Source organism: Lathyrus oleraceus, chromosome 3 (genome assembly GCF_024323335.1).
Source record: "Lathyrus oleraceus cultivar Zhongwan6 chromosome 3, CAAS_Psat_ZW6_1.0, whole genome shotgun sequence".
In the NCBI taxonomy this organism is placed as follows: Eukaryota; Viridiplantae; Streptophyta; class Magnoliopsida; order Fabales; family Fabaceae; genus Lathyrus; species Lathyrus oleraceus.
Window position 1 is genome coordinate 505,084,208 of NC_066581.1, and position 144,179 is coordinate 505,228,386.

A 144,179-nucleotide genomic window follows, 5' to 3' on the forward strand; every position below is an offset into this window, starting at 1 on the left:
AATAGGCATTTAAAATAGTTTACAAATTTAATATGATGGTACATGTATAACTCACAACAACATCTATTTTAGCAGGTATACTAGGCGAGTCTACCTCAAATATAAACAGAAGAATGAACGTTGAATCACTCGATCAATTCAATGAGTTAGCACACATAACTGTCCATGCTTAAAATTCAAGAGTTACAAACATTTTTAACACAAAAATTAATATTAGTTATTTTATTAAAGGAGCCTTAGTCTTGTGAAGAGACTAAGGAGGTAAGGAAACAAAGATTGCATGGAAAACTTGCATCTAATTATGGATAACCATATTGAATCAGTTTCGTATTCACGGACGCTCCTAATATAAGATACATGTCCTATTCTCGAAGAATCATCAAAGCCTATTTTATTCTAAAGGTCTCTTCTTTATAATATAAAGAAGAAAATAATTGACAAAATATATATTAATACTAGTTTGGGACAACTTTGAACTTGTAACTCTATTTATTAAGTTTTTCTTGAGTAATATTTTATTCTATTTTCATAAGTTTTTTGTAAGTAATATTTTATTCTATGACAATCATTTGTTTTTGGTAGTGTAATACCCTAATTTTGACCCTAAGATGCCTCATGGTATCATATCACTGCTCAGTGCATTGCCTCAAGGATCATAGCATGTTTGGCTCCTTAACCCTATGGTTGGGACTTGTGTGAGTGGTTTGAGACCACCAAGCATGCTTGTGTTATATATATTTTCTTTTCATATTTTGATTACTAACCAAAAGCATAAAAATATGTCACTAACTCTTTTTGTTTTGAAGCTCAAGTGATCATGTGCTCCTATGAGGCTCCTAAGCTCAATGATATGGCTAGATGAAGATGAGAAAAAGCATGACAATGGTACAAAAAGTTCCTAGTCGTAATATGTGTCTCCCAAGTATCTCAATTTTCCAATTTTATCAAGATAGCCTAAAGGGCTTGAGGATTGTTTCCCAAGGAAACCCTAATTCAACTGTGCCTTGACTCTGCCTTGCTCATGAAGCAACCTCAACCTATGATCAAATTTAATCAAGGTAAGTTCTTTCATTAATCATTTTATGCATATATAAGCCTATTTGAGGCCCCTCAATCATTTATTCATCAAGATTGGAAGTTTGGCCTTGAAAAGTTGACCAGTTAAGTCATCTGACTAAGCTGTGGTCCACTGAGATATAACTTGTGATGTGTTTGTCAAATGAAGATGACACCTAGATAAAAAAATGTTATTAAGAACCATATGAACAACTTTCATGTTCATCAAAAATCCATTTGAAACTTGGAAGGTCATCATTCATTTCAAGACATTATAGGTCATTTTGACTAAAACCCTAATTTTGGGTCAACTTACCAAGGACACAACTTCATTAATTTATATGATTTTGAGGTGATACCAAATGCATTTTGAAGCTTGATATGTCTAATTAAAATGTTATGTTGGACAAAATTTCATAATCCTAAAAGAAATACATGTGATAATACAAAACATTATAGGTCATCTTGGACCTAATTCGTTGAATTTGAAAAAGTACCCAACTTCAAATGCCCATAACATTTTCATGGAAAATACAAATGATGCAAAATTTAAGTCTAAATTGATCATATTGAAAAGAAATACAACTTTGATGTTGGAGGTTTTTCCTTTTGAACCTTGCATCATGGAAACAGAGGGGCTTGAATAGGTTTGCTTTTTGTGAAAAATTTACAAAGGAGACTTAAACATGTTTTGTACCCAAACTTTCACAGCCAGTTTTCATTAATTTCCAAATGCCAAATGAAATTTTGCCCAACATGACTTTTCTTCCTTGCTTCAAGAGCTTTCCAACCATTACTCACATTACTTTTTTGAACTTTCCATTGGTGTGTTTCGAAGAGCTCTTTCTTTATGTTCATTTTTGCATTCATGTTGAAACTTAATGTGCAAGCCAATTCCACTTCATGTACACGTCCAATTCCATTTCAATTGAGTTCAACTTGGTTTTGCATCCATCATTGGGCCTCACATGCGCCTGTATAGGCCCATGCACCAAAGTTCAAATTTGCCATGCACACGAGGGAATCATGAACTCAGCCCTCTTCACCTATAAATAAGAGCTCAAACTCATTCATTTGGCAACCTTGTGGAGACCTGAAATGCTGCAACACTAAAATACCAACCAATACCAAAGGAATTTTCAGATTTTTCTCTCTTTTTCAAGCTTGAAATTCAACATCATTAGTTGATTTTCAAAGCTCAATTCCTTAGTCTATCATCTCCATTACATCTCCAGAGTAGAAAGGGATCAAGATCTTAAAGAATTCGTGGCCTTAAGAGCTCCAATTCAGAGGTAGAACTTCAAACTTTTTGGATCTAGATCTTGCAATTCAATGTAGTTTTCTTTGGTTTGTATGGTTTTCTGAAGTCCTCACACTTGAGGCAGGCCAGTGGTGGTCTCAATTCTTCATTTTATGCATTTGCAGTTGACACACCATGATCTTCCATCTTACATTTCTCTCAAAATAGGAAGAGTGAGGAAGATCCATGGATACAGTGGTAATGTACATCACCTGAGCTTTAATTTGATGTCCTTGTTTTTCATTTTAATTACAAAAATTTTCTCTGCAAGTGGTGGCCGGATTCTGGTATCTCACCGGAGAAGATGGTGGTTTCCACCACCATCACCACATGTTCACTTTCCTGATCATTGGATTGCTTGGCCACGTTATAATCTCATGCGTTCATTAGGTTTACTTGATTTAATGCATTATGTCGCGCGTTTGACTTATGTCCACCATGCGTCCTCACATCCGAGTCGTTTCTCCTTGCCACTTCAATTAATGAGCTTGATCTGGTGGCTGCGCTTTTTTCTATTATTTCTATTTTCTTTTAATTCCAGTTAATTCCTTTTATTTTCAAAAATTCATAAAAAAATTATTTGAAGTCACAAATATATGTGACCAATGCCAAAAAATTTCTTGAAAAATCTAGTTTCCTATTTGATTTTTAATTATTTTTGTGACTTCATTTAATATTTTTTGTGAATTATTTGATTTTTATTAGTTTTAATTCATTTAAAAATACTTTCTGATATTTGAAAAATCCCAAAATATTTTCCTAACACCTATGGATCATGATAAGTCAATGAAAAATAGTCTCATCAATTTCTTATTTGATTTGAGATTTATTTAAGATTTTAATTCATATTGTGTTATTTTTTATTGTTTTTAATGGTTTTTAAATACTTTCTGTTTTCCAAAATTGTTAGAAAATTTGTCAAAGTTTATTTGACCATGTTAGACCTATGAGAATTTAATTGGACTTGTTGAAGTTGATTTGAATTAAATTTGAGGTTTGACTATATTTTGTTATTTTTATTTACATTTTATTTTAATTAAAAAAAATACCAAAAAATTATGGTTGACTTGTTGACTTGTAATCTTCATTTCATTTCTGTTTGGCATTGATTGATGATGACTTGGTTCACATTTGATCAATTGGATTGGATACTTGAATTCTCTCCCCCTCTTTTTCATCTTCATCCCATTCTTTTCATCATTTGGCCAATGAGTTAATGTCTTAGGGTTGGTCTTGACAAATGAGAGGTTTAACCTTCTTTGATCCAAACCAAACTCAACTTGATCCAAGATCAAGTGAGTTGTTTTGTGTCCAAGATAGGTTGCTTCTTGGTCAAGCAAAAAACCTAAAGTGCATACAAGGCCCTTCCCCTTTTGTTTTGGCATGGCAAGTTTGTGGAGCTTGGCTTACTAGTCATGACCTCTAACTTGTGTCTATTTGCCTATAGTTTTATTGACCGACCTCAGATAGGTGTGATTACTACATTAGTCTACTTACGATTGCTTAACATAGAGCTACATTGTCTTATGACAAACTAACATAACCATACTAATTACTAACTTTAATTTGAGCATTTAATTTCTTGCCCTTTACTTTAATGCAATTTATTTCTTGCTCATTTATTCATATTACTTTTCATTTTGCTCACTTGAGCACATATTTTATGTTTATGTCATTTTTCTTTTGCTCATTTGAGCTCATTATTGTATATAAATATATTGTTGTCTTGTGATTGCTTTGCCTTTGTTTTATGTGAACCTAATGCAAAAAGGAGAAATGACTTAGAATTAGGACATACCTATGCTTAAAGGAGTTCAAGAGCAACTAGGCATCATACCTTTAAAATGCTAAAATTGTTGAAGAGCAACTAGGCCTCATGCCTTTAGAATGCTAAATTTCAAAGTTGACTTTAAAGGACTTCTCATCTAAACTTATTCTTTGTCCATTCCTCTTATTGTGTTGTGAACTTTTTGATGTTTGCTCTTGTGTGATAGGGATTCCATCTTGAGATAGTAAAGAGGACCATTGTCATGAGTAGCCAAATTAAGAGAGACAAGCCTAATGGAGATCCTAGGAGCTTGAATCTAAATCGTTTGATTTCTTAATTGTGTGCTAAGTCCGAAAGAAAGGAGCATCTTGAATCATCTCTATGATTTCAAGAAAAGGAACTCCAAGGGTTTATCTTTTCTCTCTTATCCTTGTATGCTTTAGGACTAGCCCTTCTCTTCTTCTCCCCACTCTAACCAAGCCAAAATATTTTCTTGCAAACTTTGACTTTGTTTCAAACTAGAAACCTAGGCCTTATGCCTTTGACTTTTCAAAATCTTTTCATAAAAACTCATTGTGAATAAACCTTAATCCAACTTTGACTTTATTTTGTAAATACATCTGACTTGTAAATATAACTCATTTCAAGTTGATTTTGTGGTTCCAATGGCCACCTTTGTTAAAACCTTTTCATAAATATTAGTCATAGATTTGAGTTATCATAGTGGTTGATGTAAATCTCACCTCATCCTTAGTGATCGGATTATAAGTCTTTCATACTTATTATAGGGTTAACCCCTCACTAGTATGTTGAAGCCTTCCTTACATGGTGGATTGTTGGTTTAGGTTGAGTTTTCTCCCTTTGATAACAAAAGACCTTAAGGCTTTTGGTCAAATCAATTCACCAATCTTTGATATTTTTACCCCGAACTACGAGGTTTTGATCCTCCTTTGTGATGGTACGTAGGCAATGGGTTCATCCATTCAAATAACAAAATTTGTAAATATAATCTATTCTCTTCTCATCCCTCCAATCTTTTGTACAAATATTTTCACGAATACCAACCTACAACACATGTTTGCAAAAAGGGTTCCCTTAGAGTACTAAGGATGTTTTGTGTGCGTAAAACCTTCCCATTTCATAACCAACCCCCTTACCTAGATCTCTAACATTTTTATTAGTTCTTGATTTGAAAAACTTCTTACCTTGGCTTTTGTTCGCTTTTTAGCCTTTCCTTTGGACAAATAAAAGTCCGGTGGCGACTCGAATTGTATGTCTAATTTTGGTTTAATCAATAAACCTAAAGGTAACGAAAACCCCGCTACAGAAAAGTGGCGACTCTGCTGGGGACTTCTCTCTCTAGTGGGTTTAGCCTACTTTTTGCTTGTATGTGTTGTATGTTTATGTTTATTTGTGGCATATTTTTGTGCAAATTTGGGATGACTGTATTGTTTGTAATGTATGAATTGCTTGATATATTAATTGGTTGTATGCTTGATGGTTTCTTGTGAGATGAGTTCTATACCCGAACTCGAGTGCACTTATGATAGGAGAATGGTATAGTCTTGTTGACTTGTGTGGAGTTATTCCTTAACAAGTTGATTTGCAAGTCCATTCACTTGGTGGAGGTCTTGTTAGGATCAATAATGTCACACGAGTAGTCGTGGTTAGGCATTACTCTTTCCAATATAAACCTTAGAAGCCAAGGACCTTAGATACCTAGCCCATCTTGGCCTATTTTAGGACGTAGTGCGAAGGTCGTTCAAGTGTAAGACTTGAGGCGATCGTTACGTGATACTACACTCATAAGAGTCCCTCTTGAGAATATTTTTGGAAAACGAGTAGTCGTTTTATCCGATAATATCCGAAAGATGAGATGATGACTATGGGAACCCCTTTTAGAACATGATTGTCAGGTTTAACCACAGTACACTCCCATTGGGTGGTTCTTAACCAAGAATCTGTGCTCGTGACTTACAACAAACCCTTGATTCGCGGTTGATCCGTTCTCGTATATCCTCAATATCAATGGAACTTGGGTGTTGATAAGGTGTCAACTATAATCCACCAAAATGGATGATTGATATTGACGATGACGTGAGCCATCCTATGACCTGTGTGTGGTTTGACTTGCTTGATCCTTGAGTGTGATTGTTGCATCCATGCATTCATTTGCATCCATATCATCAACAATAAAAAAAATTCAAGGAACTTAAGAGGTCTATTTGCAAATTTTCGGACATGGATAAGCAAAGAAGGAATACGAAGAAGTACAGTTTCAGACAATTCGACTTGAAAGAGTTAAGGAGTTTGACATCTTATGTATTAGAACCCTTGGAGTTCAAAGTTCGCCATGGGAAGCTCCTGCCTATTCTTTCTACCAAGGTGGATGAAGGTCTGATGAGTGTGTTGGTGCAGTTCTATGATCCTCTGTATTGGTGCTTCACTTTTCCGGATTTCCAGCTTTTGCCTACACTTGAGGAGTATGCCTATCATGTGGGTATACCTATTCTTGATCAGTTGTTGTTCAGTGGTTTAGAGAAGATTCTGACTTCTCAAGAGATTGCTGACATGCTTCACGTAGATGTACCTAACATTGTTGTTAATATCACTACCAAAGGTGAATTCAAGGTCTCCCATCTGATTTTCTCATTGCCAAAGCTACTTTGTTTGGGAAGGCCACGAGTGAGGAAGCTTTTGAAGCCATATTTGTACTCCTCATCTATGGGCTAGTGTTATTTCCCAACATCGACAACTTTGTGGATGTGAACGCTATTAGGATTTTCTCTTCTCTTAATCTCGTTCCAACTTTGTTGGGTGACACTTATTTCTCTTTGCATATGAGGAATGCAAAGGGCGATGGTTCCATTGTGTGTTGTCTGCCTCTGTTGTACAAGTGGTTTATTTCGCACTTGCCTCAGACGCTTGCCTTCAAAGAGAACAAGGGATGTCTACGGTGGTCCACGAGACTTATGTCTCTCACTAATGGTGATATCTCTTGGTACAACCGTGTCTATGATGGGGTTTAGATTATTAACTCTTGTAGTGAGTTCTCCAATGTGCCTCTTCTTGGTACATGTGGTGGAATTAACTACAACCCTGCTTTGGCTCGCCGTCAGCTTGAGTTCCCCTTAAAGGATAAACCTAACAACATTTTGTTGGAAGGCGTGTTCTTTCAAGAGAGTAAAAATCCCCAGAACTTGAAGGATAGGATGGTCCGCACCTGGCGTAAGGTTCATAGAAAAGGGAGGAATGAGCTTAGTCCGAAGAATTGTGTTGCTTTGGAACCTTACACCTCTTGGGTAAGGAAGAGAGCTCTCGAGTACCACATGCCGTACGAGTATCCGAGACCTACCCCTATGGTTACGGTTGGGCCTTCAACCCTCCCTAATCAAGGAGTAGAGGAGTTGAGAGACAAAGACCGTTCGCGTGCTTAGGTTCGTGAGCGTGAGGAACTTCTTCAGCAACTCAAAGATAAGGATGCATTGATAGAGTTTCTGGAGCATCAGGTTATTGATGAGCTTGATGATGTGGTTACTTCTCTTCTTCCTCACTCATCTAGGTTTTGGAAGAGGAAGTATGATCAGCTCGCCAAGGAGAAGGCCGATATGGAAGCAGCTTATGAGAGAGAGGTGAAGAGGCTCCGTACTACTTATCTTCCGATCTCGAAGGCTTTGGACGATTGTTTCTAGGGCTCAATAGGATGTTCGTTCTCCTTTTCTCTTGTATTGTATTTGGTTACCAAAACTGTATTACTTCCTTGGTGTAAAAAGTTTCCAAATATTATTTCTATGAGTATTCCATATATGTCTTAAAAGTTAAATATTTTTCAAACATTTGCAAATAGATCTCTAAAAAGTTCCCCTGATTAAAAACAAATCATGTGCCCAAACATTGCATGCATCATATGCATAAGCAGGTTTTGTTCCGAGCTCTTGATCAGTGGTCTAACTCTTTGCTCTTCATTTATTTTGAAGACAAGCTGATGCACCAGTATAATACCAGAGCAAATCATCCGAAGATAATGGAACATCTCGAGCAAGAGAACAGGGACTTGAAGGAAGAGATTGCTAGGCTGACTGCCATGATGGAATCAGTTCTGGCCATGCAAAGCCAAGCTTCACCACCTCCTGCAACTCCTCCCGCGAGGACGGTCATATCTGAGGTAGCTACTTCAATTGTGTCTGTTGCAGCAACCCACTTCGCTCCGCCTATGCCAGCTGGGTTCCCTTGGGGAATGCCTTCTAATTTCATGCCAGAGGGTTTTTCTCCTACTCTCGCTTCTATGTCGGTATCTAACCCGGTCCCGCCTATGCCACCTCCTGTTGTGCACACCCTTCCCCGCGTTGAAGACACCATTTATCATTCTGAGCCGTATGAGGGCCCGGACGTATATGAAAAAATGGATGAAATGAAAGATCAATTCCTTGAGCTGCGCAAGGAGTTGAAAACTTTGAGGGGTAAGGACCTCTTTGGGAAAAGTGCTGTTGAGTTGTGCCTGGTGCCCAATGTTAAAATCCCTGTTGAATTCAAGGTGCCTGACTTTGAGAAATATAAGGGAAATACATGCCCGCTCAGCCATCTTGTGATGTATGCTCGCAAGATGTCAACACAAACTGACAATGACCAACTGTTGATTCACTACTTTCAGGATAGCCTGACAGGTGCTGCGCTCCGGTGGTATATGGGGATGAAGAGTGCAAGCATTCACAGTTTCAACAATCTAGGCGAGGCCTTCGTGAAGCAGTATAAATATAATGTGGATATGGCTCCAGACAGGGACCAATTAAGGGCGATGCCCTAGAAGGATAAGGAGACCTTCAAGGAATACGCCCAGAGATGGCGAGAACTGGCAGCTCAGATAGTGCCACCCCTGGAGGAGAAGAAGATGACAAAGATCTTCTTGAAGACTTTGAGCTCTTTCTATTACGAGAGAATGATTGCTAGTGCTCCCTCGGACTTCACCGAAATGGTGAATATGGGGATGAGATTAGAAGAAGGGATCCGTGAAGGACGTTTATCTTGAGATGACGGTTCCTCAGCAAAGAAGTATGGGGGATTTGCTAGGAAGAAAGAGGGAGAGACTCATGTTGTGTCCTCTCATATTAAAAGAAGGCCCTCTGTAAGGAGGAAGGATGTGCGATCAACCGTCAACCAACACCAGGTGGCTCATATAGCACCTGCTTTAAGAGAGGTTCATCAACAACAACAACATCGTCAACAACAACAGGCCTACCAGCCTCGCAACAACAATAACATCAGCACCAACAACTACGAGAGGAAGAGGGTGACTTTTGACCCGATTCCAATGACTTATGCTGAGCTTTATCCTTTCTTGATCGATAGGAAGCTGATAACTCCACGAGATCCTCCCGCTGTACCGACCAATCCTCAGTGGTGGTACAAGCCCGAACTCCACTAAGTATATCATTCTGGTGCTCCTAGACATGATGTGGAGAATTGCTATCCATTAAAGACCAAGGTACAAGACCTTGTGAGAAGTGGGATATTGTTTTTTGAGGACGTAGGTCCAAATGTGAAGAAGAACTCATTGCCCGAGCATGGGAAGGCAGCTGTTAACATGGTTCAGGGATGCCCTGGAAAGTATAAAGTCCTTTATGTGAATGACATAAGGCAATCCTTAGTTGAGATGCATAAGCTGTTGTGTGAACACAACCATTATGAGCATGATCATGATAGGTGCCAGGTGTGCACTATCAATGAGAGGGGATGCCACAAGTGAGAAGGGACATCCAAGAAATGTTGGACCAAGGGATGATTGAAATACTTCAGAATCATAATGAGGACGAATTCGATGTTATCACTCCCGTGTTTAAAATTCCTGAGCCTGCTGTTATCAGATATGATGGCAGCAAGAAGAAATTATCGCCAGCTCTTGTAATTAAGCCAACGGGCCCTGTCTCGTATGTATCAGACAAAGTTGTTCCTTACCGATATAACGCAGTCATGTTGGAGGATGGAAATGAGGTGTTGTTGCCCTCAACTTCTGTGGTGAGTATTTCAGATGTCAATGGAGTGACCCGTAGTGGTCGTGTTTTCTCGGCTCAGTCGAAATCCCATGAAGATGTCGTGAAAAGGACTGTTGTTAATCCTGCCGGTCCCGTTGGGACTTCTTCTTCAAATAATTTTGTTCCTGTTGTGAAGGGTTTTAACCATGTTGCTGTTAAGAATAATAATACTCCTATCTTGGTTGGTCAGTCTGGCATTTTGAAAGAGGATGGTGATGAGATGCTGAGGCTCATCAAAAGGAGTGAATATAATGTTGTTGATCAGTTGCTACAAACTCCATCAAAGATACCTGTCTTATCTTTGTTGATGAATTCCGAGCCACACCGCGAAGCTTTGGAGAGGGTGTTGGACGTGGCATACGTGGATCACGATGTCACAATTGAGCAATTTGACAGCATTGTTGCAAATATAACCGCTTGCAACAATTTGAGCTTCTGTGACGCTGATCTTCCCGAGGAGGGAAAAGACCACAATTTGGCTCTACATATATCTATGAATTGTAAAGATGATGCCTTGTCCAATGTGTTGGTGGACACAGGGTCATCATTCAATGTATTGCCAAAGTCTACTCTTGCTAAACTTTCATATCAGGGACCTCCCATGAGGCAGAGTGGAGTGGTAGTGAAGGTGTTTGATGGATCACGTAAAACTGTGATCGGCGAATTAGAACTCACGATCAAGATTGGACCTAGTGATTTCCATATCACTTTCCAGGTCATGGATATTCATCCATCTTACAGTTGTTTGCTTGGCAGACCATGGATTCACGAGGCAGACACCGTGACGTCCACCCTACACCAAAAGTTGAAGTTCGTGAAGAACAAGAAATTGGTGGTGATAGGGGGAGAGAAGGCTCTATTGGTCATCCATTTATCTTCCTTCTCATATATTAATGCTGAGGATGAGGTTGGGACTCCGTTCCAAGCCTTGTCTATTGCTGAGCCTTCGAGGAAAGGACTTTGTTCATTTGTCTTCTATAATGATACGAAGTTGGCCATTGAGCATGGTGCAACTACTGGTTTGGGGAAAATGATCAAGTTGGAAGATAATAAGTCCCAAGTTGGCATAGGGTGTTCTTTTGGTGTTTCCAATGATCGTGGGCTATTCTAGAGTGGAGGTTTCATCCATACCGTTGAAGATCAGGAAGCTGCTACCATTGTTGAAGATGATGAAGAGGAAGACCTTGGCAACTTTGTCATACCCGGAGGAGTCTGCAATAATTGGGTCGCTGTTGATGTTCCAACAGTTATCCATAAGTCAACGTAATGTGTTCATTTTGTTCAAAAACCCTTCTCCCATGCCAAAAGGAGAAGTGAAGACATTGTTGGCGTAATTTGATTAATTCAACGATATTCATTCAATAATCGCATGTTAAATGTTTGTTTTTCTCCAAATATTTTTTCCTTTTTGCTTTTTGCATGAAATTGATGATCACCATAAAACCCTAAAAAAGAGAATAACATCAACTTTTCATCTGCATAATGATTTGCCTTGTTTGAATTCTAAAATCTCTTTTATACTCAAAATCATTATGCAAGTTAATCAAACCCATTGAACATAATGATCCAACACCATCTCCCAACTTTGAGTTCCCTGTATTTGAGGTAGAAGAAGATGATGTTGAACAGATTCCTGATGAGATTACCCGTCTGCTTGAGCACGAGGAGAAGATCATTCATCCATATCTTGAGAATCTGAAAACAGTCAACTTGGGGTCTGAAGACTGCATTCGTGAAGTGAAGATTGGGGCACTCCTTGAAGAGTCTGTCAAGAAGGGGTTGATTGAGTAGCTACGAGAATATGTCGACGTCCTTGCCTGGTCGTATGAAGACATGCCTGGTCTAGATACTGATATCGTGTAACATTTCTTGTCGTTGAAGCATGAGTGTGTACCTGTGAAGCAAAAGCTCAGAAGAACTCATCCTGATATGGCAGTGAAGATTAAAGAAGAAGTTCAGAACCAAATTGATGCGGGGTTTCTGGTGACTTCTACATATCCTCAATGGGTGGCCAATATTGTGCATGTGCCTAAGAAAGATGGAAAAGTCTGAATGTGTGTGGATTACCGTGACTTGAATAAAGCTAGTCTGAAAGATGATTTTTCTCTACAACACATTGATATGTTGGTAGACAATACGGCTAAATTCAATGCCTTTTCCTTTATGGGCGGATTTTCCGGTTATAATCAGATTAAAATGGCACCCGAGGATATGGAGAAGACAACATTCATCACACCTTAAGGAACATTCTGTTATCGAGTGATGCCCTTCGGTCTGAAGAACTCCGGAGTCACGTATCAACATGTTATGACTACCTTGTTTCATGACATGATGCACAAGGAAATTGAGGTGTATGTTGATGATATGATCGTAAAGTCGAAAACGGAAGTTGAACATGTAGAACACTTGTTGAAGCTTTTCCAGTGTGTGAGAAAGTACAAACTCCGCTTGAACCTGAACAAGTGTACATTTGGAGTCTGTTCTGGCAAGTTATTGGGTTTTATTGTCAGCGAGAGAGGTATTGAAGTTGATCCTGCCAAGGTCAAAGCAATACAAGAGATGCTTGCGCCCAAAACTGAGAAGCAAGTCCGAGGTTTTCTTGGCCACTTGAATTACATTTCGAGATTTATATCCCACATGACTGTCACATGTGCGCCTATATTCAAGCTCCTCCGAAAAGATCAACATCAAGATTGGACCGAGGATTGCAAAAAAGCCTTTGACAGTATCAAAGAGTATCTGTCTGACCCTTTGATTTTGTCTTCGCCTGTTGAAGGGAGACCATTGATTATGTACTTGACAGTGCTTGATGATTCCATGGGTTGTGTCCTTGGTCAGCAGGATGAATCAGGAAAGAAAGAATATGCAATATACTACTTGAGTAAAAAGTTTAATGACTGTGAGTCTCGGTATTCAATGCTTGAGAAAACATGATGTGCTTTGGCTTGGGCTGCTAAGTGTTTACGTCAATATATGCTGAATCATATGACTTGGTTGATATCCAAAATGGATCTGATCAAGTATATCTTTGAGAAGCCTGCTTTAACTGGGAGAATTGCCCGTTGGCAGATGCTGTTGTCTGAGTATGATATTAAGTATCGAGCTCAAAAAGCTATTAAAGGTAGTATCTTGGCTGACCATTTGTGAAATTCTAGTTATCAGACTTTGGATGTCACACTGGTTGTTATGACATCCAATTCTGCACAGACAGGGATTATGCAGAACTTAATTGTAAGTGCAGTAAATAACACAAGTAATTGTTCACCCAGTTCAGTCCAACATGACCTACATCTGGGGGCTACCAAGCCAGGGAGGAAATCCACTATTAGTAGTATCAATTCAAAGCTAAACTCACCCGTTTACAACTTATCACTTAATCCCTACCCAATGCAATTTCAATCTTAATCTAAGATCAGAGTTCCTACTCACTCCCCCTCAATCACCTCAGTGATATTAAAAATACTTTGAAGTCACACTTCAAAAACAACTCTTGGTTATGCTTCACAGCTTAAACCAAGATACACAACACTCACGCTTAAAAGCTTTGAGTGACACAACACTTACAACTCAATGAACACCCTATGCCAAAGCAATCATCTATTTGATAATGACTTGGCTTACAAGATACGTCTAATTCTAGACTCACAAAAATACAGCAGTGAAGTAAGATGGACACACTAAATCTTCACGCCTCAAAATCCCTGAAACTGAATGGAGGAATGCCTTCCTTTTTATATTGCAGCACCTGGGCTTTTGCACCTGTATTTTCCTGAATTTTAGGTCACATACGTTCCCTCAAATTCAATATTTAGGTTGCTAACAAATAGGCTATTTGTTAGGTTCATTGAATGTAGCTTGGTTGTTGATTTCCTGGATTTTCTCTAAGCTGTTGACTTCCTAAAGAATAGCCTGAGAAAGCTGTAACAGAAAACTGAACAACCTACAATCTAGCATATGCTGTCAGGCATGAATGTCACGACATTCAGCTTGACATCAAGGTCCATATGCTGAGTCTGTTTTCCCAGAAAACAGACTGTACAAAACTGCTGACCTGTACATGATCAATATGACCATACTACAGTACCAGCTTACATTAGTAAATGTCAAAGTGTCCAACTTAACATTTACATAGTTGGCCTTAAGTTAGTTCTGTAATTCTCTTGAAGAACAAACTAACTAAAATGCTGAAGTATAGCAGAACACCACTCTGCCCAATCTTCAGTAGCTGCTGTCAATGATGAATGTCACAACATCCAGTTTGACATTCAGTCAGTAGGCCTTATGCCAGGTCTGGTTCTTCCTTGATAACCAGACTGCAAATGAATACTAAGTTCTAACAGAGCTTCTGTTCCTTAGTATCTGTTGACAGGTATGAATGTCACAGCATTCAATAATCCTGTGTTAGCTAGTCCTGCAGTAACTACAATGTAGTTACATATACATGTCATGACATCAGTCAAGACATTTGTGTTTTACCATACAATGCAGCCAATTAAACACCTACAAACTCCCCCTTTGGCAAATTTTTGGCTAAAACACTTTGATCCCCATAACAGAGTTCATAGCAGCGGAATAATACTAGCTAATACACTCAGAGTGGCAGCACACTCACACACATGGAAGTTAAATAAAAACTTCACATAGCAGCACACATATATTCGAAGTTGCACCTAAACTTCAACATCAGCTGCAAGGGGGGATCTTCAGATCTGTCATGAGAGTCTGTTAGACCCACTCTGTTTGTCAGGGGTATTGGTGGTTATTACTCCCCCTTTTTGTCACAAATGTTGCCAAAGTCAACAACATAGGCAGAGCACAATGACAGAGTTCCAGACTTGGTTTTACTTCACAGTTTCAACCAAGTTCACATCCACTTGATCTTGCTTCACAGCTTCGATCAAGTGATCACCCACTTTTGCTTTACAGTAGGTACCACCATATCAGATGCCATGATGTTGTTTCTGACATCCAGAACTACTCCTGCATGAACAGCATCCTTGAACTCCTGCAGGTACAGAGGCCTTCTCTCTGTAGGGTGTCTCCTTACCCTCTTGTATTCACCCTTGATGCGCGCAGCATAGCTATGATATGTTGACCAATCATAGTCTTGTACAAATCGTTTAATAGGCAGAGATATTAAACAATTTATCCCAAACATCAGTGGTTGCTATAATGTCTCAGAGAGACATATTCCCAGTTTGCTCCTTAAATTTTCAAACTGAGTAGCATCCAGAGCCTTTGTAAATATGTCAGCCAGTTGAAGATCCGTGGCTACATGTTCCAAAGTGATCACCTTGTCTTCCACCAGATCTCTGATGAAGTGGTGCCTAATGTCAATATGTTTGGTCCTGCTGTGTTGGATGGGATTCTTGGAGATGTTGATGGCACTGAGATTATCACAGAACAATGTCATGACATTTTGATTGACATTGTACTCAGTGAGCATTTGTTTCATCCAAACCAGTTGGGAGCAACTGCTTCCAGCCGCTATGTATTCAGCCTCTGCAGTGGACAGAGAGACACAGTTCTGCTTCTTGCTGAACCACGATATGAGGTTTTCTCCTAAGAAGAAACATCCACCTGATGTGCTTTTTCTGTCATCAGCACTTCCAGCCCAATCAGCATCACAGTACCCAGATAGGACAGGCTCAGACCCATGTGAGTACAGCATCCCATAGTCACATGTCCCATTGATGTACTTGAGGATCCTTTTGACTTGATTCAAGTGACTCACCTTGGGCTCTGCTTGATATCTGGCACACACTCCAACTGCATAGGAAATGTCAGGTCTACTTGCAGTTAGATACAGCAGACTACCTATCATGCTTCTGTACAGGCATTGATCAACACTGGGTCCTCCATCATCTTTGGTTAATTTCAGATGAGTAGGAGCTGGAGTCCTCTTGTGCCTGGCATGATCCATACCAAACTTCTTAACTATGTTCTTGGCATACTTGCTTTGGGAGAGAAACATGGAGTCCTCCATTTGGTTTACTTGCATTCCAAGGAAATAGGTCAGTTCTCCCACTAGACTCATTTCAAACTCAGATTGCATCTGGTGAACAAATTTTTTAACCATTTGTTCTGACATTCCACCAAAGACTATATCATCCACATAGATTTGAGCTATCATGATTTTGCCTTCCTCATCCTTCACAAACAAGGTTTTATCTATGCCACCCTTTCTGTATCCATTTGTGGTCAGAAATTCGGTTAACCTTTCATACCAAGCTCTGGGTGCTTGCTTCAACCCATACAAGGCTTTCTTCAGCTTGTATACATGCTCAGGTTGGTTAGGATCACAAAACCCTTTGGGTTGTTCCACATAGACTTCTTCATTCAGGTAGCCATTCAAGAATGCACTCTTCACATCCATTTGAAATAGCTTAAACTTCAGGATGCATGCTACCCCCAACAGCAATCTGATGGACTCAAGTCTAGCCACAGGAGCAAATGTCTCATCAAGGTCTACTCCTTCAACTTGAGTGTATCCTTGAGCTACTAGTCTTGCTTTATTTCTAGTAATTACTCCTTTCTCATCAGATTTGTTTTTGTAGATCCACTTGGTACCAATGATGTTGGACCCTTCAGGTCTTGGAACCAGCTCCCATACTTCATGCCTTGTGAACTGCTCAAGTTCCTCTTGCATGGCAATGATCCAGTATTCATCAGTCAGGGCTTCTTTTACATTCTTTGGTTCAACCTTGGAAACAAAGCAGGAATTTGAGTTTATTCCTCTTGACCTGGTAGTTACACCACTGGTGGGATCCCCTATGATAAGATCCTTAGGGTGGTCTTTCTGAATTCTGATAGATGGCACTTTGGTAGGTGCTTCTACTTCACATTCAGGAGGAGGTTCCTGTATTTCTTCAGGCTTGACTGGACTGTCAGTTGGACTATCAAGGAATGTTTCAACATCCTCCATGACATCGGTTCCTTCCTCTTTATCATCCACAATGACATTTATGGATTCCATCAGGACATTGGTCCTGTAGTTGAACACTCTATAGGCTCTGCTGTTCGTGGAGTATCCCAGAAATACGCCTTCATCACTTTTGGGATCTAGCTTCCTTCTCTGTTCACGATCTGTGAGAATGTAGCATTTACTTCCAAAAATATGAAAGTACTTCACAGTGGGTTTTCTACCCTTCCATATTTCATACAGAGTGGAGGAGGTTCCTTTTCTCAAGGTGACTCTGTTGTGAACATAGCACGCCGTATTCATTGCTTCAGCCCAAAAGTGCATAGGGAGCTTCTTTGCATGAATCATTGCTCTGGCAGATTCTTGAATAGTTCTATTTTTTCTTTCAACTATTCCATTCTGCTGAGGAGTTATAGGGGAGGAGAACTCATGGCTTATTCCTTCAGATGAGCAGAACTCATCAAACTTGGAATTCTTGAATTCAGTGCCATGATCACTTCTAATCCGGACCACACAACTGTCCTTTTCTCTTTGAAGTCTTATGCACAGATCCTTGAAGACATCAAATGTATCTGACTTCTCTCTGATGAAGTTTATCCACGTGTATCTGGAATGGTCATCAACCACCACGTAGGCATACTTCTTCCCACCAAGACTTTCAACCTGCATAGGTCCCATTAGGTCCATGTGCAGCAGTTCCAGAACTCTGGAGGTTGTGGAATGTCCCAGCTTTGGGTGTGACATCTTGGTTTGCTTGCCCACTTGGCATTCTCCACAGACTTTTCCTTCATCAATCAGAAGCTTTGGCATTCCTCTGACTGCTTCCTTGGATATGATCTTCTTCATTCCACGTAAGTGGAGATGGCCAAGTCTTCTATGCCACAGCTTCACCTCCTGTTCTTCCTTGGCTGAGGAGCAAGTTGTGGAAAAGTTAGAGAGGTCAGGTTCCCACAGATAGCAGTTGTCTTTGGACCTGGTTCCTCTCATAACTTCCTGATTGTCACCATTTGTCACAATGCACTGCTCCTTAGTAAACTGAACATGAAAACCTTGATCACACAGCTGACTTATACTGATGAGGTTTGCAGTTAGTCCTCTTACTAACAGCACATTGTTCAGTTTTGGCACTCCAGAACAGTCCAGTTTGCCCACACCTCTGATTTTTCCTTTGGCACCATCACCAAAAATCACATAGCTGGTGGTGTGAGGTTGAATGTCTACCAGTAGATTTTCCATACCAGTCATATGTCTTGAGCATCCACTGTCAAAGTACCAGTCTTCTCTGGAAGAAGCCCTTAGGGCAGTGTGTGCTATCCTAGCATACCATTGTTGCTTCTTAATGGGAACACATCGCTTGCGTGTGTTATGCTTAGGTCTGACAGGTGAGGCTCTGTTAGGGAAGCCATGAATCCAGTAGCAGAAGGCTTTTATATGTCCAAGTCTGCCACAGTGGTGACACCTCCAATTCTGGAATATTCTCTTCTGATGATCATTCATCCTAGCTCCTCGATGTTGAGACATCGGTTTTGACATCTGCTTGAACTTCTGAACTTTAGCCTTTGGGCGTTTGTGTTCAGCTCTTTTTCCAAATCCTAGCCCAGATTTGGTTCCAGACTGCTGTCCCACCTTTAGGATTTCTTCCAAGGTGTCAGTTCCCTTATTCATCATTCTGATGGATTTGGTCATCTGGTTCAGCTTGGAGGTCAGCAGGGCTATCTCATCATTCAGCCCTTCTATGGCAGACAGTTGTTTCTGTCTCTCATCTTCCAGTTCCTTGATGAGTTTCTTCTGCTTTTCACCTTGTGCACGTACTTCTGCACTGGTGGTACACAGCTTCTTATATGCTGCAGCAAGTTCATCAAAGGTCAGCTCATCTGCACTTGTGTCATCTTCAGAGACACACACACTAGTTAGTGCAGTGACATGTTTGGCAGATTCTCCTTCAGATTCACTTTCAGAATCTCCTTCAGACCATGTGATAGCTAGCCCCTTATTTTGCAATTTGAGGTAAGTAGGACATTCAGCTCTGACGTGTCCATACCCTTCACAACCATGACACTGGATTCCTTTCCCATGGTTGAACTTTTCTTCAGAAGTTGATCTTTTCTTAATGTCAGACGGGATGTTCTTGACATTGGGTCTACCTCTTTGATCAATCTTCATCATGAACTTGTTGAATTGCCTTCCAAGCATGGCTAAGGCTTCTGATATACTTTCATCACCTCCAGTATATCCTTCTTCTGCCTCCTCTTCAGCATTAGATACAAAGGCTATGCTTTTCTTCTTCTCAGCATACTCACCTAAGCCCATTTCAAAGGTTTGGAGAGAACCAATGAGCTCATCTACCTTCATATTGCTGATGTCCTGAGCCTCCTCTATAGCAGTGACCTTCATAGCAAACCTCTTAGGCAAGGACCTGAGAATCTTTCTTACAAGTTTCTCTTCGGTCATTTTCTCACCTAGTCCACCAGAGGTGTTTGCAATTTCAAGAATATTCATGTGGAAGTCATGAATAGTCTCATCCTCTTTCATCCTCAGATTTTCAAACTTGGTTGTCAGCATCTGAAGTTTTGACATCTTCACCTTGGAAGTACCTTCATGAGTTACCTTGAGGGTATCCCAAACTTCCTTAGCTAGTTCACAATGGTGCACCAGCCTGAAGATGTTCTTAGTGATTCCATTGAACAGTGCATTCAAGGCTTTGGAATTTCCAAGAGCTAATGCCTCTTGTTCCTTGTCCCAGTCTTCTTCAGGAATCTGCACACTGACTCCATCTTCATCAGTCCTCGTTGGATGTTCCCATCCCTTGTTGACAACTCTCCAGACTTTGCTGTCTAGAGACCTTAAGAAGGCTATCATGCGAGGCTTCCAGTCATCATAATTAGATCCATCCAACATGGGTGGTCTGTTTGAGTGTCCTAAATCCTTGTCCATGGTACTAGAAAGTAACTTCCCTAGATCTCACCCAGAACTTCACAGGCAGGGTGCCTGCTCTGATGCCAATTGAAATTCTAGTTATCAGACTTTGGATGTCACACTGGTTGTTATGACATCCAATTCTGCACAGACAGGGATTATGCAGAACTTAATTGTAAGTGCAGTAAATAACACAAGTAATTGTTCACCCAGTTCAGTCCAACATGACCTACATCTGGGGGCTACCAAGCCAGGGAGGAAATCCACTATTAGTAGTATCAATTCAAAGCTAAACTCACCCGTTTACAACTTATCACTTAATCCCTACCCAATGCAATTTCAATCTTAATCTAAGATCAGAGTTCCTACTCACTCCCCCTCAATCACCTCAGTGATATTAAAACACTTTGAAGTCACACTTCAAAAACAACTCTTGGTTATGCTTCACAGCTTAAACCAAGATACACAGCACTCACGCTTAAAAGCTTTGAGTGACACAACACTTACAACTCAATGAACACCCTATGCCAAAGCAATCATCTATTTGATAATGACTTGGCTTACAAGATACGTCTAATTCTAGACTCACAAAAATACAGCAGTGAAGTAAGATGGACACACTAAATCTTCACGCCTCAAAATCCCTGAAACTGAATGGAGGAATGCCTTCCTTTTTATATTGCAGCACCTGGGCTTTTGCACCTGTATTTTCCTGAATTTTAGGTCACATACGTTCCCTCAAATTCAATATTTAGGTTGCTAACAAATAGGCTATTTGTTAGGTTCATTGAATGTAGCTTGGTTGTTGATTTCCTGGATTTTCTCTAAGCTGTTGACTTCCTAAAGAATAGCCTGAGAAAGCTGTAACAGAAAACTGAACAACCTACAATCTAGCATATGCTGTCAGGCATGAATGTCACGACATTCAGCTTGACATCAAGGTCCATATGCTGAGTCTGTTTTCCCAGAAAACAGACTGTACAAAACTGCTGACCTGTACATGATCAATATGACCATACTACAGTACCAGCTTACATTAGTAAATGTCAAAGTGTCCAACTTAACATTTACATAGTTGGCCTTAAGTTAGTTCTGTAATTCTCTTGAAGAACAAACTAACTAAAATGCTGAAGTATAGCAGAACACCACTCTGCCCAATCTTCAGTAGCTGCTGTCAATGATGAATGTCACAACATCCAGTTTGACATTCAGTCAGTAGGCCTTATGCCAGGTCTGGTTCTTCCTTGATAACCAGACTGCAAATGAATACTAAGTTCTAACAGAGCTTCTGTTCCTTAGTATCTGTTGACAGGTATGAATGTCACAGCATTCAATAATCCTGTGTTAGCTAGTCCTGCAGTAACTACAATGTAGTTACATATACATGTCATGACATCAGTCAAGACATTTGTGTTTTACCATACAATGCAGCCAATTAAACACCTACAATTTGGCGCATCAACCAATTGAAGATTATCAGTCTGTGCAGTACGACTTCCCTGATGAGGAGATTCTGTATTTGAAGATGAAAGATTGTGATGAGCCTACGCTCGATGAAGGGCCAGAGCCTGGTTCTCGTTGGGGTATGGTGTTCGATGGTGCTGTCAATCAGTATGGAAATGGTATTGGGGCAGTGATTATTACTCCTCAAGACACACATTTTCCTTTTATAGCAAGGCTAACTTTCAAATGCACGAATAATATGGTGGAGTATGAGGCTTGTATTATGGGTTTAGAAGAATGTATTGATCTTAGGATCAAACATCTTGATGTTTATGGTGATTCGGCCCTTGTTGTTAATCAGATTAAGGGTGAATGAGAGACGAATCAGCCTGGCCTCATCCCATATAGAGATTATGCGAGGAGGATTTCAACTTTCTTTACTAAGGTTGACTTCCATCATATTCCTCGAGATGAGAATCGAATGGCGGATGCTCTCGCTACGCTTGCTTCAATGATTGTAGTCAAGTATTGGAATGAAGTCCCAAATATTACTGTGATGCGCTTGGATAGACCAGCTCATGTGTTTGCAGTTGAAGAAGTAAAAGATGATAAGTCATGGTATTATGATATCAAGTGTTTTCTCCAAAGTCAGATTTTCCCGCCTGGGGCATCTGTTAAAGATAAGAAGACTTTGAGGAGGTTATCTGGCAGTTTCTACCTTAATGGTGATGTGCTTTACAAGAGGAATTTTGACATGGTTTTGCTCAGATGTGTGGATAGACACGAAGCAGACATGTTGATGACTGAAGTCCATGAAGGTTCATTTGGTACTCATTCCAACGGACATGCTATGGCAAAGAAGATGTTGAGAGCAGGCTACTATTGGCTAACAATGGAGTCTGACTGCTACAAGTATGTGAGGAGATGTCACAAGTGTCAAATTTATGCAGATAAGATTCATGTTCCCCCGATACTTCTGAACGTTATTTCCTTACCATGGCCTTTCTCCATGTGGGGAATTGACATCATTGACATGATTGAACCTAAAGCGTTGAACGATCACTGTTTTATTCTCGTAGCCATTGACTACTTCACCAAATGGGTTGAAGCGGCATCGTATGCAAATGTGACCAGGTAGGTGGTTGTAAATTTTATCAAGAACCAACTCATATGCCGATATGGTGTGCCAGACAAGATCATTACTGATAATGGATCTAACTTGAACAACAAGATGATGAAAGAGCTGTGTAGCGAGTTCAAGATTGTGCATCATAATTCTCCTCCCTATAGACCCAAGATGAATGAGGTTGTTGAAGCTGCTAACAAGAACATCAAGAAAATTATTCAGAAGATGGTTGTTACATACAAAGATTGGCATGAGATGCTGCCATTTGCTTTGCATGGCTATCGTACACCAGTTTTCACTTCAACATGGGCAACCCCTTTCTCTCTTGTATATGGCATGGAGGTTGTGCTCCCCGTAGAGGTTGAGATCCCATCAATGAGAGTCTTGATGGAAGACAAGTTGACTGAGGTTGAATGGGTTCAGAGTCGTTATGACCAGTTGAATTTGATTGAAGAGAAGAGATTAACTGCCATGTGCCATGGTCAGTTATATCAACAAAGAATGAAGAAAGCCTTTGATAAGAAGGTCAAGCCTCGTGTGTTCCGATAAGGTGACCTCGTGCTCAAAAAAGTCTTGTCTTTCGCGCCCGATTCCAGGGGCAAGTGGACTCCAAACTATGAAGGTTCATATGTTGTTAAGAGAGCCTTTTCAGGCGGTGCTTTGTTGCTTACAACTATGGATACAGTCAAGAAATACTTCGCCTAAAAATAAAAATAAAGAACAGCTCGCTAAGTTGAAAACCCGAAAGGGCGGCTTATGCAAAAATGAGCGTCTCTGTGGATTGAAAACCCGAAAGGGCGGTCTAGGCAAAAGTTAGAGACATAAATATATATATATATATATATATATATATATATATATATATATATATATATATATATATATATATATATATATATATATATATATATATATATATATATATATATATATATATATATATATATATATATATATATATATATATATATATATATATATATATATATACATCCTGCTAGATTGAGTACCTCACCGTGGGGCAATCTAGGCAAAAGTTAGGGATTTGGCAAGTAACTGCATCCTGACAAGACTTTGCTCTACAACTGTCATCTGTCAAAGATTCTCGCTCAATCATCGTCAACTGAAGTTTCAAATACAGTGGATTCAAAGTTGGTGGAGAAACGGTCATTATGTTCAATGTAGCCCTTTTTCCATGTATATCGCTAATTTCAAATTTGTAAAGATCCATGGAGTTTCGCCATTTGCGAACTGCCATTCTATTAAATAAATTTGAGCCTTTATCAAATTATTTGCACTCTTACTTTTTTATGTTCAACAAATGTTTGCATGTTTTAATTGATGAATATCACTGTTTTAATAATTTTTTCATAAATAAACCGATTTAAACAAAATGAACATTCACAATGACTAAAAGGATAAGTGGAACGTCCTCAGTGCTTTCCCGAGGATAGTACGATTTCCAAAGGGTAAGACATTTGTTCATGTTATGGCATTCTTATATCCCCTTCATCAGTTTTCAGTTGTCTCCTTAGCAGGAAGTTGTCTAGAGTAATTGGCGAAGGGTTTGTTCCCCTTTTCATCCCCAGCAGGCTTGTCCGATCCGAGCTTGATAATTTGTATCCCTTCTGAGTCTGAAGATTTCTTCCAGTATTGAGATATGATGTGGAAGATGTGTTATTTCCTTCCCTACTGGAGCAAATTGTTCTTTCTCCCCTTAGCAGAGTTTTCTCTCCAGCAGTTAGAAGGGAGTGTTTTGATTGATGCGTATCTATTGGGTGGTTGTTCCCCACAGAGTTTCACATCATTCCTTGATAAGTTCCCCAGTAGATTTTCTTCTACAACGAATCTTATTGATATTCAGCCGCCTGTTCCCGAGGACTGATGGAAAGTCCCCGGCAGTTGGCAGCTGTGACTTTGCATGTCCCTAGCTGTGATTGATGTCTTCCAGTGTTTGATCGTCCCCACCAGAGCCGAGTTCTCTTGTAGGCTTTTCCCTTCTTGTTGAGATGTTATGTCGGATTTCCGTTCGTGATTCTTGGACCTGTTTGTGTTAGATATGTCTGGCTGTCAGCATTAATCATACACAAATAATGCATATACATACATAATCATAGCATCCAGATATTCATGATTGCATTCTTTGCCATATATCTTTGACTGTTATCTTCTGCTATTGGTGAAATATTCTTCCCCAAGCAAATGTTTGTGTCTGATCTCTCCATATAGAGTCAGCCCCATAAGCAGAAAGTGTTTATCTTTCCTTCTTTATTCCCCACTAAGCTATGTCCTCGTGGATAATTATTGTTTCAGTTTCCTCCCCCAAGTGTATATCGGGATGGAATTACTCCCCTGAGTTATATCCTCTTTAGGATGAGTCTTGTTTGATTGTGTCTTTCTAGTTTGTTCCTAGATTGACTCCTTTCTTGTTATCCCCTACAGTTCCCTGTGGTTTAGTTGTTCAATTGCTCAGTAACTAGTAATTGTTCATCTTCTTCCCCAACGGATTTTGTGGCCTTCTACCCAGTAACCGGTAGTTGTAAGCCCTATTTCCTTGGTTTTCTACCTAGTAACCGGTAGATGTAATCCCCTTTTTGTTGGTTATCTTTACCCAGTAACCGGTATTGATATTCCTTCATTTTGAGTATACCACCCAGTAACCGGTGATATACCTCTTGGGTAATTGCTTTTGTTAGGCAATTTATCCCTTGCAAGTCATCTTTCATTTACCCTTGTTTGGTAATGATTGTTTCTCCTTCTGATTGGTCATCATTTTATACTCAGTAACTGGTATCCCGATGTCCTTTCTTTTCAGACGATTTATCCTTCATTAACCCAGTAACCGGTTGTGGATAATCTTCCATGCGAGTATGTTATATACGTTATGACGGTAATAGATAATATATCTCATGCGCTCTTCAATCGAAGTCTTTTCTTCCCCAGTCGAGTAAGATTCGTATTTCCTTGCAGAATTGAATGCCCATCCGGTAAGTCGAGATTGCTTTTTCAGCCCTCCTTTTGGATGATGAGTGTCTTGGATATGTTCCCAAGTCATGCCTGGTTGATCACCTATTATATGCCCAATAACCGGTATCCCTGATGTTCCTTCCTTCTGCTCCCTATTATGACTTTTTGTCCCCTATGGAGTAAGATTTTCCTGAGTTGATATATGCCTTTTGGGTCCTCCTCAGATGTTTCGGATGATTGATATCTCTCACCCTTATACCGGTCTTAGATATTCTTTCTCCTTGAGCGTGTTGTTCTCTCACCCAGTAACCGGTGCTTTGACAACATGTCTCCCTTTGAGTTTATTACCCAGTAACCGATAATATCTCGTTGTCTCTTCCTCAGCTGAATCTCTTATGGGCATCCCCGTCTGAGTTTGGATTTTTATTCGATGTGTCCTTTATGGATAGTTTTGCTGTATTGGCATATTCCCCAATACATGCATCTTTGCGTCGGCTTGAGTCTTTCCTTCGATTTATTTTCATGGAATCCCTTCGTGTCTCCCAGCAAGTTTTCCAGTCGTGACCTGCTCACGCATTTTTACCTTATTTCCCCCAGAGTGTCTGTCTCCCTAGCGAGTGTGTTACTCCTATGGATTTTTCAGTTTCTTCTTATTTCTTTTCCTTCGTGGCAATTATTCACCACGAAGATTTTATTTTTGCATGCATACATTTGCATCATGACGTCTCTTAGGGACCAAAATTCATCTCTCTATTATTATTTAAGCCCATTCTACCTCGTCGAGACAAAGATTTTAACCTTCATATCTCCGGATAGAATGACCTTAAATAGGGGCATCTATAAGACCCTAATCTTGACCCTAAGATCCCTCATGGCATCATATCATTGCTTAGTGCATTGCCTCAAGGATCATAGCATGTCTGGCTCCTTAACCCTAGGGTTGGGACTTGTGTGAGTGGTTTGAGACCACCAAGCATGCTTGTGTTATATATATATATATATATATTTGCTTTTCTTATTTTAATTACTAACCAAAAGCACAAAAATATGTCACTAACTCTTTTTGTTTTGAAGCTCAAGTGATTATGTGCTCCTAGGAGGCTCCTAAGCTCAATGATATGGCTAGATGAAGATGCGAAAAAGCATGAAAATGGTCCAAAAAGTTCCTAATCATCATATATGTCTTCCAAGTATCTCAATTTGCCAATTTGATTAAGATATCCCAAAGGGCTCTTGAGGACTGTTTCCCAAGGAAACCCTAATTCAACGGTGCCTTGCTCATGAAGCAACCTTAACCTATGATCAAATTTAATAAAGGTAAGTTCTTTAATTCATAATTTTATGCATATATGAACCTATTTGAGGCCCCTCAATCAATTATTCATCAAGATTGGAAGTTTGGCCTTGAAAAGTTGACCAGTCAAGTCATCTGACTAAGCTGAGGTCCACTGAGATATAACTTGTGATGTGTTTGTCAAATGAAGATGACCCAAAGAGAAAATATGTTCTTAAGAACCATATGAACAACTTGCATGTTCATCAAAAATCCATTTGAAACATGGAAGGTCATCATTCATTTCAAGATATTATAGGTCATTTTGACTGAAACCCTAATTTTAGGTCAACTTACCAAGGACACAACTTCCTTAATTTTTATGATTTTGATGTGAGACCAAATGCATTGGGAATATTGAGATGTCTAATTCAAATTTTATGTTGGACAAAATTTCATAATCCTAAAATAAATACATGTGATAATACAAAACATTATAGGTCATCTTGGACCTAATTCATTGAATTTGAAAAAGTACCCAACTTCAAATGCCCATAACATTTTCATGGAAAATCCAAATGATGCAAAATTTGAGTCTAAATTTATCATATTGAAAAGAGCTACAACTTTGAAGTTGGAGGTTTTCCCATTTGAAGCTTACATCATGGAAACAGAGGGGATTGAATAGGTTTGCTTTTTGTGAAAATTTTACAAAGGAGACTTAAACATGTTTTGTACCCAAACTTTCACAGTCAGTTTTCATTAATTTCTAAAAGCCAAATGAATTTTTGCCCAACATGACTTTTGTTCCTTATATCAAGGACTTTCCAACCATTACTCACATTACTTTTTTGGACTTTCCATCGGTGAGTTTCGAAGAGCTCTTTCATTATGTTCATTTTTGCATTTCATGTTGAAACTTAATATGCAAGCCAATTCCACTTCATGTACACGTCCAATTCCATTCCAATTGATTTCAGCTTGGTTTTGCATCCATCATTGGACCTCACATGCGCCTGTACATGCCCATGCACCAAAGTTCAGATTTGCCATGCACACAAGGGAATCATGAACTCAGCCCTCTTCATATATAAATAAGAACTCAATCCCATTCTTTTGGGAACCTTGTGGAGATCTGAAATGCTGCAGCACTGAAATACCAACCAATACCAAAGGAATTTTCAGATTTTTCTCTCTTTTTCAAGCTTGAAATTCAAATCATTAGTTGATTTTCAAAGCTTAATTCCTTAGCCTATCATCTCCATTACATCTCCAGAGTAGAAAGGGATCAAGATCTTGAAGAATTCATGGCCTTAAGAGCTCCAATTCAGAGGTAGAACTTCAAACTTTATGGATCTAGATCTTGCAATTCAATGTAGTTTTCTTTGGTTTGTATGGTTTTCTGAAGTCCTCACACTTGAGGCATGCCAGTGGTGGTCTCAATTCTTCATTTCGTACATTTGCAGTTGACACACCATGATCTTCCATCTCACATTTCTCTCAAAATAGGAAGAGTGAGGAAGATCCATGGATACAGTGGTGATGTACATCACCTGAGCTTTAATTTGATGTCCTTGTTTTTCATTTTCATTACAAAAAAATTCTCTGCAAGTGGTGGCCGGATTCTGGTATCTCACCGGAGAAGATGGTGGTTTCCACCACCATCACCATGTGTGCACTTTCGTGATCGTTGGATTGCTTGGCCACGTTATAATCTCATGCATTCGTTGGGTTTACATGATTTAATGCATTATGCCGCGCGTTTGACTTATGTCCACCATGCACCCTCACATCTGAGCCGTTTCTCCTTGCCACGTCAATTAATGAGCTTGATCTGGTGGCTGCGCTTTTTTCTATTATTTCTATTTTCTTTTAATTTCAGTTAATTCCTTTTATTTTCAAAAATTCATAACAATTTTATTTGAAGTCACAAAAATATGAGACCAATGCCAAAAAAAATCTTGAAAAATCTAGTTTCCTATTTTGATTTTTAATTATTTTTGTTACTTCATTTAATTATTTTTGTGAATTATTTGATTTTTATTAGTTTTAATTCATTTAAAAATACTTTCTGAAATTTGAAAAATCCAAAAATATTTTCCTAACACCTATGGATCATGATAAGCCAATGAAAAATAGTCTCATCAATTTCTTATTTGATTTGAGATTTATTTGAGAATTTAATTCATATTGTGTTATTTTTTTATTTTTTTTAATGGTTTTTAAATACTTTCTGATTTCCAAAATTGTTGAGAAAATTTTTCAACGTTTATTGGACCATGTTAGACCTATGAGAATTTAATTAGACTTGTTGAAGTTGATTTGAATTAAATTTGAGGTTTCACCATATTTTGTTTTTTTTATTTTAATTCAAAAAAATACCAAAAAATTATGGTTGACTTGTTGACTTCTAATCTTCACTTCATTTCTATTTGGCATTGATTGATGATGACTTGGTTCACATTTGATCAATTGGATTGGATACTTGAATTCTCTCCCCCTCGTTTTCATCTTCATCCCATTCTTTTCATCATTTGCCCAATGAGTTAAGTCTTATGGTTGGTCTTGACAAATGAGAGGTTTGACCTTCTTTGATTCAAACCAAACTCAACTTGATCCAAGATCAAGTGAGTTGTTTTGTGTCCAATATAGGTTGCTTCTTGGTCAAGCAAAAAACCTAAAGTCCATACAAGGCCCTCCCCCTTTTGTTTTGGCATGGCAAGTTTGTGGAGCTTGGCTTACTAGTCATGATCTCTAACTTGTGTTTATTTGCCTATAGTTTTATTGACCGGCCTCAGATAAGTGTGACTACTACATTAGTCCACTTACAATTGCTTAACATAACGCTACATTGTCTTACGACAAACTAACATAACCATACCAATTACTAACTTTAATTTGAGCATTTAATTTTTTGCCCTTTACTTTAATGCAATTTATTTCTTGCTGATTTATTCATATTGCTTTTCATTTTGCTTACTTGAGCACATATTTTATGTTTATGTCATTTTTATTTTGCTCATTTGAGCTCATTATTGTATATAAATATATTGTTGTCTTGTGATTGCTTTGTCTTTGTTTTGTGTGAACCTAATGGAGAAAGGACTTAGAATTAAGACATACCTATGCTTAAAGGAGTTCAAGAGCAACTAGGCCTCATGCCTTTAGAATGCTAAAATTGTTGAAGAGCAACTAGGCCTCATGCCTTTAGGATGCTAAATTTCAAAGTTGACTTTAAAGGACTTCTCATCTAAACTTATTCTTTGTCCATTCCTCTTATTGTGTTGTGAACTTTTTGATGTTTGCTCTTGTGTGATAAGGATTCCATCTTGAGATAGTAAAGAGGACCATTGTCATGAGTAGCCAAATTAAGAGAGACAAGCCTAATGGAGATCCTAGGAGCTTGAATCTAAATTGTTTGATTGCTTGATTGTGTGCTAAGTCCGAAAGAAATGAGCATCTTGAATCATCTCTATGATTTCAAGAAAAGGAACTCCAAGGGTTTATCCTTTCTCTCTTATCCTTGTATGCTTTAGGACTAGCTCTTCTCTTCTTCTCCCCACTCTAACCAAGCCAAAATCTTTTCTTGCAAACTTTGACTTTGTTTCAAACTAGAAACCTAGGCCTTATGCCTTTGAATTTTCAAAATCTTTTCATAAAAACTCATTGTGAATAAACCTTAATCCAACTTTGACTTTATTTTGTAAATACATCTGACTTGTAAATATAACTCATTTCAAGTTGATTTTGTGGTTCCAATGGCCACCTTTGTTAAAACCTTTTCATAAACATTAGTCATAGATTTGATTTATCATAGTGGTTGATGTAAATCTCACCTCATCCTTAGTGATCGGATTATAAGTCTTCCATACTTATTATAGGGTTAACCCTTCACTAGTATGTTGAAGCCTTCCTTACATGGTGGATTGTTGGTTTAGGTTGAGTTTTCTCTCTTTGATAACAAAAGACCTTAAGGCTTTTGGTCAAATCAATTCACCAATCTTTGAGATTTTTACCCCGAACTACGAGGTTTTTATCCTCCTTTGTGATGGTACGTAGGCAATGGGTTCATCCATTCAAACAACAAAATTTGTAAATATAATCTATTCTCTTCTCATCCCTTCAATCTTTTGTACAAATATTTTCACAAATACCAACCTACAACACATGTTTGCAAAAAGGGTTCCCTTAGAGTACTAAGGATTTTTTTGGTGCATAAAACCTTCCCATTTCATAACCAACCCCCTTACCTAGATCTCTGACATTTTTATTAGTTTTTGATTTGAAAAACTTCTTACCTTGACTTTTGTTCGCTTTTTAGCCTTTCCCTTGGACAAATAAAAGTGCGGTGGCGACTCGAATTGTATGTTTACTTTTGGTTTAATCAATAAACCTAAAGGTAACAAAAACTCCGCTACAGATAGATCATTTTCTTTGGTTTTGGTCTAGTCCCTCCTTGCATATAAAGATATATATATATATATATATATATATATATATATATATATATATATATATATATATATATATATATATATATATATATATATATATATATATATATGAGCTTTGGTTATAGGATAGAAGTCTATAAGTTTTCCAACTTAGTTGGGATGGTTAGTTGTTGTTTAATGGAAGGGTACTATTAATTTAGTTAAAAAACTATTAATTTTTCAGAAGAAAGAAACCATACCCGTTTTTAAACTGCTTGAATTTCTAACTAAAAATATCTCTATAATATTTATGTTTTTTTTATTTGTAAAATAAATTCTTTTAGGATCCTTATACGAATAGTTCTGTTATCGTCCGTGAAACTTCAATTTTTTTGAAGTATTTTGAGTGCGTCACACATTCTCCCACTAAATATATTTTTCAAAATAAACTATAATTTTAAAATTCTATACTTCATCTTAAAATTAAATATATTGGGACGGATGTGGTAGCTTAACTTTTATGTGCTACTTGAGATAAATGAGTATAAATTGTTGGCCCAAGGTTCAATATCGGTCTGCAATATTTATTGATATTTATCTATTAAAGTAAAATAGTTGTTAATATTTTGAAATAAACAATTTTTTAAAAATAAAATATATTAATACATTATATATAATTGATATACATTTCTTCAAGTTATTATTTTGACTCATTATTAAATATGTTTTTAGTTATGGTAAAGTACATCAAAAATAGTTTTTATGTAATGAAAAATGTGTGATAAAAACAAGATAAATAATATATATTAAACATATTAATGATATTATGTTTAAAACTTTCAAATATTTAAATAAAATTTCTCCTTTTTCTTTATAATATACTAATATATACCTATTTAAAAGTATTATGAATAAACAAATGTTTTATAGGAATAAATTACATTGAATGTATTATAATTTATTACAACTTTATATGATTAAAAAAATAATAAAAGAAATAAATAAAGAGTAAAATAATTAATAGTCCTTTTGTTCCTAATTATAAAAGAAATTTTATAATTCAGATTCATTTAACCATCAATGTATCTGGACTGTTATATAGAGAAAATAAATGGATTATTTAATGAATTTAAAAATTAAACTTTTTATTATTTATATGATCAGAGGGGTTTATTAATATCTTTTTACAAATACTATCAATATACAAAATATAAAATTTTCAACTAGCCTATTTAAAAGTTTATAAACATTAATAGCTTATTTAAAAGCTTATAAACATTTTTTTTTGGGTCCAAATACATTGTATATTTTGATAGGATTCTTGACATAAGATCCTATAAATAACATCTTTCGGGAACTCATAACATACCAATATCATTTCCCTCATTACTTTTGTTTCTTTATCTTGCATAGAGATATGGCCAAAATTTTAATCTTAGTACTAGTCTTACTTCAAGTGAGCTCTTTTATGGGCTTTACTAAAGGGATTTATACTCACAAAGAATACCAAAAACATCACCCAGTAGCCCCAACTCCATCCCTTATTCGATCACCATCTTCTCACTCTTTTGATTCTCTCGATCTTGATCATCATCGTAAGAAACTGAAGGAGAATTGCGATCCAAAACGCAGCGGAAAATAAAATTTTCTCCTTTAGAGATCCTTACGAATGGTCATGATTAGTGATATAATATTTACCTCTTGTGATGATTGAAACCTTTGGTCCAGATCTCTCGTGACGATCAAAACCTTTGATGCAGATCCACGGAGTGATCACGAACGTTGAACGATGACAACGTCTCTACTCAGTCCACACGAACGGATTCCTTCAATCTCAGTGCTAGCTGGTATGAATGAAGGCTTTGAGTGAGAGAGAGAGAGAGAGAGAGAGAAAACGAAAGTAATGCAACCTCAATTAATGCTTCTTCACAAGGGTTCTATTTATAGAACCACTTGTGTGGGCTTCAAGCTAAAAAGCCCACTTAAGTGTATTTTGGCCCATATCTTATAATATGCCCAAAATCACTTAAGACCATGGTACCTTACCATATTTCGTATTCTACTCAAGTACATCGTACCTTACGATGTTCTATAATTCACTTAAGGGCACCGTACCTTACGGTATTCCTTAGTTACTCTATCTCTCATCAATCCGTCCTTTGTGTGTGACCTTGTAGGTTTTCGTGACGTTGGCAATTATATTAAATCACGCATTTAACATAATAAACAGTGAGCGGTATCTAGCAACACATCACTGCTACCCAAGACACGAAAATGTCATGTGATCTGACAATTCCTTCTGTGATAATACTTATGTGTATAATTACCCTTTTGCCCTTATGTCTATATTGAACACAAGGCATAGACCGTGTCATCCTTGTCCAGTTCAATATTGGGCCTATAGACATTTATCCTATTATACAGGATGGGCAAATTCCATCTAGGTCACTCATGTCCCTCAGCATGCTTCGTGGAGTATCCATCAACTGTCTTTATGGTTATCCAGTTACGGACAACGTTTGATCAGTAATAAAGCACTCGACTCTACATCTAGGGTCCATAGTAGTTTCAGGTCGAAGAGTGGTATACACCATTATCACCATGAGAATGACTTATGACACTTTGCATAAATTTCTATATAGTATTCTCATAGCGGGTTAATCCGGTATAAATATTACTCCTAATATTCATACCTATGTTTAAGACTTGATAACTCTTTATCCATGATCCATGAGATGTGATCATCAGTCTACAAACATAATAGTCTTAATGCTTTAATGTTATCCCACTTCACACTAAAGCTCGACTATGGATACTTTAAGAATAGTGTCCTTATGTTTAATGTGATCTCATGATTAAGTCATACTTGATACATTAAACAGACTAGCTATTCTAGGGACTTTATTAAACAAACGAAATAAAGAAAAAGCCTTTTATTATTAATAAATAATTCGATACAAGTACCAAAAGTATTGGCCTCTAGGGCTTACACCAACAGAAACATCACCGACATCACCCATCATCTCCAGCTCCTTCCCCTCGTCAATCTACATCTACCTCATCTATTGATTCTATAGATTTAGATCGTCATCCCAAGACACATCCTCCCCATCACCCATCAGCCCCAACCCCTTCCCATGTTCAACCACCATCTTCTTTCATTAATGAGTCATTTGATATGGATCATCATCGCAAGAAACATCATCACCATCACCCATCAACCCCAACTCATTCCCCTGTTCAATCACCATCTTCCTCCTCTATAGATTCTCTTGATTTGGATTATCATCACAAGAAACATCATCATCATCATCATCATCCCCAATCTCCAATCCCTTCCCTAACCCAATCTCCATCTACTTAAGTAAGTAGAGATATTGAAGAGAATTCGAATAATGAAATTTTCCATTATATACATGATTTGTGTAAGAATAACATATAAATAAAATCATATTTATTGGATTTACTCACCTTTTACTCGACCACTCTTTATCCTTGTAGTTTTGTATCATACAAATCATTATTTTTTATTGTCCAATTTTATATGTTTAATAATCTATATCGTATTATTAGTTTATATATTTATTTTGCGAGTATATTAAATTATTCATACATATGTTTGAGGGCATCTCAAAAAAAAATTGGTTATTCTATATAAATTCCTCCTTAACCACGTTTAAAGAGATATCTTACATTGCATGTATTAAGACTAATAAAATTCGCTAACTATAATGTATATAGTGTTTTAGGTTATAGTCTTAATAATAGAAATATATAAAAAGATATCTGACATTGCCTTTTATTACGGTTTCATCTCTTTACATTATGATTTTCACGATTAGTTGGATTACGTTTCCATTCGTGTGCGTAAACTTTTGTTGCCTTGTGTTGCTTTCTGTTTTCATTATATTTTCGTGGCCTTGCGAGAGAACTCACATCCTTACGAGAGAATTCATGGACTTACGAAATAACTCGGGACTTCGTGAAAGAATTTTTGGCCTTACGAAAGAACCCGCGTCCTCGTGAGAGAACTCACAACCTTACGAAAGAATTTGTGTCCTTACGAAAGAAATTGTGTCATCGCAAGAGAATTCACAGTCTTACGAAATAACTTGTGGTCTTACGAAAGAACTCGTATCCTCGCGAGAGAACTTGCAGCCTTACGAAGGAATTTGTGGCCTTACGAAAGAACTCGCTTCCTTACGAGTGAACTCACGGTCTTACGAACGAATTTGGGGGCCTTACGAAAGAACTCGCATTCTCGTGAAAGAACTCGCAGCCTCATGAAAGAATTTATGGTCTTACGAAAGAATTTGTGACCTCACGTTACATTACGCAAAAGGTTTGTGACCAGGTCCGTCTCATGACCTCGTGTTATAATTTGTGCATACCATTTCATTTCGCATCTTCTCGATTATTTTGTATGAATTTTCTTCAAACTTACTTTCACAACTCGATTAAATATTTTTCTTAATAAAATTGGAAGAAAGGAACATTGGAGTCTCTCATTCCATGAAAACCTTGATTTCTCCTTCCGTTATTAAACATATTTTTTTATAAAATCGAAAGAAGAGGAACATTGGAGTCTCGTATTCCATGAAAACCTCAAATGATCAACCCCAAGGAACACGTCTTGGACTAAGTGCTTATTATTTCTTTCGTCCTAAAACAATTAATTTAAACTTGGATAAAAAAGGAACATTGGAGTCTAGCATTCCATGAAACCCCTGAATAATTGGTCCCAAGATACACGTCTTGTTCTTACCGAATATTCGTTGTCCATCAAACAAACTTCATAAACTCTTTGAATGAAAAAAGAAACATTGAAGTCTCGCATTCCATGAAAACCCCGAATAATCGGTCCTAAGGGACACGTCTTGTTCTTGTCGAGCATTCACCATTCTCCTAAAAAATACTTAACCAATCAAACCTATTTTTCTCGCCCCTATGCGATCAAAAACCTTTTCACAAACGAACACTATTTAGTTCATTCTACCACTACATAAACAGACGCTTAAGTCTCACATGTGCGAGCATACAACAATGTTTAACCGCTAGAATGCGGTCAAACATATTCCTTTCTACCACAATATAAACAAACGCTTAAGTCAATGTTTAACCGCTAGAATGTGACCTAAACATTCATTCACTAAAATCAATCAACCAACACTTATTTGTTACCAAGAACTACATAGCTTTGAGTTTCTCATCGCACTTGGGGATACGTAGGAACAAGATTCAACGTCTAGTCAAACACTAACAAAAAATCCAAAAATATATTTTTGTCTTGCCTAGAACTATGTCGCTTTGCATTCCTCATCGCACCTAAGGATACATAGGAGAAACACTCAAAATCTTGTCAAGCACCCTAATAAAAACCTTTTTATTACCCTTTTTCTTTTACATTTGTACATCTACCATTTGAAGAAAACAATTAATGATAGCTAACCTTCACTCACAAGTTTAACTAAAATGTTTTCGTTGAGTACAATGGACGCGAGGGGTGCTAATACATTTCCTTGGTGTAATCGACTCCTGAACCCGAATTTGGTTGCGACAACATATTTTTCTTTTAAGGGTTTTATGAATATTTTCTCTTTTCATTTGAATAAATAAAGTTCAATAATCATATTTTCCGCGAGCGCACGAATGCTTCGTAAATCATTGTATTTTTCGAGATAAGACACAGATATATTAAGTTATTCATACATATATTTGAGATTATATCAAATATATTTTATATTTATTATTCTATATAAGTTCCTACTTAACTACCTATAAAGAGAAGTCTTCCATTGCATACACTATAACTAAGCAAAATCACTAACTATAATGTATATAATATTTTAGCTCATAATTTTAATGATATAAATATATAAAAGATAATTAATAAATTAATTAATTTAAAATTTTGATTAATAACAAATTTAAACATAAAATATCTTTGAAATATTTCCATTTACCCATTCTTTTAATAAAAAAATTATATCTCAATATTTGTTGATATTAATTAAATTATTATTCATTCTTTTCACAACTTAATTGTAAGGACATTTTATATAAAATTTCAGATTCAAACATCATATTTTCTCTGCATGTGCACATATTTATTAGATATGGATTGACCACTTCGTTAATATTAAAATAAAATAAAAAAAAATTATTACAATTTTGATCCTTTATTTTCTCAAGTTCGCAAAACTGATTTTACCATTTTAAAATCTTCAAATTTTGATCTCAAACTATATATTTAAAATTATTTTTTCATTTGACATATAGAAAATAATTGAAAATACAATCTAATTATGTAAAATGATTAATATTTCATAATACTTCTAGAAATCTTAGAAAAATTAGTTTCAACATTATAATATATATATATATATATATATATATATATATATATATATATATATATATATATATATATATATATATATATATATATATATATATATATATATATATATATATATATATATATATATATATATATATATATATATATGACAGTGTAAAATATTTTTATACTTTCAACCAATCAGAGACGTGCCTCTCGTCAAATCACACGTTTAATTTTAAAATATTGGTATGACATGGGAGAACGTTATAATTCTATTGGATGATGTTGTAAAGAAAATTTACACTTACAGGGCAATATTTTTAATCTCATATATATATATATATATATATATATATATATATATATATATATATATATATATATATATATATATATATATATATATATATATATATATATATATATATATATATTGTAACTATTGTAACTATTTACACAAATGTACGAATATTATTTTAGTATAAATTATGCATTACAACCTTCTAATTAAGTAGGATCATCTTGGCGGCAATATAGCGATACCCAAAGGATTATATATATTTCTAAAATAACAGAGCTGCTATATTTATGTTTTTATAAAATACATAAAAATAAAAAATCCTTAAAGATGGTGATTTACAATAACAACGAAATTGATTATTCAATTCTTTATTGGAGCAACAAAGTTTGGCATTGATTTTCACTGTAAGTCACAAATTCCAACTTTAATTTTATTATGCTTAATTAAAAAAAATATCGTTAAATTTTTTTTCTATGCCGCATGAATTTGAAACAAATAATTTTCATAAATTTACTTTCACTAGATATATAACAATGTAACACATTTTCTATTATCGGGAAGTTAAAAGTCTATTTTATAAAATAAAAAAATTAATTAACAAAATATCTATTAATACTAGTTTGGCTAACCTTAAACTTGTAACTTTATTTATTACGTTTTTTAAGTAATATTTTTTCTATTTTATTATAAAATAACTATTGATGTTTTAAAATAAAGAAATTAATCGGGAAACTGTTTAATTAAACTCAAGACTTTGAGTAATTCCGAATCAATCTTAATGAATAAGATTCAATTGTACCGATTGAATTTTTTCTGACTCTTCACTCGAGCGAATCAACCAACCTTAGTTGCAAGATTGTATCGCTGCACAATGGTGATGGAAAACAAGAAAAGAAGATTGAATTGAGAAGAAAAGAATTGGGGTTTATCGAGAGAAGGAAGAAGATGAATTTTCAGCAGAGTTCCTCTTTACTCACAAATTGTGATTCTTTATTCTTTTGCAACTGCAAAATTCAAGTGTTTATAATAATAGGGGTTACTCCCTATTTATAGATTTTGCTTGCTTGCTCCCTAAGAAAAATCCAAAAACAAAAACCCATAATACCTAATTATGCCAACACTACAAAATTAGGTTTAAAATCAAATCCATGTTGAGGCTAACTCCTCGACACTTCAATACTCACATAATTTCGATACACATCATTTCGACGCCAACAGAATATGTCGAAAATACTACTTTGACACAAATAAATACAAATCCAACACACCATCTAATTTATTATGTATAAGCTATCTATATTCATTATAGACCTTAACTTCTTGAACACTTCGACTTGCACTCCTTTCGTCATAATATCTGCAATCTGATTCTCAGTTCTGCAGTGTTTTAAGTTCAGCTTCGCTTCTGCCACTTGCTCTCGAAGATAATGGAACCTCATTTTGATGTGCTTGCTTCTTCCATGTGCTATCGAATTCTTCACCAGATTGATAGCAGACATGTTGTCGATCTTCATGGTAATTGCTCCATGATTCTTTCATGTAATCTCTTCGACCATATTCACCATCCACGTTACTTGACATGCACAAAGAGAGTCAGCTATATATTCTACTTCATATGATGAGAGTGCTACTAGTGGTTCGTTTCTTCAACTCCAAGCAACTGGTGCACCACCTAACATAAACACATAGCAAGTTGTAGATTTTCTATCTTCAGCATCACTACACCAACTTGAGTCGGTGTAACCCACTAACTTGCATTCTTTTCCTTTATCAGCGGTAGGAAACAAAATATCATAGTCGAGAGTTCCTTTCAAATATCTTAGTATCCTCTTTGTCGTTGCTAGGTGTTAGATGCCCAAAAGTGCTTATTAGAGCTATCATATGTGGGCATCTTTCACTCTTTTTCCTTGCTAAAATTGTCAAAACCACATTTGTTTCACATGGAATGCATTACATTGATCAACAAGCTTGGTGCCTTTGATTTGTGTGTTATTGTGCAGGAAAGACATGAACTAATTGAAAATGAAGACACAAAGAAATTGGCAAAGGAACCAAAGAATACAAGCATTTCATCTGTCTGCTCGCTAGGCGAGGCTGTGGCGAAGCTTTGGTTCGCTAGGCGAGTTCCAGGCGAAAAGCTCCAGTAAATTAGCAAATTAATTCGCTAGGCGAGCTCAAGGCGAAGGTGGTAGCGAATTCATTCTGTTTTGGTGAAAAAACGCAGCCAGCACTCACTCGCTAGGCGAAGCTCTAGCGAGTCCCCAGCGAGCATTCCAGTAGCAAAACCTCTCAACCTCGCTGGGGCGAAGGTTGAAGCGTGTCCTTCGCTAGGCGAAGGTATGTTCGCTAGGCGAACATCACAGTTCAACAGGCCCTGTTTTCTCTGGGCGCATGGGCCTTTTGTGCCCATTTTAGACCCTCGCTAGGCGAACTATTCTGCTCGCCTAGCGAACATGACAGACCAGCTGAGGTCTATAAGTAGCAGGTGCCACTTTTGAGCACCATACCTTTTTTTTTACCAACTTTTCCATTTCTGTACTTTTTCTAGATATTTTTGCAGCATTGTTTTGGGAGCTTTTATGCCCTAATTTCCATTTCTCTTCATCTAGCAACCATCTTCCACAAAAAGAAGGTGGATTCCCATCCAACTTCGATTATCCGACTTGGATGTTGATCAACCTTCTTTCCTTACTTGCCGACCAAGCTACCATGAAAATGAGTAGCTAAGTCATCCATTTGTCAAGGTTAGATGTAGGTGATTACTAGCTTTGTGTGTAAATGTAAGGATCCTCATATGTAAACTCTTTAACGGTAAATATATGATGAAAACTTTGTTTCTATTTAAAACTCTTTGTGTTGGTTTATGATCGAGAGATGTTTACCGACTCTTGACCTAGGTTTTCATCCAAACTTGTTTGTTAGCTAGAGATAGTAACGAATGATTTTGTTCACCATAAGGTTGAACCAAAAAGTTGTCATTTTGATAGATTGTGTTCGAGAGAAACAATGGATCAAAATGGTAAAACTCACAATATGTGTTCGAGAGAAACATTTTGAGAGGACTTTGTGAAATGATTTATCATCTAAAGGAGTTTATAAGATTGTTGACCGAGCAAATACATGCAAAGTGATCATTGAAACCTAACTTTGACAATATTTCTCATATTAATCAAAACATAACTTTTACCGTAATTAATTACTTTTTATGCAAGATAACTCGATTAAAATCAAAACCCTATTGTTACATTAAGTTAAGATTAAAACAACCATCGAACGGCGGCGATATCTTACAATCTCTGTGGATACGATAACAAAAACCCGACACGAAATAAACATTCCAACAAAATGGCGCCGTTGCCGGGGATTGTAAATTGATATTGCAAGCATCGCAATGGTTGTTTAAGTTTTAGCTAGTGAATTTTTGACTTGTGCTTGTAATTTGTTTGGTTTAGTGTGCAGCTTACGTTTTATGCGAGGGCAAATCCCTGTGGACGAACTTCTTTTTGATCCTGAGATCGAGAGAACCGCAAGGAGGCTCAATAGCAAAACGAGACGTAGGAGGCAACAGGCTAGACAACGCCAAGAGCAAGGAGAAAGTTCTTCGACCACAAATCCACACCCATTCATACCAAACATGGAGCCACAACCACCACCACCGATTTCTACTCCATGTATCAATAGTCCAAGGAACACCGCTCAGTTTGCCAACCACACAGGAAGGCAAGCTGAGATGAAGACGGGAACTCTGAATTTATTATATGGGAGTCCATTCACCGGAATGGACCATGAAGACCCATTTGCTTTTCTCACAAAATTTTATGAGATAGCATTGGCTGCCGGAGTGGATCAGGCTCAGGAGCTTCCGTTGTTCAGACGTTTATTTCCCCACGCTTTGCTCGGTAAAGCAAAGGATTGGTATCTCGATCAAACACCAGCCGTAATGACAGACTGGAACGTGTTAGAAGAGAAATTCATTGAAAGATTTTTCTCCCATAACCGATTCATGGAATCAAAGACGGCCATCTCGGTGTTTTCTCAAGGAACCAGTGAATCTTTGAATGAAGCGTGGGAGAGATTCAAGTCCATGCTTAGGAAATGTAAAGGGCATGGATTTGATGAATTGACTCAAATCCACATCTTCAGAAATGGACTTCAACCAAACTGCAAGACGTTGTTGGATGCCACCTCGGGTGGCTCGTTGATGTCAAAAAGTGCCGAAGAAGCCACAAACATTATCAATCGCATGGCTTTGAATGATCTTCAGAGTCAAAGTCGTGGAAATTCTTTGAAGAAGGCGGGAGTGCTTGAGTTAGGGACGAATGATGCCATCCTAGCCCAAAACAAGCTCATCTCACAACAAGTGGAACTCTTAACGCAACAAATCAAAGAGTTAAGAGAACCGTCAAAAGCTAAACAAATAGTTTGTTGTGAACTTTGTAAAGGTGAATATGACACCGGATTTTGTCCACCTCCCGGTTTTGACGAAGTAAACTACATGGCCAATCAACGGGACTATCAACCGAGACAACAACAACCTTATCAACCGCACCCTCAACAACAACAACAACAACAACAACAATTCCAAGGGAACCAAGGGTTCCAACCTAGAAGCAACTATTATCATAACCAAGGTTATGGAGGTGGTTCTTCTAGCCGTCAAAACCCTCCCCAAAATCCGTATCAACCTCAACAACCGCCGGTCGTCAATTCTAAATTGGAAGAGACATTGACGCAATTCATGCAAATGTCAATGGCCAATCAAAAGAGTAATGACGCGGCCATAAAAAATCTTGAAACTCAAGTTGGGCAACTTGCCAAGCAACTCGCTGAACAACAAACCGGTCCTTCTTTTTCGGCTAATACGCAAACAAATCCTAAGGAGCATTGTAAGGCGATTATGACGAGAAGTGGGAGGGAGTTGGGTAGTGAGAATGAAAAAAGAGTTGAGAGTGAACAAAGAGAGAAAGAGAAGGAGATTGAGGAGGAAATAGTGGAGGAAAATGTTGATGGTGAAATAGGAGTGTGGAGTGATGAGGAAGTAGTTGAAAAGAATAAAAATAATGGTGAAGTTGAAAAAGAAAAAGGTGTGGAGATTGAGGAAAATAAAAGTGATGAGGTAATAAGGGAGGTAGTGAAGAAGCCTAGATGGAAAAGTGCTAGAATTGCAAAGGGAAAGGAGGTAGTGAGCGCTACTCCGGTCCAAAATCTTCCTTACCCTCATGCTCCCTCCAAAAGGGAAAATGAACGGCATTACGCCCGGTTCATGGATATTTTTAAACAGTTGCAAATCAACATTCCGTTTGCTGAAGCCTTGGAACAAATGCCAAAGTATGCCAAATTCATGAAGGACATACTAACCAAAAAGCGGAGGTATACGGAACCGGAGACCATCGTCCTTGATGCGAGCTGTAGTGCCATTATTCAAAGGACGCTTCCTAAGAAAGAGGTTGATCCGGGAAGAGTTACATTGCCGGTTAAAATTGGTGACATGTATGTCGGGAAGGGACTTATTGACTTGGGGTCGAGCATTAATCTTATACCTTTATCAATTATCAAGAGGCTTGGCAACATCGAGATTAAGTCCATCAGAATGACATTGCAATTGGCGGATAAGTCGACGACCCATCCTCATGGCGTAGCCCAAGATGTGTTGGTGAAGGTCGACAAATTCTTTTTCCCGGTGGATTTTATTGTAATTGATATGGAGGAAGATGATGATGCTCCGCTCATATTGGGCCGACCATTCATGAAGATCGCAAGAATGATGATAGATGTTGATGACGGTTTAATGAAGGTGCGGGTTCAAAATGAGGAAGTCACATTTGATCTATTCGAGGCGATGAAGCATTCCAAGGATAGAAATGATAGCTTTCGCATCGATGTGATCGAAGACGCTATTATAGAGGTTTCAAAGCATATTCATGAGATATCTCCTATGGAGTTAGCTCTTGACGACTCATTGGAGGTTTTCACTGTTGAAGAGGAGCTAGCTCTTGAGGAATGCTTAAAGGAACTTGATAGTTTGGAAGACCTACAACCGTGGGAAGTAGAGGAAGAAAATTTGAAGAAGGAGGTCATTGACGAGAAAGCGCCAATTGAATTAAAAGAGTTACCTTCGACTTTGAAATATGTGTTTCTAGATGAGACCGAGGCAAAGCCGGTCATCATAAGCAACCTCTTGACAAAAGAAGAAAAATCCCGTCTAATCATTGTGCTAAAAACCAATCAAGAAGCTATGGGTTGGACTCTTTCCGATCTAAAAGGAATTAGTCCATCCTATTGTATGCACAAGATTTTGATGGAGGAAGATTTTAAGTCGGTGGCTCAACCACAACGCCGCTTAAATCCTACGATGAAGGAGGTTGTAAGAAAGGAAGTGGTGAAGCTATTGGATGCGGGAATGATTTACCCGATCTCGGATAGTCCGTGGGTTAGTCCCGTGCACGTGGTTCCGAAGAAGGGTGGAATGACCGTAATTCGAAATGACAAAGACGAATTGATCCCGACTAAAGTTGCCACGGGGTGGAGAATGTGTATAGATTATAAAAGGTTGAATACCGCGACTCGTAAGGACCATTTCCCACTCCCATTTATGGATCAAATGCTTGAAAGACTATCGGGCCAACAATACTATTGTTTTTTGGACGGCTACTCCGGGTACAACCAAATTGCGGTTGACCCGGTTGATCACGAGAAGACGGCTTTCACGTGTCCGTTTGGAGTGTTCGCATACAGAAAAATGCCCTTTGGGCTGTGCAATGCACCGGCGACCTTCCAACGATGTGTCCAAGCCATTTTTGCCGATCTGATAGAGAAAACAATGGAAGTCTTCATGGATGACTTCTCGGTATTTGGTGGGACGTTTAGTCTATGCTTGGCAAATTTGAAGACGGTGTTGGAAAGGTGTGTGAAGACCAATTTGGTGCTAAATTGGGAAAAGTGTCACTTCATGGTGACCGAGGGGATCGTGCTAGGCCACAAAGTCTCTAAAAGGGGGCTTGAAGTGGATAGAGCTAAGGTTGAAGTAATTGAAAAATTACCCCCTCCGGTGAATGTGAAGGGCATCCGTAGCTTTTTGGGGCACGCGGGGTTCTACCGGCGCTTCATCAAGGACTTCTCAAAGGTGGCTAAACCTTTGAGCAATTTGCTCGCCAAAGACCAGGTATTTCTCTTCACCGAAGATTGTTTGCAAGCTTTTGAGGTTTTAAAAGAAAAATTGGTTACCGCTCCAATAATAGTCGCTCCCGATTGGAATGAAAATTTTGAACTAATGTGTGACGCGAGTGACTATGCTGTTGGAGCGGTACTTGGCCAAAGAAAAGACAAAACTTTTCATGCGATACATTATGCGAGTAAGGTTCTTAACGAGGCTCAAATAAATTATGCCACAACGGAAAAAGAACTACTCGCAATAGTGTATGCGCTAGAAAAGTTTAGGTCTTATCTTATAGGGTCTAAAGTCGTTGTGTATACCGACCACGCGGCGATTAAATATCTGCTAACCAAGCCGGATTCGAAGCAAAGGCTCATCCGTTGGATCCTCTTGTTACAAGAATTCGATTTCGAAATCAAAGACAAGAAGGGGTCGGAAAACTTGGTAGCGGATCATTTATCCCGCTTAGTGAATGTCGAGGTTACCGCATCTGAAAAGGAAATCCGGGAAGAATTTCCTGATGAAAAATTGTTTAAGGTTCAAGTTAGGCCGTGGTTTGCAGACTTTGCAAACCACAAGGCTAGTGGTTTTGTGCCTGCCGACCTAACTTCGAACCAAAAGAGGAAGTTCCTTTCGGATGCGAAGTATTATGTTTGGGATGACCCATACTTGTTTAAGTTGGGTAGCGATAACCTGTTAAGGAGATGCGTAACTGGTGATGAAGCCCAGAGCATCCTTTGGCATTGTCACAACTCGCCTTATGGCGGACATTATAATGGGGTAAGAACGGCCACTAAAATTCTTCAATCGGGATTTTATTGGCCAACTATTTTCAAAGACGCACATACCCATACGCAAAGTTGTGACAGTTGCCAAAGAAGTGGTGGAATAGGTAAGAGAGATGAGATGCCTCTCCAAAATATCCAAGAAGTGGAAGTGTTCGATTGTTGGGGCATAGATTTTGTAGGACCTTTCCCACCCTCTTATGGGAATGAGTACATGCTTGTTGCTGTTGATTATGTCTCTAAGTGGGTTGAGGCGATTGCCTCACCTCGGGCGGATGCCAAAACGGTGATAAATTTTTTAAAGAAAAACATATTTTCCCGTTTTGGAACCCCCCGAGTGTTGATAAGTGACGGAGGGTCACACTTTTGCAATGCACCTTTGGAAACTATTTTAAAACATTATGGTGTGTCGCATAGGGTGACAACTCCGTACCACCCTCAGGCTAACGGGCAAGCGGAGGTCTCTAATCGTGAGATTAAGAGAATCCTAGAAAAAACCGTGTCTAATTCTAAAAAAGAGTGGTCCCAAAAATTGGACGAAGCATTATGGGCCTACCGTACGGCCTTTAAAGCTCCAATTGGCGTAACTCCGTTTCAATTGGTATTTGGTAAAACTTGCCATTTGCCGGTTGAATTGGAGCACAAGGCCTTGTGGGCCCTAAAAATTTTAAATTTTGAACATGAGTTGGCCGGTAACAAAAGGAAAGTACAACTACTTGAGTTGGAGGAGATGCGCAATGCCGCATACCACTCAAGTTGGTTGTACAAGGAAAAAGCAAAGAAGTATCACGACAAGAAGATCCGTAACAAAGAATTTGTGCCCGGACAATTGGTCCTATTGTTCAACTCCCGGTTGAAGTTGTTTCCCGGGAAGTTGAAATCAAAATGGTCCGGGCCATTTCGGGTGAAAGAAGTAAAAGAGTACGGGGCCATTGTCATTGAAGACATGGATAAGAAAGATAGTTGGACCGTGAATGGCCAACGATTGAAAGTGTATCTCGGCGGTCATGTGGATCGCGAGAGTTGTGCTCAGCCGCTCGATGCTCCTCTGTGAGCATCGCACCGTCGAGCTTAGCCGACGTTAAACAAGCGCTAGTTGGGAGGCACCCCAACTTTGTAAGTATTTACTGTTTTATGTTTTATGTTGTATTGAGTACACTGTGTTAAACCCATGCTGGATGACTTGCAAGTGCTGCATTTGCCATTGCACTTGCTGTCATGCTCGCTTGCAGCTCGCTAGGCGAGGCAGTAGCGAGCAAGCTCGCTACCTACTCGCTAGGCGAGGCAGCAGCGAGCGTTGCAGTACTGTTTACTATTTAAATCTCAGCAGGGCCATTTTGCCCAAACCTTCAAAAATTTTAATGACCCCTCCGGTGCTCGAGCATTGTTAGCGCGTGAGCAGTTTATGCTTAACGCTAATTGGCATGTGGACAGGCCAGTCTATGGTGAGGGGGTGGACGCTGATGCTGATGATGATGATGTTGATGATGAGGCTACCGGTTCTGATGCCGGTAGTGAGGAGGAGTCCTGAGCCCTTTGTGGGTTAAGTTTTTGTTTTTGTATTTTTTTTCAGTTTTTTTTATGTCATTTCTATTTTTATCTTCGGATTTTGTATTTTGACCATGGTGTTGTACTATTGGGGTGTTTTGTCCCCCATGAACAAATTTATATTTTCAGTAATGATATTTAGTTATGTTTTTAATTTTGTGTGTTTAATAAATTTTTGGTTGATTGAGTGGCAAACCCTTCTAGATTGGTTGCTCCTCAAGAAGTACCCAATGAAGGTGCATCCGAGCTTGGATGGCAATGATAAGAATAAACAAGTGAATGAAGCTAAGGTACATGGTTACCGTCGGCTAGAACTTTAGAATGCATTAGGAACTTTACTCTTTTTGGTAAATTGAATATTGTCTTTTTGCAACATAATTGAATGAATGTTTCATTTAGAACTTAAAACCACAAATTGTGAGGAAACCTCCATTTGTTCACTTAAATGCTGGATTCTAATAAGTTTTGTTGATTCATGTGATTCATGCTTTGTCTTTTATTATTGTGAAATTGAAGAAGCAATTAGAAATGATCAAGGCACTTGTTTTCTTTTGAGCACAACTACATCCAAAAACAACTTACCTGTGAGCAGATAGAGTATTTGTTAACCCCTTTGAGCCTAAACAGTTGAATCTCGGCTTGAAATAAAGCGAGATCTCAAAAATCTTTTTTTTACAACCCGGAAAATCTTGATTATTGTTCTTTTGCTGTAAAAAGTTAAGAGCATTCACTTAGGGTGTGGAAGAAATAAGTTGGGGAGAACGAAAAAGAATTGGTAAGTACCACAACTCTTGAAAAAGAAAAGAAAAACCGAGCAAGCATAGAAAAATATATGTATAGAAAATATAGAAAAGAAACATCTGTTTGTATATATGATGTGAAAGAAAAGAACAAAAATAAAAGAATGAAAATGAATGCTTGCTTGGAAGAAAAAAATAAAAATTGAGTTGTGGAATATGTGTTGTGAAGGTTTCAAATAAGAAACAAATGAAACAAAGTCGAGTAGTGTGAATAATACTGTGAATGTCTCTTTTGCATCGGCACTTTCGTTTCAATGGCCTTAGAAATGACCCTTGTTTGTTAACCTAACCAAGCTTCAACCGAAAAGCCCTTAGTGATCTTTATGCTTCCACAGTACCATTTTTAATTGTTAGACATTGTATGAATCTATTTGATATCTTCATTATTTGTTAGTGAGTGAGATTAGTCCCGCGGTTGCAAACGCGCAAAATCTTCATTCCTTATTCGAAGAGGAGAGATAGGATGATTCATTCAGAATAGTATTGTTGTAGATAGATAAATATTTTGCATTGCTATTTAAGTTTTAGTTCCTAGGTATTATTTTATTCGAACCGTTGGGAACTTGTATTTGCTGATTTCGCTTGTGTTTGAGCCGTTTATCCAACTTCGGAGAAACCGTTTCTTAAAGCAAATCCTCTTGTCCTTCAAGAGGCATACTTTGCTTGAGGACAAGCAAGAATCTAGTTGGGGAGAGTTGTTAGATGCCCAAAAGTGCTTATTAGAGCTATCATATGTGGGCATCTTTCACTCTTTTTCCTTGCTAAAATTGTCAAAACCACATTTGTTTCACATGGAATGCATTACATTGATCAACAAGCTTGGTGCCTTTGATTTGTGTGTTATTGTGCAGGAAAGACATGAACTAATTGAAAATGAAGACACAAAGAAATTGGCAAAGGAACCAAAGAATACAAGCATTTCATCTGCCTGCTCGCTAGGCGAGGCTGTGGCGAAGCTTTGGTTCGCTAGGCGAGTTCCAGGCGAAAAGCTCCAGTAAATTAGCAAATTAATTCGCTAGGCGAGCTCAAGGCGAAGGTGGTAGCGAATTCATTCTGTTTTGGTGAAAAAACGCAGCCAGCACTCACTCGCTAGGCGAAGCTCTAGCGAGTCCCCAGCGAGCATTCCAGTAGCAAAACCTCTCAACCTCGCTGGGGCGAAGGTTGAAGCGTGTCCTTCGCTAGGCGAAGGTATGTTCGCTAGGCGAACATCACAATTCAGCAGGCCCTGTTTTCTCTGGGCGCAGGGGCCTTTTGTGCCCATTTTAGACCCTCGCTAGGCAAACTATTCTGCTCGCCTAGCGAACATGACAGACCAGCTGAGGTCTATAAGTAGCAGGTGCCACTTTTGAGCACCATACCTTTTTTTTACCAACTTTTCCATTTCTGTACTTTTTCTAGATATTTTTGCAGCATTGTTTTGGGAGCTTTTATGCCCTAATTTCCATTTCTCTTCATCTAGCAACCATCTTCCACAAAAAGAAGGTGGATTCCCATCCAACTTCGATTATCCGACTTGGATGTTGATCAACCTTCTTTCCTTACTTGCCGACCAAGCTACCATGAAAATGAGTAGCTAAGTCATCCATTTGTCAAGGTTAGATGTAGGTGATTACTAGCTTTGTGTGTAAATGTAAGGATCCTCATATGTAAACTCTTTAACGGTAAATATATGATGAAAACTTTGTTTCTATTTAAAACTCTTTGTGTTGGTTTATGATCGAGAGATGTTTACCGACTCTTGACCTAGGTTTTCATCCAAACTTGTTTGTTAGCTAGAGATAGTAACGAATGATTTTGTTCACCATAAGGTTGAACCAAAAAGTTGTCATTTTGATAGATTGTGTTCGAGAGAAACAATGGATCAAAATGGCAAAACTCACAATATGTGTTCGAGAGAAACATTTTGAGAGGACTTTGTGAAATGATTTATCATCTAAAGGAGTTTATAAGATTGTTGACCGAGCAAATACATGCAAAGTGATCATTGAAACCTAACTTTGACAATATTTCTCATATTAATCAAAACATAACTTTTACCGCAATTAATTACTTTTTATGCAAGATAACTCGATTAAAATCAAAACCCTATTGTTACATTAAGTTAAGATTAAAACAACCATCGAACGGTGGCGATATCTTACAATCTCTGTGGATACGATAACAAAAACCCGACACGAAATATACATTCCAACACTAGGTGTGATACCTTTGACTTCTACATGAATCTGCTTACCACGCCCATATTGTATGGTAGATCAGGCTTTGTGTGACAAAGGTAACGAAGTGATCTAATGAGTCTTCTATATTGTAATGGGTCGACATCATCTTCATCTGCGTCTTTTGACAGTTTCATTCTAGACTCAGCTGGAGTCAAAGTTGGAATGCAATCTTACATCTCAAATCTCTTGAGTATTTCGCCTGCATATCTTCTTTGGTATATCATCAAACCTTTACCACTCTTGTAGAATTCGATGCCAAGGAAATATGAGAGAATTCCTAATGTTGATTCTGAGAGTTGGCAGCAATTTTGGTAAAACAAAGAGTGTTCACAAGATGTTATGTGTGATGTCTTAACATGAGATATCCTATGTACCTGTTGGAATTCAAGAACATGTGCATGCAGGATTGTTTCAGAATGCCACATATAATGACAAGGCTTCTGATATTGGGTGTACCTGCTGGAGCTTAAATAAAATTCATGTTCATGCAGGATTGTTTCAGATGACATACACAAGGTCATGACATCTGATATGGATGTACCTGCTGGAAGTTATAAAAGGAATTATTGGATTATGCAGGATTTTTCCAGGATGTCAGACCCGATGTCATGACATCCTGTACATAGAATATTCAATATGAATGTCTGGTATTTTGTGATTGCACAATTAATGGAAATCTTTGGATGATTGAAGATATGATTAGCTGGCGCATTCAATCATGGATTACAACCAGATGTACTTATTTTCCAAGGAGATCTACACAGCTGTTATAAAAATATTTGATTGGAAAATAGATTTAGGGTTTTCAAGATGTCCAAGCCCAGCTGAAAGCTTCTATAAAAAGGGACTTAGAAAACCTATTTGAATACACAACCAAGACTGAGCGAAATATAGAAAGAGATCTAGGGTTTGTGTCTGTTTAGTCGTAAGACTTGTAGGTCATTCAAGTCATCCATTGATGATTGAATTGGACTGATTTGTGGTTGTAATTTGTCACTCTAAAGTTGTTAAGCAAGAGTGTGTGTCTTCTTGATCAAAGTCGTGAAGCAAGATCAAGAGTGTGTCCTCTTGATCAAAGCTGTGAAGCAAGATCAAGAGTGTGCAATTGAAAGTATTTTCTTTTCACAAGGGATTGTTGTTTAAAATCACTGGTGTGTGATTGTAGGGAAGTGAGTGGGTTCTCATATCTAAGAGTGCTTAGGTAGAAATTGCACGGGTAGAGATTAGGTGAGAAAGACTGTAACTTGTTGAAGTGTACGGAGAGTCTTTGAACTAATTATATTTTAGTGAATTTCCTTCCTGGCTTGGTAGCCCCCAGACGTAGGTGAGTTGCACCGAACTGGGTTAACAATTGCTTGTGTTATTTGCTTTACCATTCTATTTTTTGTTTATCCATTGTGTATTACCAGATATTAGTGTCGTGACATTACCTTCGACATCTTATATCTGATACCAGAATTTCAATTGGTATCAGAGCAGGCATCCTGCTCTGGTTCTGGGTGAGATCTAGGGGCAATACTTTCTGGTACAATGGAGAGAGATGGAGGATCTGTTCATAGGCCACCAATTTTGGATGGTTCTAACTATGACTATTGGAAACCTCGAATGGTAGCGTTTCTAAAATCTCTTGATAACAAGGCTTGGAAAGCTGTGTTAACAGGTTGGGTACATCCTGTCATGACTAAAGAAGGAGAAGCCACCACTAAGAAGCCTGAAGAACAATGGTCCAAGGAGGAGGATGATCTTGCTCTTGGAAACTCTAAAGCCTTGAATGCAATATTCAATGGGGTAGACAAGAATATTTTCAGGCTGGTAAACAACTGTGAAGTGGCCAAAGAGGCTTGGGACATTCTCAAGACCACTCATGAAGGCACCTCTAGGGTAAAGATGTCTAGACTTCAGCTGCTCACCTCCAAGTTTGAAAACTTAAGAATGAAAGAAGATGAAAATATTCATGAATTCTACATGAGTATCCTTGAGATTGCCAATGCCTCTGGAGCCTTGGGTGAGAAGATGTCAGATGAAAAGTTAGTAAGAAAAATGCTCAGATCACTTCCCAAGAGATTTGCTATGAAAGTAACAGCCATAGAGGAATCTCAAGACATCTCAAATATGAGAGTTGATGAGCTAATTGGATCCCTCCAAACATTTGAGATGGGAATATGTGATGGAGCTGAAAAGAAAGCCAAGAGCATAGCATTTATGTCAAACACTGAAGAGGAAGATGAGGAAGGTGGTCAAGATATTGATGAAGACCTGGCAAATGAGATAGCAATGTTGGGAAGACAGTTCAACAGACTGATAAAAAAGGTAGACGTGAGAGCTAAGGGAAATGTCAAGAACATCACATCTGACATCAGTAAATCCAAGAACTTTGGTAAGAAACCAAAGTCTGAAGAAAAGCCCAAAGAAGTTCAGCGCTATGAGTGTAATGGGTATGGTCATATTAAAACTGAATGTGAGACCTACCTCAAGAAACAAAAGAGGAGTCTTGTGGCCTCTTAGTCTGATGGAAGTGAAACAGAAGAAGCCACAAACCATGTGACTGCATTGACAGAAAGATGGGGGGTCTGAGGAAGAGTCAATTGATGAGGAAAGAACCCTTAAAGAGTTATGCCACAGAAGGGCAGGAGTGTGCAGACAATTTGAAAGCCAGAAGAAAGTGATAGCTCAGCTGGAAAATGAAAAGGAAGAGCTTGTGGAAACCATCTCAAAATTAAAGGTGGAAGCTGTATTCTTGAATTCCAAACTAGATGAGATGACTAAGTATGTAAGAATGCTTAACAATGGATTTGCCATCTTAGACAGGATTCTCCAGACTGGCCAAATAACAGGAAACAAATCTGGTATTGGATTCAAGGCTGAGTACAGTTACACTGGTTGCAAACCAAAATCCAAACCTAAGTGCAGCCATGTTAAAAGCAAACCTGAGATGTCACATCAGATGTCACAATAGCAAAAAGGGAAGCATCAAAGATGGAAATGCCAATACTGTGGAAAATTTGGCCACCTGAAGCCCTTTTGCTATAAGCTATGTGGCTATCCTGGCCATGTTCAGTCTCAATACCAATCAAGGTCCAAGCATCACAAGACTGTCAACAAAAAGCAATGGGCTCCTAAAACAAAGGTCACAAGTCTCATAGCTCGCACTTCCCTCAGAGTTTCTGCCAAAGAAGATTGGTATTTTGACAGTGGTTGCTCCAGACATATGACTGGGAACAAAAATCTGCTAACTGAACTTCATCCTCATGCCATGAGTTATGTTACCTTTGGTGATGGTGCAAAGGGGGAAATCAAGGGAATGGGTAGGCTGGATTGCCCTGGAGTTCCTGACCTTGATGATGTCCTACTTGTTAAGGGATTAACTGCTAATCTTATAAGCATCAGTCAACTGTGTGATCAAGGTCTGAATGTAAACTTCACCAAAACTGATTGTCTGATTACTAACAAAGAAAATAAAGTAATCATGAAGGGAGTTAGGTCCAAAGACAACTGCTACATGTGGAGCTCTCAAGAAACTGGATACTCCTCAATGTGTACCTTAGCCAAAGAAGAGGAGGTAAAGATATGGCATCAAAGATTGGGCCATCTGCACCTTAAAGGTATGAAAAGGATCATATCTGTTGAAGTTGTTAGAGGAATTCCCAACTTAAAGATTGATGAGGGAAAAATCTGTGGAGAATGTCAGATTGGAAAACAAACAAGGATGTCACACCAGAGGCTTAGACATGACACAACTACCAGAGTCCTGGAGCTACTTCATATGGACTTGATGGGACCCATGTAAGTTGAAAGCCTTGGTGGGAAGAAATATGCATATGTGGTGGTAGATGATTTCTCCAGATACACCTGGATCAATTTCATAAGAGAAAAATCTGATGTATTTGAAGTCTTTAAGGAGCTTTATTTGAAACTTCAAAGGGAAAAAGAAAGTCCTGTTGTCAAAATTAGAAGTGATCATGGGAAGGAGTTTGAGAACAACAAATTTGCTGAATTTTGCTCTTCAGAAGGAATTCATCATGAGTTCTCATCCCCCATCACTCCCCAGCAAAATGGTGTGGTGGAAAGAAAAAATAGGACTCTTCAAGAATCAGCCAGAGCTATGATTCATGCTAAGAAATTGCCCTATCATTTTTGGGCTGAAGCCATGAACACAGCCTGCTATGTTCACAACAGAGTGACATTGAAGAAAGGAACTCCCACAACCCTTTATGAAGTCTGGAAAGGAAGAAAACCCACAGTCAAATACTTCCATGTATTTGGTAGCAAATGCTATATCCTGGCTGATCGTGAGCAAAGAAGGAAGATGGATCCCAAAAGTGATGAAGGAATATTTCTGGGCTATTCAACAAACAGTAGAGCCTACAGGGTCTTTAATTCCAGAACGAATGTATTGATGGAATCCATTAATGTGGTGGTTGATGACCAACAGACGGATGTCACAGACGATGTTGAGACATCTCTGAATGAGTCTCCAGTTGACCACTCAGACAAAAATAAGGAAGAAGAACCTCCTCAAGATGAAATTGAAGATGAAAAAATAAACAAGGGACCCTCTATCAGAATTCAGAAGGATCATCCCAAAGATCTTATCATAGGAGATCCAAATAAAGGAGTCACAACTAGATCAAGGGAAGTAATCTCACATGACTGCTTTGTGTCAAAGATTGAACCCAGAAATATCAAGGAAGCCTTGACTGATGAGTTCTGGATCAATGCAATGCAAGAGGAGTTAGGCCAATTCAAGAGGAATGAAGTATGGGAATTGGTTCTTAGACCTGAAGGACTAAATGTCATAGGAACAAAGTGGGTTTATAAGAATAAATCTGATGAACAAGGGGTTGTTACTAAAAACAAAGCTAGATTAGTAGCTCAAGGATATACTCAAGTTGAAGGAGTGGACTTTGATGAAACATTTGCTCCTGTAGCTCGCCTTGAGTCCATTAGACTATTGCTTGGAGTGGCATATATTCTGAAATTCAAGCTGTTTCAAATGGATGTAAAAAGTGCCTTCCTGAATGGCTACTTAAATGAGGAAGTATATGTTGAACAGCCTAAAGGATTCACAGATCCAAATCTTCCACAACATGTGTACAGATTAAGATCCCAATTTTGTCCCTAAGATCCCTCATGGCATCATAACATTGCACTTACATTGCCTCAAGGATCATTATCATCTTGGTCCTCTTTGCCTTTGGGTGGGACCTTCTGTGAGTGGGTTTGAGATCACCAAGCATGCTTGAATTGTATATCATTGCTTTTTTTATTTTGTTTACTAACCAAAAGCACAAAAATATGTCACTAACATCTTGTGTTTGTAGCTTGAGCTATCATAAGGTCAAAAGCTTCAAGGAGATCATTGGTACAAAGACATGGTCAATAGGAGATGATAGCAAGCATGGTAATGGTTCCCAAAGCTCTCATCCATCAAGTATGCCTCCCTAGTATCTCAATTCATCATTTTGATCAAAGCAAGTCAAAGGGTTTGAGGTCTTGTTCTTCAAGGAAACCCTAATTCATCTGTGCACCACAATGCCTTGATCCTGAAGCAACCTCAACCCATGATCAAATACAATCAAGGGAAGTTCTTTAACTCTTCATTTCATGCATATTTGAACTTATTTGTGTGTCCTCAATCATCAATTCATCAAGATATGAGGCATGGACTTGAGAAGTTTATCAGTCAATTCATCTGACTATTTTGAAATACACTGAGACCTAACTTTTTATGTGTTGGTCAAATGGAGATGGTTCCAAACGTAAAAATGTTCTTAAGGACAATATGAACAACTTTCATGTTCATCAAAAATTTATTTGAAGCTTGGAAGGCCATCTTCCATTCCAATACATTATAGGTCATTTTGACTGAAACCCTAATTATGGGTCAACTTCCCAAGGACATAACTTATTCATTTTTTATGATTTTGAGGTGGTATCAAATTCATTGGAAAGATTAAGATGTCTACTTCAAATGTTATGTTGAACAAAATTTCAAAATCTCAAAGGAAATACATGTGATAATGCAAGACATCATAGGTCCTTTTTGACCAAATGCATTAAAAGTAAAAAAAGTCCAACTTCAAGTGCCCATAACTCTTTCATCAAAAATACAAATGATGCAAAACTTAAGTCCATTTTGGTTTTCTTGAAAATATCTACAACTTTGATGTTGGAGGTTTTTCCATTTGAGGCTTGCATCATCAAAACAGAGGGGCTTGAAAATTGGCTAATTTTAGAAACCTTGCCTTGACATGTCATGCACCTTGCACTTTAAACTCAAATTTCATAAATTTCCACACTTCAAATGGATTTTTGCCCAACATAACAATTGTTCCTTACATTAATACCTTTCCAACCATTACTCACATGATCGTGTTTGGATATTTCATTGGGACTTTCGAAGAGATGAAGGTTTAGGTACAAATGAGGAATTCACTTGAAATCTTGGTACATAAGCAATTGCCTTGCAAGTCACACGTCCAATTTCATTTTCCTGATGCTCAGAATTCATTTGGCATTGTTTTTGGGCCTTGTGCATGATCATGCAAGCCCATGCAATGAAGCTCCACATGCCATGCACACGGATTGATCACATTCTCCTTGCCACTTCCTCTAATATAGAGACCTCATTCCATTCATTTCACACACCTGATTCAACCTGAAATGTTGCAGAATTCTCTCCATAGCCATCACTAAAGAAGCAATCTCATTTTTCTCAAATTTTTCAGATCTAAAATTCAACTTCATCTGGTTGAATTCTTAGATCTAATGCTTCTAAACCTTCATCATTCATCTCATTGAACTTCTGTTTTGGTCAAGCAAGCAAAGAATCAAGTCCAATTCTCCAGAAATCAAGCTTACTCTTCAACTGGTATTTTCTTCGAATCTCTCATTTCTGTGATCTATTTGCTTGGCCAAAACGTTTTCTGAAGTCCTCACTTGAGAGGCAAGCTAGTGGTAGCTTCAATTTTGCTTTTCCTTGATCTGCATTTTGTATACCTGAATATTCCACCTCAGATTTCTCCATTTATAGGAATCTTGAGTGTGATTCAAGGTTACAGGGGTGATGTACATCACCCCAGCTTCATTTTGGTATAAGGATCGTGCATTTTCATTAAGGTTTGAAAACCTGCAAAATTGGCCGGAATCTGGAGGCTCACCGGAGAAGAAGGTGGCTCCGGTGGCCGCCTCTCTCCGGTTTGAATTCTGGTCGTTGGATGTGTTTCCCAAATCGAATCCTGACCATTGCTTATTATGACTTTCAACTGGATTCCATGTGATTCATTGACTTTGGTGTTCCATGAGCGCGCGCCTCTGGATCCTTGGATCTGCCAGCTCAATTAATGAGCTCAGATCCAAGGGCTCTCGTTTTTTCCAATTTCTATTTTTCTGTTTTTATTTTCTTAAAATCCATTTTATTTCAAAAATCAATATCTCTTTCATTTTTAATCCAAAAATTATGGGACGAATTGCATTGTTTCCTAAATAATTTCTAGTTTCTATTTCTGATTTTTTTTTATTTATTTTGTCATTTGATATTTTTTGTGAATTTTCTCTTTTCTGGTTATTTTTAATTCATTTTAAATAGTTTTTGATATTCAAAAAATACAAAAATATTTTCCAACCTATTTGAATGATGATGGATCTATGAAAAATATTCTCATCAATTTTCAAATTGATTTGAGATTTATTTGAGATTTTAGTTCAATTAGGTTATTTTTATTCATTTTTAATTGATTAAAAATAGTTTCTGACTTTTAAAAATGCTGAAATTTTTTGTCAAACTTTGTTTGACCTTGTTGAACTTAGGATAAATTACTTGGACCTTTCAAGGTTGATTTGAAGTGATTTTGAAGTTTGGCCTTTCCTTTATTTTTAATTCAAGTTTAATTTTAAATATTAAAAAATGCCAAAAAAAGTTTATTCATTTCTTGACTCTCAATCTTCATCTCACTTCTGTTTTTGATTGTTTGACCTTGACTTTCAATGTTATTGGTCAAAATATGAGGATTGGTACATTGTATTTCATTTAATGCACTTTAATTTTTCCATTTCCATTTCTCTTATCCATCTTCTCCTTCTTCTTCTTCTACTTCTTTTCTTCTTGATCAATGAGTTGAAGGTTGATAAGTTAGCATTAGTTAGGGAGATTTAATCTTCCTTGATTCAAATCTAATTCATCTTGATCAATTGATTAAGTGAATGGCTTTGCATTAAGGATAGGTTGTCTTCTAAATCATGCAAAAGGCTTAAACCAATACAAGATCAATTCTCATTTTCTTTTTGGCATGGCAAGTTATTGGGACTTGGTTCACTAATCAAGACTCCTAACTTGTGTTGTTGCCTACATTATTATTGACCGGCCTCAGATAGTTGTGACTTCTACATAAGTCCAATTACGATTGCTTAACATAACGCTAAATTTGCCTTATGGCACACTAACTACTAACATTAACTATTGACAATTAACATTTACTCTATGCAATTTACTTTTATGCAATTTACTATTCTTGCATAACGCTAAATGTTTATGTTAAATGCCATTTGCCTTTTGCTCACTTGAGCACATAATTGTGTATATATTATTGTGCTTGTGTTTTGTTTTGATTGTTGTGGACCAAATGCAAAGAAATGGACTTAGTTTCTAGGACTTTCCCTATGCAAAGAAATGGAGAATTGGACTTAGATTCTAGGACTTTCCTTGTGCAAATTTGGAGTAAAAAGATCTTAATGATGAAGATGGATTGGAAGGACCAAATCTCTAAACTCACTCTTGTCCATTCTTGTTTTACTTTATGGAACTTTTGATGTGTGTGCTTTTGTGCTAGGAGTTTCCATTTGAGCTGCTTAATTGGAGGACCATTTCCATGTTCATCCAAGTGGAAGATACAAGATGCATTGAGGATCTTTTAAGAGACTTGTTTGATTGCTTATGCTTTGTGGTTGCTTATTCCAAAGGATGGGAGCTACTTGGATCATCAATATGATCTCAAGAGAGGGACTCCATTGTGGTTTTGATTCTTCATCCCTTCTCTTTTTGTTTTACTTAGGATTTAGCCCTTCTTCTTCTTCTCTCCACTCTAACCCAAGCCAAAACTTTTGTGCAAACATTTAACACTTGTTTTCAAACATTAGAAACCTAATCCTTATGCTTTTGATTTTCAAACTTTCTTTTCATAACACTTATTTTGAATTGAACCTTTAAGTTAACTTTAACCATTTTTGTATATACTTCTAATTGGTAAATATAACCCATTCAAAATTATTTTTGTGGTTCCAATGTCCACTTTCTTAATCAAATTTTCCATAACCTTTAGTTATTAGGTTTGAGTTATCTTTGTGGTAGATGTAGTACTCACCTATATCCTTAGTGATGGACAATGAGTCTTCCATGCTTATTATAGGGTTAACCCCTCACTAGCATGTTGAAGCTATCCTCACATGGTGGATTTGTGGTTTGGTTGAGTTTTCTCCCTTTGATAACAAAAGACCTTAAGGCTTTTGGACCAATCAATTCACCAACTCTTTTTTTTGAGATTTTTACCCCGAACTACGAGGTTTTAATCCTAATCTTTTTATAAGATGGTACGTAGGCAATGGGTTTATCCATCCAAACACAAAATGTAAATAAACTTGTATATTCTCCTCTCACCTCTTCAATCATGTTTGCACAAACAAATTTTCACAAAACAACAACCTTGCAACAAGTGTGAAAAGGGCTCCCTTGGAGTACCTAGGATGTTTTGGGTGCCTAACACCTTCCCATTGCATAACCAACCCCTTACCCAGATCTTTGTTTCTTTTACTAGTTTTTGTTAAAACTATTAGGTTTTTGTTCGCTTTCTAACCATTCTTTTGGATAAATAGAAGTGCGGTGGCGACTCGACTTGTATGATTTACCTTGGATTTAGTCAATATCTCTAATGGTAACGAATACCCCGCTACAGGTATGAGAGACTCGCAGTGTTCCTCACTGACAATGGATACAAAAAGGGAGGTATTGACAAAACTCTGTTTGTGAAGAATGAAGGAGGAAAGCTCATGGTGGCACAAATATATGTAGATGACATTGTTTTTGGTGGGATGTCAGAACAGATGGTTGAACATTTTGTTAGACAAATGCAATCTGAGTTTGAGATAAGCCTTGTTGGAGAACTGACCTACTTTCTTGGGCTACAAGTCAAACAGATGGAAGACTCTATCTTTCTATCTCAAAGCAAGTATGCCAAGAACATTGTGAAGAAGTTTGGAATGGAAAATACAAGCCATAAAAGGACTCCTGCTCCTACTCATGTGAAAATCTCCAAAAACGAAAATGGTGTTAGTGTAGATCAGAGTCTGTACAGAAGCATGATAGGAAGTCTCCTATATCTCACAGCAAGCAGACCTGACATTGCATTTGCTGTAGGTGTTTGTGCTAGGTATCAAGCTGAACCAAAAGTCAGTCACATAAACCAAGTAAAAAGAATACTGAAATATGTCAATGGTACCAGTGACTATGGGATGTTGTATACTCATGGATCTGGATCCATGTTGACTGGTTACTGTGATGCTGACTGGGCTGGAAGTGCTGATGATAGGAAAAGCACATCTGGGGGATGCTTCTTTTTAGGGAACAATCTGATTTCATGGTTTAGCAAGAAACAAAACTGTGTATCTCTATCCACTGCTGAAGTTGAATACATAGCAGCTGGGAGTAGTTGTTCTCAACTGGTCTGGATGAAGCAGATGTTGTCTGAATACAATGTCACACAAGAAGTCATGACATTATACTATGATAACCTGAGTGCCATAAATATTTCCAAAAATCCTATTCAACATAGCAGGACAAAGCACATTGACATTCGTCATCACTTCATCAGAGAACTCGTAGAAGAGAAGATCATAACTCTGGAGCATGTTACTACTGAAAAGCAATTAGCAGACATTTCCACTAAAGCTTTGGATGCCAATCAATTTGAATGGTTAAGGGGGAAGTTGGGGATCTGTGTTCATGAGAACCTATAGCAAGCAAAGGAGTTTGTGGTTATCCCAGAGGATATTTTTGACTGGGAAAACTGTGTTGTGGCAAGGACTAGACTGTTTGGCTGGAAGCTATTCTGATACTGATGTTTGAAAGATTGAAGTTTTATTTTGAAATAAGGTCACCTTTGGTCAATTTTGACTAAAAAGGGGGAGAAGTGCTTGATATGGAAGCTGATATGGAAGTGCTGATATGGAAGCTGATGTGGAAGTTGTATGTGGCTGGACAGAAGGACATCTATTATTGAAAGAAGTGCACAGGTGCTAAAACAGAATGTTGTTCTGTTTACAGATGTTTACAAATGTCAAAGAGGGTGTCTGATATGGTGCACAGGTGTTGATGTTGAAGCAGATGTCAGTATGACATTCTGGCTGGTATAGGTGTTGGAATTACAGTAGCTGTTTTGTTTGTTGTATGCAGAGATTTAGGGGGAGAAGGAGTACCCTTGTGCATTTGTGTGTCTTACTAGTTGCATCCATAACTAGTAATTCTGATTGTTGCACAAATTTAGGGGGAGGAGAAGTACCCTTGTGCATGTGTGTATTACTAGTAGCCATAGCTAGTAATTGTTTTGCTTCTGCTGCTGATTAAACTACTGTTAAGTTGTTTAACTGCTGATAGTTTACCTTGTGAACAAAAAGGACAGATATATGTTTTAGCCAAAATTTGCCAAAGGGGGAGTTTGTTGACTCTAAGAGTTGGCAGCAATTTTGGTAAAACAAAGAGTGTTCATAAGATGTTATGTGTGATGTCTTAACATGAGATATCCTATGTACCTGCTGGAATTCAAGAACATGTGCATGCAGGATTGTTTCAGAATGCCACATATAATGACAAGGCTTCTGATATTGGGTGTACCTGCTGGAGCTTAAATAAAAGACATGTTCATGCAGGATTGTTTCAGATGACATACACAAGGTCATGACATCTGATATGGTTGTACCTGCTGGAAGTTATAAAAGGAATTATTGGATTATGCAGGATTTTTCCAGGATGTTAGACCCGATGTCATGACATCCTGTACACAGAACATTCAGTATGAATGTCTGGTGTTTTGTGATTGCACAATTAATGGCAATCTTTGGATGATTGAAGATATGATTAGCTGGCGCATTCAATCATGGATTACAACCAGATGTACTTATTTTCCAAGGAGATCTACACAGCTGTTATAAAAAGATTTGATTGGAAAATAGATTTAGGGTTTTCAAGATGTCCAAGCCCAGCTGAAAGCTTCTATAAAAAGGGACTTAGAAAACCTGTTTGAATACACAACCAAGACTAAGCAAAATATAGAAAGAGAGCTAGGGTTTGTGTCTATTTAGTCGTAAGACTTGTAGGTCATTCAAGTCATCCATTGATGATTGAATTGGACTGATTTGTGGTTGTAATTTGTCACTCTAAAGTTGTTAAGCAAGAGTGTGTGTCTTCTTGATCAAAGCTGTGAAGCAAGATCAAGAGTGTGTCTTCTTGATCAAAGCTGTGAAGCAAGATCAAGAGTGTGTAATTGAAAAGTATTTTCTTTTCACAAGAGATTGTTGTTTAAAATCACTGGTGTGTGATTGTAGGGAAGTGAGTGGGTTCTCATATCTAAGAGTGCTTAGGTAGAAATTGCACGAGTAGAGATTAGGTGAGAAAGACTGTAACTTGTTGAAGTGTACGGAGAGTCTTTGAACTAATTATATTTTAGTGAATTTCCTTCCTGGCTTGGTAGCCCCCATACGTAGGTGAGTTGCACCGAACTGGGTTAACAATTGCTTGTGTTATTTGCTTTACCATTCTGTTTTTTGTTTATCCATTGTGTATTACCAGATATTAGTATCGTGACATTACCTTCGACATCTTATATCTGATACCAGAATTTCACCTAAGTCTGACATTTCAAACTCCTCACTTAAGTCATGTTTAAAATCTTCAATCTCCTTCTTGCAACTTCTTATTATCAACAGGTCATCAACATAGAGACATAATATAAGCAATTCACTATTGCTTATTCTTGCATATACTCCATGCTCAGTTGTGCACTTCACAAATTCCCTCTCCATTAGAAAGCTATATATCTTCTTGTTCCAAGCTCTTAGAGATTTCTTAAGTCCTTACAGGGATTTATGCAACATGTATACCTTGATTTCTTCGCCCTGTTTTACAAACCCAACTGGTTGTGCAACATTTCACATCTATATGACATGTGTCCTAGTTGTTCATGTTTGTTAGACCTGAAGGTGAGAAAAACAAGAAAGGGGGGTTTGAATTGTTTTGGAAATAAAAAACTTTTTCAAAGAATAAGAACACACATAATTTTATACTGGTTCACTTAGAAAACAAAGCTACTCCAGTCCATCCGGCCAAGGTGATTTCGCCTTCAAAAAGGACTTAATCCACCAATCTTGAAAGATTACACAACCAATCGTCTAAGAGAATAATCTCTTAGCCCTCTCAAGTATACAGACTGCGCAGAGTCACTTGAGGAACAAAAATAATTTAACCAAAATAAAGTTGTAATAAAAAGTGCTTCTAAGTGTAAGCGACTATTACAGCAAAGTATTAGAACAAGAGTTTTTCACGTAAGAGCAACAACTCGTGAAAAATGAGAGAGAATATGAATGAAGTTTCTGTGCGTTGTAGGTGTGTCTCTCTAGTGAGGTAAATTGTCCTTTATATAGTAGTCGAGAAGGACCATTGGAGTGATGATAGAATCTTGGTCTTTGATGAGTATTCAATGTCATTACTTCTGTGTTTCTTGCTATAACCATTTTGTCTGCCGTTTAAATTATTTCTAAAAATACATTCTTTCCATAGTGAGATTTTATTTCTGTTACGCTTTCTGGACTTGTGAATCTTCATCAGATTCTTGATGTACCAGAGTTATTCTTACGAGGATGATCACGTATGACTTCATCGGAGCTTCTCAGAGTACTAGTCTTCTTAAGTATCAGAGTCTATGACCAGTAGTTTGTTGGAGCTTCTGGTTCTTTTGATGTCTTTCTTTGATCAGAGTCAGAACTTCTTGGATGTACTTCTTCCTTAGCGGCGGCTGATCCTCTAGCACTTTGTATCTGACAAATGTTTGTATCTGATAGATGATCAAAATCCTTCGTTACTGTTTAGAGTCCTGCATGAATGTTCAGAGTCCTGCATACTTAGGAAAAATCTCGTTAGAGTGCCATTTTTGGTTTCATCCTTTGTTAATATCGAAATCTCAGAAACCTTTTGTAGAACCAATTTTGTTCTTACAATCTCCCCCTTTTTGATGATGAAAAAACAGTTTAAGTTAGAGATGAAACATTTTCAGAAAAGAAATTGGATCCGATTTGTAAAGAGATCCCCCTGAGTTAGATCTTGGAGTTCAAAAGTTCTTACCGGACCTTCCATGGTTTGGTGTTTCTAGCTACTTTCCTGGATATCTTTAAGTCATATTTAGAGACAATGTTTGCAGAGTTTGAAAGGAATTAGATATGTTTTCATCAGAGCTGTTTTTAGTTCTCCCCCTTTTTGTCAGAATCAAAAAGACTTAGCAAAAATATTAGCAAAATATTGATATTGACAGGTAACAGTTACAGAAGCCAGAAAAGCAGAAAGCGAACATGGAAACAAAAAAAGCAACAAGAAAATCAGATAAGGCAACAAGCAAATCAGATAAGGCAACAAACAAATCAGAAAGAACAAAGAAAGTCCTAGGTGCCTAAGGGTTTGGAGGTGGAGGCATCCTCTGGAGCAGCTGGTACAAAATGTTCTGAATGTTGGCATTGACAGAATCTTGTTGGTCCAGTCTGGCTCGAACTACCTGTTGTTCTTTCTGAAACTCTTCAAGGGTCTTCAGGACCAGAGGGACGAAGGTGGAGGACTCCTCCTAAGTCAATGCATTGTTTCTGACTCTGGCAGCAGACTCTTCAGCAAGACGAGTTGCTTCTTCAGTGGCAGCTTTGGCTTTTGCCTCAGCTTCAGCAGCATCAGCAGCATCAGCTAGAGCTTTGGCCTCAACTTCTTTGACTCTCCGAAGTTCTTCTTGCCTTGCTTTCTCTTCAGCTTCCTTTCTTGCCCGCTCCTTAGCTTCTCTGGCTAGACGCTCCTGGAGTCTGATCTCAGCGTCTCTGATGAGGCCATTGCAGACTTGTTCAAAGAGGCCTTTCAGCTTGAAGGCTTTAGAGGTCATCCAACTTATCACTCTATTCCAGTGAGTCCTTATAGCGGAGGGATCATCACTGATGCCAGAGTTGATGGTCAGAGACTTGACCTTGTCAACTGAAACTTCTGCAAAAACCTTAATTGCTTCCTCAAGGGTCAGAAGGGTGGTTCCTGGTTCAGGGGCTTGTGATGGAGAAGTTGGGGGGGGCTTAAGTTAAGAGTGGGAGTTGGTGGGTCAGCGGAGGTAGTTTGTTGGGGTATTTCAGAGTGTTGTGGTTGGGATGGTTGTGATTCAGAGTGGATTAGTTCAGATGATGGAGGGTCAGAGGTGGTTGTGTTTGGGTTTTCTGGGGGTGGAGAGGTAACTTCTGTTTCAGGGTTAGAGTGTGTTGGCTGTTGAGAGGCCAGAGCACGGTTTTGAAGCTGAGCCAGAGTTGGGGAGTGAGGGTCAGAGGGTTCAGTGTCAGATGAGAGGGTGTAGTAAGGTGGGGATTCTGGAGATGGTGATGAAGAGGGTGAAGTGGTTTCGTTTAGCATTTCTGCTTCTGAAACATGTAAAGTGGTAGTGGCAAGATTGAATTTTTCTGAAGGTTGGGTAGAGGGTTTAGAGGTTGAAGGAGGAGTGTCAGAGTTTGTGTATATGGGTGAAGGTTGAGGGAGTGAGGAAGCAACTGGTTTAATTTTTATAGAAGGAGGGAGAGGTACAGACTTACCAGGTGATCCAACCAGAGGTACTGGAAGGTCTTGATCCAAATGATTCTCCCAGCTTTGCTCTCTTTGCCTGCTTTGTCTTCTCAGATGGTTCTCGTGTCCTCTTCATGAAATTTGGAGGAAATTCGGGCAGTCAGTCTAAGGTGAAATCTGAGATGTCTACTCCTTGTTTGCGCAAATCATCTAAGTAGTACATGACTACCTCTGGAGGGTCGATCTTTGAGAACAGATAGAGTCCATTTGGGATCTTCCTCTAATCTTTAAGTGCTTCCCAGGAGGTGTCCAAGGTTGGTTTGACCCTTAATTGATTAATAATTCCCATGCTCTTCAGATTGCGAGCGTTCAGAGGTCTTCGAGTGTCTATCATCACGTCTTCCATGAGTCTGAGCTGTATCAGATGGTCCACGAGGCCACTTTCAATCAGCACATCAGAGATAATTCTCCCAAGAGGAATGTAGTTTCTTGTATTCATGTTTTTTCTGGTATTGTAAGACCCTAATTTTGACCCTAAGATCCCTCATGGAATCATAACATTGCATTTGCATTTCCTCAAGGATCATAGCATCTTGGCTCCTTACCTTTAGGTGGGAAATTTTGAGAGTTGGTTTGAGATCACCAAGCATGCTTGAATTGTATATTATTTCTTTTCTCATTTTATTTACTAACCAAAAGCACAAAAATATGTCAATAACATCTTTTATTTGTAGCTTGAGCAGTCACAAGGTCCAAAGCTTCTAGGAGATCCTATGTGTATTGATATTGCCAAGAGAAGATGAAAGCAGGCATGGAAATGGTTCCCAAATCTCTCATCCATCAAATATGCCTCCCAAGTATCTCAACTCATCATTTTGATCAAAGCAAATCGAAGGGCTTGAGGCTTGTTTCCCTAGGAAACCCTAATTCATCTATTCATCAACTGTGCCTTGCTCATGAAGCAACCTCAACCCATGATCAAATACAATCAAGGGAAGTTATTTAATTCATCATTTCATGCATATTTGAACTTATTTGAGTGTCCTCAATCATCAATTCATCAAGATATGAGGTTTGGACTTGAGAAGTTGATCAGTCAATAAATCTGACTATTTTGAAATGCACTGAGACCTAACTTTTTATGTGTTTGTCAAATGGATATGACCCCAGAAAAAAAATGTTCGTAAGGACTATATGAACAACTTTCATGTTCATCAAAAATTGATTTGAAGCTTGGAAGGTCATCATCCATTCCAAGATATTATAGGTCATTTTGACTGAAACCCTAATTTTGGGTCAACTTCCCAAGGACCTAACTCCTTCATTTTTCATGATTTTGAGGTGGGATCAAATGCATTGGAAATATTAAGATGTCTAATTCAAATGTTATGTTGAGTAAAATTTCAAAATCTCAAAAGAAATACATGTGATAATGCAAAACATTATAGGTCACTTTGGACCAAATGCATTGAAATGTGAAAAAGTCCAACTTCAAGTGCCCATAACTTCTTCATCAAAAATCGAAATGATGAAAAATATAATTCCAAATTAATTTTCTTGAAAAGATATACAACTTTAATATTGAAGATTTTGTCATTTGGAGCTTGCATCATTGAAACAGAAGGGCTTGAACTTTGGCCAATTTTGAAAATCTCACATGTACATGTTTTGCACCCTACACTTCATGACCACTTTTCATCAATTTCCAAGGTTCAAATGGAGTTTTGATCAACATAACATTTAATAATCATGAAAAAAGCTTTCCAACCATTACTCATGAGGTGGTGTTTCTATTTTGGACATGGTATTTTTGAAGGCTTGAACATATTGGTGCAATTTTGGAAAATCATAAAATTTGCATTGCATGAGATGTTTATGCACAATTTACACGTCCAATTTGCATTTGTTTGTCATCAATTGCCAAATCCAAGTGGAATTAGGCCCTCTATGCGCCTATATAGGCCCATGCATGGAGGCCCTTTCCATTCATGCAATGGAATGATCATGCATTTCAGCATTGTCTTGCCTATAAATACAATGATATTTCTCTTCATTTCACTAACCTGAAGGCGCCCTAAATCTTGTGCAATTGAACCCTCACCCTCACACCAAAGGAACTCTCTCATTTTTCTCTCAATTTTCAGATCTAGAATTCAATTACCTCGATTGTTTTCTGAGATCTAAAGTTCCTTAGCCTTCTTCTCCTTGATCCATAGAGTGAACTACAAGCATCCATAGCAAGGAATTGTGACTCTAAGCTCTGCAAATCAGAGGTTTACCTCAGCTTTTATTTTCTTTGAATCAACTTGTATTGTGCTTATTTCTTGTTGTTGTTGTGTGATCTGAAGTCCTCTGCATAGAGGCAACATTATTGAGCTTTGAATTTTTGAAATCTAGCAAGTTCAGTTGAACACCATTAAAATTCCATCTCTGATTTCTCTCAATGTAGAAACCTAGAGTGGATTTGGATGGTACAGGGGTGATGAACATCACCCCCGCTTTCGATTGGTGCCAGGATCGTGTCATTTGGATAACATTTTTCTCTGCAACTTTTGAGCTTGGCCGGAGAAGACGGTGGCGCTGGTCACCGTCCCTTCTTCATATTAGATCTGAGTCGTCCACTGCTTTTTCCAGATTTAATCTCAGTCGTGCCATGTTATGACTTACAATAATGCTACATGCGATGCATTGACCAAGGAACATGGTAGGAGCGCGTGTTTGAGCCTCATGATTCGCCAGCTCAATTAATGAGCTCAGATCAAACGCTCCACGTTTTTCCAATTATTTTAATTTCTGATTTTAATTTCTTTTATCTATTTTAATTCCATTTCTTTTTAAAAATTCATATCTCCTTCATTATTGGTCCAAAAAATATGAGACCAATTTCATTTTTCTCCTTCTAATTTCTAGTTTTTAAAAATGATTTTTAATATTTTTTATTTCATCATTTGATATTTTTTTAGGAATTTTCTCTTTTTTGGTTATTTTAATTCATTTAAAATAGTTTTTGATATTCAAAAAATACAAAAATATTTTTCCAACCTCTTTGAATAATGATAGATCTATGAAAAATATTCTCATCAATTTATTAATTGATTTGAGATTTATTTGAGATTTTAGTTCAATTAGGTTATTTTTATGCATTTTTAATTGATTTAAAATAGTTTCTGACTTCTAAAAATGCTGAAATTTTTTGTCAAACTTTGTTTGACTTTAGTGAACTTGGGATAATTCACTTGGACTTCTCAAAGTTGATTTGAAGTGAGTTTGAAGTTTGACCTTTCTTTATTATTTTAATTCAAGTTTTATTTTAAATATTGAAAAATACCAAAAACATTTTATTTGTTTCTTGACTTCTAATCTTCATTTTGCTTATGTTTTCTATTGTTTGACCTTGATCTTCTCTATCTTTGGTCAATGCTTGTTGTTGATCTCATTCCATTTCCATTAATGTACTTTAATGTTCATCATCTTCTTCTTCTTCTTCTTTTTCTTTTTTGATCAATGAGTTAAAGATTGGTGGTTAGCCTTGATACATGGAGGTTTAACCTTCCTTGATTCAAATCTAATTCAACTTGATCATGGATCAAGTGAATGGCTTTGCTTTAAGGATAGGTTGCTTCCTAATCAAGCAAAGAACCTAAATCAATACAAGATCATTTCTTATCTTCTTTTTGGCATGGCAAGTTGTAGGAGTTTGATTCACTAATAAAAATCTCTAACTTGTGTTGTTGCCTACATTATTATTGACCGGCCTCAGATAGTTGTGACTTCTACATAAGTCCAATTACGATTGCTTAACATAGCGCTAAATTGCCTTATGGCACACTAACTCTAACACTAACCATTAACCATTAACATTTAACTCTTGCTCTTTACATTTATGCAATTTACTATTCTTGTACATATTATTCATTTGCTTTTGATCTTTGCTCACTTGAGCACATGTTTATGTTAATCAATTTGCCTTTTGCTCACTTGAGCACATAATTGTGTATATATTATTGTGCTTGTGTTTTGTTTTGATTGTTGTGGACCAAAAAATGAAAAAAATGGACAAATGGACTTAGTTTCTAGGACATTCCCTATGCAAATTGGAGTAAAAATGCCTAATGTTGAAGATGGATTAGAAGGACCAAATCTCTAAACTCAATCTTGTCCATTCTTGATTTGCTTCATAGAACTTTTTTATGTTGTGTGCTTTTGTGCTAGGGAATCTTATTTTGAGCCAAATTGAAGAACCATTGTCATGTTCATCCAAAGTGAAAGATACAAGAGCCATTGGGGATCTTCTAAGAGCTTGTTTGATTATGTTGATTGCTTAAGCTTACACTCATTTTGCTTGCATATTCCAAAGGATGGGAGCTACTTGGATCATCAATATGATCTCAAGAGAGGAACTCCATGTAAAGACAAAGAGTCAGACAACATACGATCGCAAGTTTCGATGATGACAAAAGACCATCATGCACGTCTACAAACAAATGAAACACATTACCCACCATATCCTTTTCTACGTTTGTCTAAACCTATTATAATGATCAAAAACATATGTGGACAAAGTGTAATCATGACGAAATGCATGAAAATCACAAAACACAGTTTTATGCAGATTTGAAGGCCTTGAGTCGACCATAGGGGTCAGCTCAAAGCTCACGGGTCAGCACAAAGCTCAGCAGAACTGAGATTGGTCAGCGCATGCTCCTTTGCGTCGACCATAAGGGTCGGCGCATAACTCACGGGTCAGCGCAAAAACTCCTTGCGTCGACTAGAAGTCAGCGCAAGGCTTAATGAAGTAATCCTGGGTCAGCGCATGGAACCATGAGTCGACCATAGGGGTCGGCGCATCACTCACGGCTCAGCGCACGCCGACCTATGGTCGACCGCTCGTGCGTAAACTCAGTTTTCTGAGTTATTTCCACTGTTTGAAATTCTGTTATTTTTAATTGGTTTTGTCTGTTACTATATATAGAAGTTAAAACACTTTTATTAAAAAAACATTTGCTAATTGAGTTCAAGTGTTCAAGGAAACAAGAAAGAGTGAAAAAGGTGTCCAAGACTCATCATCTTCATCTTCAACATTTCACAACTCATCATCTGCAAACAATTACTTTTGATGTGGTTCGTGATCGAGCAAAGGTGATAAGGTTCGAAGCTGTGATCGAAGAATCCAGTTCGGGTTGAATCTTGTGGCAGGTTCTTTCTTGAATAAAACCGTTAGGGTTTTATCCTCCAATACGGGTTTGTGTTTGGGGGTTTTTGCACGAATCGCTTCATCAATATTCAGCCGAGCGAAGGTGATTGAGAAGAGGAAGTCTTCATCAGTCTAGTAGCGGATTCGGTGGCATTGAAGTGAAGGATTCGGGTTCGACTCGTTGTGTTTGAGATCAGCCGGGCCGAGGGTTTGAAGAACGGAAGATTCTTCAACAAAGGGGCTGGAATCGGAGGTCTAGCATCAACGATCGAAGGTCTTGATTCATCTTGAATCAAGGAGCAAGGATAGGAAGCATCATTCAACACATTGGAAGTTCTGTTGTTTACATGCTTTGCAATCCTTGTATAAACGATTAAATTTCACAGGTGATATCTAATTAATCATCTCAATTCTATTTTTAGAATTGAGGGCAGACGTACCCCGAAGCGAGGACGGCGGGGGAACTGCCTCATCAAATCTCTGTCTTCTTTAATTTTCTGCATAAGTGCTTTTCAGCTTAAAAATTAAGTGATTTTAGTTTAAGCAATTTTCCCAAACTTTGATATAAGTTGAGTAAGAAACTAAAACTGTTGTTTGAATACAAAGTACAATAGTTTATTGTACTAGATAAAATTGAACTACTTACTCAACTCAAATATCTCTTGGAATGTATGCACACCAAGTGTTTGTGAATTTGCATAAGCCAAAGTTGTCTTAAGTTTACATCCAGTTTAATTTGGTATTTTGGATCATTGGAACTAGGCTTGCTAGTTAGTGAAATATATCAATTGAGTGTGCAAATAGTGTAGTGATTAGTATTTCATTTTATCTCAAATCCATTAGCTTAACGCATATCCGGTTTTCCAATAACGGTTCGTTTTAGACTAAAATTTTCCTCAGCTGCTTCCGCACTTAAAACATTTTTAAAACCAATTTTCTTTTAAATTGATAGCGCCGACTCAAGTTTTTAATTGGGATCTATTCAACCCCCCCTTCTAGATCCGTGCCATAGTCTAACACTCCATTTGTGGTCTTGTTTCTTATTCTTCATCTCTTGTTTGATTAGGACCTTAGCCATTCTTCTTCTTCCCTCCACTCTAACCCAAGCCAAAACTTTTTGTGAAAACATTTAACACTTCTTTTCAAACATTAGAAACCTAAGCATTATGCTTTTGATTTTCAAACTTTCTTTTCATAACACTTATTTTGAATTGAATCTTTAAGCCAACTTTGACCATATTTTATAAATACTTTTCATTGGTAAATATAACTCATTCAAATACTTTTGTGGTTTCAACGGCCGCTTTCTTAATCAAAACTTTTCCATAACCCTTAGCTATTAGGTTTGAGTTATCCTTGAGGTAGATGTAATACTCACCTATATCCTTAGTGATGGACAATGAGTCTTCCATGGTTATTATAGGGTTAACCCCTCACTAGCATGTTGAAGTTATCCTCACATGGTGGATTTGTGGTTTTAGGTTGAGTTTTCTCCCTTGGATAACAAAAGACCTTAAGGCTTTTGGACCAATCAATTCACCAACTTGTTTTGAGATTTTTACCCCGAACTACGAGGTTTTGATCCTAATCTTTTTTAAGATGGTACGTAGGCAATGGGTTTATCCATCCAAACACCAATTGTAATTAACTTGTATATTCTTTTCTCATCTCTTCAATCATGTTTGCACAAATAAATTTTCACAAAAATACCAACCTTACAACAAGTGTGAAAAGGGCTCCCTAGGAGTACCTAGGATGTTTTGGGTGCTTAAAACCTTCCCATTGCATAACCAACCCCCTTACCCCGATCTCTGACATTTTTACTAGTTTTTGATTTGATAAAACTTTTAGGTTTTTGTTCTCTTTCTAACCATTCATTTGGATAAATAGAAGTGCGGTGGTGACTCGACTTGTATGATTTACCTTGGATTTAGTCAATATCTCTAATGGTAATGAATACCCCGCTACAGGTATCTCTTACGGAGTCTCTAAGATATTTGAAGCGGAGTGCAGGAAGGCGGAGCTTCAGACCCTTGTGAATGCAGTACATAATGCATTTCTGGTCTGTGTTGATGTAATCTGAGGAGTTTGAGACTGGGCGGTGATGAATGGTGCCTAACATGATCTTCAGCCATACTCGGAGGTTCTGATGCAGTTCCTTGTTCTTGGAGTGCCTGCCTTCAACACTCTAATGAAAGATTGTAGGGTTTATCTCATTGGACAAATACTTTTCCCTAGGATTGATGTTGTATATGCGTCTACCTCCAGTCTTCTCCATGTTCAGAAGAGAAGCAATTGATTTTTCTGTGATGACTATCTTGACTCCCAGAACGTAGGAGACAATATAGTGATCGTCAGAGTCAGCGAACCTCCAGAATTCTTTTACCAGATTAGTGTAGACTGGGCCATAGAGACGTTGAAAGTAGTCTTCCCACCCTTGCTTCTTCAGTTCATCAGTGAGGTCGACACCATTTCCTTTCATGTTGTCAAAATCTACCAACATTTCACACAACACTTCCAGCTTTTCAAACGGTGTTGCAAGATGGATATGAGGCTCACGAACAAGAATGTGAGGTTCTTTGTAAATGGGAGTGGAAACTGTAACACCCTTCTAAAATACCCCAAATATTTAATTAAAATATAACAACATATCAATCAGAGTAATATGCAATCAAGGGTGTCACACAATATTCCACAATAAATATTTAGTCATGCTCATTATTTAACTCAAAACATAAAGTATTGCACAATACACAGCGGATAGAGATCAAATCGATCATTCAAACATGTAACATACTACATGTAACTGGTCCAACAATCATTAACAACACAATTAAAATGTTCCCTCCCGATGTTACATCTATCAGAGCATGACCCACTAGGGAGACTACACTAGACTCCAAGCATTAGCTTCTACTCAACTCATTGCTCGTTACCTGAAAAATAGTTGTAAGGGTGAGTTCCTCAATCATTATAATAAGCATTATAAAATATCATGTAATGCTAAGTAAATAACACATTTCATCACCCAAATCATAACACACATTCAGCAACGGCAACATCAACTCATATTCATACTCATACTCATATCAACACAATCACCAAAACAACACGTATAATATTGGAATACATCCATTCATATTATACGCCATACATACATACATTATGCAATGAGACTCCACACATGCGGTACCGACTATTCGTGAACATATAGTTCACCTCACCGATCAAACCCAGATACGGCTACCAAGTCCACTAGTCCCACTCAATTGAGACCTAGTGACTCACTCACTAATTCCTCACCACGGGAATTGGCTACCACCGACTCACTAATTCCTCACCACGGGAATTAGCTACCACCAACTCACTAACTCCTCACCACGGGAATTAGCTACCACCAAGGACTACAATATGCATGCTAAATCACCTAGCAATGCAAAATCATCAACAATAATCCACAATGGACTTATGCTCACACTCTAAGCCATAAAACAGTCCATTCACAAACACATGCATAATATATACACTCATAGCATTATGCATACCATCATACATCATCCACACATTCATCAAAACATCATATCATGTCAATTAATCAATCACAGTATTAGCACACACTACTAATACCTACACTGCTCAAAACGGCGGGAATTTATCCCTATTACATCATATGCCAACATAGGCCAACCCTCAAATAGGCACACAACATTTAAAACACCAATTTTCCACTCTGCAACAGTGTTAACCGGTTAACGCCCTGGGTTAACCGGTTAACGCAGCACAAACACACTTTCTGGCAAAACGCAACAGTGTTAACCGGTTAACGCCCTGGGTTAGCCGGTTAACGCAGCACAAACAGCAATATCTCAGCAATCATAACAGTGTTAACCGGTTAACACCCTGGGTTAACCGGTTAACGCAGACAAAACAACACTTTTTCACAAATCACAACAGTGTTAACCGGTTAACACCCTGGGTTAACCGGTTAACGCAAGACAGAAAGCTGTTCCTGCGCTAACACAAAGCAGAATGCAGAATTCTCCGCATTTTCCGCCGTTGGAGGACTTCCGGACCTCCGATTTCAATTCCGTAAAAAGCTACGTTTTCGGAAAATCACAACTAACCCAAACACAGATTCAATTACAGCCTAATCACAGTTTATCCAACAAATTTTCCAGCATTCATAATCCCAATTAGGGTCAATTCCATGGTTTATCACTACCCATTACATGCTAACCCATAATACCCATTAAACGACGATAAACCCCCCTTACCTGAGTTAATCCGGCAATCTCTAAGTTCCAAGCTTTTCTCCTCTCCAATCTTCTTCCTCTTGCTCTGCCTCTTTGCCCTTTTCCTCTTTCACAATCGCTTCTCTGCTTTTCACGTAAAAAAACCTTTTTACTCCCCTCGAACCCTTTTTCCTTATTTCCAACTTATATATTTTCCAATAATTATTATTCCAAAATAATAATAATAATAATCCAATAATAAAATAACCCAATTATTTGATTAAATTAATAATATACTATTAACTTAATTTAAATAATTATTTTATTATTATCGGGGTGTTACAACTCTCCCCCACTAAAAGAGTTTTCGTCCTCGAAAACATACCTCAAGCGAATAACTCCGGATAAGACTCTTTCATCTGACTCTCCAGTTCCCAAGTCACATTGCCACCTGCTGGTCCTCCCCAAGCTACCTTCACCAAGGCAATCTCTTTACCCCGCAACTGCTTCAACTCTCGATCCTCATAGGCGATGTTTCAACAGTCAGGTTATCTCTCACCTGTACATCATCTACTTGGACTACATGCGACGGATCATGAATGTACCTCCTCAACTGAGACACATGAAAAACCTCATGCAAATTCCCAAGCGACGGCGGTAAAGCGATACGATAGGCTACCTCCCCTATCCTCTCCAAAATCTGATAAGGACCAACAAATCAGGGTGTCAACTTCTTCGACTTCAAAGCTCGACCAACTCCAGTTATCGGAGTAACCCGAAGAAACACATGATCTCCCTCTTGAAACTCAAGTGACTTCCTCCTCTTGTCATGATAACTCTTCTGACGACTCTGAGCAATTCTCATCTTCTCCTGAATCATCTTAATTTTTTCCGTAGTTTGTTGAACAATCTCCGGTCCAACCACAACACTCTCACCGGACTCATACCAACATAAAGGTGTCCGACATCTCCTACCATACAAAGCTTCAAACGGTGCCATACCAATGCTCGAATGAAAACTATTGTTGTAGGTAAACTCAATCAAAGGTAAGTAACAATCCCAAGCACCTCCTTTTTCCAAAACACAAGCTCTCAAAAGATCCTCTAGTGACTGAATCGTCCTCTCAGTCTGACCATCAGTCTGCGGATGATATGCAGAACTCAATCTCAGCTTAGTTCCCAAAGCCCTCTGCAAACCTTCCCAGAACTTCGATGTAAATCTAGGATCTCTGTCTGAAACAATACTCGACGGAATACCATGCAAACTTACAATCTTCTCAATATACAACTCGGCTAATCTCTCTAACGGATAATCCATTCTGATCGGAATGAAATGAGCCGATTTCGTCAATCTGTCAACAATCACCCAAATAGCTTCAAAATTCTTATTTGTCCTCGGTAAACCAGAAACAAAATCCATACTGATACTATCCCACTTCCACTCTGGAATAGCCAACGGTTGCATTAGCCCAGACGGCTTCTGATGCTCAATCTTTGACTTCTGACAAGTCAAACAAGAATAAACAAAACTCGCGATTTCTCTTTTCATTCCCGGCCACCAAAATAACTTCTTCAAATCATGATACATCTTCGTAGCTCCGGGGTGAATACTCAGGCCACTACGATGTCCTTCTTCAAGAATACTCTTTTTAAGTTCGGTAACATCCGGAATACACACCCGACTACCAAATTTCAAAACACCATTCTCATCAACTCTGAATTCACCACCTTGACCTTGATTCACTAAAGTCAACTTATCAACCAAAAGCACATCGGATCTCTGACCCTCTCTAATCTCATCCAAAATATTACTCGTCAACTTCAACATTCCCAATTTAACACTATTGTGAGTACTCTCACACACCAAACTCAAGTCTCTAAACTGCTCAATCAAATCCAATTCCTTAACCATTAACATAGACATATGCAATGATTTCCGACTCAATGCATCAGCCACTACGTTTGCTTTACCCGGATGGTAATTCAAACCAAAGTCATAATCCTTCAGAAATTCTAACCATCTTCTCTGTCTCATATTCAGCTCTTTCTGATCAAACAAATACTTTAAACTTTTATGGTCACTGAAAACCTCAAATCTTGACCCATACAAGTAATGCCTCCATAACTTCAGAACAAATACCACAGCTGCCAACTCTAAATCATGCGTCGGATAGTTCCTCTCATGAACCCTTAGCTGTCTCGAAGCATAAGCTATAACCTGCTTATTCTGCATCAACACACCACCCAAACCCAACAATGAAGCATCACAGTAAACTTCAAATGGTTCCGACGGACTCGGTAATATCAGAATAGGAGCAGTAGTTAACCTTCTCTTTAACTCTTGGAAACCTTCTTCACATTTTGAGTCCCAAACAAACGCTTGCCCCTTTCTGGTCAACATCGTCAACGGTAATGCCAACTTAGAAAATCCCTCAATGAACTTCCTATAATAACCAGCCAAACCAAGAAAACTTCGAATCTCCGCAACTGACTTAGGAGCTTCCCACTTAGATACCGCTTCTATCTTAGAAGGATCAACAACAACACCACCTCTTGAAATCACATGACCAAGAAAACTAACCTCTCCTAACCAAAATTCACACTTAGAGAGTTTAGCAAATAACTTCTTTTCTCGGAGAACTTCTAAAACCACTCTCAAATGCTCAGCATGCTCTTCTTCAGATTTCGAATACACCAAAATGTCATCAATGAACACCACAGCAAACTGATCTAGGTACGGATGGAAAATTCTATTCATATACTCCATAAATACTCCAGGCGCATTAGTCACACCAAAAGGCATTACAGAATACTCATAATGTCCATACCTTGTTCTGAAAGCAGTCTTCTGAATATCCTCAGTTTTCACACGTATCTGATGATACCCAGATCTCAAATCTATTTTGCTGAACACACTTGCACCAACCAACTGATCCATCAAATCATCAATCCTCGGCAAAGGATACCGATTCTTGATCGTCACTTTATTTAGTTGCCTGTAGTCCACACACAACCTCATAGTACCTTCTTTCTTCTTAACCAATAACACTGGTGCACCCCACGGTGACACACTCGGACGAATAAATTTCTTATCCAACAGATCTTCCAACTGACTCTTCAACTCAGTTAACTCAACAGCAGACATACGGTACGGAGCCATCGATATCGGCCTAGTACCAGGTACCAAATCAATCGAGAACTCAACTTCACGCTCTGGCGGCAATTCATTCACTTCTTCCGGAAACACATCAGGAAAATCACACACCACAGCCAGATCACAAATCACCAGTTTATCTTTAGCCTCCAAAGTCGCTAACAGCATAAACAACTCTGCCCCATCTGTTACTGCCTCATTCACCTGCTTGGCTGATAGAAACAAACTCTTTCCTTCCTCAATCTCAGGAAAGATCACAGTCTTATCAAAACAGTTGATAGAAACTCGGTTAAACACCAACCAGTTCATACCCAAGATAACATCAATCTGCACTAATGGAAGACACACAAGGTCTATCGCAAAGTCTCTACCAAAAATACTCAAAGGACATTTTAAACAAACTGAAGTAGTAGTCACTGAACCCTTCGCAGGAGTATCAATCACCATACTACCATGCATCTCAGATATCTCTAACTTAAGTTTCACAGCACAATCCAAAGATATAAAGGAATGAGTAGCACCGGTGTCAATAATAGCTATAAGAGGAAATCCATTAACATAACACGTACCTCGGATCAAACGACCATCTGCAGAAGTCTCAGAACCCGATAAAGCAAAGACCTTGCCTCCCGACTGGTTTTCCTTCTTTGGCTTAGGACATTGTGGACTGATATGACCCACCTCTCCACAGTTGAAACAAGTCACAGTCTTCGACCGGCACTCTGCAGCCAAATGACCACCTTTTCCACACTTGAAACACTTCCTCACAGCACTGGTACACTCATGGACACGATGTCCAGCCTGACCACATCTGTAACACTTAGCAGGAGCACTAGAGTCTCCCCCACTAGGCCTCTTCATCCCACTCTGACTCTGGAAACCTCTGCCAGCTGCATACGGTTTCCCACGATCATTCTGATTCTTGCCTCTTCTATCAACCCTCTGTTGATAGCTCTCTGCTCTGGCTTTGGAATCCTGTTCAAAAATCCTGCAACAGTCAACCAAGTCAAAAAACACTCTGATCCGCTGATACCCAATAGCCTGCTTGATCTCGGGACGTAACCCGTTCTCAAACTTCACACATTTTGAAAATTCCCCATTAGCCTCATCATAGGGAGTGTAATACTTCGACAGTTCGGTGAACTTAGCAGCATACTCAGTAACAGACCGATTGCCCTGCTTCAATTCCAAGAACTATATCTCTTTCTTTCCTCTAACGTCCTCTGGAAAATACTTCCTCAGGAATCTCTCTCTGAACACAGCCCAAGTGATCTCAGCATTCCCAGCAGCTTCCAACTCAGTGCGGGTAGCAACCCACCAATCATCTGCTTCTTCTGACAGCATATGCGTACCGAACCTGACCTTCTGGTTATCGGCACACTCAGTCACTCGGAAGATTCTCTCTATCTCCTTCAACCACTTCTGAGTGCCATCTGGATTGTATGCTCCCTTGAACATTGGAGGATTGTTCTTCTGGAACTCACTCAGGTGACGAGCAGCTCCCATTCCCACAACATTCGGACTCCCTCCAAGTACTCCAGCTAGCATACCCAGAGCCTCAGCAATCGCAGCATCATCTCTACCTCTTCCAGCCATCTCTATTCTAAAAACCCAACAAGCTAAAACAATAAGTACTGATAGGGTTACACAACACCCATCCCGTACAGGGGAACAGAATAATTACGACTCGACTCGACCGACTATGCTCTGATACCACTAATGTAACACCCTTCTAAAATACCCCAAATATTTAATTAAAATATAACAACATATCAATCAGAGTAATATGCAATCAAGGGTGTCACACAATATTTCACAATAAATATTTAGTCATGCTCATTATTTAACTCAAAACATAAAGTATTGCACAATACACAGCGGATAGAGATCAAATCGATCATTCAAACATGTAACATACTACATGTAACTGGTCCAACAATCATTAACAACACAATTAAAATGTTCCCTCCCGATGTTACATCTATCAGAGCATGACCCACTAGGGAGACTACACTAGACTCCAAGCATTAGCTTCTACTCAACTCATTGCTCGTTACCTGAAAAATAGTTGTAAGGGTGAGTTCCTCAATCATTATAATAAGCATTATAAAATATCATGTAATGCTAAGTAAATAACACATTTCATCACCCAAATCATAACACACATTCAGCAACGGCAACATCAACTCATATTCATACTCATACTCATATCAACACAATCACCAAAACAACACGTATAATATTGGAATACATCCATTCATATTATACGCCATACATACATACATTATGCAATGAGACTCCACACATGCGGTACCGACTATTCGTGAACATATAGTTCACCTCACCGATCAAACCCAGATACGGCTACCAAGTCCACTAGTCCCACTCAATTGAGACCTAGTGACTCACTCACTAATTCCTCACCACGGGAATTGGCTACCACCGACTCACTAATTCCTCACCACGGGAATTAGCTACCACCAACTCACTAACTCCTCACCACGGGAATTAGCTACCACCAAGGACTACAATATGCATGCTAAATCACCTAGCAATGCAAAATCATCAACAATAATCCACAATGGACTTATGCTCACACTCTAAGCCATAAAACAGTCCATTCACAAACACATGCATAAGATATACACTCATAGCATTATGCATACCATCATACATCATCCACACATTCATCAAAACATCATATCATGTCAATTAATCAATCACAGTATTAGCACACGCTACTAATACCTACACTGCTCAAAACGGCGGGAATTTATCCCTATTACATCATATGCCAACATAGGCCAACCCTCAAATAGGCACACAACATTTAAAACACCAATTTTCCACTCTGCAACAGTGTTAACCGGTTAACGCCCTGGGTTAACCGGTTAACGCAGCACAAACACACTTTCTGGCAAAACACAACAGTGTTAACCGGTTAACGCCCTGGGTTAACCGGTTAACGCAGCACAAACAGCAATATCTCAGCAATCATAACAGTGTTAACCGGTTAACACCCTGGGTTAACCGGTTAACGCAGACAAAACAACACTTTTTCACAAATCACAACAGTGTTAACCGGTTAACACCCTGGGTTAACCGGTTAACGCAAGACAGAAAGCTGTTCCTGCGCTAACACAAAGCAGAATGCAGAATTCTCCGCATTTTCCGCCGTTGGAGGACTTCCGGACCTCCGATTTCAATTCCGTAAAAAGCTACGTTTTCGGAAAATCACAACTAACCCAAACACAGATTCAATTACAGCCTAATCACAGTTTATCCAACAAATTTTCCAGCATTCATAATCCCAATTAGGGTCAATTCCATGGTTTATCACTACCCATTACATGCTAACCCATAATACCCATTAAACGACGATAAACCCCCCTTACCTGAGTTAATCCGGCAATCTCTAAGTTCCAAGCTTTTCTCCTCTCCAATCTTCTTCCTCTTGCTCTGCCTCTTTGCCCTTTTCCTCTTTCACAATCGCTTCTCTGCTTTTCACGTAAAAAAACCTTTTTACTCCCCTCGAACCCTTTTTCCTTATTTCCAACTTATATATTTTCCAATAATTATTATTCCAAAATAATAATAATAATAATCCAATAATAAAATAACCCAATTATTTGATTAAATTAATAATATACTATTAACTTAATTTAAATAATTATTTTATTATTATCGGGGTGTTACAGAAACGACGCCGGTGACTGCTGGGTTTTGATGACTTGAACTAGGAGCTTGCTCATTTTAGTTCATCTGTTGAGAGAAGTTGTACACAGACTGTTGTTGAGAATCCATGAAGATCATTGATGAACTTGAAATGAAGGATGAAGAACTTGAGTAACGCTGCAGAAATGCCTTTGAGAGAGAGGAAAACTGAGGGAGAGGGTTAGGAGTGTTTGTGAGTGAAAAGTGTGCAATTGTGAAATGAAGCGTTTAAATACTCAAATTAGGGCGCATGCAAAACGACACACATAATTATGTTTAGCACAAAAACCAAGTACACACGTTAGAGGGAGAATGATTACAGCTCATAAATGATGTCTAATCCCAAAATCAGCATACTGCTTGAGGAGATCTCAAGAGACTGTTTCTTGATTACTGTTAGACAGCCGTCTAGAAGTTCCAAGGTCACACACATGATGCTCCACGTGTTACTTTATCTGATCTTCAGGAATACCATAGGGTTGGTTCCTGGAGATTTCTAACTCAGATGACTTCTAACTGGTAGTAGCATCGGAGTCAGATACAAAATCCAACTATTTACATCAGAGTCATATTTTGCTATCTCAGAGGCACATTTTATTTAGGACAATTTTGAATGTTTAGATTCTTTAAGATAAAAGAGAATCTATCTTTAGCAAGGGGTTTGGTGAAAATGTCAGCCCATTGATGGTCTGTATCAATGAATTTTAACATTACTACCCCTTGCTGAACATAGTCTCTAATGAAATGATGTTTTATTTCTATGTGCTTAGCTCTGGAGTGCAAAATAGGATTCTTACTTAAACAGATGGCAGCAGTTTTGTCACAGAAGATAGGAATGTTACTCTAAAAGATTTGAAGATCCTCTAGTTGATTCTTCATCCAGAGCATCCGAGTAGTACATAATGATGCTGAAATATATTCTGCTTCTGAAGTGGACAAGGCTATGGTTGATTGTCTTTTGTTGGCCCAAGATATCAGATTCTTTCCCAAGAGATGACAATTTCCAGATGTACTTTTACGTTCCATTTTGTCCCCTGCGTAATCTGCATCACAATAACCAGAAAGTCTATACTCTGATGTTTTCTCATACATCAGGCCCATGTTAGGAGTTCCTTTTAGATATTTGAGTATTCTTTTAACAGCTGTTAAATGAGATTCTCTAGGATCTGATTGGAATCTGGCACAAAGACATACACTAAACAGAATATCAAGACGAGTAGCAGTCAGATAGAGAAGAGAGCCTATCATACCACGATAGAACTTCTGACAAACCTTTTGAGTAACTTCTTCTCTTTCCAGAATGTAGGTTGGATGCATGGGTGTCTTAGCAGGTTTGCATTCCGCCATTTCGAATTTCTTCAGAATGTATTTTATGTATTTACTTTGATGAACATAGGTGACTTCTGAAGCTTGATTGATTTGAATTCCTAGAAAGATGTCATCAACATATATCTGAACCAAAAATGATGCCATCAACATATATCTGGCATATTATGAGGTCATTATTAATGTTTTTACAAAAGAGTGTAGAGTCAACTTTCCCTCTGATAAAATCATGTTCCAGAAGAAAATTACTTAGCCTTTCATTCCAAGCTCTAGGAGCTTGTTTAAGTCCGTATAAAGATTTCTTAAGTTTAAAAACATGTTCTGGACAATTTGAATTTTCAAAACCTGGAGGTTGATTGACATACACTTCTTCTGATATATAGCCATTAAGAAATGTGCTCTTGACATCCATTTGATATAGTTTGTTAGAATGATTTACAGCAAACAAAACAAGTAAGCGAATAGATTCTAACCTGGTGACTGGGGCAAAGGTTTCATTGTAGTCAATGCCTTCTTGTTGACTGTACCCTTGAGCCACCAGTCGAGCTTTATTTCTGACGACTTCGCCTTTCTCATTTAGCTTGTTTCTGAACACCCATCTGGTTCCAATAATGTGAATGCCTTTGGGTTTAGGAACAAGATCTCATACGTCATTCTTTGTGAATTGATCTATCTCTTCTTGCATGGCTAGAATCCAGTCGTCATCTTGAAGTGCCTCATCACAGGAAGTAGGCTCGATCAGAGATACTAGTCCTAGAGGGGTTTCATCAGGTACCTTGAAGGTTGACCTAGTTCGGATAGGTTCATCCTTGTTTCCCATAATCAACTCTTCATATATGTTGGGGAGACTTTTTGATTTATTTTGGATCGCTGGGGCTTTAGTTCCTTTTGAAATTTGTATATCATATGCTTTTGGTGCTTTGATCTTCTCGTCAGAACCTGCAAGAGTAATCTCCAGATCTGCAAGTTTCTCATCTAGCTTTGACTTTTCAGGGTCAAGCTTATCATCAAATCTGACGTGAATTGATTCTTCCATAATTTTGGTTTCTGTATTGTATACTCTATAGCCTTTAGAGCGTTCTGAGTATCCTAACATAATACCTTTTTGTGCTTTTGAATCAAACTTGTTCAGATGTTCTTTAGTATTCAGAATAAAGCAAGAGCATCCAAAAGGATGAAAATAAGAAATGTTGGGTTTTCTTCCTTTACACAGTTCATAGGGAGTCTTTTCTAGAATAGGTCTTATGGAGATTCTATTCTGAATATAACACGTTGTATTTACTACTTCAGCCCAAAAGTGCTTAGCCACATTTGTTTCATTGATCATGGTTCTGACCATCTCTTGGAGTGTCCTATTCTTCCTTTCTACAACTCCATTTTGTTGTGGAGTTCTAGGACTGGAGAAATCATGGGATATTCCATAAGAGTCAAATAATTCTTCAAAAAATTTATTTTCAAATTCTCCACCATGATCACTTCTGACTCTGATGATTTTAGAGTCAAATTCGTTTTGCACTTTGAAACAGAAGCTAGTGAATACAGAGTGAGACTCACTCTTGTGCTTTAAGAATTTTACCCATGTCCAGCGACTAAAATCATCAACAATAACTAGTCCATATTTCTTCCCATTGACTAATGTTGTTTTCACAGGACCAAACAAATCAATGTGAAGAAGTTCCAGAGGCTTAGAGGTAGAAACAATATTTTTCTTTTTAAAAGATGATTTTGAAATTTTTCCTTTCTGACATGCTTCACATAGAGCATCTGAAGAAAGCTTCAGCTTGGGTAGACCTCTGACCAACTCGAGTTTATTTAGCTGAGATAACTTTCTCATGCTAATGTGGCCCAAGCGTCTATGTCATACCCATTGCTCTTCATGAACAGACATTAAACATTTTACATTTTGTTCTTTAAAATCTGAAAGATTTATTTTATAAGTATTGTTTTTCCTCTTTCCAGTGAATAGGACTGTTTCATTGTTCTAATTTATTGCTTTACATGTTTTTTGATTGAAGATTACATCATACCCGTTATCACTTAATTGACTTATTGATAACAGATTATGCATTAATCCCTTGTCGCAACCTACGAAAAAACAACCGGCGAAAAAAGAAATGACAGAAGAGTCGCCACCGTGCGTTATTTATCCCAAAGGAGGGAAAGGAAACGCTCGAAGTAAACCTGGAAAAAGGAAAGGAAAAGACAAGGTCTCGCAACCAAATCTTGGGTTCGGGAGTCGATTATGCGAAGGGGCGGTATTAGCACTCCTACGCATCCGCAGTACTTTACGGGATCCACTCTTGTTGTTCTTGTCTAAAGGGTGTGGGTTTATCTAATGTACTATTTACTAAAAGAGGGGTCAAAAGAAAATGACTCGCACGGATGTCGCATCCACTGCATACGTATCTCATCTGAATATGAGAATCAGAGTCTTCGTAGCTCGGCTACCTATGGGTTAAAGAGGAGTGTGCTCGCTAAGACATCGCGTCTTATGCCTACGTATCTCATCTGGAATGAGAATCAGAGCAAGTCGTAGTTCGGCTAACTACGGGTTAAGGGTTGTGTTTTTTGGATGAACGACGCTACTACGCAATCTACCGGATGCTCGACCTTTGGAGACTTACTCGCCTGTAGTAGAAGGAGTTAACGTGTTCTTAGGAGAAGAAAAATCAATGATTTTGTTTATGTTTTAGGAATGCTCATGCAAAATGGAAGTCCTAGACGAAGGAACAGTGCTACCTTAATTGACATGCAAACGAGAGACTATATGAAGCCTAGCAATCCTATGGGGGGACGATCACACCATACAAAACAAACATGCATAAAGTACACACACCAACGAGGGGGCTCAAACATACATGGGTAGGGCTTTAGTCAAGAGGGGTCATATCAACCTCGACAAACAAGCCATGGAAAGGGAATCAAATGGGCTCTTAACCACTGACATTGACCGTCAGGGTGAGCAGATCAAAAGGGTAATGAGGATAAGACCTCATAGCTCTTAACCCTGGACAGGGTGAGCTCATGACAAATAGTGGGGATTCAGAAAGGTGGAACCCTCTCCACTGACTGACCGGACAAAAGATCTTGGGCCTTTGTTCTGAAGCATCGGCACATAGTGCGAGCATAAAGAACGACACACTGAATAACGGGGGATTGACTACTAATCCCTTTTATCCGTCAATTGCCTCTTCATGGAGGTCTTTAGCACTGATGCCTCTTCTTGGAGGTCTTTGGGCACAAAAGTAAACATACAAAAACATTGCCTCCTATCGAGGTCTTCCAGCTAAGAAAGCGGTAAAATGCGGGAAAGATAAAGGGATCAGGAGATCTACCACACGGATAAAAATCCGAAGTAACAGCAACTAAAGAAATAAGAAACCCAGAGATCTCTCAAGCTGACACCATCAAAGAAAGCAAGTCAATACAGGTAATCGGAATAAATCTCCAAATGGTATCCCATAAATAAAATGGAATACCAAGCAAGCTATTCTTCAAGAGTCATGTGAGCCCTCACAAAACTCAACAAACAGGTTAGAGAAACAAGACGGGGTGCAATCGAGAGTTGTACCAAACAAAGGAAACATGACAACAAAGCGTTAGGTAAACAGTGTACGGAGGCAAGAGAAAGCATGTCATAACAATCGCCAAACAGATTAAAGAGCAAAAACAACTTCTGCCACGCTCGCTACTGCTTCGCCTATCGAAGGCTTAGCGAAGCCTCGCTACAGGCTCGCCTAGTGATGGTGCTAGCGAACGCCCGCGGGTTCTGGATTCTTCTTTGATAATAGTGCGGTTTCAGAAACCCCAAACCCTATGGCACACATTTCAGAAATTAAACGATTAAACATTCACGGCGTTGTTTTATACATTCATGCATATTTACCCGTGGGCAAAACTGAACGATACCCACTCTTCCAAATTCACCATAATACCTCATACATTTAGAAATTTCAAATTGAAAGCATAAAATAATGGGAATAGGGCAAACCTGATTGGAGAGATCGAATGAAATTGGATTGCGCGGTTGGGTTCGCAGGATAATCTTAGGGTTTATATGAGAGGGAATAGGTTCTTTGCAGATGAGTTCCTTTAGTCTCTGGAGGCTGCTCTGAATTTTGTTAGCTCTTCTCTTCTTCCTTTTTCTCTCTTTTTCTCCAGGGTTTTGTTTCACTGAAACTTTAGAATTTATAACCTGATTTTCGTGGCTTTGTGGGCTCAAATGAGAGAGATCCAAGTCCAGGATTTTCTGTTATATTTTGAAAACGCGTGAGCTTCGCCTAGCGAAGGATTTGCTCGCCTAACGAGCATGACAGTTCAGCTTCGCTAAACGAACCATGTTGCTCGCCTAGCGAGCATGACAACTCAGGCACAGACTTTTGCTCCTTCAAGATTAGCGTTTTGAATGATGAATAGACCCCATTTGAACATGTTGGAAGTAACTTAAGTCATTCCCTTATGTTGACTGATCACCCAGATAGAACTCACAAAGTGTCTTGGATGATATTCAAGCTTCTTGGAGCTAAATCTGATTGATATGATGAAATGCAATATGAAATGTTAAATGACCTAAAAAATGAATGCATGAATGAGGGGGGAAAATTTGAGGCGCTACAGCTGCCCCTTTTCAATCAACTGAAGACCCGAAAAGAAGATAGCAGCGGCTTTCGCACTTTCGAGGTATCAAGGGATTGAATATAATAAAAGCCTGAAAATTTGCACTGAAGTGGAGTGAAGTAAAAATGCCTGTCATAATCGGCAAAGAGGTGGTCTTGAAAGAAGAATCCGTCTGGTACGGTGAGAGTCGGTCTGAATACCGAAAAAGAATGTTAACCTGAATACCAAAATAAATGGTAACACAGAAATAACCATGGTCTGAAGAGAGAATGCTACGAAGATGTATCATGATTTGAAAAGATTATTTTGGTGGCCAGGAATGAAGAGAGAAATTGCGAGTTTTGTTTATTCCTGTTTGACTTGTCAGAAGTCAAAGATTGAGCATCAGAAGCCGTCTGGGCTAATGCAACCGTTGGCTATTCCAGAGTGGAAGTGGGATAGTATCAGTATGGATTTTGTTTCTGGTTTGCCGAGGACAAGTAAGAATTTTGAGGCTATTTGGGTGATTGTTGACAGATTGACAAAGTCGGCTCATTTCATTCCGATCAGAATGGATTATCCGTTAGAGAGGCTAGCCGAGTTGTATATTGAGAAGATTGTAAGTTTGCATGGTATTCCGTCGAGTATTGTTTCGGACAGAGATCCTAGATTTACATCGAAGTTCTGGGAAGGTTTGCAGAGGGCTTTGGGAACTAAGCTGAGATTGAGTTCTGCATATCATCCGCAGACTGATGGTCAGACTGAGAGGACGATTCAGTCATTAGAAGATCTTTGGAGAGCTTGTGTTTTGGAAAAAGGAAGTGCTTGGGATTGTTATTTGCCTTTGATTGAGTTTACCTACAACAATAGTTTTCATTCGAGCATCGGTATGGCACCGTTTGAAGCTTTGTATGGTAGGAGATGTCGGACACCTTTATGTTGGTATGAGTCCGGTGAGGGTGCTGTGGTTGGGCCGGAAATTGTTCAACAAACTACAGAAAAGGTTAAGATGATTCAGGAGAAGATGAGAATTGCTCAGAGTCGTCAGAAGAGTTATCATGATAAGAGGAGGAAGTCACTTGAGTTCCAAGAGGGAGATCATGTGTTTCTTCGTGTTACTCCGATAACTGGTGTTGGTCGAGCTTTGAAGTCGAAGAAGTTGACACCTCGATTTATTGGTCCCTATCAGATTTTGGAGAGGATAGGAGAGGTAGCCTATCGTATCGCCTTACCACCGTCGCTTGCGAATTTGCATGATGTTTTTCATGTGTCTCAGTTGAGGAGATACATTCATGATCCGTCGCATGTTGTCCAAGTAGATGATGTACAGGTGAGAGATAACCTGACTGTTGAAACATCACCTATGAGGATTGAGGATCGAGAGTTGAAGCAGTTGCGGGGTAAAGAGATTGCCTTGGTGAAGGTAGCTTGGGGAGGACCAGCAGGTGGCAATGTGACTTGGGAACTGGAGAGCCAGATGAAGGAGGCTTATCCGGAGTTGTTCGATTGAGGTATGTTTTCGAGGACGAAAACTCTTTTAGTGGGGGAGAGTTGTAACACCCCAATTAAACTAAGCTAATTATTTAATTTAAATTAATATTTTATTTATTAATTTAATTGAATAATTGGAAGTTTGGATTATTATTATTTTATTATTATTTTGGAATAATAATTATTGGAATAATATATAAGTTGGAATTTAGAAAAATCCCATTTTTGGTAAAAAGGTTAATTTCACGTGAAAAGGGAAAAGAGGCAGAAAGGGCAAAAAGCAAAAGAACGAAGGTTGGAGGAAGGGAAAGCTTGGAGCTCAGAGACTGCCGGATTAACTCTGGTAAGGGGGGTTTATCATCGGTTAAAGGGTATTATATGATGATATGTACTGGGTAGTAATAGACCATTGTTTTACCTCTGATTGGATGATATATGTTGAATTTGTGAACTTTTGAGATGAACGAAAATTTGGATTATAATTGACGAAATTCGTAGGAATTAGAGGTAGAAAGGTTAGAAATTTGTGAAATCGAAAGTGTATGATTCGTGTTAGATGATATGAATGAATTGTGTGTGAAATTTGGACTGTAGAAGGTTGAATTGGATAGGTCTCGTAGCAGAGAAAGCCATTGCAGATCTGAGAGCTCTGGTCTCTGGTCATACGCGTATGGCACTAGGCAATACGCGTATGAGATGTTGGTACGCGTATGGGGGGAAGCCTTACGCGTATGGGTGGAAAAGATGGCATTTTGAACGTGAATTGGTCTCTGTTGGTACGCGTAATGGGAGATTGTTACGCGTAGCATACGCGTATGAGACATGTGATACGCGTATGAGTTGGGCGAGGAAATGCGCAATACGCGTATGAGAGTGGGCATTACGCGTATGGAGTTGGCCAGGTTTGGGCAATACGCGTATGGCATGGACAGTACGCGTATGGGCAGAGTTGGGATTTTCCTAAACTGTTGTTGTGCAGTTTTTGGTTGTTTAGGCTGAGTGATGTACTTAGCTGAGATATGATGTTGTAGGGATCATTTCCCGTATTTTGAGTGGTATAGGTATTAGTAGAGCGGGCTAATACTGTGGTTGATTATGTGGCATGATATGATGTGCTTTTGTGATTAATTATGTTGATAATGTGTGATGGTATACATGATGATGTGAATGCATACGTTTGTGAATAGACTGTATTATGGCTTAGAGTGTGAGCATGTGTCTATTCTTGATTATTGTTGATGTTGCATTGCTAGGTGATTAGCATGCATGTTGTGGCCCATTTGGGGTGGTAGCTAATTCCCATGGTGAGGAATTAGTGAGTATATCATTTGATTGTTGTTGTTGATGTTTGCATGCTAGGTGATTAGCGTGCATTTCATGGCCCATTTGGGGTGGTAGCTAATTCCCATGGTGAGGAATTAGTGAGTGAGTCACTATGTCTCAAATGAGTGGGACTAGTGAGCTTGGTAGCCGTGCCTGGATTTGGACGGTGAGGTTGAACTATATGTTCACAAATAGTCGGTACCGCATGCATAGAGTCTCATTGCATAATGAATGTATGGCATATAATATGAATGGATGTATTCCAGTATTATATGTGTATTGTGTGTTGTGTTATTGATGTTGAATATGGTTGAGAACCTACTGTTGAGTATGATATTTGAACGAATATTGCTGTTGCTGAATGCGTAGTCTGATTAGGGTGAATTAATGTGTTAATTACTTGGCATTACATATTGTTCTATAATGCTTATTATATTGATTGAGGAACTCACCCTTACGCCTATTTTTCAGGTAACGAGAAATAAGTTGAGTAGGAGCTTATGCTTGGAGTCTAGAGTAGTTTCTTGTGGGTCATGCTCTGATAGATGTAACATCGGGAGGGGCTGTTTTAATTAATTTGATTTCTGTTGTAGAATGATTGACATGTATTGTGTTACATGTTTTACATTGATGTTGAATTGATTCCGCTGCGATTTATGCAAAGAATCTTATTTTGATTAAAGAAATGAGCATGACAGGATATTCTGATAAATGTTGTGAAATGATTGTGTGACACCCTTCGGGGCATAATTACTCTGATGAATATATATTGTTATTTTAATTATAATAATTTGGGGTATTTAGAAGGGTGTTACATTAGTGGTATCAGAGCATAGTCGGTCGTGTCGAGTCGTAGTTATTCTGTTTCCCCTGTACGGGATAGGTGTTGTGTAACCCTATCAGTACTTATTCGTTTAGCTTGTTTGGGTTTTCAGAATAGAGATGGCTGGAAGAGGTAGAGATGATGCTGCGATTGCTGAGGCTCTGGGTATGCTAGCTGGAGTACTTGGAGGAAATCCGAATGTTATGGGAATGGGAGCTGCTCGTCAGTTGAGTGAGTTCCAGAAGAACAATCCTCCAATGTTTAAGGGAGCATACGATCCAGATGGTGCTCAGAAGTGGCTGAAGGAGATAGAGAGGATCTTCAGAGTAACTGAGTGTGCTGATAACCAGAAGGTCAGGTTCGGTACACATATGCTGTCAGAGGAAGCTGATGATTGGTGGGTTGCTACCCGCACTGAGTTGGAAACTGCTGGAGATGCCGAGATTTCTTGGGCTGTATTCAGAGAGAGATTTCTGAGGAAGTATTTTCCCGAAGATGTCAGAGGAAAGAAAGAGATAGAGTTCTTGGAATTGAAGCAGGGTAACCGGTCTGTTACGGAGTATGCTGCTAAGTTCACAGAGTTGTCTAAGTATTATACTCCCTATGCTGAGGCTGCTGGGGAATTTTCCAAGTGTGTGAAGTTTGAGAACGGGTTGCGTCCCGAGATCAAGCAGGCGATTGGATATCAGAGGATTAGAGTGTTTTCTGATTTGGTTGACTGTTGCAGGATTTTCGAACAGGATTCCAAGGCAAGAGCTGAGAGCTATCAGCAGAGAGTTGATAGGAGAGGCAAGAATCAGATGGATCGTGGAAAACCGTATGCAGCTGGCAAAGGTTTTCAGAGGCAGAGTGGGACGAAGAGGACTAGTGGGGGAGATTCTAGTGCTCCTGTTAAGTGTTACAGATGTGGTCAGGCTGGACATCGTATCCATGAGTGTACCAGTAATGAGAAGAAGTGTTTCAAATGTGGAAAAGGTGGTCATTTAGCTGCAGATTGCCGGTTGCAGACTGTGACTTGTTTCAACTGTGGAGAGTTGGGTCATATCAGTCCTCAGTGTCCTAAGCCGAAGAAAGAGAATCAGTCAGGAGGCAAGGTTTTTGCTTTATCAGGTTCTGAGACTTCTGCAGATGATCGTTTGATCCGAGGTATGTGTTATATTAATGGCTTTCCTCTTGTAGCTATTATTGACACAGGTGCGACTCATTCCTTTATATCTTTGGATTGCGCTGTGAAACTTAAGTTAGAGATATCTAAGATGTTTGGAAGTATGGTGATTGATACTCCTGCGAAGGGTTCAGTAACTACCACTTCAGTTTGTCTAAGTTGTCCCTTGAGTATTTTCGGTAGAGACTTTGGGATAGACCTTGTGTGTCTTCCACTAGTGCAGATTGATGTTATTCTGGGTATGAACTGGTTGGTGTTTAACCGAGTTTCTATCAACTGTTTTGATAAGACAGTGATATTCCCTGAGATTGAGGAAGGAAAGAGTTTGTTCCTATCAGCAAGGCAGGTGAATGAGGCAGTGGCAGATGGGGCAGAGTTGTTTATGCTGTTAGCGACTTTGGAGGCTAAAGATAAACTGGTGATTGGCGATCTAGCTGTGGTGTGTGATTTTCCTGATGTGTTTCCGGAAGAAGTGAATGAATTACCGCCAGAGCGTGAAATTGAGTTCTCGATTGAATTGGTACCTGGTACTAGACCGATATCGATGGCTCCGTACCGTATGTCTGCTGTTGAGTTAACTGAATTGAAGAGTCAGTTGGAAGATCTGTTGGATAAGAAGTTTATTCGTCCGAGTGTGTCACCGTGGGGTGCACCAGTGTTGTTGGTTAAGAAGAAAGAAGGTACTATGAGGTTGTGTGTGGACTACAGGCAACTGAATAAAGTGACGATCAAGAATCGGTATCCTTTGCCGAGGATTGATGATTTGATGGATCAGTTGGTTGGTGCAAGTGTGTTCAGCAAGATAGATTTGAGATCTGGGTATCATCAGATACGTGTGAAAAATGAGGATATTCAGAAGACTGCTTTCAGAACAAGATATGGACATTATGAGTATTTTGTAATGCCTTTTGGTGTGACTAATGCGCCTGGAGTATTTATGGAGTATATGAATAGGATTTTCCATCCGTACCTAGATCAATTTGTTGTGGTGTTTATTGATGATATTTTGGTGTATTCGAAATCTGAAGAAGAGCATGTTGAGCATTTGAGAGTGGTTTTAGAAGTCCTCCGAGAAAAGAAGTTATTTGCTAAACTGTCTAAGTGTGAATTTTGGTTAGAAGAAGTTAGTTTTCTTGGGCATGTGATTTCAAGAGGTGGTGTTGCTGTTGATCCTTCTAAGATAGAAGCGGTATCTAAGTGGGAAGCTCCGAAGTCAGTTTCTGAGATAAGGAGTTTTCTTGGACTTGCAGGTTATTATAGGAAATTTATTGAGGGATTTTCCAAGTTGGCGTTACCGTTGACAATGTTGACTAGAAAGGGGCAAGCGTTTGTTTGGGACTCAAAATGTGAAGAGGGTTTCCAAGAGTTGAAGAGAAGGTTGACTACTGCTCCTATTCTGATATTACCGAGTTCGTCGGAACCATTTGAGGTTTACTGTGATGCTTCATTGTTGGGTTTGGGTGGCGTGTTGATGCAGAATAAGCAGGTTATAGCTTATGCTTCGAGACAGCTGAGGGTTCATGAGAGGAACTATCCGACGCATGATTTAGAGTTGGCAGCTGTGGTATTTGTTCTGAAGTTGTGGAGGCATTATTTGTATGGGTCAAGATTTGAAGTTTTCAGTGACCATAAAAGTTTAAAGTATTTGTTTGATCAGAAAGAGCTGAATATGAGACAGAGGAGATGGTTAGAATTTCTGAAAGATTATGATTTTGGTTTGAATTACCATCCGGGTAAAGCAAACGTGGTGGCTGATGCATTGAGTCGGAAATCATTGCATATGTCTATGTTAATGGTTAAGGAATTGGATTTAATTGAGCAGTTCAGAGACTTGAGTTTGGTGTGTGAGAGTACCCACAATAGTGTTAAATTGGGAATGTTGAAGTTAACAAGTAGTATTCTGGATGAGATTAGAGAGGGTCAGAAATCTGATATGCTTTTGGTTGATAAGTTGACTTTAGTGAATCAAGGTCAGGGTGGTGAATTCCGAGTTGATGAGAATGGTGTTTTGAGATTTGGTAATCGGGTGTGTATTCCAGATGTTACAGGACTTAAGAAGAGTATTCTTGAAGAAGGACATCGTAGTGGTTTGAGTATTCATCCTGGAGCTACGAAGATGTATCATGATTTGAAAAGATTATTTTGGTGGCCAGGAATGAAGAGAGAAATTGCGAGTTTTGTTTATTCCTGTTTGACTTGTCAGAAGTCAAAGATTGAGCATCAGAAGCCGTCTGGGCTAATGCAACCGTTGGCTATTCCAGAGTGGAAGTGGGATAGTATCAGTATGGATTTTGTTTCTGGTTTGCCGAGGACAAGTAAGAATTTTGAGGCTATTTGGGTGATTGTTGACAGATTGACAAAGTCGGCTCATTTCATTCCGATCAGAATGGATTATCCGTTAGAGAGGCTAGCCGAGTTGTATATTGAGAAGATTGTAAGTTTGCATGGTATTCCGTCGAGTATTGTTTCGGACAGAGATCCTAGATTTACATCGAAGTTCTGGGAAGGTTTGCAGAGGGCTTTGGGAACTAAGCTGAGATTGAGTTCTGCATATCATCCGCAGACTGATGGTCAGACTGAGAGGACGATTCAGTCATTAGAAGATCTTTGGAGAGCTTGTGTTTTGGAAAAAGGAAGTGCTTGGGATTGTTATTTGCCTTTGATTGAGTTTACCTACAACAATAGTTTTCATTCGAGCATCGGTATGGCACCGTTTGAAGCTTTGTATGGTAGGAGATGTCGGACACCTTTATGTTGGTATGAGTCCGGTGAGGGTGCTGTGGTTGGGCCGGAAATTGTTCAACAAACTACAGAAAAGGTTAAGATGATTCAGGAGAAGATGAGAATTGCTCAGAGTCGTCAGAAGAGTTATCATGATAAGAGGAGGAAGTCACTTGAGTTCCAAGAGGGAGATCATGTGTTTCTTCGTGTTACTCCGATAACTGGTGTTGGTCGAGCTTTGAAGTCGAAGAAGTTGACACCTCGATTTATTGGTCCCTATCAGATTTTGGAGAGGATAGGAGAGGTAGCCTATCGTATCGCCTTACCACCGTCGCTTGCGAATTTGCATGATGTTTTTCATGTGTCTCAGTTGAGGAGATACATTCATGATCCGTCGCATGTTGTCCAAGTAGATGATGTACAGGTGAGAGATAACCTGACTGTTGAAACATCACCTATGAGGATTGAGGATCGAGAGTTGAAGCAGTTGCGGGGTAAAGAGATTGCCTTGGTGAAGGTAGCTTGGGGAGGACCAGCAGGTGGCAATGTGACTTGGGAACTGGAGAGCCAGATGAAGGAGGCTTATCCGGAGTTGTTCGATTGAGGTATGTTTTCGAGGACGAAAACTCTTTTAGTGGGGGAGAGTTGTAACACCCCAATTAAACTAAGCTAATTATTTAATTTAAATTAATATTTTATTTATTAATTTAATTGAATAATTGGAAGTTTGGATTATTATTATTTTATTATTATTTTGGAATAATAATTATTGGAATAATATATAAGTTGGAATTTAGAAAAATCCCATTTTTGGTAAAAAGGTTAATTTCACGTGAAAAGGGAAAAGAGGCAGAAAGGGCAAAAAGCAAAAGAACGAAGGTTGGAGGAAGGGAAAGCTTGGAGCTCAGAGACTGCCGGATTAACTCTGGTAAGGGGGGTTTATCATCGGTTAAAGGGTATTATATGATGATATGTACTGGGTAGTAATAGACCATTGTTTTACCTCTGATTGGATGATATATGTTGAATTTGTGAACTTTTGAGATGAACGAAAATTTGGATTATAATTGACGAAATTCGTAGGAATTAGAGGTAGAAAGGTTAGAAATTTGTGAAATCGAAAGTGTATGATTCGTGTTAGATGATATGAATGAATTGTGTGTGAAATTTGGACTGTAGAAGGTTGAATTGGATAGGTCTCGTAGCAGAGAAAGCCATTGCAGATCTGAGAGCTCTGGTCTCTGGTCATACGCGTATGGCACTAGGCAATACGCGTATGAGATGTTGGTACGCGTATGGGGGGAAGCCTTACGCGTATGGGTGGAAAAGATGGCATTTTGAACGTGAATTGGTCTCTGTTGGTACGCGTAATGGGAGATTGTTACGCGTAGCATACGCGTATGAGACATGTGATACGCGTATGAGTTGGGCGAGGAAATGCGCAATACGCGTATGAGAGTGGGCATTACGCGTATGGAGTTGGCCAGGTTTGGGCAATACGCGTATGGCATGGACAGTACGCGTATGGGCAGAGTTGGGATTTTCCTAAACTGTTGTTGTGCAGTTTTTGGTTGTTTAGGCTGAGTGATGTACTTAGCTGAGATATGATGTTGTAGGGATCATTTCCCGTATTTTGAGTGGTATAGGTATTAGTAGAGCGGGCTAATACTGTGGTTGATTATGTGGCATGATATGATGTGCTTTTGTGATTAATTATGTTGATAATGTGTGATGGTATACATGATGATGTGAATGCATACGTTTGTGAATAGACTGTATTATGGCTTAGAGTGTGAGCATGTGTCTATTCTTGATTATTGTTGATGTTGCATTGCTAGGTGATTAGCATGCATGTTGTGGCCCATTTGGGGTGGTAGCTAATTCCCATGGTGAGGAATTAGTGAGTATATCATTTGATTGTTGTTGTTGATGTTTGCATGCTAGGTGATTAGCGTGCATTTCATGGCCCATTTGGGGTGGTAGCTAATTCCCATGGTGAGGAATTAGTGAGTGAGTCACTATGTCTCAAATGAGTGGGACTAGTGAGCTTGGTAGCCGTGCCTGGATTTGGACGGTGAGGTTGAACTATATGTTCACAAATAGTCGGTACCGCATGCATAGAGTCTCATTGCATAATGAATGTATGGCATATAATATGAATGGATGTATTCCAGTATTATATGTGTATTGTGTGTTGTGTTATTGATGTTGAATATGGTTGAGAACCTACTGTTGAGTATGATATTTGAACGAATATTGCTGTTGCTGAATGCGTAGTCTGATTAGGGTGAATTAATGTGTTAATTACTTGGCATTACATATTGTTCTATAATGCTTATTATATTGATTGAGGAACTCACCCTTACGCCTATTTTTCAGGTAACGAGAAATAAGTTGAGTAGGAGCTTATGCTTGGAGTCTAGAGTAGTTTCTTGTGGGTCATGCTCTGATAGATGTAACATCGGGAGGGGCTGTTTTAATTAATTTGATTTCTGTTGTAGAATGATTGACATGTATTGTGTTACATGTTTTACATTGATGTTGAATTGATTCCGCTGCGATTTATGCAAAGAATCTTATTTTGATTAAAGAAATGAGCATGACAGGATATTCTGATAAATGTTGTGAAATGATTGTGTGACACCCTTCGGGGCATAATTACTCTGATGAATATATATTGTTATTTTAATTATAATAATTTGGGGTATTTAGAAGGGTGTTACAGCATCGACCTGAACGTCGGAAACTTCTTCGATCTGAACATCGGAAAATTGGCCTGAATGCCACTTCGGTCTGGATACCGGAAAAATTGGCCTGAATGCCACAAGTTGCATCGACCTGAATGTCGGGAACTTCTTCGATCTGAACATCGGAAAATTGGCCTGAATGCCACTTCGGTCTGGATACCGGAAAACTGGCCTGCATGCCGGAAAATTTCATGTCTATCAGCATCGGCAGAAATAGGGAAACTGATAATTGAGGCGGTGCGTGGGCCAATGACCTATGCTGGGGATAGTAGGTCATGAACAATCTTCAGTCTGAGCACTGGAAACAACTTCTGGCTTATCACTTGGGACACCAAGAATGCCTTATGCGTACACGCGTATGTTTGAATTTTTCAATGGCGTAATGCTCCATGAAAATGGAAATGCTACGCGAATTGAGAGGATCCAATGCAATATGATTCTACATGCAGGGATGCGAAATGTTGGGGAGAATGCCAAGCCGAGGCAAGAAATTCTGTTGGGGAAATGATCACAATCTTCTGGACCCCGGAAAGGCTGTTGGAGATGCACAGCACAAAGAAATCTGTGGGGAAATGACCCGTCACACGAGGCTCTGACTGAGGAGAGAACGACACTGAAAACCTGTTGTTGGGGAAAGCGATAGTGGTTCTGGAAACCATAATCTGCAGGAAAGACGACTCAGCAGGGGAAGCAAACACCGATACGGTACTGAGATTCTGCTTCAAGGAAAGAGACCACGGATTTAGCGTTGAGATCATCGATATGGCATCGAACTCTGAGGAGCAGCCGCTTCAGCTGGGAAGATACAGTCTGGCACTGTCAACTCCGTCGGGGATATACAGTCTAGCACTGTCAACTCTACTGGGGAGTGTATAGTCTGAAGCACCTGCTTGGGGAAGTACAGCGGTGATAACCTGTTGGGGATTGAAGAATCCAATGCTCTGATCAGCTCTGCAGGGATAAGATACCAAACTCCGACTGTTGAGGAAAAACATCCGTGATCATTGGCTGGGAACCTTAAGGAAATGCCCTGAGTGTACCTGTTCTGAATAGACGATCCAAGGCACTTAAAATTTACAGCAATTTTAAATGTTTATTAAGCATGTACCTGTAAAGCTCTTATGTTTCATGATGCAATGTTTATCAAAAATTAGGACGTCATTTTTGCAAACAAAACAGTAAAATAAAAACGAACACAGAGATGTACTGAATAACATGATTTTATTGATTGAGTGGCCTCTGAATAGGCATTTACATCAGGAAGCAATCCCTGGAAAGAGATAATTGCACAAAAGATAAAAACATAAATTAATCTAATGGCAATGTGAAATGGATTCCTATCGGGTTCCAATTCTGCTATGACTCGCTCGTCTTCAAGATCCTCCAGATGATCAGCTTTCTGAAAAGAGTGATTGGAATGTTTCCTACCTTCGGAAGTTTCTAGTTATCTACATGGAATGAGATTCAAAACTACTCAGAACGCAATCATTCACTTAATCCCTAACTTTTGCCTGAATCGCCCTTTTCGGGTTTTCAATCCACCGGGATACCCATTTTTGCCTAAGTTGCCTTTTCAGGTTTTCAACTTATCGGGTGTACAATCTTTTCATTTTTAATCCCTAATTTTTTCCCGAACCTTTTCATTTTCTTGGTTCGTCGGGATGCCCATTTTTTGCCTGGACTACTCTTTTTATTGTCCAACGGGTCTATTTTATGCAAAGTATTTTTTAACTACGTCTGAGTTCACAGGGGAAGTGAAGTTTTCACCATCCATCGTTGCAAGCATTAAGGCCCCACCATCAAAAACCTTGGTGACAATATACGGTCCATCATAGTTAGGAGTCCACTTACCCCTGTGATCTGTCTGAGGAGGAAGGATCCTTTTCAACACTAAATCTCCAACTTGTAAACACCGAGGACGCACTTTCTGGTCAAAGGCTCTCTTCATCCGACTTTGATACAACTGCCCATGACAAATGGCTGTCATTCACTTCTCTTTGATAAGACTCAACTCATTGAACCTTGTCCGAATCCATTCAGCTTCGTCTAACTTGACATCCAACAGGACTCTTAGAGAAGGAATCTCCACTTCAACAGGTAGAACTGCTTCCATACCATACACAAGGGAGTAAGGGGTTGCCCCGATCGACATACGTACTGAAGTATGGTACCCATGCAAGGCGAAGGGTAGCATCTCATGCCAATCTCTGTACTAGACGACCATCTTCTGCACAATCTTCTTTATGTTCTTATTTGCTGCCTCAACAGCGCCGTTCATCTTAGGGCGATAAGGGGAAGAATTGTGATGCTGAATGTTGAAGTTCTGGAACAACTCCTTCATCATTTTGTTATTGAGATTAGAACCATTATCCGTAATGATTCTCTCGGGAATCCCATAACGACAAATGATTTCTTTCTTAATGAATCGGGCAACCACATGTCTGGTGACATTTGCAAACGACGCTGCTTCGACCCACTTGGTGAAATAGTCGATGGCAACAAGGATGAAGCGATGCCCATTGGAGGCGGTCGGCTCAATCTTTCCAATCATATCAATTCCCCACATAGCAAAAGGCCACGGCGAAGACATCACATTCAAAGGATTTGGCGGCACATGTACCTTATCAGCATAAATCTGGCATTTATGACACTTCCGAGCATATTTGAAACAATCAGATTCCATGGTCATCCAGTAATAACCCGCTCTCAACAATTTCTTCGTCATTGCATGTTCGCCGACATGAGTATCGAAGGAGCCTTCATGAACTTCCTGCATTAACATGCCTGCTTCGTGTCTATCCATGCATCTGAGCAAAACCATGTCGAAGTTCCTCTTATATAACACATCGTCTTTGTTCAAGAAAAAACTGCCTGCCAATCTTCTCAAAGTCTTTCTATCATTGTTGGATTCCCCTGCAGGGTACTCTTTATTCTTCAGAAAGCACTTGATATCGTGGTACCATGGCTTGTCATCAACTACCAATTCAGCAGCAAACACATACGCGGCCCTGTCGAGGCGCATCACATCAATCCTGGGAGCGTGGTTCCACCGAATCACGTTGATCATGGAGGATAGAGTGGCAAGAGCATCTGCCATCTGGTTCTCATCACGAGGTATATGATACAACTTTACTGCTGTGAAGAAAGTCAACAATCTTCTCATGTAATCTCTGTAAGGGACCAGATTGGGCTGGAGAGTATTCCAATCACCATTCACTTGATTGATCACTAGAGCTGAATCTCCGAAGATGTCCAGAGTCTTGATTCTCAAATCAATGGCTTGCTCAATACCCAAGATGCAGGCTTCATACTCAACTTCATTATTGGTGCACTCAAAAGTCAGACGAGCGGTGAAAGGCATGTGGGCACCTTTCGGAGTGGTAATGACAACACCAATTCCACTTCCTCTGGCATTGACAGCCCCATCGAACAATAAAGTCCATTTTTCGTCTGGATCAGGTCCCTCCTCAACAACTGGCTCTTCGTAGTCTTTCATCTTGAGGAACATGATGTCTTCATCGGGAAAATCAAACTTCATCGGCTCATAATCTTCAACCGGCTGTTGAGCAAGATAGTCTGACAGAATACTCCCTTTGATGGCTTTCTAGGATGTATACTGGATGTCGTACTCTGTCAGTACCATTTGCCAACGAGCAACCCTTCCGGTGAGAGCTGACTTCTCAAATATATACTTGATTGGATCCATTTTGGAGATCAATAAGGTTGTGTGAGTCAGCATGTATTGTCTCAAACGCTTAGCAGCCCAGGCAAGTACACAACATGTCTTTTCAAGCATTGAGTATCTCGACTCGCAATCTGTGAATTTCTTACTCAGGTAGTAGATGGCATGCTCTTTCCTACCTATCTCGTCGTGTTGACCGAGAACACAACCCATGGAATTATCAAGTACTGTCAAATACATAATCAGCAGTCTCCCTGGGACTGGAGGCATAAGGATTGGAGGATTCTGCAAATACTCTTTTATCCTTTCAAAAGCCCTTTGACAATCATCATTCCATCTGATAGCCTGATCTTTTCTCAACAATTTGAATATTGGCTCACACGTGGCTGTTAGATGAGAGATGAACCTTGCAATGTAGTTCAACCTTCCTAAGAAACCACGGACTTGTTTCTCTGTTCTTGGCTCATGCATTTCCTGTATTGCTTTTACTTTGGCCGGATCTACCTCAATCCCTTTTTCACTAACAATAAAACCCAGCAGTTTTCCAGATCTCACCCCGAAAGTACACTTGTTCGGATTAAGTCCCAGCTTGAATTTTCTCAAACGTTCAAACAGTTTCTGCAGATTCACCAAATGCTCTTCTTCTGTCTGAGATTTGGCAATCATATCATCAACATAAACCTCGATTTCATGATGAATCATATCATGGAAAAGAGTCACCATCGCTCGTTGATATGTTTCCCCGACATTTTTCAGACCAAACGGCATCACCTTGTAGCAGAAGGTCCCCCATGGGGTTATGAATGTTGTCTTCTCCATGTCTTCTGGTGCCATCTTAATTTGATTATAGCCAGAAAAGCCATCCATGAAGGAGAATACCGAGAACTGAGCCGTGTTATCCACCAAAACGTCAATGTGAGGTAATGGGAAATCATCTTTAGGGCTAGCTCTGTTCAGATCCCGGTAGTCGACACACATCCGTACCTTTCCATCCTTCTTAGGTACTGGAATGATATTTGCAACCCATGGCGGATAATTTGTAACTGCTAGAAACCCTGCATCCAACTGTTTTTGCACTTCTTCCTTTATCTTGACAGCCATCTCTGGTCTCGTTCTTCTGAGCTTCTGCTTGATCGGAGGACAACCTTCTTTGAGAGGCAAACGGTGTACCACGATGTCTGTGTCAAGCCCGGGCATGTCCTGATAAGACCAGGCGCAGATGTCAACATACTCTCGCAACAATTCAATTAGCCCTTTCTTCACATTATCTTCCAAAGCAACCCCTATCTTGATTTCTCTCTTGGCGTCCTCGGTGCCGAGATTGATCACTTCAACGGAATCTTGATGCGGTTGAATGATCCTTTCCTCCTGTTTTAATAACCTGGCAAGTTCTTCAGGGAGTTCACAGTCTTCATCACCCTCTTCTTCAGCTTGAAAGAATGGATTTTCAAAGTCGAAGTGAGCCATAGCAGAACTGTTATCAATAGGATCCGGTGATGTGCATCTGCATGAGTGATGGTATGTGCTTATGAGTGTAAACAAGGAGTGAAAACTAAACTAAACATTGCCAAATATTTTTTTGATTTTTGAAAACTGCAAAAATAGAAAGACAGTGAACAAAATATTTGAGTGCAAAAAGACGTCCTTTATTGATGATAAAAAATGCAGGTATCCACATAGATGATCCCTACAATGAGTCATTACGCCCTGGGTGGAACGTAAGACTTGGATATGCATGAATAAACAAAGAAAATTACTCCTCCAGAAAAGTGACTTGGACAATCTCCTCAGAAGACCAGTTGTGGAGAACTTCACCCGGGATCCTCGGACGCACCCAGTTATCGATGTCACAATCACTATCCTCATCTTCTTTGTTGATTCCTTCGGGTACCATATCAGTGAATTTCTGAGTCATCTACCCTGCTAGTGGAACACCAAACAACTGAGAACACTGCGGCGGTACCTGTTATGCAAGATGTGCTAAGGACTATGCAAATGCAATGACATGTTTATCAATTCCAACGGGTATTCTACCCCCTTGATTCTAGTCTCACATCAGATAGAAAGCGCAAGAAGACCAAGTTGTGGATAAACCTCTGAGATCAAGATGCAATAAGGAAAACCATCATATGAATGAGTTCAAGAAGGGAAAGGCCTTAGCCAACAGTACATCAAAACAAAGATATCCACAACAAGCCTGTGGATCATCACTACAATACAATAAGTAAAGAGAGGAACAAAAATCAGGAATCAGCCTCCTGTATACAACCCATAAGGACTGCTCCTCACTTCAGCCAGTAGTGCCACTGTGTCAGTATGATCTGGAGATTCTGTCAAACGTCGGATAAGCAGATTCCTTCTGTGAATAACTCCATCCAACTCGTTGATGTTCTCTCTGTAGTAATTCCCATCATCTTCTCTGAATACCTCTTTAAGTCTGGACTTCTTCAAACCTGCCAGCACCTTGAGTTCTTCAATCTGTTCTTGAGCCTCGCTGAGTTGATCTATGATATAACCATTGGTTGAACGGGCGCACAGAAGTTCATTGTTCTTCTCCTTCAGCAAAATCTTCAACTTCTCCATCTAACCAGTCAATTCGGCCACCATGTCCTCCTCCTTTACCTTCCTAAAAGCTGAAAATGTATCCCATTGCTCTTGCCAACCAGCTAGCTTACCAAGAGCATCTGTTAATTGCCGTTTGACTCGCCTCAACTCAGAACTGGATGATCTCAGGGCTTTGTCTGTCTTCCTGAAGAAATCCACCTCCACAACTAATTTCCTCTCTGCTTCCCCTTGCAATCTAACGGCTTCCCCCTTTTGATATTCCGCCTCATGGAATTGATGCATACAGTCTTGCAATTTCACACTTAACTCCGAGTTTTCAGTTTGAAGCTCCTCCATGGCATTTTTCAATTTGTCATACTCCTCTCGGCTCACCATTGTTGACTGCTCAGGAGTAGGTGGATACAAAGGTTCTTCAATAGGAAACGACAGACCAAACTCTTCGAATCTTCCTTGAAGCCACTCTTCATACTGAGGGTAAGTTTTACAATCTCCTTTTCCAAGTATAGGTTTTCCTCTCTTGATCACCTTGAGGCAAGCCTCAGTTGCCTTACGAGATACAGTCAAATCAGATGAAGAACGGAAAAACAGAGATTCTTCCACATCTTTTTCCAAAGGCGGAGTTCTTAAAGCATATCCAAACTGTCTAATAGCTAGAGAGGGATTGTAGTTGATACCTCCTCTTCTTCCTACCAATGGTACATTCGGGAAGTTCCCACAACTGTGAATAATATCCTCCCGAAGCAAGTTCTGGTCTGACCACCAAGAAATATCTCTAGCTCTTATCCCCACCAACCTCTTCGACCAACTCGATGAGTCCTTGAGATCAACAAACCCTCCTGACTTGGGTAGGTGGGAACTGAACCACTTATGAAACAAGGGTGCACAACAATTCACCACTCCTCCTTTTCCATTTTCATTCCTGTGATGCACTAAATGAAAGAAATCTCCCAACAAGGTCGGCACTGGATTTCCCAACACGAAGAGGCGTATTGCGTCTACGTCTACAAATTTTGCAACATTAGGAAACAGGACAATCCCATATACGCAAAGAGCCAACACAGCATTGAAACCCCTCTAGTCACCATCTTCAAGCTTCTTCTTGGCTTCTCCCACTAAGAAACTCAAATGAAAACCACTGACTCCTCCCTTCTGACACATATTAGCCTTCAAGACTGATTCCCCCAAATATGTGGTTGAAGCAACCATGTTGAGATCGGGCAGAAACTCGGAACTGTAGAATAGCAACCGCGGCTTGATAGGAATTCTGAGAAAACTAGCAACCTCCTCCAAAGTAGGGACCAGAATGTAATCCGGGAATGTGAAACACCTCAATGGAGGGTCATAGAACTGCAGTAGTGTGAAGAGAGCATCATGTTGATCTTTGGAGAGAACCGTAACGAAACTTAGAATCAAACCATAATCCTTCCGGAATCCTTTTAGAGAATCATGATCCATCAACTTCATCAGCTGTTGAATAGGCTCCAAACAAACCATAGGAAATTTGTAGGCGACATGTCTCTTTCTGCCAATATCCATCTTAAGAAAAACCAGAGAACCCCGACCGGAATCAAGAGGAAGATGTAAACCCCCCTAGAAATAGATAAACATGTGTTAAATGATATGAATGCAAAATGATGTGATGCAATGCAATGACATGCAAAACGATGTGATGCAGTGCAGTGACATGGGAATCAGGATTGCTGGATCCGCTTGAACATCTGTCAGGTTGCACTGTCTGAAGAGAAACCCACTGAGGAAAATAATATGAGATCAAAACTCTGCTACAGAAAACCGGGTTGGTTGGAGGTTAAGGTTTCCTGAATTTAGCCCGCCCCTCACGGGTAGGTTCTAAGAACAGAAGTTCGTCAGCTTCGGCTCTTCAGTCGAGAATAATACGTTTACCACTAAAGGTTTGGCATTATTACGGGATAAAAGACCTCCATTGACTCCCCTCAACAGGATATCCTAATAGCAAGTTCCCAGTCTCGGGGTCCTCGGATTGATCAGCGAGAATGCGCCCACCAGAGCTAACATAAACGCGTCTCGGAGGAGAGGCCTCGACTGAGTTCTCGGGAAATGGTCACCAGAGTAGACGATTTCTAGAGGAACATCATGTCGTTATGGAACACCCATAGGACAGAATATATCCAAAAGAAACCTCGTATGGAGTGTGGGTCTTCATGAACGACTTAACGTAGCAACACGCCACGCAAGCCTCATGACTATCCACTCTAAAACCTGTGGGTACACTCAAGCCTGGGTAATGGGCTTATCTCTCATAGAACATCCCATCCCAACAAACAAACAAACAAACAGAGCCAACAGACACAGCAATGATATGTACATAATGCAATAAAGCAGGTAAATGCTGAAAAATAAATAACTGTATAAAAGAATGAACACCCAACAAACAAACAACCTACAAAAGCTAGGAGGGACTCGCTTAGGGAAACCGGGTCCCTAGCAGAGTCGCCAGCTGTCGCAACCTGCGAAAAAACAACCGGCAAAAAAAGAAACGACAAAAGAGTCGCCACCGTGCGTTATTTATCCCAAAGGAGGGAAAGGAAACGCTCGAAGTAAACCTGGAAAAAGGAAAGGAAAAGACAAGGTCTCGCAACCAAATCTTGGGTTCGGGAGTCGATTATGCGAAGGGAAGGTATTAGCACCCCTGCGCATCCGTAGTACTCTACGGGATCCACTCTTGTTGCTCTTGTCTAAAGGGTGTGGATTTATCTAATGTACTATTTACTAAAAGAGGGGTCAAAAGAAAATGACGCGCACGGATGTCGCATCCACTGCATACGTATCTCATCTGAATATGAGAATCAGAGTCTTCGTAGCTCGGCTACCTATGGGTTAAAGAGGAGTGTTCTCGCTAAGACATCGCGTCTTATGCCTACGTATCTCATCTGGAATGAGAATCAGAGCAAGCCGTAGTTCGGCTAACTAAGGGTTAAGGGTTGTGTTTTTTGGATGAACGACGCTACTACGCAATCTACCGGATGCTCGACCTTTGGAGACTTACTCGCCTGTAGTAGAAGGAGTTAACGTGTTCTTAGGAGAAGAAAAATCAATGAGTTTGTTTGTGTTTTAGGAATGCTCATGCAAAAAGGAAGTCCTAGACGAAGGAACAGTGCTACCTTAATTGACATGCAAACGAGAGACTATACGAAGCCTAGCAATCCTATGGGGGGACGATCACACCATACAAAACAAACATGCATAAAGTACACACACCAACGAGGGGGCTCAAACATACATGGGTAGGGCTTTAGTCAAGAGGGGTCATATCAACCTCGACAAACAAGCCATGGAAAGGTAATCAAATGGGCTCTTAACCACTAACATTGACCGTCAGGGTGAGCAGATCAAAAGGGTAATGAGGATAAGACCTCATAGCTCTTAACCCTGGACAGGGTGAGCTCATGACAAAGAGTGGGGATTCAGAAAGGTGGAACCCTCTCCACTGACTGACCGGACAAAAGATCTTGGGCCTTTGTTCTGAAGCATCGGCACATAGTGCGAGCATAAAGAACGGCACACTGAATAACGGGGGATTGACTACTAATCCCTTTTATCCGTCAATTGCCTCTTCATGGAGGTCTTTAGCACTGGTGCCTCTTCTTGGAGGTCTTTGGGCACAAAAGTAAACACACAAAAACATTGCCTCCTATCGAGATGTTCTAGCTAAGAAAGCGGTAAAATGCAGGAAAGATAAAGGGATCAGGAGATCTACCACACGGATAAAAATCCGAAGTAACAGCAACTAAAGAAATAAGAAACCCAGAGATCTCTCAAGCTAGAGCCATCAAAGAAAGCAAGTCAATACAGGTAATCGGAATAAATCTCCAAATGGTATCCCACAAATAAAGTGGAATACCAAGCAAGCTATTCTTCAAGAGTCATGTGAGCCCTCACAAAACTCAACAAATAGGTTAGAGAAACAAGACGGAGTGCAATCGAGAGTTGTACCAAACAAAGGAAACATGACAACAAAGCGTTAGGTAAATAGTGCACGGAGGCAAGAGAAAGCATGTCATAACAATCGCCAAACAGATTAAAGAGCAAAAACAACTTCTGTCACGCTCGCTACTGCTTCGCCTATCGAAGGCTTAGCGAAGCCTCTCTACAGGCTCGCCTAGCGATGGTGCTAGCGAACGCCTGCGGGTTCTGGATTCTTCTTTGATAACAGTGCGGTTTCAGAAACCCCAAACTCTATGGCACACATTTCAGAAATTAAACGATTAAACATTCACGGTGTTGTTTTATACATTCATGCATATTTACCCGTGGGCAAAACCGAACGATACCCACTCTTCCAAATTCACCATAATACCTCATACATTTAGAAATTTCAAATTGAAAGCATAAAATAATGGGAATAGGGAAAACCTGATTGGAGAGATCGAATGAAATTGGATTGCACGGTTGGGTTCGCAGAACAATCTTAGGGTTTATATGAGAGGGAATAGGTTCTTTGCAGATGAGTTCCTTTAGTCTCTGGAGGCTGCTCTGAATTTTGTTAGCTCTTCTCTTCTGCCTTTTTCTCTCTTTTTCTCCAGGGTTTTGTTTCACTGAAACTTTAGAATTTATAACCTGATTTTCGTGGTTTTGTGGGCTCAAATGAGAGAGGTCCAAGTCCAGGATTTTCTGTTATATTTTGAAAACGCGTGAGCTTCGCCTAGCGAAGGATTTGCTCGCCTAGCGAGCATGACAGTTCAGCTTCGCTAAGCGAACCATGCTGCTCGCCTAGCGAGCATGACAGCTCAGGCACAGACTTTTGCTCCTTCAAGATTAGCGTTTTGAATGATGAATAGACCCCATTTGAACATGTTAGAATTAACTCAAGTCATTCCCTTGTGTTGACTGATCACCCAGATAGAACCCACAAAGTGTCTTGGATGATATTCAAGCTTCTCGAAGCTAAACCTGATTGATATGATGAAATGCAATATGAAATGTTAAATGACCTAAAAAATGAATGCATGAATGAGGGGGGCAAATTTGAGGTGCTACACTTCTATAAAGAGAACATCGGATATAGAGGGAAGAGTACCATTACCAATAGTTCCGGAGCCTCTGATCCTTCTTTTCTGATTCCCTCTGAAACCTACGAAGCCTGCATCTTTAAGTTCCAGGTTTTGGAACATATAATTTCTTCCCATCATGTGTCGCGAGCATCCAGAGTCCGGGTACCATGACTAGTGTCTTAACTCTACTGCATAAGATATCTATAACATAAACAATCTTATCCTTTGGTACCCATAATCTTTTGGGTCCTTTGTGATTAGTTTTCCCAGAGTTTCTTAACACTTTGGGTTTTCTAGCATTATCAAAGCGTTGTGCTTGTGTATATGTATAGTGATAGGAAAACGGAGATTTAGGTTTGTCATTAGTTGAAGTTTTATCTTCACTAGGATCATACCCAATTCCTCTTCTATTGTTCTGACTGACCCCATAAATCATGGATGCCATTCTGCTTCTCTCTATCCCATTCTTCAGAAACTTTTGAAAAGATTTTTCATATTCATAAATTAATGTGTTTGAAGTTTGTGGAGCTTGAGATAACGCTTCTTCAAGTTTTAAACATTATTTATTTGTGGAATCTCTTTCTAATGTCAAAATTCTGTTTTCATCTTTTAGGTCTGAAACTGTTATCTCAAGTTTACCACATTCTTCGAGAGTTTCTTCAAGCACCTCTTTTACAGCTTTAAATTTTTGTTTAAGTTTCTGATATGAGTTTAGAGTTTCAGATAGGCATGATTCAAGGTCAGAGCGAGAAAGATCAGAAAATACCTCTTCGGATTCAGATTCTCCATCTGACATATTCTTGGAGGTGGTAGCCATGAGTGCCACATTTTCCTGTTCATCAGAGTCTGATTTTGATGAGTCAGATCCACTGTCGTCCCAGGTAGCCATCAGTCCTTTTTTGGTTCTGAAGGAACTTTTCTTGAAGTTCTCTTTTCTGGAGCTTCCTTTCTTCAACTTGGAACATTCGTTTCTGTAATGACCTGTTTCCTTACATTCATAACAAGTTACATCTTTGTTAGATTTACCTTTAGAAGTTGGTTCTGATCGATCTCCTTTGGATCTTGGTTTTCTGAAGTTATTATTCCTTTTTCTCTAAAGTTGTTTTACTCTTCTGGTTAAAAGGGATAATTCTTCCTCATCATCAGAATCTTCTTTTCAGAGTCATCAATGTCTTCGTCTTCAGCCTGGAAGGCTTTGTTTCTATCAGACTTGCGCGTTTCTGATCTGGACTTTAGTGCTACAGACTTGATCTTCTTCTAAGGCTCATCTTCCTCCAGTTCTATCTCATGACTTCTGAGTGAATTGACGAGTTCTTCAAGGCTGATGTTGTTCAGATCCTTTGATAGTTTTAAGGTTGTAACCATAAGTCTCCATTTCTTTGGTAAGCTTCTGATGATCTTCTTGACATGGTCCGCGGTTATATATCATTTATCTAGCACTTTGAGTCCTGCAATTAAAGTTTGGAATCTAGAAAACATTACCTCTACAACTTCATCGTCCTCCATTTTGAAGGCTTCATATTTCTGGATTAGAGCCAGAGCCTTTGTTTCTTTGACTTTAGAGTTTCTTCGTGAGTCATCCTCAAGAAGTCAAGTATCTCTTTAGTTGTTTCCCTATTGGTGATTTTTTCATACTCATTGTAGGAAATGGCATTGAGAAGTATCGTTCTGGCTTTGTGATGATTCTTGAATTCACGCTTCTGATCATCTGACATTTTGCTTCTGGGAATAGCAACTCCAGCATCTGTTACAGGTGGTATGTAGCCAATTGTGACAATGTCCCAAAGATCAATTATGTCTTTCCAATAATCGAATTTCTCTCCATCAAAGACTGGAGGTTTATCGTTGTAACTATCTCTTTCATTGGTGTTGGCCATAGTTTTTCTCGTTCTAGATCTCTCTACACTATTAAGTGTTTGATTAGAAAATCAATAACAGAGTCGAAGCTCTGATACCAACTGAAGGTGAGAAAAATAAGAAAGGGGGGTTTGAATTGTTTTGGAAATAAAAAAGTTTTTCAAAGAATAAGAACACACAGAATTTTATATTGGTTCACTTAGAAAACAAAGCTACTCCAATCCACCCGGCCAAGGTGATTTCACCTTCAAAAAGGACTTAATCCACTAATCTTGAAAGATTACACAACCAATCGTCTAAGAGAATAATCTCTTAGCCCTCTCAAGTATACAGACTGCGCAGAGTCACTTGAGGAACAAAAATAATTTAACCAAAATAAAGTTGTAATAAAAAGTGCTTCTAAGCGTAAGCGAGTTTAACAGAAAAGTATTAGAACAAGAGTTTTTCACGTAAGAGCAACAACTCGTGAAAAATGAGAGAGAATATGAATGAAGTTTCTGTGCGTTGCAGCTGTGTCTCTCTAGTGAGGTAAACTGTCCTTTATATAGTAGTTGAGAAGGACCGTTGGAGTGATGACAGAATCTTGGTCTTTGACGAGTATTCAATGTCATTACTTCTGTGTTTCTTGCTATAACCATTTTGTCTACCGTTTAAATTATTTCTAAAAATACTTTCTTTCCATAGTGAGATTTTATTTCTGTTGTGCTTTCTGGACTTGTGAATATTCATCAGAGTCTTGATGTACCAGAGTTATTCTTCAGAGGATGATCACGTCTGAATTCATTAGAGCTTCTCAGAGTACTAGTCTTCTTAAGTATCAAAGTCTACGACCAGTAGTTTGTTGGAGCTTCTGGTTCTTTTGTTGTCTTTCTTTGATCAGAGTCAGAACTTCTTGGACATACTTCTTCCTTAGCGGCGTCTGATCCTCTAGCACTTTGTATCTGACAAATGTTTGTATCTGATAGATGATCAAAATCCTTTGTTACTGTTCAGAGTCCTGCATGAATGTTCAGAGTCCTGCATACTTAGAAAAAATCTCGTTAGAGTGCCATTTTTGGTTTCATCATTTGTTATCATCAAAATCTCAGAAATCTATTGTAGAACCAATTTTGTTCTTACAAGACCAACAACTAACCTGATTGTTTCAATCCTAGCAACAGTTGCAAAAACTTCATCGAAGTAGATTCCTTCCTTTTGAAGAAATCCTTTCGCCACAAGTCTTGCCTTGTGTTGAGTTACCTCTTATTTTGGATTCAACTTTACCTTGTATACCCACTTTACATTGATTTTCTTCTTATCTTGAGGCAATTGGATAAGTGACCAATTGTTGTTGACTTTGATGGACTTCAGTTTCTCATTCATTGCTTTCACTGGCTTTAAATCCTTCAATGCCTCAGCTGCATTGTCTGGTTCGACATCTGCATAGAAAGCATAGTGTACCAGCTCACCTTCATCATCGAACACATCATCTGATGTAATCACACATTCTTGCAATCTTGCGGGCATGTGTATTGTTCTTTGAGGTTTGCTTGTGCTTGCTTGACCTCTGACTTCTTCTTGTCGAACTTCTCTTTCGAATTGAATTGTTAGTTCTTCACATAAGATTCTCACTTAATCCTTCTTGACATTTTCAGTCCAATCCCATTACTTAAGCTCATCTATGATCACGTCCCTATTGATCACTACTTGCTTATTCACTGTGTCGAACAATTTGTAACCTACAGTCGAATGATATCCTATTAGGATCATCTGACTCAACTTGTCATCAAGTTTTCTTCTCAACTGATATGGCACATGTCTATGTGCTATAGATCCAAATACTTTTAGATGACTCAAGCTAGGCTTGAAACCATACCAACATTCTTCTGGCGTAATTCCTTCTAGCTTCTTCGTCAGACATTTGTTCAAAATATATGTAGTTGTCGACACTACTTCTCCCCATAATTCTTTGGGTAGATGCTTGCCTTCCAACATACTTCTCACCATGTTCATGATGAATATATTCTTCCTTTATGTCGTTCCATTGTGATGTGGAGTGTAGGGTGGCACCACCTCATGCACAACCCTTTATTTCTCACATAGCTTGTTGAGGTCTTTCGACACATACTTTCCACCACCATCAGCCCTTAGAATTTGAGATTTCGACCACTTTGTCTTTCTACTATAGATTTAAACTTGGCAAGTACCTCAATCACTTCACTTTTCTTCTTGATCACGTAAGTCCATAGTTTTCGACTGAAATCGTCTATAAATGTGACAAAGTATCTGTTACCTCCAGTCGAATCCACTTGGATAGGAACACACACATCAAAGTATATGACTTCAGGATTGCCTTCGACTTGCTTCCCGCATCCTTGCTGAAGTTGTTCTTGTGCTGCTTCGCCTGCACACATTCTTCACACACTTCATTTGGAATGTCGATTTCTGGTAACTTTGAAACCATATTTCTTCTTTTTAGATATCTGATGTTTTTGAAATTGAGATGACCAAGTGTATAATGTCATATCCATTCATCCCTGCTAGTTGCAGTTGCAAGGCACTTATGCTCTATCACATTAAGTTTAATTCTGAAGGTTCTATTATAAGACATATGTGCCTTCAAGATTAACCTTCCACCTGATTCGAGAACTCTCATCATCTTGTCTTCGATCGACACTTTGTATTTATTTTAGACCAATTTCCATATGCTGATCAAATTACTTTTCATGCCTGGTATGTACAGTATATTGGAAATTCTTGACCTCTTGCCATCTTTCCTCATAATCACAACATCACCAATACCTTCAGCTGCTAGAATATTTTCTTTTGCAAATTTCACCATATTTTTCATTGGGGATGTTATGTTGACAAATCAATCTTTCCTACCAGTCATGTGTGATGAGCATCCTGAGTCCAAGTACCATTGGTCCGGGAATCTTTCTTCATCTCTTGTTGTAACCATCAACAACATCTTTTCTTCTTCATGCTTTGCAAACTTTGCATCAATTTCTTGATTCTTCTGTTTTTTAGGACAATCACTTTAGTAGTTACCATACTTCTGACAATTGAAACACTGAATGTGACTTTTTTCAGACTTTCGACCACCTCATCCTCTACCTACAACACCTCCTCTTTGGTTACTTTGGTATGATGGTCTTCTTTGATTCGGCCAACCTCCTTCTTGATAATTTCTCCCAGTGGAATTGTTGTAGACTCATTTACCTTTGTTGTCGAGCCATTTCCATTTGTCTTTATTTTCTCTTGCTGATTGCGCCTGCAAATCCACATCACTCTCCGACTTGCCTACAACTCTTTCAGACATTCTTTGTTCATGATATTCAAGCATCCCTTGAAGATCTTCCTTTGTAAATGTTGACAAATCTTTCGACTCTTTTATGATTACTACCACATGGTCAAAATTTGGAGCCAATGACCTAAAGATCTTTGGAACAATTGATCTTGATGTCAACACTTCTCCATATACCTTGATTTGATTCACCAGTTTTGTAACCCTAGTGAAAAATCGGTTATGCTTTCATTGTCTTCCATCTGAAGCAATTCATACGTTCTTTTGTGATTTTATAACCTCACCTCTTTCACATTCTCTCTGCCTCGAAATGATTTTTCAAGAATTTCCCATGCTTCTTTCGCTGATTCAACATCACTAACCTTTTCAAAATTATCAGAATCAACACATTGATGGATTATAAAGAGAGATTTATAATCTTTCTTCTTCAATTCTTTGTGTGGAGCGTTTTCTTCATCCGTCGTGTTTGTTGCAAGTGGTGTCACTCCCTCTTTCACAAGATCCCAAAGATCTTGATAGCAAAAAACAACATTTATCTGCTTGCACCAATTCTCGTAATTCTAATTCCTCAGAATTGGGAGACTCGTCGGTAAATACCCATTCGAGTGATTCATCATGTTATGCATCCAAGAATCTCTCAGTCAATGCTCTAGATACCAGATGTTTGAATTAAACCCAAGACTTTGAGTAATTTTAAATCAATCTTGATAAACAAGATTCAATCGCACCGATCGAATTCCCTCTTGTTCTTCACTCTTTGTTGGTTCTATGAATTGGCATCAATTTTGGTAAAACTTAGTGTTATCACAAGATGTCACGTTTTTGTCTTGACATGTGATATCAGCTTTCTGCAGGTTGTTTGATATGGTTGTGCAGGATTTATTCAAGATGTCAGACTCGATGTTACGACTTACGCTTACAGAATATTCAGTCTGAATGTTATGTATTTTGTTGTTGCGCTTTTCATGCAAGTCTTAGTGTGCTTATGTGGAGATTACATGCATTATTCAAGGAGTAATTCTATTTAAGGCCAGAATATTCTGTTTCCCAAAAAGGAATGATTCGCTACTATTTCTTAAGGAATACGCAATAAATAGAATTAGGGTTTCATGCTGCCCAGGCCCATTTAGAAATCTTCTATTTAAAGACTATGTAAACCCTGTTTTAGATAGGGAAAATACGCACGATGAAGTGAGTCAGTATTAGGGTTTTAGTCTTGTGTGCGTTTGTGAATTGTGAGTCATTCATCCATCGTGTTGATGTGTGAATTGGACTGAGTTCTTAAGTTGTAATTTGTCCACTCTAAGCTTTGAAGTACGAGTGTATTTGTTTACTTGATTGAAGCTTTTAAGCAAGATCAAGTGTGTGTTCTTGAAGTGTGTCTTCTTTCTTTTTGGTATTTGTTCTAGTATCACTGTTGTGATTGGGGGGAGTGAGTAGGGTCTCATGTCTAAGAGTTCTTAGATAGAAATCACACGGGTAAAGATTAGGTGAAAAGACTGTAACTTGAAGTTGTTTGCTGAGAGTCTTTGAACTAATTCTGTTTAGTGGATTTCCTTCCTAGCTTGGTAGCCCCTAGACGTAGGTGTGTTTGCACCGAACTGGGTTAACAATTGCTTGTGTCGTTTTTCAATTGTTTCTTGGTTTTTATTCTGTTCATATTTCACTTGTTGTTCAGATATTAGTGTCATGACATTACCTTCGACATCTCATATCTGATACCAGAATTTCAATTGGTATCAGAGCAGGCATCCTGCTCTGGTTCTGGGTGAGATCTTGGAACGTTACTTTCTAGTACTATGGACAAAGACGGAGGATCTGTAAGCAGACCACCAATTCTGGATGGATCTAACTATGATTACTGGAAACCTCGGATGGCAGCCTTCTTGAAATCTTTGGACAATAAGACTTAGAAAGCTGTTCTAACAGGCTGGAAACATCCCTTCATTACTAAGGATGGAGAAGTTACAACTAATAAGAAGTCTGAGGAAGAATGGACCAAGGAGGAGGATGAACTAGCTCTTGGAAACTCTAAAGCATTTAATGTTATATTCAATGGGGTTGATAAGAACATCTTCAGACTGGTGAACAATTATGAGGTAGCTAAATATGCTTGGGATATTCTCAAAACCACTCATGAAGGTACCTCTAGAGTGAAGATGTCTAGATTGTAGCTGCTTACTACCAAGTTTGAAAATTTGAGGATGAAAGAAGATGAGAGTATTCATGATTTCCATATGAATATTCTTGAGATTGCTAATTCCTCAGGTGCCATGGGTAAGAAGATTTCAGATGAAAAGCTTGTGAGGAAAATTCTCAGGTCACTTCCCAAAAGATTTGCCATGAAAGTGACAGCCATAGAAGAATCTCAAGATATCTGCAAGATGAGAGTGGATGAGCTAATTGGATCCCTCCAAACATTCGAGTTGGGAATGAGTGATGGATCTGAAGAGAAAGTCAAAAGCATAGCCTTTGTGTCCAACACTGAAGATAAAAAGGAAGAAAGTAGTCAGGATACTGATGAAGGGTGTGTCAAATGACTTAGTGTTACTTGGAAGACAATTGAACAAAATCTTGAAGAGGATGGATGTGAGGTCAAAGTCTAATGTCAAGAACAACTCATTTGACATCAGTAGGTCTAATGATGCTGGAAGAAGAACAAAATCTGAAGAAAAATCCAAACAGGGCAAAGGAATTTAGTGCCAGGAATGTGAAGGGTATGGTCACATTAGAGCTGAATGTGGGACCTATCTCAAGAAACAGAAGAAGAGTCTTGCTGCTACTTGGTCTGATGATGACTCTGAAAGTGAAACAGAAGGAGAATCTGCTAATCTTGTGATTGCCTTGACCGGGAGATGGGATCCTGATGAAGATTCCAGTGATGATGAATTAGCTACTTCTTACAGGAAGTTGTGTTTCAGAAGTGAAGAAGTGTGTCAACAAGTGGAGAATCAGAAGAAACTGATAACCCAACTAGAGGCTAAGAAGACAGAACACTTAGAAACCATTTCTAATTTGAAGATTGAAGCCTTGTTCCTGAATTCCAAACTGGATGAGATGACTAAGCCTGTCAGGATGCTAAATAGTAGATCTGACACCTTAGACAAAATCCTCCAGGCTGGAAAGATGGCAGGAGACATGACTGGCCTTGGGTTTAATGAATCTTCTCCTGATTGTAGTCCCCCTGATAGCAAACCAAAGATGTCACATCAGGTGTCTCAACATCACAAGGGAAGACAACATAAGCACTCAAAAGGAAAATACCAAAGATGGAGATGTCATTACTGTGGGAAATTTGGTCACATAAAACCATTTTGCTTTAGGCTGTATGGTTATCCCAGTCCTACTCATCAACCTAGACCTAAACAACACATCTCTTCTAACAGAAAACAGTGGGTTCCTAGGGTTGGTGCTACTAACTTGATAGCTCACACTTCCTTTAGAGTCTCAGCCAAAGACGATTGGTACTTTGACAGTGGATGCTCCAGACACATGACTGGAAGCAAAAATCTGTTGGTTGACCTCCAATCTCATGTCACCAGCTATGTAACTTTTGGTGATGGAGCAAAGGGTGAAATCAAGGGGGTTGGAAAGCTAAACTGCTCTGGAGTTCCTAACCTTGATAATGTGTTGCTTGTTAAAGGATTGACTACAAACCTGATCAGCATCAGTCAACTATGTGATCAAGGTCTCAATGTGAACTTCACAAAAACTGAATGCTTGGTTACTAATGCAAAAAATGAAGTGATCATGAGAGGAGTCATATCTAAGGACAATTGCTACATGTGGATTCCTCAAGAAACTAGCTATTCATCAATATGTGCTCTAGCTAAAGAAGAAGAAGTGAAACTATGGCATCAAAAACTGGGAAATCTGCATCTTAAAGGGATGAAGAGGATCATATCTGTTGAAGCTGTCAGAGGAATCCCTAAATTAAAGATTGAAGAAGGAAGAGTATGTGGTGAATGTCAGATTGGAAAGCAGACAAATATGTCACATCAGAAGATCAAACATGACACCACATCTAAAGTGCTGGAACTTCTCCACATGGACTTGATGGGGCCTATGCAGGTGGAAAGTCTTGGTGGAAAAATGTATGCTTATGTTGTGGTGGATGACTTCTCCAGATATACCTGGGTGCATTTTATAAAGGAAAAATCTGACGTGTTTGATGTGTTCAAAGACCTTTGCCAAAGACTTCAAAGATAAAGAGAGAGTCATGTTATCAGAATCAGAAGTGATCATGGGAAAGAATTTGAAAACAGTAAATTTGCTGATTTCTGTTCATCTGAAGGGATTGGACATGAGTTCTCTTCTCCAATAACCCCTAAGCAAAATGATGTGGTGGAAAGGAAAAATAGAACCCTCCAAGAATCTGCTATAGCTATGATTCATGCTAAGAAGTTGCCTTACCACTTTTGGGATGAAGCTATGAACACTGTTTGTTATGTTCACAACAGAGTAACTTTGAGAAAAGGGACCTCAACCACTTTATATGAAGTCTGGAAGGGAAGAAGACCTACTATCAAATACTTCCACGTGTTTGGTAGTAAATGCTATATCCTGGATGATCGTGAACAAAGAAGGAAAATGGACCCCAAGAGTGATGAAGGAATATTTCTTGGCTACTCAACAAACAACAGAGCCTTTAGAGTCTTTAATTCCAGAACTAAAGTTATGATGGAATCTATCAATGTTGTTGATGATGGTCAAGAGACTGATGTCACAAACGATGTTGAAATATTTCTGAATGATGCCCCAGCTGAACCTTCTGATAAAAGTAGTGAGAGTGAGTCCACCCAGGCTGAACCTGAAGCTGATCAAGTAAACAAGGGACCCTCTATTAGAATTTAGAAGGATCATCCTAAAGATCTCATTATAGGAGATCTAAATAAAGGAGTCACCACTAGATCAAGAGGAGTGATCTCACAGGCCTGTTTTGTGTCAAAGATTGAGTCTAAGAATGTTAAAGAAGCTTTAACTGATGAATTCTGGATCAATGCCATGCAGGAAGAGTTAGGGCAATTAAAGAGAAATGAAGTATGGGATTTGGTTCCAAGACCTGAAGGAATAAATGTTATTAGAACAAAATGGGTATACAAGAATAAATCTGATGAAAAAGGTGTGGTTACTAGGAATAAAGCAAGGTTAGTAGCTCAAGGATACACTCAAGTTGAAGGAGTTGACTTTGATGAAACATTTGCACCTGTAGCTCGCTTGGAATCCATTAGATTATTGCTAGAAGTGGCATGTATTCTGAAGTTTAAACTGTTCCAAATGGATGCGAAAAGTGCCTTCTTAAATGGCTACTTGAATGAGGAAGTATATGTAGAACAACCAAAGGGATTCACAAATCCAAATCTTCCAAAGCATGTGTATAAGTTGAGGAAAGCTCTTTATGGGGTGAAACAAGCTCCTAGAGCTTGGTATGAAAGACTCACAATGTTTCTCATTGACAATGGATACAAAAAGGGGGGCATTGATAAGACTTTATTTGTCAAAGATGAAGGAGGAAAGCTCATGATTGCTCAAATATATGTGGATGATATTGTGTTTGGTGGGATGTCAAGTAAGATGGTTCAATATTTTGTTGAAAAAATGCAGTTTGAATTTGAGATGAGTCTTGTTGGAGAACTAACTTATTTTCTTGGCATGCAAGTCAAGCAGATGGAAGATTCTATCTTTCTATCTCAAAGTAAATATGCCAAGAATATAGTTAAAAAGTTTGGCATGGAGAATGAAAGCCACAAGAGGACACCTGCTCCTACTCATCTGAAGTTGTCTAAAGATGAAAATGGTGTCACTGTGGATCAAAGTCTCTACAGAAGCATGATAGGGAGTCTGTTATATCTTACAGCAAGCAGACCTGACATTGCTTTTGCTGTAGGTGTATGTTCTAGATATCAAGTTGAACCAAATGTGAGCCATATAAACCAAGTGAAAAGGATCCTGAAATATGTCAATGGCACTTGTGACTATGGGATGCTATACACTCATGGATCTGATTCTATGTTGTCTGGCTATTGTGATGCTGATTGGGCTGGAAGTGCTAATGATAGGAAAAGCACATCAGGAGGATGTTTCTTCTTGGGGAACAATCTAATATCATGGTTTAGTAAGAAGAAAAATTGTGTTTCTCTGTCTACTACTGAAGCTGAATACATAGCAGCTGGAAGTAGTTGTTCTCAACTGGTGTGGATGAAACAAATGCTGACTGAATACAATGTCACACAAGATGTCATGACATTGTACTGTGACAACCTGAGTGCTATAAACATCTCTAAGAACCCTATTTAGCACAGCAGGACCAAACATATTAATATCCGTCACAATTTTATTAGAGAACTTGTGGAGGATAAGATTGTAGCCTTAGGGCATGTTGCTACTGAGACACAGTTAGCTGATTTTTTCACAAAGGCCTTGGATACAAATCAATTTGAATTCTTGAGAGGGATATTAGGGATTTGCATTTATGAAAATTTGTAGCAATTAATATGGAGTGGAAAAATTACTCAAATTACAGTCTACTTTCCTAAAATAAAGTGCCCCAATTATGGTAAATCATTACCTTGTATTGGAAATACCATCTTCACACGCTACCCCCATAACCCCATTACCTACTCCAACTATTCCATCTTCCTTATCCTTCTCCACAAACCTCTGCTAGGGCAACCTTAATTTTTCCAGAAAAACTCCAAAATGTCACAACGTCAAGATACATCTGCTTCTAAAAATACTAAGTTTACTCCAAAAGTTAGTGTTCCTCCCATGGGCGTCCCTGATGATGGGATTCTGGATGTTGCTCCTCTCTCTGTTATTCCCACCGTGGACATTGATTTGAACCAACCCAACTCCATTGATGCTTCCGCTCCTGCATGTTCCAATCAAGATAATCCTTCTAGTATTCCGTCTGGTTCAACTCTTGTCACTAATTCTAAGGAAGGAACACACTATATTGATCGTGTTATAAGAGACATAGTTACTAGAATTCTTAATGAAGGCCACTATGTGAAGGGGGTTTCTACTCCCCTTGCTCAAATGTGTCCCCCTCCTGAGGATGAACAACCTAGTGGTAAGGGTGATGATTCCTCCAGTTCTGAAAAGGACTTGGTTGTTGAAGGGTTGCGCTCTCTAGGGCAAACCGTGTCTGACAAAGGGAAATTTGTGGCCTCTAACATGTCTAATGCTTCCCACTCTGAGAAGCATGATGATGCAAATGTTGTGATTGATCTAGAGGATGGTAGCTCTGATGATCAAGAGGAAAACTTGTTTCATCATATAAAGCCAAGTGTGGCTAAACGCATGAAGACTCGCAAAGGAAAATCTGTGGTTGAACTTATGTCAGCTAGAAAAGCTAAGAAGACTGTTGGTATTGGTCCCTCCAAACCATGGAGCAAGGTTGAAATAAAGAGGAAGGTTAGAGATGATTCTGAGCCTGAACAGGATGTTGAGGAAGATGTCCCTGACATCTCGCCTGCGAAGAAAACTACTATTAGGAAGTCTCCTGCTAAAGTACATGTTGTTCATTTGGATAACATCTCCTTCCATCTTGAGGATGGAGCTGATAAGTGGAAATTTGTGATTCAGAGAAGAGTAGTTGTGGAAAGGGAATTGGGAAAAGATGTTGCTGATGTCAAGGAGGTCATGGACCTGATACAAGCTGCTGGGCTTTTGAAGACTGTTACTGGGTTCACTCAATGCTACGAAGGTTTAGTCAAGGAATTTATTGTTAATATTCCCGAGGATATTTCTGATAAGAATAACAAGGAGTTCTGCAAGGTGTATGTGAGGGGCAAATGTATAACATTCTCTCCTACTATTATTAATAATTTTCTAGGCATAAATAATGAGGGTGCATGAGAATTAGAGGTTACAGACAATCAGGTCTGTAGGGAGATTACAGCTAAGCAGGTGAAAGTTTGGTCTTTTAAAAAGCATCTTCCTGCTGGGAAGTTGACTATCAAGTATGCTATCCTGCATAAAATAGGAGCTACTGATTGGGTCCCTACCAACCATATCTCCACCATTGCTAATACTCTTGGGAGGTTTATTTTTGCTGTTGGGACAAAAGTGAAATTTGACTATGGTAGATTTATGTTTGATCAAATCATCAATCATGCAACTACTAATGCAGTTAAGCTGCCAATTGCTTTTCTCTCTATGATCTGTGGAATTATCTTGAACCAACATCCTGGTATTCTGTGCTCAAATAATTTACCTAGTAGGAGAAAACCAGCTCTGTCTGTGCACTACAAACTCTTTGAAGGCAGTCATGTCGAGGATATTATCATGACATCTGCCATGAGGAGGCCAGTCTCAAAAGTTGGAGCAATTGCTGAGCTTAAGGAGACATGCAAAGAGCTAGGTGAAGGGATTAGGGTAGCCACATCTAGAAAACAATCATTAGAAGCCTTGATTGAAAGCTTGGAGCAGGCTGAGGGTGAAAATGTTGAACATGCTAATGTCAGCCATGAAGAAGAAGCTGAAGCCCACACCTCTAATGAGAGGTCTACAAACAATGATGATGCGAGTGGCAATTCTGCTTCTGGTGATGCTAAAGAGACTGCAAACTCAAGCTCTACTGAGTAGCTCTGTTGGCTTTGGTCCCTCTTGTTTTGATGGTTTTTTTTTTGTTTTGGTGGATTTCTTTGTGTTTTTGTTTGGTTTGTCTCTCAGCATTCTTACAGCTGTGTATGTACTTGGTGATGTAACTCTTTAACTTCTGGTATTTCGGTTAATGACTAGATAGACATTTATTTTGTCTCTTTGGTCTCTTTTGGCTAAAAAGGGGGGAGAAGTAGCTGTAGATGTAGCTGAGTATCTTTGCTTAGATTTGTAGTATTGTTGTGGCTCTGTTTGTCTGATACAAGGGAAGAATTCTGGTGTTTATTTGTTTGGTACATGGGGAGAATTCTCTGTCTTCTGTTTGTGTGAAACAGTCTGGTTGTTGCTTGTTGTGGACTGGCTTAAGGGGGAGCTGTTGTGTTTTGGGAAGTTGCATGGACTTGAGGGAGAGTACAAGCACTTGTGTGTCCTGATGTTTGCTAGTTGGTGCTTGCTAGTGTTGTATGTGCAAGTGCTTGTTTGTTTACTAGTTGTTATTTTTGCTAGTGACGTGTGTATTTTTTTTTCTGCTACTGAACTGATGCTCTGATTGATTTCTTGTGAACGTGTGATCTGATGTTTGTTTTAGCCAAAATTTGCCAAAGGGGGAGTTTGTTGGTTCTCTGAATTGACATCAATTTTGGTAAAACTTAGTGTTATCACAAGATGTCACGCTTGTAGTCTTGACATGTGATATCAACTTTCTGCAGGTTGTTTGATATGGTTGTGTAGGATTTATTCAAGATGTCAGACCCGATGTTACGACTTGTGCTTACAGAACATTCAGTCTGAATGTTATGTATTTTATTGTTGCGCTTTTCATGCAAGTCTTTCTGTGCTTATGTGGAGATTGCATGCATTATTCAATGAGTAATTCTATTTAAAACCAGAATGTTCTGTTTCCCCAAAAGGAATGATTCACTGCTATTTCTTAGGGAATACGCAATAAATAGAATTAGGGTTTCATGCTGCCCAGACCCATTTAGAAAGCTTCTATTTAAAGACTATGTAAACCTTGTTTTAGATAGGGAAAATACGCACGGTGAAGTGAGTGAGTATTAGGGTTTTAGTCTTGTGTGCATTTATGGATTGTGAGCCATTCATCCATCGTGTTGATGTGTGAATTGGACTAGAGTTCTTGAGTTGTAATTTGTCCACTCTAAGCTTTGAAGTACGAGTGTATTTGTTTACTTGATTGAAGCTTTTAAGCAAGATCAAGTGTGTGTTCTTGAAGTGTGTCTTCTTTCTTTTTGGTATTTGTTCTAGTATCACTGTTGTGATTGAGGGGGAGTGAGTAGGGTCTCATGTCTAAGAGTTCTTAGATAGAAATCACACGGGTAAAGATTAGGTGAAAAGACTGTAACTTGAAGTTGTTTGTTGAGAGTCTTTGAACTAATTCTGTTTAGTGGATTTCCTTCCTGGCTTGGTAGCCCCCAGACGTAGGTGTGTTTGCACCAAACTGGGTTAACAATTGCTTGTGTCGTTTTTCAATTGTTTCTTGGTTTTTATTCTGTTCATATTTCACTTGTTGTTCAGATATTAGTGTCGTGACATTACCTTTGACATCTCATATCTGATACCAGAATTTCACTCTTCACTCGAGTGAATCAATCAACCTTGGTTGCAAGATTGTATCGCTGCACAATGGTGATGAAAACAAGAAAAGACGATTGAATTGAGAAGAAGAGAGTTAGGGTTTATCGAGAGAATGAAAAAGATGAATTTTCTAAAGAGTTCCTCTCTGCTCACAAACTGTGATTCTTTATTCTTTGCAACTACAAAATTCAAGTGTTTATAATAATAAGAGTTACTCTCTATTTATAGATTTTGCTTGCTTGATCCCTAAGTAAAGCTCCAAAAACAAAAGCCCATAATATCTAATTCTGCCAACACTAGAACATTAGGTTTAAAACCAAATCCATGTCGAGACTAATTCATCTACACTTCGATACTCACACAATTTCGACACACAATATTTCGATTACAATAGACTCTGTCGAAAATACTGCTTTGATACAAAGAATTATAAATTTCAATAAAAACTTACATAGGTAATTTTAATATAAAGTATCTCTAAACACTCATGTTTTTATTTATAAAAATAAATTATTATTTTGGGATCACTGTAAGACCAGTTCTATTATCATCAACGAAACTTTAAATTTTTTATAATTGGTAGTAGCGTATGGTTCATTACATTTTCTTAATCAAGAAAATCATGGAAGAGATTATGAGTACTAGATTTTTCCTCCACTGTGTTTTTTTATTAAAGAAGTTTATTGGATCATCATATATTTCTTGTAGCAAACGATTTGTTATTCTGGATTTCATTCATATCGTGTTTTTCTTGAAGCTATCGATTTGTTATTCCTGATTTTATTCACATCGTGTTTTTTATAATATTCGTTGTTTTCTTATGGATGCATTATGAATCTGATTTTTTCTTTTTGAATTTGAACCATGCACATATTGAATACTCTTTCATTTGATACCATGTAAATTATGCAACCAAAAATATTTTCAAAAAAATAATTATAATTTTTAAGTTCTATACTTCAACCTAAAATTAAATAGATTAGGATTGGTGTAAATTTTTGGTCTGGATTAATCTCTGACAATAATATTTATTTATATTTATGCATTAATGTAAATAAGTTGTAAATTAACAACTTTTTATAAATAAAAGTATTAATAAATTATATATTATTGATATACATATTTTCAAATTATTATTATTTTTTTACTAAATATTAAATATTTTTTAAATTATAGTAAAGTACATCAAAAATAAAATAAAGCAAATAATATATATTAAACTTATTAATGATATAAAAATTAAAGTTTTCAAATATTCAAATAAAATTTCTCTTTTTTATTTGTAATATATTAATATATACCAATTTAAAAGTATTATGAATATATAAATGTTTTATAGGAATAAATCATCTGTTATTATTTATTAAAATTTTATATGATTAAAATAATAATAAAAATAATAAATAAATAGTATAATAGTAAATAGTCTCTTTGGTCCTAATTATAAGAGAAATTAATGTATATGGACTCATATATAGAGAAAATTAATGGATTATTCAATGAATACAAAAGTAAAATTTTAATTATAAATAGGACTGGAGGTTTTAATTTTTAAAACATTCAAGGATTAAATGTTTCTTTTCTTAAATATCATCACCATATTATAATGTCTATTTATTAATATCTTTGTACAAATATTATCAATACATTAAATATGAATTTTCAACTAATATATTTTAAAGTTTCTAAACATTAAGTTTTTTTATACCAAAATAGTGTATTTTTGCACAAAAATTCTTAATATAAACTCCTATAAATAATATCTTTTGGTAACTCATACCATATCAATATCGCTTCGCCATCACTTTTGTTTCTTGTATCTTGTAAGGAAACTCACGTCCATAAGACATACAAAAGTCTTTCTAACAATTTTAATGAATGAGTTTTGAGACTCATCTACAACTAAAAAGTAATCCAAGACCCTCGTAATGTACCATCTTAGTAGGTAAAATATGATTAGTACCCATGCGATACATCTGAATTTAATGTAATGGAGAAATGTTATGAGAATTTTTTACTAAGGAGTATTGAATATTGTGAGATTTTTTTTTTGGAGCAACACCTTTGTGAGAGACACACCACATATTCACTTAAAATCTTAAGGTGATAGGTGAGTGAGTTCTCTCACTTATAAATGCTTAAGTCTCCACATTTTCAACAAATATGAGACTATTACACATACTATTCACACTTGATACATTCTCAACACCCCCCTCAAGTGTGAGTCCACAATGTTCCCCCTCAAGTGAAAGCTCTTTTTACTTCCACAAATTATTGTACCGTACAAAACGTTTCTTATTCACCACCCTGCCGCCGTGGGCACTCTTCAACGGAACATTTCTTATTCACCACCCTTGTGACACCGTTGACTTTCAATACAACTAAGTCGGTCTCTTTCTCGAACCAAAGGCTCTGATACCATTTGTTGGAGGATTTTTTCACTATGGAGCATTGAACATTGTGGGACTTTTTCTTTTTGGAGCAACACCTTTGTGAGAGACACGCCACATATTCACCTAAAATCTTAAGGTGATAGGTGGATGAGTTCTCTCACTTATAAATGTTCAAGTCTCCACATTTTCAACCAATATGAGATTATTACCCACACTACTCACACTTGATACATTCTCAACAAAAAACTCATTAATAATTAAAAATGAGCTAGTCACTCCACCACCGAGAAGAAAAAGTCTTCAATTTCTAATAATAAGTCAATTAGATAACCTTTATTTTAGTCAAACATATTAGTATCATAACTAAGGAACAATTGTTAGTTGTTGATCAACATAATACTCTTACGATCATCACAAACTGATGATAAAAAATATAATTGACCAACAAAAAAGATGGAAAGTCGAATGACTCATAAACATGCATTGTAATATGAACAAACACATAATACAAATATGAGTGTTTGTAAACATGACATAAAAATTATTAAAGTCAAACAAATTTATGTTGGATTCCATAGTATATTTGGTGTACTTCAAGGTCTACACTTCTCTCAAGTTACACCCAACACTCTCAACATGAACTTTTATGTTTTTCCTCAACATTTTTTCATCGACCCTTAACCCCAACATTAATAAAATCGCTTAGCATAACAGAATTTCATACCAAATATATTCTATAGGAATCATTGTAGCATACAGTTAAATCAAAAATAAAATGAACGAAATATGAAGAGACTAAAATAATTAACGCTTCAATTGACCTAAATTCGATTTACACGAGATATGTAAATCAAAGTTATTCAATTAAATAGGAAGTCTATTATAACAGTTTCCAAATTTAATCAAAAGTAAGGACATCTAGAAACTTGATCTAACACAAATCTAACTTTATACACGAAATCACTATGAATGAGGTAAAAGAGATAAGGAAAGAGAAAGTACGTCAGATTTATAGTGGTTTAGCACGTACATCCTTATTTTGTACCTATATCACTCTCCAATGGTTTCCCATTAAAAAATTATAGTCTTCCACTTTGATTTGACAATTTTTACAAAGTCTTATAATATAATCACAAGATTCAAGATAATGTTGAAAATTAAACAATCTTTTATAAGAATCTTCTCTTCAAATATATACAATGTCTATAACTGGTCTCTTCAAGATCTTCACTCGATCTCGACTTCCATCTTCCAAATCCAATAACTCTGCTCCAAGCGTCCATTCCGAAGCAACTTTTCCTAAGTCCTACCGATTCGTTGTTTGAGCCTTGATTTGTCTAAAGGTGATAGAAACTACAATTACGTCCATAGTAGCTTAGCTCTACCTAAGCACACAAAGATTCCAACATGAAATATAACTCAATAGAGTTGCAACCAGAATGTTCATGACTAACAAACATATATTCAACATCTTCATCGTCCCGTACCTTTAGCGGGAGAAATTTGCATTGACTGTTCTCGAAAATGGATTTTGATACGTGATTTGTGACACAAGACCAGATCCTATGCATGATTCAATTTGTTTTTTCAAATTCAAGAAATATGAATTTCTCTTGATCGTAAGTCGGATAGTATCGGTGTTTCGAAAATAAAACCCATATAGATCAGACTCATATGTCTCACCATTGCAGTGAGCATTGATAGTATATTTTGGTGCAGATGACATTGTAATATTTCTTGTGCAGATAAAAAGTAATTTTTTTTGGTGCAGATGAATTTGTGTTGATTGTTTGATGTAGATAGTAAGACATTTAAATAGGAAAGTGATGTGCCAAGCATGCAAGCCCTAGCGTCAGTCCAATTGGCGCTAGCATGTATTCCTTGTACATGGGCGTTAGTCCAATTGGCGCTACCATGTCTTCCTTGCAGACCTCGTAACTCAGCATGCAGAGCCATGCAAGCGCCAGGCTAGGTGAAGACCATGCATGCATGCAAGTCTGGGAGGCGCCACTTCGATTGGCGCTAGCATCTGACATTTGCATGTGTAAGTCAAACCATTTGGCGCTAGCATGCAAGCACTACTATCCATGCATTCAAACTTTTGCATGTCACTCATTATAAATAGCCATGCAACTCTCACATTTTTTCTCACCAACAATCACTTCTTCCTCTACAACAACAACTTTTTCATCTGCAACAACCACTGTTTCAAATATTTACTCCGACAAGATGTCTCTCCTTGTAACAACCCAATTTTAGTATTTATTTCTTATATTATTATCTTATTTTATTTTATTTATTTAGGGTGTTAATTAATTAATTGGTTGTTAGGTAGTATAATAATTTATTGAATTAATTGACTTGGTGTGTATATTGTATTGGTTTAATTTATTTGAACTAATTAGAGATATTATAATACTATGCCTTATTGGGCCTAATAATTAAATTAGAGGTATCAATTCCTTAAGCCCAAATAATACTAGGGTAGTAAGAGGTGAGGAGAGTGAGAAGTAACACTCATTTAGTTATTTTCAAGGCAACAGAGAAAGAAAGAGGAAAAAGTAAGGAGAAGAGGGGAAGAACAAGGGAGAAGCTAGGATTTCCAGAAAATTGAAGAGATAAGGGGGAGAATCCTTATTATTATGGGTTAGTATAATTGGTTCAATGGGTAGAAATATGTTTAGGTTGAAATCCCTAATTTTTATGGTTTTGGAATTGTTAGGTTTTGATGAATAATCTTTGATTTGTGGTGATTAATTGTGTTTGGAATGGATATATGAATGAAATTGAAGGATAGATTGAGAAGCCACTTGGTTTATTAAATTTCATTACATTAATGGTAACGTTGAGAAAAATTCTATTTTCGTGTTAACGGGTTTACCAAAATGTGTTAACGGGTTACATGCTGAAAATCTGCCTAGGAATTGAATTCTGTTTTCGTGTTAAAGGGTTAACCAAAATGTGTTAACGGGTTACATGCTGAAAATCTGCCTAGCAATTGAGTTTTGGTTTCTGGTTAACAGGTTAACCAAAATGTGTTAACCGGTTACCTGCTGAAAAATCTGCCCAGAAATTGAGTTTTGGTTTCGTGTTAACAGGTTAACCAAAATGTGTTAACCGGTTACCTGCTGAAAAATCTGCCTAGCAACTGAGTTTTGGTTTCTGGTTAACGGGTTAACCAAAATGTGTTAACCGGTTACCACTGTTGAAAAAAGGAAAAATTGAGGATTTTAAATGCTGTAGCCATTTTGCAATAAAATCCAAGTGTGTGCATTTGATAATTAGCCTATATTTGTGAATAGTATATTTGTTATGAATGTGTATACATACCATTGGTGGATAATTCATAGAGTTGAATTATGGTTATATGTGGAATGTTAATATGGTAGAGATGATCTTAATTGCATATATTGTTGGTATTTGTACATTCATTCATGGCATAGTCGGCTTTATGGTGGAAGCGGTGAAATTGTGGGTTCACATGGTAGTAGACGTTGATCCTTGAAGGGAAATAGACGTAGCAGACGTTGATCCTTGAATAGAAATAGGCGTAGCAGACGTTGATCTTTAAATGGAAATAGGCGTAGCAGACGTTGATCCTTAATTGGAAATAGACGTAGTGGCTTTGATCTTGTCCGGATCGGAAGTGTGGCTTGGATTCTAGATATTGAATCGGAAAGCGGTGAAACGTTGGGTTCACATTGCGGTACTACATGCATAGAGTCACATGTCTTGCATTGAGTCACATTAGAGTTATGTGAAAATTGAATATATATGCATTGATGTGATTGTTATGTGTGTATGAGATATGGTAATTGAATTTGGTGATGTTTGGATACATAACTTGGCAAAATATGTGATTATGTGATAATTGTAGTTATGTGTATATTTGGGAATATAGCATTGGATTTTAATATTATACTCCTTGAGTTTAATGTATGCTTGAAACATGTGAAATAAATATTGGTTAGTATTATTTACATGGTTATACAAGGTGTGATGAATTCCTGTAATTGTTGATTTAATCATTGTGCTTCACTATACTTCTTCATAATGATTCGAATTCTCACCCTTTTGTTTGAATGTTGCCTTTACATGGGCATCGTGCAGATACTCAAGAGTAGTATTGCTGAAGTAAGTGGAAGGTAACTCACTCGAGATTTAGCCGGAGAGTTTCCGTGTTTTAGCTTAGAGACTAGGTAATGAGTCAATGCTCTGGTCATGTAACACGGGGTAGATTAGTAGTATTGAACTTATGTCTTATTTGGATATGTATTATGTCATTACTTGTGAACATGTTTAATTGCAATTTGCTGTTTGAGAGGCCATAATGCCAAATAGTCTGGATATGATTTTATTCTATCTTGAGGAGATTATTGAGAGATGATCATGGTATGGGACATGAATCATTTTATGAAATACATGAGTATTCATTATTTTCCGCTGCGAACGCATATTCTTGAATATTCATGATATTTGAAATGTGTTATTTTAAAAGACCAGGTGTATTGTATATTGATGATGAACAATGTTGGTTTTTGAAAGCTTTTAGTTTTTGAAAACGTCGATGTGACGCCCTTTTGTTTATATGCGTGCTTATTCACTCTGATTATATGTTAAGTATTTTGGGGTATAAAAAGGGGTGTTACACTCTTCACTATGGGTGAATTGCACAGAGGCACGGTTGTAAACATAGCAACTTATGTAAGCGTTTAATTCTTGTATTATTTTTCTAGAACAATTTTAATAATGATACTTAATTTGTTGTTTATCTTTTATAAAGTAATGTATTTTGTTGTTTCTTTTTTAGGATGTTTCTAGGTTTCGAACTCGGGTCCACGAATTTGTACACATGGACCCGATGATTCAACTGTATGTCGAACTCATCGGTTTTGGACATATAAGCAAAATAATGTCTTGGTCGGTAGATAATAAATTTATTCTTGCGTTATGTGAAAGATGGCATCCCGAGACACACACATTCTGGTTTCCAACTAGTGAATGTACCGTGATGTTAGAAGATGTCTACATGTTATTGGGACTGCCTATCGAAGGTAAGGTGGTAAATGATAAAACCAACTATGCGAATTCAATTTGCATGGACCTCTTGGATGCTGATTTGTTAGATGATAACTCAAGAGGTCAAGGTATACTCCTTTCACGTCTTAAGGCATATTATAACAGCTTACAGTTAGATGAAAATTCTACCAAAGAAGCTTGAATAATAAAAATTATGTGTTACATTATGCTTTTAATTGGTTTATTTTTATTTCCCGAAGGTAGTGGTTCTAGTATGCATGTTATGTATTTACCTTTACTAAGACATGTAGATAGAATATGAAGTTACAGTTGGGGGTCCGCTTGTTTGACTTATCTTTATAGATCTTTGTGTAAAAATGCACACAAAGACACATCTGTATTTTCTGGATGTGCTGTTTTGCTCCAAGCATTGGGTTGGTCCAGACTACCGTCCCTAGCGCCCATCAACAACAACCCATTCACATTCCCGTATGCACAAAAGTAAGTTCTTAAAAATGGACTATATTTACTTACTTTACCGATTATTATCTCTAAATAATATTTTTACTTTTATGATGTAGATGGTCAGCACGTGGTATAAGTTATAACAGATGTCCTAGACACTGTATTACCTAGTATCGCAATCTCTTGGATCACCTTCGACCAACAGATGTATGGCCATTAACCTAACTATTTCGTAATAATTTGTTAATTTCTTCTACCAAATTTATAATCTAATATATGTTCATATTTCAGTTTATTTGACGTTCATATCTAAATTTGGATCATGACCATGAAATCAACGAACATGACGCAGCCGTTTGAACTGCATGCATACCGGTCATAAGATTCATCACAATGGAGATACATAATAGTGATCGTGTTAAATTGCAGTTCGGTATGCTTCAACACATCCCAAATCCCCCGACAAACTTAGAAGAATGGCATGTACACAAAATTAACGTCCAATAGAACTTTAACCCATGGCAAAGCTTCGCTAGATTTGAGTGTCGCAAATGGAAGCACCGCCAAGACCATGTCTTAACAGACGTTGTGATGCCAACTGAAGAAAAAGCAAGTCGTAATTATATGGGTTGGTACAAATCGGTTGGATTTGAGTTCATTGCCGAGGATATGTACCTATACGACCCACGCCAGGAAACTTACACACTAGAAGGCTCAACATCTAACCCCTAACAACATTGTCAGACCGGCTACTCACAACCCCCTATCCATCAAAATTTCCGATTCACAAACACACAAACTTACAACCCTAACATGCCAAACACCCAACCACAATACCAAGAGCATATCCCGTACCACCACCAACAACTAGATCATCATTAAGACATCCAACATCGCTATGCACCCAACACATCACCCTATCATAGTCGCCTTAGCCAAAACACTCAACGATCATTTAACACCAACTGCCTCTTCTCCTACTGTTGATTCCTTAGGATTGGCAGTAATTTTAGAAAACAAATAATGTAATCATCTCTGTTGTTTTAATATGTTGGGTTGAAGAAATTCAACATCTGGACCAACATGTCATGTACGATGTCACGACGTCAGGTCTGTGACATCGCACATGTGTAGGAAACTGAATTAATTAATTCAGTATATGTCATGGGATCAGCAAGGATATCTGGTGAATATCCTAACTCCCTTGTGGAGGTCTTGAAGACTAAATCAGAATATATATAGGCTCTAAATATGGAGATATATATGGAGAGAGTTTAGGAACTTGAAGACCTTGTTTGTAGCAGAATTTTTCTGCTGAAGTTGCAACAGCAAAGAACAAGTCTGCTGCAACTTTCTGAAGGCCCAAATCCAGTTGGGTGATTAGGTTATAAATAGCTGATTGTAATCTAGTTTTTGTAAGCCTCTTAGAATGAATTTTTAAGGGTGTGTGTAAGGTAAACCTCCCAATCTGTGGGAAGGTTACCATGTGTCTCTCAGTGGTAAACCTGAGAGTGTTTGTCACTCAAAGCCTGTAGGCAAGAGTGATTATGTTCTTGAATGAAGCTGTGAAGCAAGTTCAAGGTGTTTGCACATTACATTGTATTTGTAGTGATAGGAATGGAAACTGGAGGTTTCTATCTAGGAGTTCCTAGGTATAGATTGCATTGGGTAGGGATTAAGTGATGAGTTGTAAACGGGGGAGTTTAACTCTGAATTGATACTACTAATAGTGGATCTTCTTCCTGGCTTGGTAGCCCCCAGATGTAGGTCATGTTGGACTGAACTGGGTTAACAATTTCCTGTGTTTGTTTTCCTTCTGTATGATATAATCATGTCTGCCAAAACTGAACATGTAATTCAGTCTGTTCAGCAAGATAATAGCAGACCGGATACATAGCCTTCTGTTGGAATGTCAAGCAAAATGTTTTGACATTCATCAACAACAGCACATACTGTATAATAAGCTGGTGATTCCAGTTCAGTATGTAGAGAAGTCTGGATTTCAAAAGCATCACAGACCTGGCCAAAAGATCATTGTGAAACTGTCAAACTGGGTGTCTTGACAGTTCGTCCAGTAAGCTGATACTGAAGTAAAGACTGGTTGGCCGTTTACAGTACAACTAATTTAGCACAGTCTGTTTTCAGGAACCAAACAGACTTAGCATATGGTTCTGGACTTGGATGTCAAACGGAATGTTGTGACATTCACTCCTGACAGCATAGGCTAAATTGTTGGATGGTTAGTTTTTCTGTTTCAGGATTTTTCTCAGGCTATTCTTCAGGAATCCACCAGCTGATCTAAAATCTAGGAAACTAACAACTAAGCTACAATTAATGAACCTGGCAAATAATCTATTTGTTAGCTCCTTAATAAGTGGAGATTAGTTTAACTTGTTACAACCTTTAATTTAGGAAATACAAGTACATGACCAACAAACTGGAACAATGTAACAGATGATGTTCAAAACAGGATTGAGACATCGTGCTGATATCTGTGTAGGAAAACAACAGAAGAGAAGGTGATGGTGCACATAACTAAGTGTTCCTCCTTTCTAGGATGACATAGAAGGAGAGGTCGTGACACTGTGAAATGGTGCTCATTAGTACAGAGTGTAATAACTGTCTTGCTGTAATAAGTACAATGTTAGATCAGATGTCATGACTTGGAGTAGAACATCTGAATACTGACTACGCCAGAATTTCAATTGGTATCAGAGCAGGCATCCTGTTCTGTCTCTGGATGAGATCCACGGGTGATACTTTCTGGTAGCTGGCAAGGAGTTATGTTAGTACTGATGCTGGAACCTGTGTAAGGTTCTGTAATTCCCTGAATGGTCCCTTGAAGTAGGTGGATGGACTGTTCATGACAGGAATGGTGTGTACCTGTCTCTGGAGGTTGGCTATTGGCCTGTGTGTGGGACAACTGTGCCAGTACTAAAACACATTCAAACCTGGTATGGTCTTGGAGGCCAATCTGGTGAAGTGTGTGTTCATAGGTTGAGTTGTATTATGATTTCCGCTGCATAATACATGGCAAAACTCAAACTCTGATGTAGTTTCCCCTCATGTGGATGAAAGGCTGTTGTGTTCAAGATCTCATCATAATCTACTGAAGATGTCAAAGATACTTGAGTCCCCTCAAGTCCACTCATCATGACGTTCTCACTTCAGGATGGTAAGAGTCACTTAATCACTGATTCTCTTACTCTCTTGAGTAGTGTATATGAAGACCTTGAAGACCTTCAAGGAAGGTTTGTTCTAAGGAGGTGGAACCAATGTTCTATGTGATGTTAGAACATGTTGTTCAACAAGTATGCAGCTACTGGTTGAAGAGCAGATGGTTTTAGGGTTCAAACAAAGGGATAATTCTGTTTGGAACCTACTCCTGACCTGGAAGAGGAGACATCTGTGTGTGCTAAGTTGACAAGAGCAGGGTCAACTGGGTGTGTGCTCAAGAAGGTCATCCCTAGAAGTTGAGCTGGTTGAGATGTGACATTGTGCAAACTCCTGCTGTTTGGCATTCTCCTGCAGTTTGATCAGGATTGGATAGTTGTTCCCTGAAGTACTATGGTGTGTTGGAAGACAAGTCCCCTGGATGTTAGCAGTCAATAATGGGGTAACCTGAGTGCTGTATCATCTATGAGGATTGGAACCATGAATCATGTTATTCAAACACCACGTGCAGAAGTGGCAGTTCTGTCAAGGAGTAAGAATATGAAGATTCAGAGGTTGGTTGAAGTAGTATGCCCTGGCAATGCATAACTACTATCGACTGGTTTTGTGTGTCTCACTAGTACTTATGGTCAGCTGGAGTCTGATTGGAGGAGTTAGTTGCCACTGGTAGGGATAGTGTATGTCATGTTGAGACATATGTGTACAATGCATGGATATTGGTGTGGAGTATCCATGATTGTTAAGTTGAGGGGGAGTTTTGGTTAACCTCCTCAAGTCTGGTCAGCCTAGGGTCTGGTTGGCTGTTGACCTGTGTCACATGGGTTCTGGTGGTTGTGTGACACATTTGCAAGGAAGAATTCATCTCTCTCATTCCTAAGGGTGAATTTAATCTGGGAAGACTTTCAAAATTGTCTAGGTGCTTGCAAGCAGAAGATGTTGACACAAGAAGAGTATTTTCAAAGTATTCTTATGGTGAAAGTATCTGAAGGGATGATTGGGAAAGGATTTAAGATCAATGTTTACTTGTGCCAAGTGCAAGTGTTTAATTGATTATCCTTGGAGCTCAAGATAACTGATGTTCTCAAAGATGTTGGAACATCACTTCTTCAAGACCCTGTGCAGAATCACAGGAAGGACAATACATTGGCTTATGATCTATCTCTTTGGTGGCAGCAAAAGCACATGATCTCTGAAAAGGTTTCCTGGCAAGAAACATGTTCAGCCTTGGTATGTATAAGAAGAAGAAGACATCATAGTCTTGATGGTGGTTACTTGGATCAGTTTATTTCTGATCTAGGTAAGGAAGTGCATTAGCTTATGCACACTGTGAAGTCAAGAACAAGTGGCAGCAGTCTTGACATCATGGAAACAGCCTTGCCTTAGGATGTGGAATCCTTGGTAGAGCTGAAGGGTTAGTTTCTAACTGGTCCTTCTGAAGACTCATACATCAGAGTGTCTGATGTCTTTGGAGAAGAAGCAGGGATTCATCAAGGTGTAAGCTTGGATGACTTAATTGCAAACCTGCAGGATGGAGGTTGTTTACTCAAACTTGGTTCCACAATCAAGTCTATGAGAACATTGAACTCTTGTTCTGTGAAGGGAGGAAGTTCTTTCAAGTGGCAGAAGAAGGAGCTGAATTCAACAGCTGGATGTCAAAACACAATGTTGTGACATTTGGTTCAACATCAGATTCTTAGTTGGTGAAGTGGCACATCAACTTGAGATAGAAAGGTCTACAGGGTTGTAGATTGGATACTTCAAAAAGCTTGAAGTTCAAGTCTCACTTGGAAGGTCAGAATATCTTTGGGAGAAGTCTGATAAACTTGGGGAGGTCAAAAAGCAGCATTTGACCTTTTCATTTGAGAATTCATGAAGGAGGTAATCAACCAGTGGCAGTTGGTCTATCTCAGAAGTGAGTTCGAAGAATCAAGGTAATCAACATAAGGCAGCTGATTATTCTTGAGGAAAGTCTGAGACAAATTACTTTTGAACTGAAAAGTATTAAGTTGAAGACAAAAGGAGGTGTTCTCTATTCATCTCTTGGAGCTTGTGGTAGAAGTTCTGAGTTATCTATGGAAGACTGTCTCTGGTAGTGGGATGAGAGTGTATATATCCCAATGTATGTCTGGGTTCCTCTGGCCCAAGCTGAGGACTCAGTAATAGCTGATGTCTATCAGATAGTGCTCCTTGTGATGCTGTGAAGGAAGTCCCAGCTGATGTTAAAACATCTTGTGAAGTGATCTTCTGTTCTGGTTAGAAGAGAAATTGACACAGAGTGTGGATGTGTTCAGCCAAGAGGGTTGGACAGAGGGTGCGCTCTTGAAGACATGAAGATGCGTCTTATGTTTTCCTTTCATCAAGTGGTCTGGAATCTCTTTGAATCAGGAAGTAGGTGAAGGTCCAACCTTGGGATGTTGGATATGATCATGACAGGGGGAGTTGTGCCTTTGTGCTGCAAGCAATCACCAAGCTTGTTGTCTATGTGCTCTCAGATGACTAGGTAGTTATCAGGATGCTGTGATGTATGTCAAGGCTGAGTGAGCAGAAGAATGTCTGACCGGATGTCATGACATTGCCCTGGACATTGCTGTTAATTCCTTCTGAATTATAAAGTCATTAGGAATTATAAGGGTGATGTGTGTAACACCCTTCTAAAATACCCCAATAATTTAATTAAATATCAAAATATAACATCAGAGTAATTATGCCCTTTAAGGGTGTCACACAATATTACACACCATTCAACAATATAACGGTCATGCTCTTTTATTAATTCCAAACATAAACATTTGCATAAAGCACAGCGGATGTAAGTTTCATCAATCATGTAAAACATTACATGTAAAATGGTTCTCAACCAACAATAAACATTCAAAACAAGTTAAAACAACCCATCCCGATGTTACATCTATCAGAGCACGACCCACTAAGGAGACTACACTATACTCCAAGCATTAACTTCTACTCAACTCACTGCTCGTTACCTGAAAAACAGTTGTAAGGGTGAGTTCCTCAATCGAGATAATAAGTATTATAAAATATCATGTCATGTTAAGTAATCTAACACACTTCATCACCCTAATCCAAACATATATTCAGTAACAGCACATCAACTCAACAGAATACTCAACACCAACACAACCACACGTATAATACTGGAATACATCCATTCATATTATACGCCATACATATATTATGCAATGAGACTCCATGCATGCGGTACCGACTATTTGTGAACATATAGTTCAACCTCACCGTCCAAATCCAGGCACGGCTACCAAGCTCACTAGTCCCACTCATTTGAGACATAGTGACTCACTCACTAATTCCTCACCATGGGAATTAGCTACCACCCCAAATGGGCCATGCTATGCACGCTAATCACCTAGCATGCAAACATCAACAACAATCAAAATGATTTACTCACTAATTCCTCACCATGGGAATTAGCTACCACCCCAAATGGGCCACAACATGCATGCTAATCACCTAGCAATGCAACAACAACAACAACTCAAGAATAGACATATGCTCACACTCTAAGCCATAAAACAGTCTATTCACAAATGCATACATAACCGATACATTCACAGCATCATGCATACCAGCACACATCATCAACACGGTTTATCACAAAAGCATATCATATCATGCCGCATAATCAACACAGTATTAGCACACTCTACTAATACCTATACTACTCAAAACAACGGGAAATGATCCCTACCACGTCATACATCAGCTAAGTTACATCACTCAGCCTAAACAACCAAAAACTGCACAACAACAGTTCAGAAAAACCACAAGTCTGCCCATACGCGTATTGCCTATGCTCATACGCGTATTGCCCATTCCTGACCAAGTCCATACGCGTATCGCCCACGCCCATACGCGTATGCTACGCGTACCACATCCTCATACGCGTACCAACAGAGACAATTTCACGTTCAAAACATCATCTTTTTCACTCATACGCGTAAGGCCTCATCCATACGCGTACCAGCCATCTCATACGCGTATTGCCTAGTGCCATACGCGTATGACCAGAACCCAGAATTCCCAGATCTGCTATGGCTTTCTCTGCTACGAGATCTATCCAATTCCAACCTTCTACAGTCCAATTTTCATACATGTTCGTTCGTTTCATCAATTACAGATCATACACATTCGGCTTCCCAAATCGCTAACCTTACTACCTCTAATTCCTACGAGTTTTCGTCAATTATCATCCAAATTCGTTCATCAAATATTTCACAATTTCAGCATGCATCATTCAAATCAGAGTCAAAATCCATGGTTTATCACTACCCATTACATATTATCCCATAATACCCATTAATCGATGATAAACCCCCCTTACCTGAGTTAATCCGGCAAATCCTTCAGCTTCAAGCTTTTCCTTCTTCAACCCTCGTTCTCTGGCTCTTTGCCCTTTTCCCTTTTCCACTTTTCTGTCTCTTTTTCCTTTTCACGTGAAAATAACTCTTTTTACCAAATGGGACCTTTTCTAAATTCCAACTTTTATATTTTCCAATAATAATAATAAAAATAATCCAATAATTATTATTCCAATAATAATCCAATTATTATTTAATTAAATTAATAATTATACTATTAACTTAATTTAAATAATTACTTTATTTTATTGGGGTGTTACAACTCTCCCCCACTAAAAGAGTTTTCGTCCTCGAAAACATACCTCAAGTGAATATCTCAGGATAAGACTCATTCATCTGACTCTCAAGTTCCCAAGTCACATTGCCACCTGCTGGTCCTCCCCAAGCTACCTTCACCAAGGCAATCTCTTTACCCCGCAACTGCTTCAACTCTCGATCCTCGATCCTCATAGGTGATGTTTCAACAGTCAGGTTATCTCTCACCTGTACATCATCTACTTGGACTACATGCGACGGATCATGAATGTACCTCCTCAGCTGAGACACATGAAAAACCTCATGCAAATTCGCAAGTGACGGCGGTAAAGCGATACGATAGGCTACCTCTCCTATCCTCTCCAAAATTTGATAAGGACCAATAAATCGAGGTGTCAACTTCTTCGACTTCAAAGCTCGACCAACACCAGTTACCGGAGTAACACGAAGAAACACATGATCTCCCTCTCGGAACTCAAGTGACTTCCTCCTCTTATCATGATAACTCTTCTGACGACTCTGAGCAATTCTTATCTTCTCCTGAATCATCTTAATCTTTTCCGTAGTTTGTTGAACAATCTCCGGTCCAACCACAACACTCTCACCGGACTCATACCAACATAAAGGTGTCCGACATCTCCTACCATACAAAGCTTCAAACGGTGCCATACCAATGCTCGAATGAAAACTATTGTTGTAGGTAAACTCAATCAAAGGCAAATAACCATCCCAAGCACCTCCCTTTTCCAAAACACAAGCTCTCAAAAGATCCTCTAATGACTGAATCGTCCTCTCAGTCTGACCATCAGTCTGCGGATGATATGCAGAACTCAATCTCAGCTTAGTTCCCAAAGCCTTCTGCAAACCTTCCCAGAACTTCGATGTAAATCTAGGATCTCTGTCCGAAACAATACTGGACGGAATACCATGCAAACTTACAATCTTCTCAATATACAACTCGGCTAATCTCTCTAACGGATAATCCATTCTGATCGGAATGAAATGAGCCGATTTCGTCAATCTGTCAACAATCACCCAAATAGCTTCAAAATTCTTAATTGTCCTCGGTAAACCAGAAACAAAATCCATACTGATACTGTCCCACTTCCACTCTGGAATAGCCAACGGTTGCATTAGCCCAGACGGCTTCTGATGCTCAATCTTCGACTTCTGACAAGTCAAACAGGAATAAACAAAACTCGCAATTTCTCTCTTCATTCCCGGCCACCAAAATAACTTCTTCAAATCATGATACATCTTCGTAGCTCCAGGATGAATACTCAGGCCACTACGATGTCCTTCCTCAAGAATACTCTTCTTAAGCTCGGTAACATCCGGAATACACACCCGATTACCAAATTTCAAAACACCATTCTCATCAACTCTGAATTCACCACCTTGACCTTGATTCACTAAAGTCAACTTATCAACCAAAAGCATATCAGACTTCTGACACTCTCTAATCTCATCCAGAATACTACTCGTTAACTTCAACATTCCCAATTTAACACTATTGTGAGTACTCTCACACACCAAACTCAAATCTCTAAACTGCTCAATTAAATCCAATTCTTTAACCATTAACATAGACATATGCAATGACTTCCGACTCAATGCATCAGCCACTACGTTTGCTTTACCCGGATGGTAATTCAAACCAAAGTCATAATCCTTCAGAAATTCTAACCATCTCCTCTGTCTCATATTCAGCTCTTTCTGATCAAACAAATACTTTAAACTTTTATGGTCACTGAAAACCTCAAATCTTGACCCATACAAATAATGCCTCCATAACTTCAGAACAAATACAACAGCTGCCAACTCTAAATCGTGTGTCGGATAGTTCCTCTCATGAATCCTCAATTGTCTCGAAGCATAAGCTATAACCTGCTTGTTCTGCATCAACACACCACCCAAACCCAACAATGAAGCATCACAGTAAACCTCAAATAGTTCCGACGAACTCGGTAATATCAGAATAGGAGCAGTAGTTAACCTTCTCTTTAACTCTTGGAAACCTTCTTCACATTTTGAGTCCCAAACAAATGCTTGCCCCTTTCTAGTCAACATCGTCAACGGTAACGCCAACTTAGAAAATCCTTCAATGAACTTCCTATAATAACCAGCCAAACCAAGAAAACTTCGAATCTCAGTAACAGACTTCGGAGCTTCCCACTTAGATACCGCTTCTATCTTAGAAGGATCAACAGCAACACCACCTCTTGAAATCACATGACCAAGAAAACTCACCTCTTCTAACCAAAATTCACATTTGGACAGTTTAGCAAATAACTTCTTTTCTCGTAGAACTCTTAAAACCATTCTCAAATGCTCAGCATGCTCTTCTTCAGATTTCGAATACACCAAAATGTCATCAATAAACACCACAACAAACTTATCCAGGTACGGATGGAAAATCCTATTCATATACTCCATAAATACTCCAGGCGCATTAGTCACACCAAAAGGCATTACAGAATACTCATAATGTCCATACCTTGTTCTGAAAGCAGTCTTCTGAATATCCTCAGTTTTCACACGCATCTGATGATACCCAGATCTCAAATCTATCTTGCTGAACACACTCGCACCAACCAACTGATCCATCAAATCATCAATCCTCGGCAGAGGATACCGATTCTTGATCGTCACTTTATTCAGTTGCCTGTAGTCCACACATAACCTCATGGTACCTTCTTTCTTCTTAACCAACAACACCGGTGCACCCCACGGTGACACACTCGGACGAATAAATTTCTTATCCAACAGATCTTCCAGCTGACTCTTCAATTCAGCTAGCTCAACAGCAGACATACGATACGGAGCCATCGATATCGGCCTAGTACCAGGTACCAAATCAATCGAGAACTCCACTTCACGCTCTGGTGGCAATTCATTCACCTCTTCCGGAAACACATCAGGAAAATCACACACCACAGCCAGATCGCCAATCACCAGTTTATCTTTAGCCTCCAGAGTCGCTAACAGCATAAACAACTCCGCCCCATCTGCTACTTCCTCACTCACCTGCCTGGCTGATAGAAACAAACTCTTTCCTTCTTCGATCTCAGGAAATATCACAGTCTTATCAAAACAGTTAATAGAAACTCGGTTAAACACCAACCAGTTCATTCCCAAGATAACATCAATCTGCAC

The 144,179-nt window shown here is 38.6% G+C and overlaps 1 protein-coding gene across 1 annotated transcript; it reads left to right on the top strand.

Annotated features, from left to right (window-relative positions):
* The first annotated feature begins 121,819 nt into the window (after positions 1-121,819).
* Positions 121,820-123,709, top strand: LOC127131856 (uncharacterized). Its single transcript, XM_051060747.1, has 2 exons — positions 121,820-122,901; positions 123,013-123,709. Exons 1-2 carry the CDS (start codon positions 121,820-121,822, stop codon positions 123,707-123,709), a joined length of 1,779 nt encoding a protein of 592 aa, XP_050916704.1.
* The last annotated feature ends 20,470 nt before the right edge of the window (positions 123,710-144,179 follow it).

Excerpts from the sequence above, each read along its gene's own strand:
- LOC127131856 (XM_051060747.1), top strand. The coding sequence starts at position 121,820 with ATGTCACAACGTCAAGATACATCTGCTTCTAAAAATACTAAGTTTACT. Across the intron at positions 122,902-123,012 it reads AACAAGGAGTTCTGCAAGGT|GGAGATTACAGCTAAGCAGG; the intron begins GTATGTGAGGGG and ends TCAGGTCTGTAG.